This window comes from Perognathus longimembris, chromosome 8, assembly GCF_023159225.1.
Source record: "Perognathus longimembris pacificus isolate PPM17 chromosome 8, ASM2315922v1, whole genome shotgun sequence".
NCBI lineage: Eukaryota > Metazoa > Chordata > Mammalia > Rodentia > Heteromyidae > Perognathus > Perognathus longimembris.
Genome location: NC_063168.1, coordinates 62,389,679 through 62,530,795, shown reverse-complemented (window position 1 = coordinate 62,530,795; position 141,117 = coordinate 62,389,679). Strand labels below are relative to the sequence as shown.

General features: G+C 53.0%; 1 protein-coding gene and 1 long non-coding RNA gene across 3 annotated transcripts; both read right to left on the bottom strand.

Annotated features, from left to right (window-relative positions):
• Nucleotides 1-40,430: 40,430 nt before the first annotated feature.
• Dnmt3a (DNA methyltransferase 3 alpha) lies at nt 40,431-140,904 on the bottom strand. 2 transcript variants are annotated; one of them, XM_048353296.1, is made up of 23 exons: nt 140,781-140,904; nt 113,245-113,493; nt 101,149-101,250; nt 84,945-85,215; nt 79,393-79,436; nt 78,797-78,943; nt 53,836-54,051; nt 53,411-53,569; nt 52,951-53,058; nt 52,565-52,721; nt 52,208-52,357; nt 52,083-52,127; nt 51,380-51,459; nt 50,858-50,970; nt 50,583-50,766; nt 50,375-50,459; nt 48,109-48,254; nt 47,134-47,224; nt 46,822-46,970; nt 45,875-45,960; nt 43,250-43,319; nt 42,600-42,718; nt 40,431-41,811 (listed from the first exon to the last, which is right to left on the bottom strand). In XM_048353296.1, the coding sequence occupies exons 2-23, from the start codon at nt 113,305-113,307 to the stop codon at nt 41,670-41,672; spliced, it is 2,727 nt and encodes a 908-aa protein (XP_048209253.1). In that variant the 5' UTR covers nt 113,308-113,493; nt 140,781-140,904; the 3' UTR covers nt 40,431-41,669. The 2 variants fall into 2 exon arrangements, with proteins under 2 accessions (XP_048209253.1, XP_048209254.1); XM_048353297.1 differs by lacking the exons at nt 84,945-85,215; nt 101,149-101,250; nt 113,245-113,493; nt 140,781-140,904 and having other exon boundaries at nt 79,316-79,434.
• Nucleotides 94,471-97,655, bottom strand: LOC125356671. Its single transcript, XR_007211945.1, has 3 exons — nt 97,644-97,655; nt 96,437-96,439; nt 94,471-94,674 (listed from the first exon to the last, which is right to left on the bottom strand). It is a non-coding gene; the product is annotated as an uncharacterized LOC125356671 (long non-coding RNA).
• Nucleotides 140,905-141,117: the final 213 nt, after the last annotated feature.

The following is a 141,117-nucleotide window of genomic DNA, read 5'->3' as shown; positions in this document are numbered from 1 at the left end:
GAAGGAAGGAAGGAAAGGAGGAAGGAAGGAAGGAAGGAAAGAAGGAAAGAAGGAAGGAAGGAAGGAAAGGAGGGAGGGAGGGAGGGAGGAAGGAAGGAAGAAAGGAAAGAAGGAAGGAAAGAAGGAAGAGAGGAAGAATGAAAGAAAGGAAGGAAGGAAGGAAGGAAGGAAGGAAGGAAGGAAGGAAAGAATGAAGGAAGGGAGGGAGGGAGGGAGGGAGGGAGGGAGGGAGGGATGAAGGAAGGAAGGGTCTTTCAGCCGAGTTCCTCTGGAGACCTTGTGTGTGAGGCTCAGCTGGCAGCCTGGGCAATGCCCAGGTGCTGTGGGTAAGGACTTGGAGCTGCTCTCGTCATCCTAGCTTTTCACCTTTGAGGACTTAATTGGGAAAAAAATATGTCACCAGGGTGTGAGTGCATTACAGTGGCAGGTGCAGAGGTGGCCTGCTCAGGGGAGGCAAAGGGCTGAGTGAGCAGACACGGAGGACAGGTGGCAGAGCCTGTAGCAGGCAGGGGACGGGGCCACAAGACGAATAGCCTTTCCCTCAGCCTCCAGAGGGGGGCCTAGCACAGGGGACATTTCACCACGACAAGAAAAGTTGTCCCCTGAGGAACTGAATTGAGGGTATTGTATGGCAAGAAAACAGAGAAGCCACATTCTGAGAGGTCGAGTTGGGAATCTTTATTAGAAAGCCAGTGAATGCAGGTGGACTCTTGTCCCAAAGATCTGCAGCCCCACGAGTACACTTAACACTGTCAGAAAACGGAGCCATGAGAGCTAGAGAGGAGAGAGAAAGAAAAACAATACCAACAAACCAGATCAGCTCCAATGGAGAGCGGAAGTGGGACGCCATGGTGACTGGAGAGCCAGGAGACAGAACTCTGACACCTAGACCTGTGACATGGGGTAATGGTGCCTGAGTTGGTCCAGGCCTAAATAGGGTCAGGTCAGGAGAGAAGCTCACAGGGAGCTTGAGAGTCCATGACTCCATGACAGGCAGGCCTAATAACCTATAAGCCAAGTCTCTACCCCTGCCTCTAGGAATTCAGGTATGCCCATCACCTGGGAGGCGGGACTTCCCTGCCTCCACCATGAAGACAAGATGGCAGCCAGTTAAACCCAATATTCTCTCATCTACTATATGGCCAAATGGGGCTGGTTAGATTCAGCATCCCTTCTTCAAAAGTAGGAGCAAGGAAGCCTTCTATGTCCTGGTCTACCTTGTCTCCCTGCTATCCCCAGTCTCAGTAGCCATGCTGGATGGGGACACAGAGCTTCTGGACCCCATACACTGCAAAAGAGAAGTTCTGAAATACGGATACTGAGTCTAATGCCATCTTGGCAATGTGGTGGATGATAGGGAATTGGGTTTACCTGGCGCCATCTTGTCTTCTTGGTAGATGAAGGTGAAGTCCCATCCTCAGGTGGTGGGTGTGCCTGAATTCCCAGAGGGAGGGGAGGGGACATGGACAATAACTTACTGGCCCTTCCAGTCCTGTGTCATGAACTCCTGAGACTCCGGAACTCCCTGTGGCCCTGCCCCCTGAATAGGACGTTGTTTGGGACCCGGTCAGCTCTGGCGCCATTGTGCTTGGGCCACGCCTCCTGGCTCCTGGCTCTCCTCAGGTCCCGCTTTGGCTCTTCATTGGAGTTGGTCTGGTTTGTTGGGATTATTCTTCTGTTCTTTCTTTTCTCTCCTGACTCAGTTTTCTAACAAGGTTAACTTGAGGCTGCAAGTTTTCTGGGGACATGTGTCCACCTGCAGTCTCCGGCTTTCTAATAAAGACTCCCAATTCAACCTCTCACAATGTGGCTTCTCCGTATCTAATGATTGGATTCCTGTACAGCAGTTCCTTGAGAGGTGCTGGGGAAAGGTCAGGAGAGGGTAGAAAGGTGCGACATGGCAGGGGCCGCAAGCCCCTCCACAAGCTTAGTTTGCAGAAGCTTTAATTCTTTCTTTTTTAATTTTTGCCAGTCCTAGGTCTTGAACTCAGGGCCTGAGCACTGTTCCTGGCTTCTTTTTGCTCAAAGCTAGCACTCTACCACTTGAGCCACACAGCACCACTTCTGGCTTTTTCTATGTATGTGGCGCTAAGGAATCGAACCCAGGGCTTCATGTATACGAGGCAAGCACTCTTGCCACTAGGCCATATTCCCAGCCCCAAATCTTTAAATCTTTTAAAGCTCTCTCCATGTTCTGAGGAGTTGAGAAGCCTAAGATTGTGCAAGAACACAACACCCTGAGTTCAAGCCCCAGTTCCAGCTTGTGTACATGTGTACACACACACAAGGTATAAATGAAGGTATAACTCAGACCTAGAGCTCCTACTTAGCAACTTGTGAGGCCCAGCACCACCAAAAAAAAAAAGAAAAGAAAAGAAAACCCACAAAGCTTCTCAACAGGGGCTGGGAATATGGCCTAGTGGTAGAGTGCTTGCGTTGTATACATGAAGCCCTGGGTTTGATTCCTCAGCACCACATATATGGAAAAAGCCAGAAGTGGAGCTGTGGCTTAAGTGGTAGAGTCCCTTGAGCAGCAGGGACAATGCTCAAGCCCTGAGTTCAAGCCCCAGGTCTGGCAAAAAAAAAAAAAAAAAAGATTCTCAACAAAAACACTACGAGTTTCTCTGTCAAGAATAGTGGTTCAGGGGCTGGGGATATGGCCTAGTGGCAAGAGCGCTTGCCTCGTATACTTGAAGCCCTGGGTTCGATTCCCCAGCACCACATATACAGAAAATGGCTAGAAGTGGTGCTGTGACTCAAGTGGCAGAGTGCTAGCCTTGAGCAAAAAAGAAGCCAGGGACAGTGCTCAGGCCCTGAGTCCAAGGCCCAGGACTGGCAAAAAAAAAAAAAAAAAAAAAAAAGAATAGTAGTTCATACCTGTAATCCCAGCACACCAGAGGCTCAGACAAGGATCAAGACTTCAAGGCCAGCCTGGGAGATGTACGTGTGTATGTATACATTTACATATGCGTGTGTGTATCAAGACTCCCACCTCACAAAAACAAAGACAAAAAATGAATTCTGCAGGAGCCCAGTGGAGTCTGAGGGAGATACAGAGGTGCCCTCCAACAAAGTCCCAGCTCGGGAGCAGAGAGGATCCTTGGTACCCAGATACCCTGGGAAGTGGGAGGTACTGCTGCCTCCTCCAGCCGTACCTTTAGGCTCTGCCCTGCAGCCCACTGCTCCCGTCCCGTCCCGCTGCCGCTGGGCCCCTGTGGCCTTCAATGTGACCCCCAAGGGCAAAGAGGAATCAATTTGTGCAGAGAAGTGGAACGAAAGAGATTTCAATTGACCTTTGAATAGGGTTTTCATTTGCTTTATTACAGCCAAAGGGGCCTGGTGAAGAGCCCCTTGAGACTGCTTTTATCTGCTAATGTGTGCATTAGCTCAGCCTTCCTCAGCCCAGGCTCCACCACAGAAGGGGCCAGGCCCGAAGAGGCCATAGGCCAGGCCCCTCCACCCCTGATACAGACTTCCAACCCTCACAGCCAAAGCAGCGTCAGGGTGAAGAGAAGCAGCCGCCGGCAAGGGGCTCTGGGTTCCAGCCTCAGCTCCACTACCCACCCACCCTCCCTCCAGCCTTGTCCTTTGGGCCAGGAACCTCTTTTCTGAACAAGGGGTGGGGCACCATGGCCCTTGGTCCCTTCCAAGCTTGACAAGCTGAGTTTGAGTTTTGATCTAGAATGGAGCCTTGAGGTAGACATTCAGTCCTGTGGAAGCTCCCACAGGTCCCCAATGGGCACAGCAGTGCCACCTGGGCTGCCCATGAAGCTGTTTCCCAGCCTGCCTTGTGCTGCGGTTCTACTGAATTGCTGCATCACTTGTAGCCTGAGTTTTAAGCCTCAGGACCAATTCCTAGGGCTCCACAGCTCAGGTCTGGCTACTGGCCCCGACACGCCAAATAAAGAGATGACTGTTGGTGAAGGCATGGCATGATACCATAACAAGAGGCAGAGAGGGCACTTAGGCATGGCTTCCAGGCACAGCCAGGAGCTAGAGGTTTAAGTAGAGGAAGAATTAGGGCAGGGTAAAGGGGACTGAAGAATTATAAAGAATTATTAGCTGAGCGCCCATGGCTCGTACCAGTAATCCTAGCTCTTCAGGAGACTGAGATCTGAGGACCACAGTCCAAAGCCAAACCAGGCAGCCAAGTCCATGAGACTCTTAGTCCCAATTAACCACCGAAAAGCTGGAAGTGGAGCTGTGGCCCAAGTGGTAGAGGGCTAGCTAGCCTTGAGCAAAGAAAGTTCAGGAATAGCACCCAAGCCCCGGGTTTAAGACCCAAACATGGCACCCAAAATTACTGTTATTATTAAATAATTTAATAATGACGACAATAAAGTGTTAATAATTATCATTATTATTGATGCGGTTGGTCGTCATCTCAGGATGATCAGGCGGGGCCTGGTCACCATGAGAAAGTCATGGTTGCCTCGCGGGGCGTGAGATGTGATCCCTCCGCCCTGGGCTTCCTGGGCTCCCGGTGGCTGCAAGGTGACTGCAGAGAAGACTCAGGCCGGAACGGAGGCCGGGATGCCCAGCCCAGCTTTTCTCCACGCTTTGGACACCTGCAGGTCCCCATGGGGAATCCATGCTTTCGCCCAGCAGCAGCTGCTAAGGACTCGCTACCACCATCTCCTCACAGGGCTCCGAAGTTCTCTGCAGTGGGGTCTCTTGATTGATCACTGTCATGTGTCACACCGACAGCCACCTCCAGGTGCCAGGCTCCTTGGGGCTGCCCACCTGGGTCACAGCCCCCATTTCACTGCAGTGGCTCAGGGCCGACCCTGTGGGCTGAGTGGGGAGCACGGGGTGAGCATGGGGCTCAGCGTGGGCCTGGCCCCTGGCTCCTGGGCACAGCCTCAGCCAGGACCCTGGTTTCAGACGGAGGCTTTGCCCCAGGGCAGTCCGAATGGACGTCCTGGAGGCAGGCTCTGTGCTGAACGTGCGGAGGACACTGCCGTCACGCCACGCGTCCGGACCGAACGTCCAGCGACCTCGGTGCTGACTCAGTGGTGACGGCGGCGGCCCTGGCGTGGGGGGGAGGCCTTTGTTGTGCTGGCAGCGGGGCCTGCGGTCGGGAGGGTGACGCGGCGGCCAGGAAGGACATCTGGAAGTCACATCCATTAGTGCTGCTGGGCAGAGACATCCGGAGCCCCCGCCCCAACCCCCGCGTGCCACAATGGGGCCTCGAGTGGCCGTGTGCAGCCTCGACCCTGCCCACTGGGTGTCCACTCTCCCACCGGCCGCTCAGAGGAACAGAGCAGCCCGAGCTGGTGGCCTGCAGAGCCGCCACCGTGCCGCAGCCCTGCCGGCCCCGGGGAGTGACAGCGGCCTGGGCAAGAGGGGGACAGGCTGACCTCTCTGCAGAAACGCTGAGTCCACGACTCTGCTCATCTCTGTGTGCTGCTGGAAGTTGACAGAACTGCCAGGGCGTCTCCTAGCAACTGTCCTTGGCGTCACGTGGCACCAGGGCTTCACCTGACTGACCCCTCGGGGGTCCCAGCAGGCCATGAGACTGCAAAGTCACTTTTTTCTTTCCTTTTGATAGAGCAGTGGTCTTCTTTAGGTTATGCTCCGGACTTCACATCCGTCTGGTTCTATTCATTTTAGGTATGAGAAAGCTCTATTACGAAGGCGTTTCATTTCAAGGTGCTAAATCAGGCCAGACATGGTGGGGGACACTTATAAAGCCAGCATTTGGGAGGCAGAGGCTGGAAAATCTTGAGTTTTAGGCCAACTCACGTAGTGAGATTGTCTCAGGAAGAACAAAACAAAATGAGAAATAAACAGATTTTTTTTGGAGGAAAGGAATAAATAAATAGTATTATATTCATAGAACTACCTAGAGCAATGGAAAGTAACAAATTATCATGAATGAAGCTCAAAACAGGTTGAGCTTGAACTTAGGGCCTACTGCTCTTTCTGGGCTTTTTCACGCAAGTCTGGTGCTCTACCACTTGAATCACATCTCCACTTGCGGATTTTTGCTGGTTAAATGGAGATTAGAGTCTCTTGGACTCTTTGGCCTGGGTTGGTCTCAAACTCTGGTCTTAGGATCTCAGTCTTCTGAGAAGCTAGGAATATAGGTGTGAGCCACTGGTGCCCAGCCATAAATACTTTTTTTAAATTTTATTTTATTGTCAAGGTGACTTACAGAGGGGTTACAGTTACCTACGTAAGGTAATGGGTACATTTTTATCAATCTTGCTCTTCCCTCCCTCATTTTTCTCTCACTTTCCCTTCCGCCTGGTGCTTTTTTTTTCTTTTCAATATAGGGAATTTTTTTTTTTTTTTTTTGCCAGTCCTGGGGCTTGGACTCAGGGCCTGAGCACTGTCCCTGGCTTCCTTTTTGTTCAAGGCTAGCACTCTGCCACTTGAGCCACAGCGCCACTTCTGGCCGTTTTCTGTATATGTGGTGCTGGGGAATCGAACCCAGGGCCTCATGTATACGAGGCAGGCACTGTTGCCATTAGGCCATATCCCCAGCCCCAATATAGGGAATTTTTGAAAAAGAAAAATGACATCTGGTGGGCCATCAGACCGCCTCCCTTGATTTTTTTTTTTTTTTTTTTTTTTTTTTTTGGCCAGTCCTGGGCCTTGGACTCAGGGCCTGAGCACTGTCCCTGGCTTCTTCCCGCTCAAGGCTAGCACTCTGCCACCTGAGCCACAGCGCCCCTGCTGGCCATTTTCTATATATGTGGTGCTGGGGAATCGAACCGAGAGCTTCATGTGTAGGAGGCAAGCACTCTTGCCACTAGGCCATATTCCCAGCCCCGCGACCACCTCCCTTGAGAGGCAGGGTTGGAGGTTTTGTTCCTAATCCTGCAGTGATGGCCAGGCAGGAGGTGCTGTCCTCAGGGAGCCCCAGCCCCCTGCTCACACACCTGCCTCACTCCCCCATTTTGTTAAACATTCGTACTCTTGGGCCCATACTGGGATTTGCACCCAGAACCCCTCATGTGCTAGGCAGGTGTTCTATCACCTGAGCCATGCTCTGGCCTTAACTGTTTATATTTTATCAGGCTTTATTCAGTCATGTTCGTTTTGTTTTTGTTTTTGTTTTTGCCAGTCCTGGGGCTTGAACTCAGGATCTGAGCACTGCCCTGGCTTCTTCTTGCTCAAGGCTAGCACTCTGCCACTTGAGTTTTAGGCCACAGTGCCACTTCTGGCTTTTTTCGAACCCTGGGCTTCATGTATACGAGACAAGCATTTTACCTAGTACTAGGCCATAGTCCCAGCCCCTATTCAGTCATATTCATTGGGAAGGAAGGGCCTCCTGTCACCTCCCTCTCCATATGGACAGATGTGGGAATTTCTCATTGAATCCTTCTAGTAAAAATACACTTTGGGTTTTTTGTTTTTTTGTTTTTTTTTTTTGAGTCATGAGGGTTGAACTCAGGGCCTGGGCACTGTCCTTAAGCTCTTTATGCTCAAGGCTAGCACTCTGCCACTTTGAGTCACAGCACCACTTCAGGTTTCCTGGTGATTAATTGGAAATAAGAGTCTCACGGACCTTCCAGCCCAGGCTGGCTTTGAACTGCAATCCTGAGATCTCAAACGCCTGCGTAGCTGGGATTGCAGGCGTGAGCCACCAGCGCAGGGCTATACATTGCTTCTTCTTTTTTTTTTTTTTTTTTTTAGTATATTCAATGTTCTTTAGAAGGCATTTCTGAAATAATTATTTTGAACTCTTTAAAAACGATTAGCTTTTTTTTTTCTACAAATAAATTGGTAGAAATAGTCATCCCCATAGTACAGCTCTTTTCAGCAAAGGTAGGTCCTTATCTGTAAAAGCCACTTAGTTATACGTATTATTCTGGAATAATCTTTCTGACTCACAGAGCACACCATGTCCTCTGACATTTTCACATGACTGCTATGTCAGTGTGTCTAAAAGGGATCCTGAGTGCAGAGACCATGCCCTCTTATTTGGGTTTTGATCGATATTTAGTGGGTTAGAATAAAAGTTTCCTTAAGCCTTTAGCTTTTCTTTTTTTTCTTTTTTTGCTGTTCCTAGGGCTTGAACTCTGGGGCTGGGCGCTGTCTCTGAGCTTCTTTTGCTCAAGGCGAGTGATCTACCATTTGAGCCAAAGCTCCATTTCCAACTTTTTCTGAGTAGTTTACTAGGATAAGAGTCTCACAGACTTTCCTGCCAGGGCTGGCTTCAAACCTCAGGTCTGGCAATCCTCAGATCTCCTCAGCCTCCTGAGTAGCTGGGATTACAGGCGTGCACCACTGGCACCTGGCTTACTTTATTGACTTTTAACAAACTACACAAAGTTAGTTACTGAAAACAAGAGCCAATTAACTATGTGACATTTCTGGATATCAGCGATTCAGACAGAGTACAGAAAAGGTGCTATGTCTTTGTTTTCACAGTACTTGGGGCCTCATCTATACATACTATTCTAGAATGACTGGGACAAACTGGAATTAATTTCTTTCCTTCTTTTTTTTTTTGGGGGGGGGAGCCAGTCCTAGGGCTTGAACTCAGGGCCTAGGCACTGTCCCTGACCTTCATTTTGCTCAAGGCTAGCACTCTACCCCTTGAGCCACAGCGCCACTTCTGGCTTTTTCTGTTTATGTGGTGCTGAGGAATCGAGCCCAGGGCTTCATGCACGCTAGGCGAGCACTCTACCGCTAAGCCACACTCCCTGCCCCTAACTGGAATTTCTGAGAGCTGTAATTACGCTGATGCCTGGGCTGGAATGTTCAGAGTATGTGAGCTCTCCACATGGCTTGAACTTCCCCATAGCACGGTAGCCTTCAGTATTGGACTTACTACACAGAAGCCCCAAGGGCTCTAAGAACAGGCGATCCAACAAGCTACAAAGGTTCCCTAGGTTTTCAATGACGCGGTGAAGGTCCTGTAGCATCATTTCTGCCATACTTATCAGCCAAGCAGTCGTAAGTCCTCTGAGGTTCCAGGGAAAGGATGTAAAACACCACCAGCTCTGGATGAGAAGAGCCTTAAAGCATTCACAGATAGCTGCGGACGGGAAGAGCATCACAGAATTCGCAGTCGCGTTTAAACCGCCGTGTGATAGGTCCAGTTCATTCATGTCTGCGGTCTAATTTACAAATTTTACTCAGCCATCAAATCTAATTTACCTAATCAGAACCTTGCCCAATTTAGGGACCAGTGTTGCGGTTGCCCATTAGAGATTGTGAACTAAGATCCAAGAGGAATCTATTCAACACAGTGCTCCTGGCATATCCCCCTTTTGTAGTGACAGAACTTTCCAGATTCGTGCACTTTCTTCTAACACAGGGCTTCATGGTTTTCTTGCTCATCTCTCAAGCTTTTCCCTTATCCACTTTTCTCCATATCTATTCCTATGCTTTCTTTATCAACTTCTTTTTCCATCTTCTAGTGGTGGGGCTAGAACTTAAGGCCTCGTGTTCTTGCTTATTTTTTTTGTTGTTGTTTTGTTTTGTTTTTCTCAAAGCTGGAGATCTACCACTTGAGCCCCAACACCACTTCCGGCTTTTTCTTGGCTAATTGGAGATAAGAGTCTCATGGAGTTTTTTGCCCAGGCTGGTTTTGAATTGGGATCCTCAGCTCTTAGCCTCCTGGGTAGCTGGGATTACAATCATGAGCCACCAGCATGCTGCCCAGCCTCTTCAACTGTGTGTGTGTGTGTGTCTGTGTGTGTGTGTGTGTGTGTGTGTCTGTGTCTGTGTGGTACTGAGGATGGAACCCAGAACCTTCTACCTGCTAGACAAGTTCTCTACTACTAAGCTCTACCTCACACTTTTCATCTACTTTTTACTGTGATGTTTTGTGCAGTTCTGTACCCCTTGACTTGGCCAAGGGGGAAACTGATTTTGTTGTTGATTTTGAATTGATTTCATTCTTCTTCTCATTGATAAGACCCTACCCTTATACCTTTCCATCCCGTGTATGGCCGACCACTACTCTGTCTCAATAGTGCTGCCTTTCCCAGGATGCCTTGCAGTGTGTCGCCTTCCTCCGACTGCTTTCACCCAGCCATATGCTCTGGCCTTTCCTCCTTGTCTGCCTGGGACTCAGAAGCTCCTTTATTTTCATCTGAGTGGCACTGCAGTGCCTGGATATACTCATTGGCTCTGTGTGTCTATGGAAGCACATCCTCACTTCCAAGTTTGAGAATAATGAATAAAGTAATGAATAAAGTAATGAATAAAGTTGCCATTTCCACTTATGCATCACTTCAGGATGAAGATAAATTCAAAGAGATGCACCCTTAATTGAGTTAATCTGTGTATAAACGCCATGGTGTGTACTCACAGAAACTAAGGAAGCTATGACATCTCTGGGCGATGCAATCCACGGACGACTGCTATACACGTGACTCTTGAGTACAAAACCCCAGGAGAAACAAGCAATGCTGGATCCACCCTGGGCCCGATGCTGCATCTACATGGCTTCCACAGCGAGCAATTCTCTCTCAAGGAATACAGTTGTGTGGCCTGATGTTCTTTCTTTCCTTCTTCCTTTTCTTCTTCCTTCCTTCTTTCTTTCCTTCCTTTCTTTTTCCTTCTTTCCTTCCTTCCTTTTTTCTTTCTTTCTTTCCTTCTCTTTCTTTTTTCCTTCCTTCCTTTCTTTCTCTCTCTTTCTCTTTCTTTCTCCTTCCTTCCTTCTTTCCTTTCTTTTTTCTTTCTTTCTTCTTTGCCAGTTGTGGGGAATGAAGCCACGGCCTGAGCACTGTCTCTGAGCTTCCTTTGCTCAAGGCGAGCAACTCTACCACTTGAGCCACACAACACCACTTCCAGCTTTTTCTGAGCAGTTTATTGGAGCGAAGAGTCTCATAGACTTTACTGCCTGGCCTGGCTTCAAACTGCAATCCTCAGATCTCAGCCTCCTGAGTAGCTAGGATTACAGATGCGAGCCACCAGAGCCCTGCCTGGTTTTCTTTCCTTTGCTTTGTTTCCCTTGAGCATCTTGCCACAGAAAGCTCCTTGTGTGGCCCTGGCCTTAGGGCTATGTTTGGCCCAGGTTGGCTCTCCTTTCTCCAAATCAGGAGCATGGAAATTGCTGAGACTGCGATGTTCATCTTCAGATAGGTGACTGGGGTGTAGCTGGTCCTCACAGTGGCAGAACACTCGCCATTAGCAAGAAAGGGAGCGTGCGAGTCCCTGAGTTCAAGCCCCAGGACCAGCATGCACATTCTACATCCTACCAGGAGTATGGGTTATTCTCAAAGGACAAAAGCCAGGGGCTGGAGGCAGGGCTCAGTTGGTAGACTGCTAGCCAATGAGCAAAAGCATTAGGTCCAGGTCTCAGAGCTAAAAAGAAACAAGCACGTCGACAGCACACCTTATGTAAACGAGTGGACTTTGCAAGGAAGCCGCTGACATTTTACCTGGAGAGCCCGACCTGATCTCCTCCTTTGTGGGCTGAGGCCCCCACATTCCCGCTGCCCTGGTCCCCAAAGCAGCGGGTGGCCTGGCCTCCATCCCTGAGCCGGTCAAGGCCAAGGGGCCTTTTCAGCGGCCCATGTAGGCCCAACAAAGCCCAGGACTGCAGGGGGACCACGCGGGAGGGAAGGGAGGCCAAACAAAAGGGACAGTCACATCCCCATCTCCTCCCTGCTTTCAAAAGGCTCTTGTGTCTGTGCGGGGAAGCAGGGAAGCGCTGCCCGGGCCTGGCTGGAGGAGGCCGGCTTCCCGAGAGGGGCGGGCGCGGAGCTGGCCGGGCGGGCAGGGCTCTGAGGACCCATTTGCCATTGTGCGGTGGCCTTCGCCCCGCTGCGCCCCTGCAGAAGTGGATGGAACAAAGGCCCCGGAGCCCAGCAACTCCAGGCCCTTCAGATGTTCTAGACGCTAATGACGGCCAGAGCAGGGTAATGGATGGAAGGGCATGGGTGGGGGAGGAAGGGAGAGCCAGGCTGCGGTGGGAAGCCTTCCAGAAAGTCTCAGGGGGCCTGGGACCCTCGTCCCCACCCAGCCTGCCACGCTGCCCGCTCAGAGCTCGCTGGGCTGTGTGAGATTAGAGTGCAGGGGCCAGGGCTCAGCTCTGCCTGGCAGGTGTGCCCTCCATGGTCAGGGAAAGTGCAAGAACACACAATGTCCCCGAGTCCTTAAGTGTCCCCACAGGGCTTCGCGGGACCAGCCTTAGAGAGCTCCTGCAGCGGGGAGGGCAGCCCCAGTACACCCACAGCTGGTACAGGAATAAGAAGGGGTTACCAGGGCTGGGAATGTGGCTTAGTGGTAGAGTGCTTGCCTAGCATGCATGAAGCCCTGGGTTCGATTCCTCAGCACCACATAAACAGAAAACGGCCAGAAGTGGCGCCGTGGCTCAAGTGGCAGAGTGCTAGCCTTGAGCAAAAAGAAGCAGGGACAGTGCTCAGGCCCTGAGTTCAAGCCCTAGGACTGGCAAAAAAAAAGGGGGGGGGAGGTTACCAACAAGAGTCCCCAAAAGATTCTCCCTCAGAGGGTCACTGGTGGTTCACACCTGTAATCCTAGCTACTCTGGAGGGTAAGATCTGGGGATCATGGTTCAAAGCTAGCCCAGGCAGGAAAGTCCATGAGACTCATCTCCAATTAACCACCAGAAAACTGGAAGTGACAATGTGGCTCAAAGTGGTAGACCACTAACCTTGAACAAAAGAGCTCAGGGACAGCACCCAGGCCCTGAGTTCAAGCCTCACAACCAACTAAAAACGAACAGAAGTGCAGACAGAGCCCAGTGAAAAAGTTCAGGGACAGTGCCAAGGCCCTGAGTTCAAGCCCCAGTACACACACACACACACACACACACACACACACACACACACACACACACCCTTTCTTATAAAATTTCCCTATAAGATAAAAACATTCTTATATTTAAGCTGGGCGCTGGTGGCTCACGCCTGTAACCCTAGCTACTCAGGAGGCTGAGGTCCAAGGATCACAATTCAAAGCCAGCCCAGGCAGAAAAGTCCACGAGATTCTTATATCCAATTAATCAGCAAAACAAAAAACACCAACAGGAGGGCTGGGGATATGGCCTAGTGGCAAGAGTGCTTGCCTCCTATACATGAAGCCCTGGGTTCGATTCCCCAGCACCACATATATAGAAAATGGCCTGAAGCGGCGCTGTGGCTCAAGTGGCAGAGTGCTAGCCTTGAGCAAAAGGAAGCCAGGGACAGTGCTCAGGCCCGGAGTCCACGCCCCAGGACTGGCAAAAAATTTAAAAAAATTTAATTAAAAACAAAACCACAAAGCACCAACGGGAAGTGGAGCTGTGGCGCTGGGTGGCAGTGCCTCCAGCTCTCGCGAGCCTTCGCGAACGTGAGCGGGTCTTGGTGTGCCATGGCGTCTCCCGAGCGTGTGTTCCCCACACCTCCGCTTCTCCTCTCTCCTTCTCGGAACAAATATCTCCCGCATGCCGGATGCCCGCGTTGGTGGAGCCGGGCAGGTCTCAGCTGTGGGAGCGCACGGTGGGGGGGCGGGGGGGGAGCCCCGGGACTCACTGAGCAACCCTGTGGGTGGGTGAGTGCGTGTCCATGCTTTGGTACCTACAAAGACCCTTCCGCACGCCTCGGAGCACCAGCCCCCCTCCCCCGCCCCCGTGGCCTTTCTTAGACTAAGAGCAGGATGGGGGATGGCACCGGAACCGTGGCCGCACCACCCAGATCGCCGTCTAGCTGTCTCAGACCCTGAGGCAGCCACGTCTCCTCCTTACCTCTCACCGCCCGGGCATCTTGGCACAGTTAGGGTGGCTCAGGGCGGGGGTGGGGGGAGTGGTTGTCTAAGTGTGGACTCTGCTGCCTTGGTGTGGGGTGTCACTTCCTTGGCATCAACCAGTGATCTGGGCTCCAAGGACCCCCCCCCCCACCCACACACACCCCCATCTCACCCATTCGGGAACAAAGGCCACTTCGTCTTTTTTTGTATGCTGGGCCTGGAGCTTGAACTCAGAGCCTGGGCGCCGTCCCTGAGCTTTTGTGCTCAGGCTAGCGCTCTACTCCTTGAGCTACAGCTCGACACTGGCTTTGTGGTGGGGAGGTAAGAGTCACATGGGCTTCCCTGCCAGGGCTGGCTTTGAACAGTGATCCTCAGATCTAAGTCTCCTGAGTACCTAGGATTACAGGTGTGAGACACTGGTGCCTGGCCTGTGTGTGTGTGTGTGTGTGTGTGTGTGTGTGTGTGTGTGTGTTCCAGGGCTTGAAGTCAGATCCTCACTCTATTGCTTAATTGACTTTATTGCTCATTGACTTTATTGCTAATTGACTTTATTGCGCTCTACCACCTGTGTCACACCCCCAGTCCAGTCCAGCGCTTTCAGCATCTTCCTTGTTAATTGGAGATAGAGTCTTGCAGATTGTTTTTTTGCCCAGGCTGGCTTTGAATCACAGTCTTTCATCTCCCTGAGTGGCATGAGCCATCAGCATCCAGCTACGAAGTTCATTTGTTTTTTTGGTAGTCCAGGCTGGCCTAGAACTCATGACCTTCCTGCCTTAGCCCCTTGAATGCTGTGATTCCAGATGTGAACCCCCACAGCCGTCTTCATCTTAAAGCCAGGAAGGCAGAAGCGGATTGCTGATGCAATGGTGATCGCCAAGCCGAGGCGAATTAGCACAGCAATAACCAAAACAATAATGAGGGCGTCCTCACTTTCTCTGTTCATTCATTCGGCGGGGCTGGAGATTGAAGCCAGGGCTTCTCCTTTGCTAGCCGAGTGCTCTCCTATGTGAACCATGACCCCTGGCCCCTTTAATTTCATTTTTAGTTTTATAGTTATTGATATTTATTTACTTGGCATTACTGGGATTTGAACTCAGCATTTTGGCTTGCCACACCTCCCGCTTTTTTCCCCTCTCTTCTTTTTCATGTGGTTTTACAAAGATCATTTCTGTTGTTGCGATAGATTCTCCTTACCTTTTCCCAACTAGCTTAAAACCTCAGTCTTCCTGTGCTGGCCTCCAGAGTAGCTGAGATTACAGGCATGTGCCACCATGCCTGCCTTCAGTACTTAGTTTCTAAAGACTATTACCAAATACTATTTCACGCTAGATATAGTTCACAATGTGTCCAACCAACCACCTATTGATGGCCCTGTGTGTTTTTACTCTTTATTCAAGAAATATGCATTGAAGATCTACCAAGCGCCAGGTGCTGAGAATACTCTAGAAACCTTCGTCTTGGTTCCAGAAGTTGATGTTCCAATAAAAGAGTCAGAGAGTGAAGAAAGTAAACAACTGCATAAATACATAATTACAAATTGTGCTAAGTACCATGAAGGGGTGGGGGGGAAGGGACCTTCCAAGAATCTTTAATATGGTACAATACTGGAAAATTATAGGGAGTAGGATGATAATAATAAACATTACAGAGAATGAACAAGTCATTGGAAGCTCCAGGAGGGGCAGAGGCTGTGTGAGGAAAGAAACATAATCAGAGCATAAATTCTTCCTTGCAGGGAGCGGTGTTTATACAGCCCAAGTGATTTAACTCAACGTAAAGCGTCAGCTCGGGGCCGGGAGAGTGAGGGTCAGCCAGTAGCTGTTGAAAATGGACAGATCAAGCCAGCCCCCGTGGCCTGCAATCCTAGTTACTCAGAAGACCGAGATCTGAGGATGGTGGTGTAAAAGGAGCCCAGACAGGAAAGTCCATGAGACTTACCTCCAATTAACCACCAAAAAATAGTCAAAAGTGGAGCTGTGGCTCAAGTGGTAGTGCACTAGCCTTGAGCACAAAAGCTCAGGGACAGCGCCAAGGCCCTGAGTTCAAGCCCTAGGACGGCACAAAAAAAAAAAAATTTAAATAAATAGAATTAAAAAAAACCAAACAGCAGTAGCATGTTATGTAGTGGAACTATTGGTTTTCATTTATGCATTTGCTCATTCATCCCATACCTTTTAAAAATATTGTTATTATAAAGGTGATGTACAGAGGGGTTATGGCGACCTAAGTCAGGTAAAGAGTTCATTTTTTCCTTCGTTCTTCCCTTCCTTCCTTCCTTCCTTTCCTTCCTTCCTCCCTCCCTCCCTCCCTTCCTTCCTTCCTTCCTTCCTTCCTTCCTTCCTTCCTTCCTTCCTTCCTTCCTTCCTTCCTTCCTTCTTTCTTTTGCCAATCATGGAGTTTGAACTCAGGGCCTGGGCATTGTCCCTGAGCTTCTTTTGCTCAAGGCTAGCACTCTGCCACCTGAGGTACAGCGCCACTTCTGGCCGTTTTCTGTGTATGTGGTACTGAGGAATTGAACCCAGGGCTTCATGCATGCTAGGCAAGCACTCTACCACTAAGCCACATTCCCAGCCCCCACCCCTCTCTGTCAGTGTGGGTCTTGAACTTGGGGCCTGGGCGCTCTCCCTAAGCTCTTTTGCTCAAGGCTGGTGCTCTACCACTTTGAGCCACAGCGCCACTTCCAGTTCTTGTGGTTAATTGGAGATAAGAGACTCACAGGGACTTTTCTGCCCAGGCTGGCTTTGAACTCCAATCTTCGGATCTCAGCCTCCTGAGTAGCTAGGATTATATGAGTCACGGGCGCCTGGCTAAGAGCACATTTGTTTTTGGACAGTGTCACCCCCTTCCCTTGCTCTCTCCCAGTTTTCCCCCTCACCTCACAGTTACACAGTTCATTTTTAACATCGTGTCCAGAGAGCAGCACTGCTGCATTTGCTCACCCTTTGTCCCTGTTTCTGTGCTCCCGTTGTCTTCCCAAGACAGACATGAACAAATAGAACAAAAAGGAAAGAAAATAAAAACAGCAAAAAAGAAAGAAGAAAAAGGGGCTGGGAATGTGGCTTAGTGGTAGAGTGCTTGCCTATCACTCACGAAGACCTGGGTTTGATTCCCCAGTACCACATAAACAGAAAAGGCCAGAAGTAGCTCTGTGGCTCAAATGGTAGAATGCTAGCCTTGAGCAAAAGAAGCTCAGGGACAGTGCTCAGGCCACAAGTTCAAGCCCCACAACTGGCAAAAAAGAAAAAGAAAAAGAAAAGAAAGAAGAAAGCAAAAACCCCATGCCCCATGTCATCCACACCTATTTACTAAGCCATTTTGTTACCAGGTACGGTCATAAGCACTAGGGATACGGAAAAAAAATAGCTAAAATGAAATAATAAATAAAAATAAAGGAGAGAAGACCTGTACATTTCATGATCATAGGCACGACTGCTATGGAGCCCCCAGTTCAGAAGTTCAAGACCTGTGGGAGTGAGGTGCCGGAGTCAGGAGATAGGTTATGCTGGTCACGCAGGAGCAGAGAGAGATGCTCTGGTCCCCAGTGTGGGGACGTGAGATTGGAATGTGGGAGCAGTGGGATTGCTGTCACCCTTCCCTGACCTGACAGGAGCGCTCCCGGTTACTGGAAGGCTCCATTTAGAACTGGGTCTGGTAGTTGTGAGCCCAACAGTAGGACAGCCCTGCCCTCTAGTGGCCACAGAGAGCAGTGCCACCACAGCGCCTCAGAAAAAAAAAAACAGAAGGGGAAATGTTTTTCATTCTGCAAGTTGACTCATTTCCCTACAGACATCCTGGAAGGAGTAGCATATAGGAATAAACAAAACTAATCACATCACCTTGATACTGAGGCTACTGGAGCCTCTGACCTGCTTTATACCTGGTTCCTTCACTTAATGAAGTATTTACAGAATCTTATCGGCGCCGGCTGGGAACAAAACAAAACAAAACAAAAATTCATTTGGTTCTGGCTTCCCTGGTTCTGTTCTTTAGCCTTAAATCTTCCTTCTAAGTCCTCCCCACATAGCCAGAGGTGCTCCAGGAAAATCCCTGTTGATAGCCACACGACTGTCCATTAAGGAATATCCCCAGTCGTTTGATCTCTTTTTTTTTTTTCCTCAAATTTTTATTATCAAACTGATGTACAGAGAGGTTACAGTATCATACGTTGGGCATTGGATACATTTCTTGTACTGTTTGTTGCCTTGTCCCTCATCGTTTGATCTCTTTTTCAACTTAGCTTTTTGTCTCTTTGCAGGAGGGGGCTGGAGCCCGCTGCGTGACCGCCACACGCCATCGGGAGAACTTTCCACGACTCGGTGCCCTCAGTCCTGGATGCCTGGAAGTTCCAGATTGCAAGTCAGGGCACCCACATTTCCTGCCAGGCCCCCACCATTCTAGGGGCTGGAGCCGAGCACAGAGGAGAGGCAGAGCCCTGCGCCCTCCTGGAGTTCAGCCCAGTACAAAGTGGTGGGACAGCATCACAAAAGAATTCTCGCCACACGGTCGCACGTGAAAGTGTCCAACAGAAGCCAGCTTCACAGAAGGTCTTCCCTGACCATGTCTCCTTGAAGCGAAGAACTCAAGGAGGGATCTGCCACCCGGGCAAGGGGAAGAGGAAGAGGAGGAAATCAACTGCACCTCTTCAGGGCAGTGAGGAGTAGACATGTTGGGAAGCCACTGTAGGGCTTACAGATCCCTCATAACAAATAGCACCAGTTAGAAAACTCTTGGAAATGGGGCTGGGAATATGGCCTAGTGGTAAAGTGCTTGTCTCGTATACATGAAGCCCTGGGTTTGATTCCCCAGCACCACATATATAGAAAAGGCCAGAAGTGGTGCTGTGGCTCAAGTGGCAGAGTGCTAGCCTTGAGCAAAAAGAAGCCAGGGACAGTGCTCAGGCCCTGAGTTCAAGGCCCAGGACTGGCAACAAAAACAATACCAAAAAAAAACAAACAAAAAACTCTTGGAAACCAGGTGCCAGCGGCTCACACCCGTAACTCTAGCTACCCAGAGGTTGAGATCTGAGAAATCCTGGTTCGAAGCCAGTCCAGGCAGACAAACCTGACTCTTATCTCCAAAAGCAGAGCTGTGGCTCAAGTGGTAACGCACCAGCCTTGAGTGAAAACAAAAAAGCTAAGGGACAGAACTCAGGCACTGAGTTCAAGCCCCAGTGCCAGCACAACACCAAAAACAAAAGAAAAAATACTGGAAGGGTTGCTGCATAAGACCAACACAAAGAAGCACTGTTTAGAAATTCACTGATCAAGAAATATGTAACACTTCCCTAAACAAAAATTTCTTGAGAGCCTGGAATAAGCAGAATGGAATGGCACAGTCTGTCTTTTAGTTTTTATTTTCTGAGTATTGGCTTTTGAACACAGGGTCTCACATTTCTTCAGCTGGCTCTCTTCCACTTGAGCCATACTTCCAGGCTAGCATTTTTCTGATTACTTTGGAGGTAAAGTCTTGTAGACCTGTTGACGATGGAGTCCGGCCTAATGCTTTTCCATTCTCCTAACATATGGTGCTGAGGACCCGGGAGAGGAGAAGCGCCAGGACTGAGTCCCCTCCACTGGAGGGCCCCTGCCTCCTCGCCTTCCTGCTACCTTCCTTCTCCTTCGGGAGCACGGAGCCCACCCAGATGCCTTTGGGCTAAACAGCTGCCTGAAACAACCTCACCCCCTTTGCCTCCTTAAACGGTGCAGGCCTCGTGGACGGCCACCCCGCATGGCTTGAGGTATTATTACAGCCCCCCCCCCCGTGTAAACCCAGAGAAGGCCTCCTCTCTCCCCTGTTCTCTCTCCTCCACCTGTCCCTGGACTCTCCAGGAAGAAGACTCTTCGCCTTTGACCAGCTCCACCCACCACCCAAAAGCCTTCAGGTAACCAGCGACGGTCCATGCCAGAGGCGCCCTTACCCAGACCTGGGGACCCCAGGAGTCCCCCTTTCTTTGCCTGTGGTGCCCCAGAGATTCTGGGAGCCTCGGGCTTTGCTGATCTCCCGACACCCTTTGATTAGGGCTTTTGGGGACACCCTCTCATAATTATTGGGATCCATCCATTTGCTTTTGCAAAGCCTCAGCCATGCCTGGAGCTGCAGATGGAGGCTCAGGCCTGTAAGCCTAGCTGTTAGGAAAATGGAGGAGGACGGAGAAGGAAAAGGCGGGAATCGATCCTCCACAGGCGAGGACTGTTTAATGAGGAACAGTGAGGGGCACGGACCTTCCCGCGGGTTTGGAGGTTGTGCTGCTGACTGGATTTTGGGGTGGGCTTATATAGGGCTTAACAAGGAAATAGAAAACAGAAAACGGGTTATGTTCCCAGGGTGATGTCTTTGACCAATCCCACAATGGAAGGCTCCACCTGGGAGGAGGGCTGTTATCCCTTGGGGACCAAGGGTGGCATCCTTGGCCCAGATTGGAACTGCCTGAGGACAGGCCTGTGATCAAGTCTGTTGTCTTGCTTGACCTTGGGAATAAGGCAGGAATCAAGTCTTCACTCAGGAGGCTGAGATCTGAGGATCCCAGTTCAAAGCCAGCCTGGGCAGGAAAGTCTGTGAGACTCTTATCTTTAAGTAACCACCAGAAAACCAGAAGTGGCGCTGTGGCTCAAGTGGTAGAGTGCTAGGCTTGAGCTGAAGAGCTCAGGGACAGCATCCAAGCCCAGAGTTCAAGACCCACAACCAACAAAAAAAGAGAAAAAAAAGGCTATCTAAGTCACGAGTGGCTCACGCTTGTAATCTTACCTACTCTGGAAGCTGGGCTCTGAGGATCCCAGTTCAAAGCCAGCTTGATGGGGATATGGCCCAGTGGCAAGAGTGCCTGCCTCATATACATGAGGCCCTGGGTTCAATTCCCCAGCACCACATATACAGAAAATGGCCAGAAGTGGCGCTGTGGCTCAAGTGGCAGAGTGCTAGCCTTGAGCAAAAGGAAACCAGGGACAGTGCTCAGGCCCTGAGTCCAAGGCCCATGACTGGCCAAAAAAAAAGCCAGCTTGAGCAGGAAAGTCTGCCAGACTCTTATTTCCAGTTAACTACCAGAAGACCGGAAGTAGCACTATGGCTCAAAGTGGTAGAGTGTTAGCCTTGAGCAAAGACCCCATGGTGACAAAAAATTTTTTTAAAAAGGTATCTAAGAGAAAGTAGCCAGTCAATCTCTGAAAAGTAATTGAAGGGGGGAATGAAGTGTTAAAAGTAAACCCCATTTTCAGGCAGCCGCGGTTTTGTTGTCTGAGCAAACCCAGGGCAAGCTTATTAGGGCCCAGCCGGTTGAGAACTCTAACCGTCTGGGAATGCTTAACTCTAACCACCCCTAGAATGCCTCAAACCCTGAGCCAATCAGATTTGTACCCGTAATCTTGCTTGCTTGAACACCTGATAGTTGTAACTTTGTTTTTTGCCTTTATAAGCCCTGTGTAATCGCAGCTCAGGGCTCCCTCCTAACCTCCGCTGTGTCGGTGGGTAGGACAAGGCCTGAGTTGCAGCTCGCTTGAATAAAGTCTTGCCTTGCTTTTGCATTTCGGAATGTCTGAGTCTCAGTGGTCTTCTTGGTAGTCGTTTCACGACTTGGCATAACATTTGGGGTTTCGTCCGGGATAGCCCCAGAGACCCCCGAGACCCCAGACTCCAAAGGGAAGAAAATAGCCCTGTTCATTTGTCTTGTCTTTAATGTATCTGTTTGTCTGTTTTGCTTTTGCTTATTTCTTGAAGGGGTTGTCGAAGCGGACGCGCTTACTTGGCAATCCTGGGGAGACTGGGGGATGCCCCAGACTCTCCACCCTTGAAGGGGGACCCCTGGAACCCCGCCTTCAACTTAAGTCCACTCCACTGCACCCTTGCAGGAGGTTGTGGGCCAACTTGGGAAATTTCCATCTCCAACTCGTAGCTTTTCTTGTTCTCAGGCTTGTGTGTTTTCTTCCTTTTGTATTGTTATAATTGTTTTGTTTTTTGTAGCCTTTTGGACTGAACATCTGATCAGAGCTATGGGTAACGTTCTATCATGGGAACCTCCATCTAGCCCCCTAGACTTGAGTATGATGCAAAATTAAGTTTAAATTTAAATTCAAATGGTCATCAAGTTCGGGCATTACCAAATGTTTTAAAAGAACAGGAACTATAGTTTTAAAAAAATGTTTAATTAAAAAAAATCAGAGCTAAGTGTCAGAAATTTGGATGTAAAGGTTTATCACTGTTTAAAAAAAAAAAAGCTTGGGTTTCTCAGTTCAAAGACCAATAGGAAAGGACAGGAAAAACCTGGGACGGGCCTGTGTGCCTATCCACAGGAGTGAGGGGTGATCTGGCAAAGGTGCAGCTTAGCCAGTCCACGTGCCCACAGCACAGGCCCTGGAGGGAATCCACGTGGTGGGACAGCCAGAAGGGGGTGTCCATTCATGGTGGAAGAGGACAAGCCGGCACCAAGACAGTTCATCAAGCTCTGAGGCGTAGGATGGAGATAGGCCGTTCGATAGGACAGGCCAGTGGAGGCCTCTCTTTCGTCTCTTTTGTTTTCACGTGAACTTTGGAAACCTGGTGGTAAAAATGAATGATTTGACTGGAATTTCTAAAACTGACCCTTGAGAGGTACTAAGAATAGGAAAAGTTTTTTAAATGGTTAGGAAGTTTATTGATGATTCGATTCCTGTGCTATTTTTGTAATTTGGAAACTAATGGGGATAGGAGTAAATTCTCACTAACTCTATGTATGTAGGAAGAAATGGGCCAATGTTTCTCACTAACTTATTGGAAAGCTGAATGGATAAGTATTTCTAATTCTATAATTGTAATTCTTGCATTAAGGAAAAATTGTCATTTGAGTTCAAAGGTCCTCATGCCATGCCGTAACTGGGACTGAAGAAAAAAAAAGAGGCTCTTTAGAAACAAGCAGCCCATAGGCAAAGGGCGGCACCTGGTTTCAGAATGCCTGTGAGCTTCAGTTTTTCCAATGCAGATAAAAGCTAAAGTGTTGTGTTAGTGTTAAAAAGGCTTTGGAAATCAAGAATACATTTCTAGATAAGAAATTTGGAAGTAAATGTGTCCTAAATAATTATTTCAAAGTGAGAAAAGGAGAATTGTGGCTACCAAAATGTTTAATTGCCATTCCAGCTTCTTTGTAAGTTTTTTGTAACAGTTTCCAGCAGGCCCACAGAGAAGCACAGGTGATTCCTACTAGTTTGTCAAGATCTAATACTGGCCCGTAATAAGTTCCAGGTAAGAGAGCATGCTTAAAAACTACTTCTGTGTGGACCACCTTGTTGCTTCTAATTGGAGTAAAGTGGCCTCTTGTAAGACTCACTGATCTGAAATCTGCGGTTCGAAGCCAGCCCGGGCAGAGAAAGGTCCCTGTGAGAGACTTGTCTCTAATCAGCCAGCAGAGTGCTGGGAACGGAGTGGTGTGGAGCTCAAAAGTGGTAGGGTGCTAGTCTTGAGCTGGAGAGCTGAGGGACAGCACTCAGGCCCTGAGTCCAAGTCGAAAGTCACTACTCCTGGGACAAAAGTGTTTGTTTGTTTGTTTTTTTGGCCAGTCCTGGGCCTTGGACTCAGGGCCTGAGCACTGTCCCTGGCTTCTTCCCGCTCAAGGCTAGCACTCTGCCACTTGAGCCACAGCGTCGCTTCTGGCCGTTCTCTGTATATGTGGTGCTGGGGAATCGAACCTAGGGCCTCGTGTATCTGAGGCAGGCACTCTTGCCACTAGGCTATATCCCCAGCCCCTCCTGGGACAAAAGTGATGGAGCATCCAGAGGCAGTAAGCCACTGCTTGGATGGCAGAGATGGTGTCAGATCCTAGAGTCACTCCTGTTTGGCCTTTCAAAAGTTAATCAAAGCCAGGAAGTCCTAGAATAGTTCGTAAGCATGCCTTTCCAATGCCCATGTCTGTCTACTGGGCAGGAACTTGCCAGTCATCTGTGATAGTGGGTAGTAAGGGTAAGTGTCAAATGAGAGGATAGTTTAAAATCCCAACCCCTCGCATCTACTCAAAGCCCTGACTGGCAGTGAGAATTTTAAGCTGATACATCTGTTCAGGAAAGAAAGCTTGTAGACCTGAGATTGTGTCCTTATTGAGATCTGTTAAAGGCCTGCAAAGGTAATGTAGGCATTTTTTAGGTCATCAGAGATCAGTTCCCTAGCCAGTCAGGAAAAAGCTTTCACAAACTAAGATGTTAAAAGGCTACACTGCGATAGCCCAAAAAGAAGTCTGTATAGTTGAAAGTTAAAATGTTGAATGTAATTTCCAGTTCGGAGTAAAGCTCCTAATGGACATCTGATCCTGCAGCCCCTTGGTAAAGTAGACTAAGGTTAAGGTTCCTGGCTAGGTAAGGTCAACGTCCCTGAGTCAGCATGAAGAAGTTATAGACGATGGATGATCTTCGCTCATCAGCCCCCCCTTTTAGGACCAAGGGACCAGAGTTGTTTTTGGGAAGATGAGGCAGGATAAACTAGAGGCATGGAAAACAGGGGTAACAATATATAGAGACTGCACTTGTAAGAAATGGTTACAGGCCAAGCCTTCTATGTTGGCTTAAAAAAAAATCCTAGCCTTATTGGAAATATCTGATTTAAACTTATTGCCCTGGCTCAATGGCCCAAGGGCCATTGATTGCCTAAAGCTGTCTTGACTTTCAGTGATGTGCCAGCCTGCAAAAGCTAGTGTGCTTAAGAAGGAACCAGGAAAATACTAGGAAATTTGACTAAAGTTAGGCTTTAGGTTAACTTAGGTTAAGCTTCTCTAACCAGTCTATGGAGAAAGTTGCAGGTAACTCAGAAGGTGTGACATTCTCCTGGAACCACTGGGAGCCACTGCTGCCTGACACCATGATCCCTGCCCATTGCATTTGAGTGAGGATCAAGGAGAGTCAACAGTCATCTGGAAGAATCTACATCTTCAGATCAGACTCTTATCATACGCAGCTGGTTTCTGCTGGAAAGTGCTTTGGATCTGCTAACTAGCTCTATTAAGAAAATTGGATATTGTAAGAAATTTCAAGTAGACTGGCCTGCTGCTAAATTCAAAGCATGTATGACAGGCTGGAGAATCACTTCCAGGCAATGCCTGGGGTGGAGGTATGTCCAAGAGTATTAAAATGTGTCCAGATGGATTAGGGTGTGACCTCAGAGAAGAGAGGGAGGTAACTGCCATCAGGTGTGCCAGGTACCAAGGTAACCCGACAGAGATTTAAACTGCCGGGGGCATCTTCATGGAGCCCTCCTGGGGGTGGATCTTGCAGATGCCACTGGCCAACCTTAGGCACTTGGAGGAACTGGAAACTGGAGAATCCACTCTAGAATAGTTGGCTCATGATATAGAATATAGACATAGAATATAGATGTAGAATATAGATATAGAATATAGATATAGAATAGTTGGCTTATGATAGTTGGCTCTGGTCTGGCTTCTTAGGAGCAGCAGTCCCATTGGAATGACCGTCGCCCCCTCTTTGTCTTCCCCAACAGCCTATGGGTGGAGTCACAGTAAATTGCCTTGATGTAGTTGAGATAAACTGGAAAATGTAGACAGTTTAAAACTCTAGCAGCAAAGAAGCCCCAGAAAATGTAAAGAGGAAGGTTAGTCTAGAAAGCCTTGGAGAAAGGGATAGAGAAATGGTTTCCTCTGGATAAGAAAGGGATTTAAAAATTGTCACAGAATGTTCCAGTAAGTCACTGATGGTGTGAGGAAGTAGAAGATGGTGTGACTGGGGATATGTTAAATTTTATAAGACACAGATTATAAAATTGTATAAGGAAAGGCTTTAGAGAGAGAAAACAAAAATGTTTCCTTTAGATTAAAAGGTTTTGGCATGTTAAAGGTGAGAAAGACAATCCCTAGAAAGTGAGTATGTAACAAATGGTATCAGTATGTCTTAAAATTAGAGCACATGGGTAAAGTTGGTATGTAATCAAATTGGCTATAATATAAATAGGGTCAGAATTGGGGCTTTGGTGTAAAACTATGTTTATCTGTACCTGAATCTACAGGGCTAAGGGACTTGTGTGATGTCATCTAAATGTTATTCCTAACTTGTAATCGCATTTGTTATGAGCTTTTATCCCCCCTCAGAGCCCTATAGCAAGTCCACCAAGAGATCGGGCTCAAGCTAAAGGCCCTTTATGAGACTGGACCTCCTCCTGAGCCACACCCGCTACCAACTGAGTAAAGCGCCACCACAACTTATGGTATTGCGGGCGCAATACCAATCTATCCCTACCGATTCTCAGTCAGAATCAAACTAATAAGCAAGGGGAACCACGATTGGGTCTCGAGTTACCTATCAGAAGGGGGGAATGAAGGGGGAATGAAGAAGTTGAAGTAAACCCCATTTTCAGGCAGCCCCCGTTTTGTTGTCTGAGCAAACCCAGGGCAAGCTTATTAGGGCCCAGCCAGTCAAGAACTCTAACCGCCTGGGAATGCTTAACTCTAACCGCCCCTAGAATGCCTCGAACCCTGAGGCAATCAGATTTGTACCCGTAATCTTGCTTGAACACCTGATGGCTGTAACTTTGTTTTTTGGCCTTTATAAACTCTGTGTAATCACAGCTCAGGGCTGTCTCCTAACCTCCGCTGTGTCGGTGGGTAGGACGAGGCCCGGGCCGCGGCCCCGCTTGAATAAAGTCTTGCCTTGCTTTTGCATTTCAGAATGTCTGAGTCTTGGTGGCCTTCTTGGTGGTCGTTTCGTGACTTGGCATAACAGTAATCTTACTAGAAAGTACTATAAAAATGGAGCAAATGAAGCAGTTTGGTACCAGTATGATAGATCAATAAAACACAATAGGTAGATCAGAAATGGATTCAAACACATGTGGAAATTGAGACTCTGCTAAAGTGACAGTGAGTCAGTGGAAATTGGGTCATCCAGGAAAGGGTGGGAAAGGCACCATTAAGAAAACAACTGGGTGTGGACCCCAACCTTTCTTTTTTACATTAGAATAAAGTGTAGGTGGATCAGAAGTATAAAAGCAAAAATGGATTCATAAAAGCAGGCAAGAAGGGATGAATATATTAACAGGAGTCAAAAGTGTAGCACTCCCTCGTGACAAAAATACAGATGAAAATATTTGCAACAATATGAGCGACATTGTTCCTTGGCTACAAAGAATGGCTAGAACCTGGCGCTGGTGACTCATGTCTTTAATCCTAGCTACTCAAGAGACAGATCTGAGGATCACAGTTGGAAGCTAGCCAGGGCAGAAAAGTCTATAAGACCCTTATCTCCAATTAATCACTAAAGGGCTGGGGGCTGGGAATGTGGCTTAGAGGTAGAGAGCTTGCCTAGCATGCATGAAGCCCTGGGTTCTGTTCCTCAGCACCACATACACAGAAAAAGCTGGGAGTGGCCCTGTGGGTAAAGTGCTAGCCTTAAGCACAGAGAGGCTCAGGGACAGAGCCCAGGCCTTGAGTGCCAGCCCTAGGACTGGCACACAAAACAAAAACTGGAATGGAGGTGTGGCCTTTGGAAATCCACAAGCCATAAAGAATGAATGGCACAGTGCAGAGTAGAGAAGGATCCAGGTGGATTACAGTCACATCCAAAGCTCATCTTTGCTCTTGACGTAAAATACAAATGAGAACAAGACACTAGTCCACTGAAGGATGGAAGATGCGAAGGATTGACAGAACCAAGGCAGCATCAGGAAGGGGGGCGGAGGATTCCTGAGGAACCAGGGCTGGTAAAGCCACCGAGAGCTGCAACTTGGCAAACGCCACCCACACGTGAATTGCATGTGCCAAGTTAAGCCACTTGGAGGGGTCGATTTCTCCGCAGCCTTGGAAACAAGGAGGTAATGGTGATTTGCTGAAGCTCCCGGGGGGCTGCTGAAGACATGCAAGGTGCCGAAGGCTGGGCTGGGCTTTTGAAAGGTTACATGCACACACATAATCATACATCCATATGCAGTCACACACACATATCCGCACTTATTTATATGCTTTGTGTAAAACAGAAAGGATACAGGGAAGCTTGGCCTCGGAGCTGCTGACTGGGGGTGCAGGGCTGAGGGGCCACCCCGCTTTGAGTGGGAGAACGCTGGCTGGAAATGGTGCCTAAACCCAGTGCCGTTACTGCCGCTGTGTGCGTCCTGCATCCCAGATGCTGGGGCGGTGTGGCCTGAAGGGGCCCTGAGGGGACAGGTGCCATCCCGGATGGTGACAGTGAGGCCTGGAAAGAGCAGAACATTCCAAACAGGAAGAAGCCCGGACAGCAGCCGCCGTGGCCCGTCCCCTCTCCTGCCCATGACAAACGTGGTGCCGCAGGAGCTCAGGGCAGAGACGCCCGTCATGCTGAACCGGGGTGACGGAGCGTGGGGCATCTCAGACGTGGAGACAGAGCCGGGCCAGCCCTGCTCGCCCCCCCTCACCCCCACCTCGCCCCCCCCCTCGCCCCTCACCGACAGCCACGCAGGGAGAAGCTTCCTGCTTGTGGCTGGGTGAGTATTTCAGTGGGGAACACATAGCCGTCACAGCTGTCACCCTCCAGATCCAAACAGGTGAGGAGGACAGGGCTCCCCAACAAGTATCGCCAGCACCCCCTCTCCCAGGCACACCTCCCCGCCCCCCTGCTCAGCGGGAAACACTGACCGGGCCCAGGAGCTCCGGGAGGCAACGCGCCCCCTCCTCTCCTTCCTCTCCTGTGCCGTCGAGGGCCCCACACTGAATGGGCCGGAGCCCCAGGCGTGGCCCAGAGCCAGCGGGGGTCAGCGCGGCTTCTCAGGGGAGGCGGCCATCTATCTGTGTTGGGCCTGGACACCTGAAGGACAGGGAGCTGCCCCAAAGAAAGCGGGCGGAAGCGAGCAGGGCTGCCCAGGGCTGGGGAGGGCCCTGCGGGGCTGGCGGGGAAGCAGCCTGTGTGACACGAGTGGCATGCTCCTCCATGTGGCAGTTCCAGTCCCCACGGTCACCTCGTGGCCTCTTCTCCCCAGGCCCCGTGGCGCTTCCTCCATGAGCCGAGGCTCCCACGGGCTGCAGGGCCACCTCAGCTTGTGGGGGAGCTTGAAAGGACGGTGACCTCCACCACAGCACCCTCCGGGGTGCTTACCAAGTATTTGTTGAGAGAGAGAAAAAATAGGAACGGTGGTGGTCACACAGCACGGCACCGATCGCAGGGCCCCGTCCCTGTGTCCTGGTACACAGTACCCACCCGGGACCTAGACACAGAGGCCCGAACAGCCGTGGAGACCCGAGGCTCCCGGGCTCGCCTGGCTGCTGCGCCTCTTGGGGGAGGGGCGGTTCCCCCCAGCGAGAAGCCAGGCCTGTCTCCCCACTCCACTCCTACAGCCTGAGGGCGTCTCCCGCACCCCCTCACCCCTGCACTGCCTGCCTAGGGAACGGCCATCCCGATACCACACCGGAGGAGTTGTGTCTCTTTGGCCCTAGAGTGCCCACCAGGGCCCTGGAGGAGAGTGACGGCCAGCTCCTCCGACGGCACGTGGCTGCCTCTGTCAGCCTGTCATTCCGCCGCTCAAATCCCACACCGTGAGTGGAAAGAGGCATGCGGTGTCTTTCATCTTCCCTAGAAACCTGGATACTGAAAGATACTGCCGAGAACTTTTAATCACTTGGGGAGAAGCCGACACGTACACTAAAGAGGCGATCATGAAAGATATCATAAGATGAATAGGGGAAAATACAGAAGCACACACAGAAAGGTTCAAATCTTATGCCCTTTCCCTGGCAATTTATCCTAATGAAATACTCCACAAGATGCAGGCACTGGTGTTTCGTGCTTATAATCCTAGCTACTCAGGAGGTTGAGATCTAAGGATCATGGTTTAAAGTTGGCCCGGACAGACTAATCCAAGAGACCCTATCTACAATTAAGCAGCAAAAAGCTTGAAGTGGATGTGTGGCTCAAGTGGGAGAGTGCCAGCCTTGAGCAAAAAAGCTAAGGGAAGCCAGGCACTGATGGCTCACGCTTCTAATCCTAGCTCCTCAGGAGGCTGTGATCTTAGGATCTCAGTTCGAAGCCAGCCCAGGCAGGAAAATCTGTGATACTCGTATCTCCAATTAATCACAGAAAAAGCTGGAAGTGGGTGCTGTGCCTTAAGTCGTAGAGTGCTAGCCTTGCAGCACCAGATCATGAGTTCAAGCCCCAGAACTGGCAAAAAACAAAAAGCTCAGGGAGAGCATGAGGCCATGAGTTCAAACCCCAGTACTAGTACAAAAATTTTAAAAAGAAAGAAAAGGCCAGACACTGGTGGCTCACGCCTGTAATCCTTAGCTACTCAGAAGGCTGAGAACTGAGGATTGCGGTTCAAAGCCAGCCTGGGAAGGAGAGTTGGCGACTCTCATCTCCGATTAACCACCAGAAAACCAGAAGTGGCGCTGTGGCTCAAGTGGTAGAGCACTAGCCTTGAGCAAAAGAAGCTCATAGACAGTGCCCAGGCCCTGGGCTCAAGCCCCACAGAAGACAAACAAAGCAACAACAACAACATCAAAACCAGGCCAGATCAAAAAGGACAATTCAACAAGGGAGGAGAGGGGAGGAGAGGCCGTGCACACACTGCCCGCTGCCCTGGGCTGGTCTCGAGAACCGGCCCATCAGGCTCAAAAAAATGAGTCCTGTGGAAGAACTGGCAGAAAATGCAGTCTGACAGGAAAGGAACTCACGAAACAGTGTCCGCTGGGCCTCCCTCTGTGGCCTGGAGGATCTGCCCGGGAACATAGGCGTGGGGCGGCGGAGGTCACTCCGCGGGCACTCCCAGGCCTGGGCAGCCTGTCCTGTGAATTTGACCTTGCCTGGAAATAAGGTCTTTGAACAAGTAATGGAGGTAAGATGAGGCAAATAGAGTGGGCCCTGCAAGGTCCACCCCTGGGAGGGCTCCATGCAGAGCCCCCCCCCCCCCACCTGTGTAAGTCTCCGCCCAGTACCTGCGTTACCTAGGTAACTGGCATACTTGGAGGCAGCCACCTCCCCTCACCTGGCCACGCCCTCCCCCCGCAAGATAAGGCTTGGCCCAGCTGAGAGTCAGCCCTTCTCGCTGGCCTAGATCATCTCAGGGACAAGCCAGAAGTTCAGGAATAAACTTTTCTCTCCTGCCTGAATACTGAGTGCTGTTCTCCTTCACCGGCTACCTACTTTAATAACCTTGCATAAGGTACCAAAACTAGAGCCCTCCCTGGGGTGGATCTTACAGGCCTTAAGATAGATAATATGGGGGCTGGGAATATGGCCTAGTGGCAAGAGTGCTTGCCTTATATACATGAAGCCCTGGGTTCAATTCCTCAGCACCATATATGTAGAAAACAGCCAGAAATGGTGCTGTGGCTCAAGTGGTAGAGTGCTAGCCTTGAGCAAAAAGAATACAGGGACGGTGCTCAGGCTCTGAGTCCCAGCCCCAGGACTGGTTTAAAAAAAAAAAAAAAAACAAGATAGATAGCATGATGTCTTGCTTTTTTGTCCCCTCCCCCCTTGGGGCCTGGGCACTGTCCCTGAGCCTCTTTGTGCTCAAGGCCAGCGGTCTACTACTTGAGCCACAGCACAACTTCCAGCTTTTTCTGAGCAGTATATTCGAGTAAGAGTCTCACAGCCTTTCCTGCCTGGGCTGGCTTCAAACTGCAAGGATCAGATCTCAGCCTCCTGAGTAGCTAAGGATTACAGACTTGAGCCACCAGCGCCTGGCTTATGATGGTGTCCTTTAAAGAGAAGGAAATGTGGACCCAGGTAGACATAGAAGAAAGATGGTCATGACCTTAATTTTGGCTTTTTTCCCCCTCTCTCGGTGTATTTTGGGGTTTGAACTCAGTGCCAGGGTGCCGTTCCTTTGCTTTACATTCAAGACTCACACTCTACCACTTGAGCCACGGCTCCACTTCTGGCTTTTTGCTGGTTAACTGGAGATGAGAGTCTGATGAACCTTCCTGCTTGGACTGGCTTCAAACTATGATCTTCAGATCTCCCATAGCTAGGCAGGTGTAAACCACAGGGACTTTCCGTGGATTTGGTTTTTCTTTTTTGTTGTTTTATTTGATCTTTTTGAATGTCTAAGCTTCTAGAACTGTGGAACAATAAATATCTGCTGTCTTCACCCAGATTCCTAATCCTTCGTTACAGCCACCCTAGGAATCATACACTGTTGAGGGGAGTCAGACTGACTCCCTCTCAGATTAGTTAAAGAGAGCAGAAGCTGACCCCATCTTCACTAAGATCTCCCCCACCCCTGAGCTTCAGGTTTGAGGGCCGCCCTGTCTGCTCAGAATCCAGGGAAAGTCCGCTTGAGGTGACAAGAAACGGCTTGACCACCTGTGTTGTGGAACGTTCAAGGTTAACAATAGCCCCACCCCCACCCCCACCCCATGAGCAAGCGTATCAGCCTGCATTGTGTGGGGCCCGCCAATTCTAACTAAAATGATAGGTTAGTTCAAACAGATACTATGTGGCAGGCTGTAACTCCATTGGCCACCTGCGCGTGGCCTGGCATGACTGTGTTTTTTTTCCTTTTTAAACCCCTGCTTGAGTGGCCTTGTGGTCGCAGTTTCAGCTGCATCTCTGGCTGGTCAGTTGGCTTTTTGCTTCCCCACTAAATCCATCTTTTTACTTGAGACTGTCTCTGAGTGGTGGACTCTTGGAAGGGTGTGCAATCTCCTCCCTCGAACCAAGTCAGCCTCCAGAGCCAGCACCAACCTGAGCAGACTCAAGAAGAGCAGGAGACCGCAACTCCTGGCTGTTGGGCCTCTTGTACTGGGAGTGTGTGTGGGGGGGGGAGGGGGGAACAGCCACACCCAACCCATGCTAGACAGCCAGAGGCTTTGTCCCTGGAACTTGATGTGGGGACAGAGACTGAGCCAGCCTGTGTCATGTGGGGAACTAATGGGTAGTCAGGGCTGGCCCAGGAGACCCCCAGGGTTGGCCAGCAAGGGCCAGGGTGATGCAGTGAGCAGAAGCAAGACCCACAGAAGGTCAGGGCCAGTGCATTCCGCCCAGGAAGGGAGGAAGGCCAACCTAGGAAACACATGGAGTGCTCTAAGTTGCATTTTCTACCATGGTCACTTCCCCAGAGGCCTGGGACTTGGTAATCTGTTGCCTGCTCTGCCTTTTGCAGCCAGACTCTGTGAAAGACCCCTTGTCATTCTTAGTCTTCTTGTTTTCCTTTGTTTTCAGGGGAGGTGGACTCTGGGCCTCAAGCCAAACGAGTAGCACAAGGCAGGCTCATAAGGACAGCAGGGAAGACTCAACCCCAACAGCTCCTCAGAGAACCTTGTCCATCCAAGGTGGCCCAGCTGCCTCCACAGCTGGGGAGGGGTGGGGCGGGTGGAGGGGGAGTAGCTGTGCACTGGCTCCACTGTGATGAAATGGGTCGCTACCACAGTGATGGCCCTCAACAAGTGAGAACTCACATGTACTGAACGCTTGATAACCCGGGCGTGTCTACGCATCTGTGTGTGTGTGTGTGTGTGTGTGTGTGTGTGTGTGTGTGTGTGTGTTGGTCCTGGGACTTGAACTCAGGGCCTGGGCACTGTCCCTGAGTTCTTTTGCTCAAGGCTGCATGCTCTTCTACTTGAGCCATACAGCTCCACTTCTGGCTCTTTAGTGGTTAACTGGAGATAAGAATCTCATGGATTTTTCTGTGCAGACTGGCTGCAAATCACAATCCTCATATCTCAGCCTGCTGAATAGCTAGAATAAGAGGTGTGAGACACTGGCACCCAGCACCAGATCTTTTTTTTTTTTTTTAAATATATGTGTTGGTACCGGGGCTTGAACTCAGAGCCCGTCACTTGGTTCCCCTTCTCTCTTCTTCCCCTAGCCGCTGACCACACCTTCACTTCCACTTTTTGCTGGTTAATTGGAGATAGTAGTCTCCCAATTTGTCTGTCCCTTTGAATCTTGATGCTCAGGTCTCAGCTTTCTGAGTAGCTAGGATTACAGGCAGGAGTCACCTGGCTTGACCTGGGCTCCTTCATGTGTGCCCGCTGTATCCTTCCAGCCTGCCCTTCCTCCTCCTACGCCCACCTGACACTACTGGACCGGACCAGTGGACCAGGCATCATAGCCCTGGGACTCCATGCAGGTGGGGATGCAGAAGATTGTGCAGTCTCCCTGAGGCTAACTTACTCGAGTGGGTCCCGAGCCCAATAGCATTGGCACCTGTGGCGCTCATGTTAAAACGATCAGGTACCAGCCCTGGCTGCTGCCCCTTTAGAGCATGCAATCTCGGCAGGCAGGGGGCTCACTCTGCAGCAGCAGCCCCCACCAGGGAAGGTAGGCGGAAGAGGAGCAGCCACGGCTGGGGAAAGGTGACGGAGAACACCAGACCACTGAGAAGGAACAAGGAGCTGGTGCTGGTGCAGATGCCTGAGGGAGGTGGGCAGCTAACCTGGAGTGCACACAGGTTCTGAAGTTGATGTGTTCATGCTGTGTCCTCTGAAAACACAGGCAGGGTGTGTGTCCATCTGTAAAATGGAATAATAGTTCCTAATATGAGGGTCTAGAAGGCTAAGTGAAGGATCCAGAAAGAGTTCTGTTACCCAATGAACACTCAACCACTTTGAGCCATATTGCCAGTTTTCTGGTGGTTCATGGAAGATAGCAGTCTCCTACAGACTTTCCTGCTGGGGCTGGCTTGGAACCATGATTGTTAGTTCTCAATCTCCTGAGTAATTAGGATTACAGGTGTGAGCCACCAGTGCCCGGGTGCAACGTACATTTTCGGATCCTTACACGGCCACTCTTCCAACACCCATAGCTCCCCAGAATTCCACACAGTAACTCTACTGGGTGCTTCTGCACTGACTCTGGTGAACTTGGCCTCCCTCCTGGCCCATTCCTGGAACTCGTTTGTTGCTCTCCCTCCTCTGCTTATCCAGAGACCTACCAGTTGACCCTGTTGAGCTCCTGGAGTGAGCAACTGCTCCTGCTGCCTCCTGGCCATGCTTATGACAGCACAGGCTCCCTCCAAATGAGCCACCATCATGGTCTTCTAGGCTCCAGAACTGTGAACTCATCAAACTTCTTTCCAAGTTATCCAGTCTCAAGTGTTCCACTATACCAAAAATCCAGCTAAAACACCCCCCCGCCACCATTCAGTTGATCAAACCAAGGCCCAAGCTTGTTTCTTTCTGGAGAACCCCACAGTAGAATCACACTGTCAGCCCACCTCTCAGAGGAAATCGGGCAAATGTCAGACACCAACCAAACCATCCATCTATTTTTGCTCTACTTAAGTCTCATTTCTGGAAATCTACTTTCAAGGGCAAGAAACGATTTATTTTTTACAAAATATTGGGGAAAGCCAAGACATAAAGATATTTATTGAAGCTCTATTTGTAGCTAAAAGTAAAATATATATATATTAACAAACATTTAACAAGAAAATGCCATGCAATCATTTGAAAAAATAAAAGGCTTCTACATCAACACTGAAAAATATTGAGAAACAGTAGGGTAAAAGTAAAATACACACTTAACAACTGTAGGATATAAAAGAAAGGGGGGGGAGAAAAAGTGCCATGAAAATGCCCATTAGTCTAGTTGAGTTTTCCCCTTTTTCTCGCTTTCCCCACATGCCGCCTTTGCCGCCTGCATTGCATTGTGGTCGTCCTGCCCTAACCCCAGGAGCCTGGGGGAGGAGCGTCCTGGAGCAGCCCTTTCCCTAGAGATGAGCTGCACCGAACTGGTCCCAGTCCTTCCATGCACTGGGATGGTCCCTTTAGCCGGATGCGGACGGGGAGCTAGGGCCTTCAGACATGGTGGAGCCCGGAGTGCGGAAGCACGACAGGATGGAAGGCACTGGCCACTTGCAAGACAGATCTGAGATGAGCCAAGCAGCCAGGAAGGCCAAGCACCGCCCTGGCCCCCAGTGGCTGGGAAGCCTCTTGCCCTGGCGAGGATTTCTCCTCCTGCAGGAGTCCCCTGCACTGTGGGTCAGGGCTCTGCAAGGCCTGGCTGGCCCTCTCCAGAGCTGAAACTGGCCTCCTTCCCTCACACTGTCCAGGACGCTCATCGTTGTCACCTCAAGGTGAACTGCTCCTTGCAGAGTCCCTCCCCAAGCTCTCTACACATAGGTGCTGGCAAAGCTGGAAGGGGACCTGGGCTCATGGACAAGTCCTCCAGAGCCACCTGACCCAGACACGGTCTTCTTGCTCTGTAATCCAAGTACCTGTTACTTCCTCTGGGGCCAATATGGCTTTCCAGCCACCTGGTGTCACTCTAATCTGAGAGCTCAGGTCAGGCTCTCTGCCCCGCACGGGGTCATGGGAGGGAGGGGCCAATCCCTGCCTGTCCCCTCCCTGGCTCCTCTCCACTTAGGTGTCAGCTCTTGGGAGCAGTCATGTCACAGGAAAGGAGGCGCAGGACAAAAGGACATTATTACGGTGCTTTTTCCATTTTTTCTTTTTGCACAAAAACAGTCCATTTATTCAAGTGTTCTCCAGCACAAGTACATTAGAAAGGAGCTTTATTATATTCTTCTGGGCACAAAAAGAAAATGTGGTGAAAGCGGAACTGACAGACTTTCTACATCTGCTGTACGCATTGACCTCTTTTAATTATTTCATAAACAGCTATGTCACGAGCATCACGGACACAGAGATACAATAGAACACCAGGCAGCAGGGCAGGACCATGGGGGGGGCCCCCATGAGCCTCTCCTGGCTGTCCCAGAACCAGACTGTGAAATGTACATTATTATTGTCAATAAATAGAGAAGCAAAACCCTAAAAAAATACAGTGGTGAAGGAAGCTGGAACCAGGGGGGAAAAAAAAAGAAAAGAAAAGGGGGGGGGGCGGGGTTTGGGAAGATACACAAGAGAAAGGAAACGGGGCTGGAGTCTCGAAGGTCCTGCATTTATCTGCGTGGAATGTGGAATAAACGTGCTCTGCCCCCGGGGTCAAAGCGAAATCGTCTGTAACAGGAAAAGTTATTACCAAATCAGCTACAGAGTTTATTCTTCAGTATGAATACATGATTTCCCACAAATAAGTAAGCACCCGCTACTTCAATGCCTCAGCTAAAACACGTGAAATCGCTCACTTAGTTTTCAAGTACAAAGTTAAAATGCCTTTTTAATAATAATATATCAGAGTAAAATAATAGTCTCTTTTAAACTCCACTACAAGAAAACAAAACAAACAGTCATTGTCCAGACAGCAGACTTAATTTAACAATATATATTTTTAATAAAATGTTTTAGCACCTTGTTGAGTCACCTCCTCCCTCTGCATATTCTAAAGAATTTCAGCATTTTGTTGTTGTTGTTGTCTGTGGAATTCTAGGACTGGGGACCAAATCAGACTGGGACGTGAACAGGCCCGTCCTCTGCTCATGTTCTCAGGCACAGGCTGGAGACTGCGCTCTCGGGGTTTGGAGAAGCACCTCTGTGCCCTCGGATGGAGCAGATCCCTAGAGCTTTCCAGTCACTGGAATTTGAGGGAGCTGAGGCCCTCTGGGGAAGTTAGCACGAAGCTTTCCATCCTTTTCCTCCCTATCAACCTGTGTGTCAGCACTGCACTGCCTACAGCCAGGGACAGATCTGAAAACCCCACAAGCATGAGGTCCTCACTTCTCAACACCTAAGACAACAGTGAGGGCCCCGGCGTTCCTCCCAGGCCCTCCAGCCCCAGCAGAAGGGGGCCAGGGCAGCCTCCGCCTCCTAGCTAACTGGGCAAGGAGTGGCCAGCGGGCCCCTAGCTCCAGCCTTCCTTCACAGCCGCCCTTTCCATTACAGAAGGCGGCTCCCTGCCTCAGCAGACCAGAAATGACAGATGACAACCGGGATGGACCCAGCTCCAGGATCAAAACATAGACCTGGCCTGGAACTTCAGCTCTGCTGTTCCCCAGGCCCAAGCAAGCAAGCAAGCCGCCGTCAGGGCTGGGCTGGTGGGATCCCTACAAAGTGACTTCAAAAGACACTAGTGCCACAGGAATTCTGCACCCCACTCAACCACGGCGGTAATGCAAGATCCACTCCTACATCCTTAGGTAATCCAAAACCACAGCCAGCCATCGCAACTGTCCTGCAACGACATCTCTCGAGCCACGCAAGCGTTCCCTCCCTGCTCCTCGGCAGACTCCTGGTGGGCTGGAGAGCAGTGATTCTCCCAGAGCTCGGCCCAGCACCGGAGAGCCGTCCCTCATCGGACCCCAGGCCCTGTCCGCCTCTCCTCCTGCTCCAACACCGGTCCAGCCCCCACCAGCGCCGCCTGCTACCGCCAACCGGGCTCGCATTGATATCGGAGGTCCCAGATGCTTTGGGGGAGAGTCTGCTTTCTAACATGTCCTGCTGCAAGGAGGCTCTGGAGGCCTGAGGAACACTCCCCCTGACCGCCCCCTGCCGGCTCCCCGGCCTCCTGGCAGCCCCTTGGGACAGGGTTAGCACCAGCCTGCGTGAGGTCCTGCCAGGATCCTCAGGCAGGAGGCCAAGGCTCAAGAAAGACCCTGGCACTAGCACCCAGCGGCCTCCCCCAGGCAAGGGCCACGATCTCTTTGGCACCATGCTCTACGTGGCACCTCCAGCGGGGAGGCTGTCACCCTCAGTACCCAGCACCCGGGTTCCAGTGGGGAAAGGAGCCTGCTGTTCCGGAAGGAAAGCCCAGGGGACACCCTCTGGGGCTCCCCCGCAAGGCCTGATGGGTTTCTCTACTGCACCACCTCTGCCCTCCACCTCCTCCACCAGCTCACAGACCTCTGCCACATCTGCCCAGGCTCCCTTGAGGGCACCTAGCACCTGTTCCCCAAGTCGCTTACAGAGGCGGAAGAGGATGAAGAGCATCTCTGCTTGGCAAAGCTTCCCTACATGCTACCAAGCTCTCCCGGGAAACCAGGCCCAGGCTGGGCTGGAAGAAAGCCATGGGTGACGCCTGACCCTTGGCCTATGGTCCATTCTGGGGCCTTGTCAGATCACTAAAGTGGAGCTATAAAGGTGCCCGAGGCCTCTGCGCCCAGCCCTCAACTCCCAGCAAGCTACCCCACCCATACAGGTTCTTTGGGCGTGCCACACCCCAGCTACCCCCATGGGGAGCACCAGGCCCAGCTCCCCTGGAGCAAGGACCATTGGGAAAGGCGGACGGAGCCTTCACATCAGCTGGGGACAGAGGCTGGGAGGGCCATCAGCGCTGGACGAGAAAGGCCCACTGAGACTGTCCTGACACTGGGAAGACATTGGCATTGGCCAGTGAGGGAGGGAGCACCTTGGACTGCCTTGGGCAGCCCCCCTCCCCCAGCCCTCCAGAATGGTGCTGGTGGACTCCAGGCCAGAATGGAGCCTGCTGGAGTGAGGAGGGGATGAGCGAGCATTCAGCACAGGGACTTCCATGAGGGCGGGCGGGGAGGAGGGCGCCCCACGCTGGGGGTCTTAACCATTCCTTCCTCGAGGGAAAAGCCTAGGACTTCACACCCCACAGAGGGCAAGCCCCAGCTGAGAGCCTACTCCTGAGCAATGAGCAAGGAGTTCAAAGCCTTGTTTTCAGAGTCACTAATGATGATTTTGCTTTATTCAAAAGGTGAGATTCACTGTCCCATTTTGAAATTTTTGTTTTTCTCTAACAGAAGCCCCACAAGACAGACAGCGGATGTCAATTTGATTTGGGTCAGGGAGAATAGGTAGGGGGAGTGAGGCTGACTCACTCCGGTGCCTGGAGCTGGAGTCGCAGGTCAGTATCACAGGTAACTAACAGAAGAGTCTTTGACATCACCAGGGGCAAAGGGACAGAACACAACCTGCTAGAGGAAGCACCTGCTTGGACCAAACCTCCTCTTCCTGCCTTCAGCACCTAGCCACTCCTGCAATCAGGTCTACCTGCAGCATCAGGGCAGCTGCGTGGGAGAAGGGCCGGGCGCCCCCTGGTGTGAGTCCAAATTGAAATGCGTTCCTGTGCATGTGTGTGAGACTGACTGACTGGTGTGGGGCCTGTCTGTGGCAGGGACTCAGGCTCAGCATATTGAGCCTGTTGCCCTCCCTGCTCCCCACGACATATTTCTTAGACATGACCCTATCTATGTATTTATATAGCGCCTATCACCATAGGCCCCATCTTTCTAGGGATAGGGTCTCAGGACCATGTGCTTGAAGGCACACCTCCCACCCAGCTCTGCCAGGCCCAGGAGGTGCTGCCCCCTCCCATTATAAAATATATATCTCTATATGCCACATATCTACACCCCATCCACCCAGGCAAGCTCTGCCCATTGGGCCCTCACCCTGGAGCCCCTTCCCACCACCAAGGCCAGGCTGCCTGCTGCGGCAGGAAGTAGAACAAAGTGCGAGCACGCGGGCCCCAGGTGCTGCTAACTCGAGGTAAGAGCACAGCTATCATCAGACCAAACACTAGAAAAGAAACACACACCACTCCAACCACACACACAAGGAGAGAGGCTGCCCGGGCCTCCCTCCGGCCCTGACACACCGGACTCACGAGGAGGGGAAGTTAGAAGAGAAGAGTGACCAGCCCGGAGGGCGGGCCTCGGGGACTCCCTGGCCGCCCAGCTTGTCACCACGCCGCCCAGTGGCCCACCTGGCCCGAGGGGGGGGGGGGGCCAGGGCACCAGAGCCACCGCCACATAGAAGCACCCTGCGCCCCGCACCTTGGTTTGAAACCTAAAGGGAAGGGTATTGGGTTTTTGTTTTCTGAAAAGGAAAGAAAAAAAAATCTCAAAACAAACATAATTATAACCAGAACCATAAGAATAATTATAATAAAAGGTGTCATCAGCCTCCAGTATAAAACTGCAGCCTTGGAGATGACCAAAAACATCGCCTTCCGGGGCCGGGGCGGGGGCCGCCCTGTGCAGAGGGAGGAGTTGGGGCTCCATAAAAGAACACACAAAAGGCGACTTAGACAGGAGAGCACCAGTACGTTTTGTATGTTTTTTTATTCGCTCCAGGTGGGGTCTGGACCCACTGTCCCACTCGGGGTGACTTCCCGTCCCACCACCGGAGCGGTGGACTCTGCCCACTGAGACTCCTCATCCTGCCACTTTGCCCAGGGAGCCTTCTAGAATGGTTATTGCATGAGTCTAGAGGAACTCCACGCTCAGCCCCCAGGTCCCCACCATCGCAGCTGACTCCCCCCCCCCATTTTTTTTGCAGGGAGAAGCAGCCCAACACTGCTCCCCCAATTCTCTTCCTTCAGTTGGTTAAAAACCAAGAGGGGGAAAAGAAACGCCAGCAGACAAGAAGCCGTCTGAGCTGAACCCCTTCCCCGTCCGTGGTGAACCCCCTTGCACGTAGGCCAGGTGGAAGCTGATGTTTTTACTCATCTCGCTGTTTTAAAGCACCATTATGAAGTCGGGTTGTACAGTAGTTAACAGTACCTTTTATATATATATCTCATATCTATCATATATATATAAACTGTAAACAAGAGGTAACAGCGGCTTCTAGAAACTGGTTTTCTTCAAGGTTTCCTGTGTGGTAGGCACCTGAAATACTGTAGAAAAGTGTCTTGTGTGGTGTCCTCATCTCCCTGCTGCTAGTTGGGTTGTTTTGCATGACCAGGAATGGTGCTGGAGACCGCGGGGCGGGGGGAAAAGCGGCTGCCCCGGGTCCCTACTTTCTGTCCCCACTTGTGCTCCTATCTGATCAGGCTAGAGACAACAAAAAGATATATAGTAAAAACAAAACAAAAAAAAATACCCAATATATAGATTTCTATAGAATTTCCATTTCTCTCTCCCGCCTTTCCTCTGCAAAGTATTTACTATTCTTTGTTACTGATTTTTGCTGCGATAAACCCTCTTATTTCAGTCACAGCAAGAAACAAAAACCCAAACAAACAGAAAGCCCCTCTGAAAAGAGTAGAGAACAAAAGGGTTGACCCAAAAAAAAAAAAAGGGAGGAAGGGGAGGAGGGGGTGGGGCTTGGTGTTGCTTTTTAAATAGGACTGAAGATTAACATTGAAAAATCAAGAGATGATGTCCAACCCTTTTCGCAATGCAAAACCCTCTGGTATTTTCGCCTCTCGTGGTTTTTGTTTTTAAGTTCCTTTTTCTCTTCTGGGTGCTGATACTTCTCTCCATCCTCACGTTCTTGGTGTTTTATGTTTTTGTTTGTTTAACTTTTGTGTCACTACCTCATTTTGCCCCCATGTCCCTTACACACAAGCAAAGTATTCCTTCAGCGGGGCGAAGAGGTGGCGGATGACTGGCACGCTCCACGACCGGCCCAGCAGTCTCTGCCTCGCCAAGCGGCTCATGTTGGAGACATCGGTGTAGTGAACCGGGAAGCCAAACACCCTGCGGGCAAGAAGGCAGAAAGGACAGGGTGAACAGGGGCCAGGCTGAGGCCAAGCTCTCTAGAGGCCACACGGCCACCCTCCAGGAGGAGGGGGCGAGGCGGCGGCAGCCCGGCGCTGCGTGCTCTACATCCTCTCCATACCCGGGCTGCCAGCCCATTCTGCTAAGCTTAACCTCAGGATGCACAGCTGGTGTATGTACCGGGCACTGTGCTAGTCTCTGTAGTTAAAGTGATCTCTCCTCCAGATTTGCACTCACCAGAAACAAACATTAAGTCGTAGAAAATGTTCCTGAAACACCTCCTGGTCCAGGTGTGCAACCCCATGAGACCCACATGAGCAATGGGCTGCTCTCTGTCTGAACAGAACTCACGGCCACCCTTCTAGTCTCCTAAGGAGATCAGGTCAGTCATCTCCAGGAATGAATACTTCTTGACTCCCCAAGTTCCAGGTTTCCAGGTGGCCTCTGGCTAAATCCTAATCATACCCACAGAAGCAGCTGATCAGGGGCAGGGCCCTGCTGCCCCACCCCCCACCGCTTTACAAAATACCCGTGGCATGGGTGAAGGAAGCTCCAGGAGCTCCAGGCTTCCCACAAGGCCTACTTGTTTGGGGACTACACATAAAAATGCCCAGGGGCCTGAATGGCCAGGTATCCCTCCTATGGGCCCAGCACACTGGGGAATAAATAGTTTGTCAAACCCATTTGCACATGGACAACAGCACAGCAGCTGGCCCCCCTCCCACACAGGCAGAACCCCACCTGGGACGGCAGCGGGGACACAGTACCTTTCCATTTCAGTGCACCACAGGATGTCCTCTTTCTCATTCATGAACACGGGGAAATGCTGGTCCTTGCCCTGCTTTATGGAGTTTGACCGAGTAGTAATGGTCCTCACTTTGCTGAACTAGAAGTTGAAGACCAGAAAAAAGGAGTGAGCACCATGAGCCCCCATCTCCACAGCCCGGCTTCTATTTCTACCTTGACATGACCTTGGGCATTCTTAGGCCCATCTAGCCAGTCAGGCAGGAAGCAGCAGCCGCAGCCACCAAACTAACTCTTCCAAAGAACTGGTTCCTTCAAAGATGTGGTAACTTGCAAGGCCCAAAGATGTATTTAGTGTCAGCAGTACCGATGCTGGAACACGCTGGCACACACCCTAATCCCCCAAGCACTGGCGACATTTCTCCAGAGAGAAATCTGCATCATTGGAGGCTGTTCTCTGCTCTAAAGGCTCTTACAATAGGACTTAGCCAAGAAAGAAAAACAAAACACTTGATATAGGCCGTAACTAGCCCCAGAAGCCTCAGAGCTTACTTCCCAGCTTGACTTGATGACCCTTTGCCATCGCGAGGGGGCCAGCAGGACAAAGCCTCATCCTGCCCCTGTCCTTCTTCCTGCCCCTCCCCCCATGGAAGATGTAGGTGTTAGGGCTGACCTTGGCTATTCTGCCATGTTCCAGACACTCCTGCAGCTCCAACTTATCATTCACAGTGGACGCCAACGGCCTAGGAGAAGAGAAAAGGGAAATGGTCCATGAGATACCTAGGTAGCAATGAGCCCCCCACAAGGCCGACCCTCAGCGGCTGCTCCAGTCACACACATAAATCAGAATCCTCTTCAAACTCACTGCACACTGTGGCCGTCCACGGACACAAATCAATCAGGCCTTTAAGCATTTACTGGCAAACTAAAAAGTGGCCTCAAATTACCAACTGGCAGGTAATAACTACCCAGAATGGAGAATAAAAGCATAATTATTCTGTCTCGTTTTAAAATGTACCGTTTTAGGTGTTCCAACATGTACGTTTTGGGGGTAATGGCATATTCTATATCTTCATTTGTGGTGGTCATTTCGGGGGCTGGTAATTCATTGGACAGGACATCTCCATACTTCAATCCGGTAGAGACTCCAAAGATTAAAATTTCGTGATACTGAACATGTCACTTCTTAGGGGAGCAGCAGCTTCAGTGCTGATCTTGCCTTAGAAAGTATTTTGCTGAGCTGGGATGTTGAAGCCAGAAGACCAAGTTCATGGCCAGTTTAGGAAGCACAATGAGAGCATCTCAAAACCCCAAGGGCTAGGCATGTAGCTCAGGGTAGAGGAGCTTGCCTAGTATGTGCAAGGCCTTGGGTTTGATCCCAGTACCTTGGAAAAATTTGTTGGGGTTTCCCATGGCACTTTTTAGTACCCGAGCATGACATCTGGGGAGCCATGCAGTGTCTCTACTCCTTCCAGAATAAAGTCCTAGGCTTTTGGAGTTGGAAGAAGTCACATAGCACTGAGGTCTGTCAGGACACTCAAGTCAGTAGTTCCATAGAAACAATGGACCATGGGAGCCCATCCACATTTCCAATGTGCACATGCACCTTAGTTTTTCAGGGCGTTTCCAGTTAGCTGCTCTAAACCAACTCCTTCCTATTAAAAAGCTATGCAAAAGACAGCAGTTTGGCAAAAGGGCATGAGCTAGGGAAGGCTCTACAACCTGAGGTGAATGGCAAAGAGGGAGATGAGATGGCTAAAGCCAAGCTAAATGACATTTTCCATTTACAAATGTGCCAAGGGATATAAAACCTATGATTTAAACATTCTGGGAACTACAGCCCCTTATCCTGGATCTTGAGATCAGCTGGTTCACACTGATCTTCGCAAAACCCTTTTGTTGTTGTTACTGGTCCTGGGGCTTGAACTCAGGGCCTGAGTACTGTCCCTGAACTTCTTTTGCTCAAAGTTGGCACTCTATACACTTGAACCACAGCTTCATTTTGAGGGTTTTTTTGATGGTGATAGCAGTGGTTGTGGAGCTTGAACTCAGGGCCTGGGCGCTGTCCCTGAGCTCTTCTACTCAGGCTAGCATTTTTGGCTATCAGAATCTCACAGACTTTCCTGCCTGGGCTGGCTTTGAACTGCGATCCTCAGATCTCAAGCCTCCTGAGTAGCTGGGATTACAGAGGCATGGGCCACCAGCGCCTGGATCACTCTGGCTTTCTCTGGTAGTTCATTATAGAGATAAGAGTCTGATGCAGCCAGGTGCTGGTGGCTCAGTCCTGTAATCCTAGCTACTCAGAAGGCTGAGATCTGAGGATCAGTTTGAAGCAGCTCAGGCAAGAAAAGTTCATGAGACTCATCTGTAATACGCTACTTGGAAAAAGCCAGAAGTGGCGCTGTGGCTCAAGTGGTAGAACGCTAGCCTTGAGCACAAAAGAGGCTCAGGGACAGCACCCAGGCCGAGTTCAAGCCCTAATACCAGAAAAAAAGAAAAAAGTCTCATCTGGGCTGGGGATATGGCCTAGTGGCAAGAGTGCCTGCTTCATATACAGGAGGCCCTGGGTTCGATTCCCCAGCACCACATATACAGAAAACGGCCAGAAGTGGCGCTGTGGCTCAAGTGGCAGAGTGCTAGCCTTGAGCAAAAAGAAGCCAGGGACAGAGGGACAGTGCTCAGGCCCTGAGTCCAAGGCCCAGGACTGGCAAAAAAAAAAAAAAGTCTCATCAACTTTCCTGCCCCAGCTGGCTTCAAACGCTGATCCTCAGCTCTCACAGGTGTGAGCCACTGGTGCCCAGCTTGCAGTAACTTCTTCAAAGGTTTCTCCATGATGCAATCACAAAACCCAAAGTTACGACATTTTATTCATTCCTGGATATTAAAACTTTTATATCCGTGTGATTTGAATGAATAGCCAACACTGAGTGAGAAGCAGTCTGAAACCTTCCATCTGGATGGCTGTGGGTGCCATCCTCTCCTCCCTCCCTAGTTCTTCCCAAGAGAACCTAACGGCTGGCTGGCTCTGGGCACGTCAGCATAGTAACTGCAGCACACACAGAACTTCTCTTCTGTGTAAAGAATGCAATGCTCAAGGCAGTTTCTGGAGGCAAGTAGTTTCTGTGCCCTAACTCCTCTTTCTCCAGGAATAAGGAACATGGGAGAACAGCAAGCATGCAGCGAAGGCCAGCAGGAAGGCCAGTCTGCAGCCCCTCCTTGGGCTGCTCTATCTGCAGACACAGCCACACCCACAGACCCCTGAGATCCAGATTCCCCAAGTGCAGAAGCTCTGACCAACCTGTTCATACCGGGCAGGTTACCCCAGAAGTAGCGGGCCCTGTGTGCAGCTGACACTTCTTTGGCATCAATCATCACAGGGTTGGACTGTAAAACAGGAGGAATATCAAAACAGTGCTGCAACTGTGCTGGCTGACAGCTGTAAGGCCTCAGAGGCTCTTACTTCTCCCTTGGGGAGGCCACTTGCTGGGATAGCCTAAAGACCCTGGGAAAAGCTGGGATTTAAACTTAGCCACATTCCACATGCTCTCACTGGAACATTCTAGACTAGTGTAGCAGTGGCTACTTGCTCTATGGGTAGCCAGTGTGACCGAGGGTGGGGATTTTTCCTATTTATGTAAATGGCCACACATGGACCACCCAGGGGCTTAATTAAGAAAGCAAGTTCCAGGAAACAGGGTATGTGACTATTGTATGTCCTGTCCAAACAGATGCCAGCCCCCATATGAAGCCATAGTAACCAGCTAGAGGCATTACTGACTCTAAGACTTGGGAGCATGCACTCAAGCTTCCCTGGTGGGAGAATTCCCGTGAGCTGGAACTTACATTGTAGGAAATAAAACCTGACAAAAAGCACCCACCATGCATGGTGCCAGGGAGTGAGGACAGGACCGAAAAAAACCAACTTGACACCTTAAAGGTTCCCAAGCTAAGATTGCACAGAATTCTCCACCCTAGAAGTCAGCCTCTACACCGCCCTCCCCACCCCCAGGCCCACTCCCACAGCAACCTCTTAAAGAGAGAGGGCACAAGAGAGCACCTGTACTGAGGGGGCCTCTACCCCCACTTCCTCCCTTTCTGCTATGGAAGCCCAGAGCTTCCTAAGCAGGCGACTTGCAAAGCCATGGCACCAGTCCCCAGCTCCACAATGCGGTGAGACAGGGCAGAAGCAGCAGTCCAAGGGAGAAGCCATTAGTGAGCTGGCCAAACCAAGGTTGCTGGCTATACCTCCAGAAATCGCGAGATGTCCCTCTTGTCACTAACGCCCATGGCCACCACATTCTCAAAGAGCCAGAAGAAAGGGCGATCATCTCCCTCCTTGGGCCGCGCATCATGCAGGAGGCGGTAGAACTCAAAGAAGAGACGGCCAGTGCCCTCTGAGAGGTCGGAAAAGAAAGCCATCAACTTAGTCTGTGTCCAGGCAGTGGTGTGGCTCGGGCGGAGGGGCGGGGCAGGGCAGGGCGCTCAGGACACAAATATTCAAGGAAGAAACCTCTGTGCAGAAGCACCAGCTCAGCAGAGGCTGGGGACAGCACCTACCATAGAGTCCTTTGCGGGCTGGGTTGACGATGGAAAGATCATTGCAGGGACTGCCTCCAATCACCAGATCAAACGGGCCCCACTCCTGGATCTGGGAGGACAAAGGGAACATGATGGGTCTGAGACAGAGGCGGAGAGGAAGACACATGATCTGAGAGGGCTGGGATTGTGGCCTAGCAGGCACCAAGCCCTGGGTTTGACTCCCCAGCACCACATATACAGAAAAAGCTGAAAGTGGCGCTGTGGCTCAAGTGGCAGAGTGCTAGCCTTGAGCAAAAAGAAGCCAGGGACAGTGCTCAGGCCCTGAGTCCAAGGCCCAGGACTGGCAAAAAAAAAAAACTGAGAACCCAACAGCTACAGAAGCTTTCTGGGCTCAGCTTTTGGACAGCAAGAAAACAAAACAAAACACCCACACTAATCTGGACCATTCCCAAGCCTAAAGGGTTGGGAGCCAAGGATGCTCTAAGCCAGCAAGTAGCCTTCCACTGCGGTGGGAAGTACCACGCACTGGGCGCTTCAGGCAGGGCGTCTGGACCTTGTGAGGATAGGACCCTCCAGGATGGAAGAGTAAACTCCAGAAGGGCAGAGGCCCTTTAAGCAAGCCCTGTGAGATGTGAGAGCCTCTTCCCCCCAAGTGGAGGCTGGAGGAACTACAACCATGCGTGGACCAGCTCTCCCCAATCCAAAGCTCTCTTCCACAAAGGATCCAGCAGCGTGGCTAGCTCCCAATTTTCTCCTCCCAAGGATCAAACTCCAGGCCTCACGTATGCTAGGCAAGAACTCCACTACTGAGTTGGACCCCCAGTCCCCGAATTCCCCATTTTTAATCTACCCACTGCCCCAGTAAGTCAGAAAGAAAAATGGCGAAGAGTTTGGGGAAAAGGTGAAAAGAAAACAGAAGAACAGAAGAGGAGGGAGAAGGGACAGGTCTGCCTCCAGGGAGAAAAGGCAGACTGCATCCCAGCACCAACATACATGCTTCTGCGTGACGCTGCGGACGTCCCCGACGTACATGATCTTCCCCTGGTGTCGCACCATGCCCACTGTGATGGAGTCCTCACACACCTCCGAAGCAATGTAGCGGTCCACCTGGATGCCCAAGTCTTTCAGCACCAGGAGCCCTGTGCCAGCCAGGAGAGGAGGCCATCACTCCGAGGTACTGTCCTTGGAACCAAAGTGAGCCCTCTGGCCAAATGGCACTCAAAGTATCCACTACAGGTCTAGGCCCTTCCCTGACAGAGAAGCTTGCCTGAAACCCTTTCTCGACTAAACTGCAATGTGAATTTACACCTGGTTTGGCCCACCTGGAAGATGAGGTCAATGCCAGAGAAGACTGGCTAGACAGCAGAGTTTGAAGATACAGAGAGAAGAGACATTAGCTTGGGGGGGGGTCAAGGGAGGCCTTAAGAATTTTTGTAGCTAAGAGCCAACTGCCTCATGTCTGTAACCTCAGGACTGTGTTTGAAGACAGCCCAGGGAAAAAGTATATGTGGCTCTTATCTCCAATTACGCAGCAAAAAAAAAATTGTGCCTAGAAGTGGACATCAAGTGGTAGAGTGCCAGCCTTGGGCTAAAAAGTTCAGAAACTGCACCTAAGCCCTGAGTCCCAAGCCCTAGCACCTGCGCACATGCATACATACACACAGGCACACATGCACAAATGTACACATGCGCGTATGCACATACATACATACACACACATATATGCACACTCACAAGTTGTTTGTCTACATCTTGGTCTTTCTTCATCCTCCAGTTATTCCCGCTAAAATTCAAACCCAGCAGCCTCTAGGAATCAGGGGGATGATTTCTAAAGCAGTTTGTTTTCCTAACTCAGAGATGCTCGGATTGCAAATACCTTTAAGACAAGGTCATGCTTGTTGCACTTCTCCTGAGTTGACTATACACCCTTCCCCCAACAATGCTGCAGACTGAGGCAGAGAAGCAGTGACAGCAGATGCAGGGACTTCCAGGAAAATGGGTAAGAGTGGCACCATCCCTTCGGCTCAAGAGGTCTCCCACCAGGGAGGTTAGGTGTGATGACATGATTTCAGAAGCCTCAAAGGGTGGAAATGGAGGAACCATGCATACAAACACCTCCAGATTTACAGGGTTTGGGCTGAGAACAGAAGGCAAACATCTGGCTGAGATGCCACGCCCACCTGGTCCGGTGGCCAAGGTTATCCAGGCTCAGGCTGCCTGGATCTCCCACTAGTCTTATGAAGGCACACGTTGTAAAGAGAGAAATTCTGTTCCCCAAACAGTCTCTCAATCTGCGTTGAGGGCCAAGGGGTAGCCATATGCAGATCAGAATTCTGGCTGGGTGCTGGTGGCTTACACCTATGTTCTCAGCTCCTCAGGAGGCGGAGATCTGAGGATCACCGTTCAAAGCCAGTCTGGATAGGCAAAGTCCGTGAGACGCTTATCTCCAATAAACTACTCCCCAAAAGCTGGAAGTGAAGTTGTGGCTCAAGTGATACAGCACTAGACCTTGAGCAATGGAAGCGCAGGGACAGCATCCAGGCCCTGAGTTCAGATCTCAGGACCGGCACCCCGCCCCTCCCCCCAAAAAACAAGAATTGTGGCAGTTATGTGGGAAAAGAAAAGAATCATTCCTATGACAGTGACTCAGCATCTCCTGAGTTATTTCTGAGATAACGGTCATATGTGTAAAGACCTATGGAAGCCAGTCATAGCACTGCTAACAATAATGAAAAAACAGAAAATTCCCTAACTGTGGGTTAATTAAATTATGATACTTTGCCTCAGTGGAATCCTCTGTAACCTATATTGGTTGACATGAAAAAGTACTCATAAAATAAATGACAAAATAGGTTATAAACATTTACTAGATTTTCCTTCTCCGTATATTTGATTTTAAAGGCTGTGGGGGATCTCCTTCTCTAAGGAAGGTTCCAACGTACACCAGTCAACATTCATTTTACTTTTCTTTTTCTTTCTGCTGGCCGTGGGGCTTGAACTCTGAGACTGAGCACTGTCCCTGAGCTCTTGAGCCACATTTCCAGTTTTCCTGCCTGGGCTGGCTTTGAACTGCGATCCTCAGATCCCAGCCTGAGTAGCTAGGATTACAGGCATGAGCCACCAGTGCCCGGCTACTTTTTCATTTAGCAAGCTCCCATGTTCATAGGCAGACACACAAAAATGCACTCTCTTCTCTCTCCCCTCCTCCCCCCATCCAAGCACGAAGAGACCAGCACCTTCTGGGACCTGTGCCCCTCACCTGTAGCAATTCCATCAAAGAGAGACAGAACCCGGATGGGCTTCCTCTTCTCAGCTGGGACCGGTGGGTAAACCTTCGGAGGGTCCTAGGCCGTGAGCAGAGTCAGGTAAATGCCCAGGTGTGGCAGAGATCCCCACCTGGGCAGCCCTCCGGCCGGTGACAGCCACACGCCTCACGCACGGCTCAGCACCAGAGACCCAGCACTCACAAATTCCTGGTCATGGTTATTGGCGAAGAACATCTGGAGGCGAGAGGGCCAGTCATCCCGGCGCCGCAGCAGCCCGTAAGTGCCCTTGTGCCCGCACATGTAGCAGTTCCAGGGGTCTTCCTTAATTGCCGCTTGGGCAGCGCCGGGCCCCACCAAGAGATCCACGCACTCCACACAAAAGCACCTGGAAGGAAGCCCAGTGAGCAGGGAGGAGCCCTTCACCTGCCGTGCGGGGAGGCTGGGGTGGTCTGAGGACGCCTTCCCTACCCCCTCACCTGCAGCAGTTGTTGTTCCCACACATGAGCACCTCGCGCCCCCCACAGCAGATGGTGCAGTAGGACTGATAGCCGTCGTCATCATACTGGTACGCGCACTCCAGGAAGCAGTTCTAGGGAGAGTACGCGGGGTCAGAAGCCACCGGGGCAGGGCTGAGTGAGAACCTCAACTTTTGGATCCTTGACTTGGCCTGCAGATGGGACTCTGCCACCCAGGGTCAGAGGCCACAATCCAGGCCTGTAGTAAAGGAACCAAAGGACACTGAGCAAGGCTAGGGAGAGGGCTGCCTGCCGCCTTGCTCCATCCAGCGGCTGGTCGCGAGGCTCCTGAAGGTCACCCAGGCAGTCCAGTCCGCCCTTGCCCACACGGGGGGCCTTTCGGGGCATGAACTAGATAGAGCAAGCTGAAACCTGGACGCCTAAGGGCCCATTCGCCTTGAGTACGCTGGAATCTGTGTCATCCCCACACCAGGTGCCAGGTGCCTCTGGGCCCAAGAGGTGAGGAAGGGCAGGCACCCCTACCTTGCAGTTCTGGCACATTCCACCAATGAATAGAGGGTGCTCCAGAGTGACATTGAGGCTCCCACAGGAGATGCAAATGTCTGCAAAACAGCACGTGTGCTGTAAGCATCAGAGAGCCCCCCCACCCCCAGGCCAAAACTCAGCCTCCAACAAGCTCCGTCAAGGGGGGAGGAGGGATGCCAGAGCAGCAGCCCAAATGGCAAAAGGAACCTGGGCGGGTGTCCTAGGGCCCCAACCTCAGAAGTCAGCTGGTCTTACGAGTCAACAGCATCCAGGTACAGGCAACATGGGGGCAGAAGAAACCCACATGTGAGCACAGGGCCCTAGCTGTGCCCTCAAGTCCTGTCCCAATCCTTCCATACTCAAGGCACCCGTGCCAGACCACTGCCACTCAGCCGAGACAGAGATGGAAAGAGGGTGATCGGCCTCACTCGGCAGGGTCAGTCATATCCACGGGGGCCAGCCACCCTTTCTCATCTACTGGGGTGGTGTCATTCCATTTGACAGGAAAGCAACAATACATGAGGCAGGACAGCTGCTGTGTGAAGCTTGCCGAGGGGGTGGCCAGGGCAGACAACCCTGGCCCTGCGCGCCTCACAGAGCCTCTGATGCCCCAACCTTTGGAAGAGCCCGTGCCGCACTCACAGCCAGGCTCTCCTGCCTGTGCTAGGGCAGCAGCACCCAGCTGCCAGGCAACACTCACCTTCAATGTTCCTGCACTTCTGCCGCACCTCATACACCAGCCGTTCTGTGGAAGGAAAGCCTGCGTCACAGGAGGCTGTGGGGTCACCCGCCCTGGGCAGGCCCCATCTCAGAGGAAGGCCCCACCTCTTGTGCGTTCATCAATGATCTCTTTGACCTTGGGCTTCTCCGTTGTGCTCTTGCGGGGCTTTTTGGCTGGGGGGGGTGGTGCGTAGGCAGCGGCCTCCGGCTCCACCCACATGTCCGTGTAAACCTCCTTGTAGGGATTCTTCTCCTCTGTAGCACAAAAGCAGGTGACCAGCCACTTACAGGCTGATAAAGAACTCCAATTCCCCTTACTGCATACAGGTGGGGTACGGCGTGGCCCTCAACTGGTTTCCACCACCCAACCCTCTGGTGTACCAACGAGACCACACCTTGACCTCAAAGCGATGAAGGCCAAGCATGGCTTTCTCAATGGCAGGGCTGGACATCCAAGCTTACCTTCTGGTGGCTCCAGGCCCTTGGGGCCTGAGGGCTGGAACCCTGCCAGGGCCCATTCAATCATCTGCTTATTCTGCACCTCCACGGCCTTGGCAGTGTCACTCTCGTCGCTGTCATGACAGGCTGGAAACAGTTTCCCTGCCCGGCTACTGGCCACCTGGAGGGCAACAAGTTGGGGTAGGTAGGAGTCAAGACAGGCTAGCTGGCAGGGGCAAGGCAGAAGGTGGAAGGCGAACCTGCGGGGAGAGAGACTATAGAAAGGAGGAAGGTGGAGACAGAGACCGTCACCACCAAAGGGCCTGGCCTCAGGCCAGGCTCACCAAGACCTAACTCCCAAGCCTTCTGGGGACCTCTGCCTCCTCAGCAGTCCTGGGAGACCCACTCACCTGCAGGACTTCATAGATAGCTTTGCGGTACATGGGCTGCTTGTTGTAGGTGGCCTGGTGGAACGCACTGCAGAAGGAGCTCAGCGGCATCAGCTTCTCCACACAAACCTGAGGGACAAGGCAGTGTTGTCTGCTCCTTCTACTCCCAAGCCCCCCCCCACGCCTCACCACTCACTAGCCAGGATGGTGATCACAAGAGTCAGTGGCCCCCAGAGGCCTGGAGACATCAAATGACAAGCCCAGGCAAGAGGAGGGGCCCTAGACCAAGAGTGGGGAAGACCTGAAGGCAGGGGAGAGAGGAGCACATACTAACTAGCTCACCCTCTGAGCCAGAGTTCCCACTAATTATGGTTAAAGGCCTTTCGGACCTCCCAACTCCAGACTTCCCCTAGCTAAAACCACAGCCAGGGGACCAAGAGCTCCCTGCACTCGTAGAACTCCCTGCAAACGTAGAACTCACCACTGAGAACTTGCCATCTCCGAACCACATGACCCAGCGAGTGCCTTCAGCTGCCCGGCTCCGGCCAGTCATCCACCAGGACACAATGCGGCCTGGCCACCAGGAGAAGCCCCGCAGTTTCCCCCACACCAGCTCCCCGATGCCAAAGCCCCGGCCGTCCTGGAGCCCCAAGGAGTACAAGTTGTTACACAGTGGTCACAAGGCCCTATGAAAACCCCAATTCCTCCCCCAAGACTTCCTGAGCCCTGGGCAGCTCAGCTGGGGCAGGACAACCAGGAGAGGGAATGGAGAATGGAGGGAGGCAGCAAAAGCGGGAGAGGAAGGGGACGGGGGTGAGTGGTCAGTGAATGACAAGGGCAGGACAAGGGCGAGCTGGCAGAGAAGGCCCCAGGGAAGACCTGGACGGGCTAGCAGGAGCGGCTCACCTCATACTCGGGCTCGTCGTCAGCTGCTTTGGTGGCATTCTTGTCCCCAGCATCAGCCCCCACGGGCTCGGGTGTGGTGGCCACAGTGGGGGAGGCGGGATCCGTGGGCTGCTGCACAGCAGGTGGGCTGGCTTCCTCCACCTTCTGAGACTCCCCGGATGCCTGGTTTTCTTCCACAGCATTCATCACTGCAATGACCTTGGCTTTTTTCTCAGCCTGGCAAACAAGGAACAAGAAGGCACCTTGAAGTGGGGCACGGGTGATCACATCTAGAATTCTAGCTCCTCAGGAGGAGGAGACCGGAGGACCATGGTTTACAGCCAGCACAAGGAGCCTCCAATTAGCTGAGGTGGCTAAAATGGCAGAGCACCAGCCAAGCCAGCCAGCCAAGTGAGGGGCACTAGACCAAGTTTAAGTCCTGGCACTAGCACGTGTGTGCGTACACATGCACGTACATATGCGTGCACACACACAAAGTCGCCTTGACTCCTCCTGGAATTTGCAAGGCCCTCAGAGTCGAGACTCTTCAGCCTCAGCGATTGGGAGATAAAAGGCTTTTCCCTCATTTGTCAACCCAATTGGCTCACCATGAAAAAACAGCTGAAGGTGGGAGATAAATTCAAACACCAGAGCTCCATTTCAGCCTTTTAGCCTGCTAAGGAGCTCTCCTTCCCTCGCCTAATCTCCCTTAACTTTGGTTGGCTTATCAGGTATGCATCCTTTGATCGGGAAAGCACACTTGTACTAAAAAAACTAGTAGCACATCATAGTTCAGGCACAGGTGTTGGCTCTAGTGCCTTCCATCTTGCTTCACAATTAAAAAGGGGAGCTCCCCGCTAGGTGCAGTGGTGCACAGCTGTAATCTCAACTACTTGGAGGTGAATCAGGAGCATCCGTTTGAAAAGCAGACCAGGCAAGAAAACACTCAGCTCCTATCTGAAAAATAAAGCCATGTTGAGAGGGCATGGCTTCAATGGTAGACTTCAAACCCCAACATCACCAAAGGAAAAAGAGGAAAAAATGGAAACTTTCATGTTTTTCTTCCCAATTTCCTCAGGCAGCCTCTGGATTACATGTCACAATTCTAGTTCTGTGCTGACTCCAGATGACTTATGGAGCACACTGCCCCCAGCACCTGCTCCACCACGGAAAGCTCCGCAGGACCTGTGCTCGGATGCCACTCTGAAGGCCTTGTGGGTTACAGCCAAGGTTCTGTGCACTGTTAACTTCTAGAAGCAGCTTTCATTCAATCACTGAGTGCACAGACCAGGTGCCTTCTCTACCATCCCACCAAGAAAGTCATGACCCAAACCCCAGTTAATCTCCTACTGCAGTCTCCACTCATCCTTTCACCACATCACACTAACCTCTGAGGCTATGATCCACGCGCCCTCTCCTCAAACTCTGCCCCATGGTCACTATAAAGAATGACATTCCTGACACAATTCTGAGGACTATCTTACTACTAATTTCACCCATGCCCATTACCAAACCTAAAACACTCACCCTCCAACTTCAAGGTTCTGTACCCATTATCATACCGGAGTCAGAAAAATATCTCACCTTCTTTTGGTGCTGGGAATTGAACCCATGCATGTCAGCACAAGCTCTACCATTGAGCGACAAAAATCTAGACCTCCTCCATCCTCCTCCTTTCTTTCAACATGCCATTCAGTACATAACTTTCACCAAGAGCTCGTGGCTGAATGCAAACCCATCTTGAAGGTTTAATTAAAAAGTGATCAGAAACCAATGTGAGAGTAATGGCAAAGTCTATAAACCACAAGTCAGAATATGGATATTCCTGTCTCAGCTGGTAACTCCTTAGTACAAACAGTTTCTTCTCTTTACAACTGCGTGGGTCTAAAAGGGCATTTGAGCTGCAAGGCGTTTTATTTTTCTTTTTGGTGTGGGTCCTGGGGCTTGGACTCAGGACCTCGGAGCTGTCCCTGAGCTTGTGTGCAAAGCTAGTGCTCTGGCACTAGAGCCAGTTCTTCAGGCTTTTTTTAGTGTTTCATTCAATAGAGTCTCATGGACTTTCCAGCCCAGGCTAGCATCTCAAGTCTTAGCCTCTTTGAGTAGCTAGGATTACAAGCCAAATTGCAAGATTTCTGGTCACTTGTCCTTAGCTGTTTAAGAATCTGACTTACCTATTATAAGGAATTTCCAAGGATTCTTCCAAAGCTTAGCACCCTAGGTTAAAAGCCTTTGTTTTAAAGTCAATGACCTACTGAACTGACTGGAAGGTTCATTTTATTTCAGACTTCCGTGTTTGCCTTCAGGGAATAACAGACCAAACTTTTCTCGTGGGAGCAATTGCCCCAAACACATCACATCAGACCTAGTGAGTTCTCTCCTGACTCAACGCACTCTAAAAATTCTAAAATGATCTATGGCAACCTTTGCCCCCAGCCAACCCACAGCTGGGAAAAGGGCTAAGAATGGGGGAGGGGAAGGATCGACGGGAGACTAATTGTGCAATCCTCCCAGGCAAGCCCCACCCTCACCTGGTCAGGACTTTGCTCCATTTCCTATTAGCTATCAACTCCTCCCTCCCAAAAAGTTCAGGAAGGCCGGGCCTGGGGGTGGGGTGGGGAAGGAGAGCGCCTTCCCCTTTCCTGGAAGCCGCTGCTTCTGCACCCCGGATCCTCCTCAGAGACCTCGGCACTAGTTACACCCTCAGATTAAGCCTGGGCCTGGCGGCAGCGCCCACCTCCCATCACGCCTGCTCTAACTTCAGGCTGCAACTTCTGCCTCGGAGATGCCCTAAAGACGGCGGTGCACGCCGGTGGCGGGACCGGAGGGGAAGCAAAGGCCAGCAGCGCTGGGTAGGTGCGGGCTCCTCCCGGGGGCTCCTGGGTGTGGAAAGGAGTCGCGCCCGCCACCACTCCCCCGCAGCCCCCTTTGTCTCACCCCTCAACAGCAGTTCCTGAAAATTCTCCTCTTCCCCCCCCCCCCACTCTCCCACAACTTCCCCCGGCTTGTCAGCTGCGGCTGCTGATAGCGGCTCGGCATCCCCCAGCCGCACTCGCAGCGGAGCGCGCGCCCGAGGAGAAAAGGGGGCCCCCGCCGGGCCCGGCCCGCACCGAGGCGGGGGGTTCGCCGCGGGAGCCCGGAGGAGAGGAGCCGGGGCGGCGGGGGAGGGGCTCGTCCTCCTTCGCACTTTCACTACCTCTGCCCTCCTCCCCAAGCAGCAGACAATGGGCGAGGGAAGGGTTAACGGGGCTCCCAAGCTTCGGGGCTCGCGGCTGCTCTTCCCGGGAGCGTCCGTCTGGGCCGGGTGCGGAAAGGCCACCACGCCGCCGGTCCCCCCCACCCCCTGCACGGGGCTCCCGTGCCCGCAGGCCGGCCTCCCCGTCCAGGTCCAGCTCCTGGGGCAGCTGTGCCCCCGCGGCTGGGGTCCCCGAGCCCGCATGGGCCGGGGGCCGTCGCGGTGTCACAGCACGTCAGGGTGGCAGCGGGTCCCGGCGCCTCCGCATCCTCGGGGAGGCCGGGGAGGAGGCTGAGACCCTGCGGAGGCCGTGAGCTGGCAGGGCCCTCGGGACAGCGCGGTGCCCTGGCCGGGCACACCGGCCAGCCGGGGGGCGGGCCGGGCTCCCAACTGCCCGCGGCTCCGCCCGGGCTGCTGCCATCCCACCGAACTTGTGGGGGCCGCCGCCGCCGCCCGCCGCCCCCCCGGCCTGCAGCGACCCCGGCCCCGTGCGCGGCGCCAGGTGCCGCGGGCGCCCGGCGAGGAGTGGGGCTTCGTGGCTCCGGGGCACGAGTCACGGTGGGACGGCGGAGTCGGCGGCGTGTGCTGAACTCGGGCGGGCCGGGCCGCGGCGGCGGCGGGGCGGGCCGGGCCGGGGAGGCATACTTGACTCCAGTTCCTGCGCGGAGGGCCGCGGGGACCCTCCCACCGGCCCGGCCGCCTCCCCCTTCCCCAGCCTCCCCTGGGCTCCGTCCAGGAACCTACCCATAAGGCCAGGTGCAGCCCCTCGGCGGTCCGGCTCAGGTGTGAGCCCCCGGCCCCGCCGCTCTAAGTAGCTGCCCGTCGGGGGGGAGGGGCTGGGGGCGAGGGGGCTGGGGGCGGAGGGGGGCCGGAGAAAGGGGGAGGGGGCGCGGGGGGAGGGAACATTTTCTTTGTCTAGAACTCCAGGTCACGTGGGCCCCGCTGGAGGGCCTGGTTGGCTACGAGCGGGCCTGGGGGGGGGAGGGGGCCGGCCTCCGACGCTGGCGGTGGGCCAACCCCTCTACCCGGTCCGAGGGGCGCGGGGGGCCCCCGGGGCCCGGCCGACCCACGCCCGTTCCCAGGGCCCCGCCCCCGCGGCCGGCGCGGAGGGAGCGCCCTCCCCACCACTCGGCGGAGTGCGCCCGCGGGGCCCGGAGGGGCGCGGGGCGGGCCGCGGGGACCCCGCAGCTTTCGCGCGGCCCGTGCGAGTCGGGAGAAAGTTGGAGAAAGTGAGTTTCGCGGAAGCACGTTTTTGAAAAAAAAAAAAAAAAAAAAGGAAAGGAAAAAGCTTGCGGATCAGAGCCGAGGCCGGGAGCGCGGGGAGAGCCGGCGGAGCCGCGGAGCGCTCGGGGCCCCACTGCAGGTGGATCGGGCGGGGGCCGCCCCGGAGGCCCGTGACCCCGGCTGCGATCTGACGATCGCCATCGGGAGCCAGCCCGCGCACAAAGTCCCCAAGACTTTTACCCCCAGTTAACCACCAGAAAGCCAGAAGTGGAGCTGTGGTTCACGCGCCAACCTGGGGCAAGAAAGCTCGGGGGGCGGGGGGGCGGGGGCAGCATCCAGGCCGAGTTCAAGTTCCAGACCAACACACACGAGTTAACTCTTCCTTACAGACCTAGGCCCCAGTGACACACACACACACACACACACACACACACAAAACTCTTCCTTACAGCCCCCTAGGCCCCAGTGACACACTCACACACACACAAAACTTCCTTACAGCCCCCTAGGCCCCAGTGACACACTTCGTTTTTGGGTCTTCCCTGATTTTCTCATTTTTCCTGAGTGCAAGGTAGTGGGTCAGGGCTCCCCTTCAAAGGTACAGCAGTGTCTTCCTTCCCAGCCAAGACATCCAGGGGAAGCACATTAGCCCAGCCTCCAGAGGGAGGGGGGTGTGTGCTTCGCCATTCAAACTCACTCCTCCAGGGCTGAGGAGGCGGATGGGCGCGCAGAGGCTCCACCACCATCAGTCGATTAAGTCAGAGGCAGTTAAACACCCCAAGGGCTTGCCGGCCTTCCCCGGGGGAGTAGTCAGATTCCCGCAGACTAGGGGAGATATGCAAAGATCAAGCAGCTGGCTTAGAGGACAACCTGAGTTTGGTGGCAGCAGTGATAAATAGGGTTAAAGAGGTCAAGAAGATTGGGATTTGGAATGTCCTAGATAAGTAAGATTAGGCTCTTGCAGGGGTAGGGGAGGCCCGCATCACCTCCAACTAAAGTGAAAGTATGGATTGCAAAGAGGGAGTCAGCCATGTTGGTGGGTAAATAAGGCTCAGTGAGGGAGAAGAGTAAGGGCCAGTTTTCCAGACAAGACAAGATGAATGGGTATTTTAGAAAGATTAAGTTGGTTTCAATCTTCAGAATGAGTCAAAAAACAGAACAAAGACTAGAAGGTGAGTATTCCCAGTAGGAGAGGTCTATTTGGCTGGTTCACTTGTGCCAAGCTCTGAATTTGAGTTGGGAATCCAACAGGACCTTGAAGCCACCTAAACCTCCCCCCCCACACCAAGAAATCTACTTTCTCATCTGCCTCTGGAATGCTGGAAGACCCCAAGGGCAGTGAGATACCTCCCCACGTGCCTGCCTGGGACTGCAGTAGCTGGGATGTTCCAGCTGGAACACAGGCATAAGTTAATAAGGTCAAGGGATGTGCTACCAAGGAGAGCCCACCATCTCTCCTGGGGCCCAGCTCACCTTTTCTGGGGCCATTAGACCAAGCCAGCACTGAAAAGGAAAGTCTTCTTCATGTAAAACTTAAGGGTATAAATTTCCTTCTCATCACATATAAGGTAAAGAAGCCATTCAGGAAAAAAAAATAATAAAAGCTGGGCTCTGGTGTCTGTAATCCTAGCTACTCAGGAGGCTGAGATCTGAGGGTTGAAGTTCAAAGTCAGCCCAGGCGGGAGAGTCTGTGAGACACTTAACCTCCAGTTATCTACCAGAAAACTGGAAGTGGAGCTCTGGCACAAGTGGTAGAGCATTAGCCTTGAGCAAAAGAAGGACGGCATCTAGGCCCTGAGTTCAAGGCCCACAATGCCCTCCCACAAAAAAAAAAAGAAAACATAACAATGCCAGGTACTAAGGGCTTACGTCTGTACTCCTCTCCTCGTGACTTTGGAGGCTGAGATCTGAGGATCACGCTTCTTTAAAGAACGAAAATTGTAGCCAGGTGGTGGTGGCTCATGCCTGTCAGCCTAGCTACTGTGGAGTCAGAGCCAGCCCAGGACGGGGAAATCTGTAAGACTCTTAACTTCAGTTAACCACCAAAAAGCTGTATTCCCAAGTGGTAGAGTGCTGACCTCGAGTGAAAAAGCTCAGGGACAGCACCAAGGGCTCAAGTTCAAGCCCCAGGACCAGCACAAAAAGCAAAAACAAAACTATAGGCCCTCTTCTGTCCTCATCAAGTCAAAGTATCTGGGACAGCTTTTCCGGAACTTCCCCAAATGGTGATGTAGCTCAATGGCATGGTGTGTGCTTACTAGCAAGCAAAGATTCTAGGTTCACGCTCTAGCACCAAAAAGAAAAAAAAAAAAAAATTAAGGCCCTGAATTCACACTTCCAAGCCTTCCTTGGCTTTTGAGAGTGTAGAATGACTTGCTTAGCCGTTTGCCGCCTTGTGCCAGCTCAGCATTGAGGCCACCTTATGCCTCACCTCAGGTCTCTACTCAAAAGGAAGTTGCTCATTTGAGCTTGGCTGCTCTTTGTAGACACTCTAACAGAATGACTCTAACCTCTGATAAACTTTTTCTCCCTCATGATGTGGCTAAACACCTTAAGACTGTGATCCTAGGACTTCTTAAGGCAGAAATGACACCTTTGCATGCAGCCAGAACTTCTCAGAACCATTCCCTTTCTCTTGGCCCACATACAAAGTAGCCTCTCTCCCCAGCTTTCACACTTCCTTAGCCTCATCCTCTAAAGTCAAGTCTCAGCTCTTCCACACATAACTTCCCAGCTGAAGTAAAAGGAAGCTTAGACCTGAGGAACTTAGGGCATCTCCCACCTCCCTCGGCCGCATTCCCTTTCATAGACCATGAGCCACATAAACAGTCGTGTCTTTATGGTCCAAGGACAGAATCACACCCCAAAGATCTAGGATCAGTAAGGGGTAGGAGGTTGAGGTAAATAACCTGGGCAGCTTACAAGGATCCTCAGGTCACATATGCTTTTGACCTTCTAAAGAAACCCTCCCAGCGTAGTTCTCGGGATAAGTCTTGATTGATAAAAAGGCAGTCAAACTATCAGGGGCTGGGAATGTGGCTTAGTAGTAGCGTGCTTTCCTAACATGCACGAAGCCCTGGGTTCCATTCCTCAGTACCACATACACCGAAAAAGCTTGAAGTGGTGCGTGGCTCAAGTGGTAAAGAAGATATGGTGAATGTCAAGAGCTTAAAAGAGATGTTGGGGAAAAAAAGGATCTAGCACAGTCTGACAGAGGGAGGCACCCTCAAAGGCCGAGTGCATTTCTTGACCAGTGGGCAGACAGTAGTGACTCAACAGGCCACCCAAACTGATAAAAACACCTCTTAAGGACACCTGACTCTTGGGCCTGACCCTGTACTCATCAAGCAGCCTACTTTTATGTTAATTACATTTTCTAGTGACACTCAGACCGGTAAGTTGCCAGAAAATAGCAGGACAAGTATTATCTGTATGGCAAGGACATGTCTTGTTAGAAATCAGCAAATGTCTGGGGCTGGTGTACATCACTCTCCTGAGCCTCAGAAGAACATGCTAAGAAGGGATTTTCAGTGGGTGCAGGTGGTTCACACCTGTCATCCTAGCGACTCAGCAGGCTGAGTTCTGAGGATCATGGCTCAAAGCCAGCCCAGGCAGGAAAGGCTGTTAGACTCATGTCCAATTAATCACCAGAAAACCGGAAGTGGAGCTATGGCTCAAGTGTTGGAGTGCTTGCCTTGAGCTGAAGAGCACAGGGATAGCACCCAAGCCCAGAGTTCAAGTCCCACAACCGACCAAAAAAAAAAAAAAAAAAAAGAGTGATTTTCTAGTTTCACAGTGGGAATGGACCCCTGGCCAGGTGGCACAGACACTCCGGGTACTGAAGTGAATGCTCAGCTTTCCACAGCATGCTTCGTCATACAATGCCACACTGGCAGAAAGAAGAGATCATGCTGCTGCCATCACACACAGGGCAGTCACCACTTGAGTTCCTCACACAAAACCAGAGAAGCCATCCTCCTAGAATGCCATCTGCAAAGCAACTTACCCAGAAGTCAGATCTAGCCCCACCTACTCCACGACCAGGGGAGCTTATTTAGACAGAAGGATCGGGATGGGTATGTTCTAAACCTGCCTTCCCCCTGCCTACGGCTCAAGAGCCTCAGTGCCAAGCAGTCAACACCCTGCACGACATTCAAGGCCCCCACAAACCCAGAGGCTTCCGTGATAGGTCCCGTATCCTACGCTCTGCCGCCCACTTTCCCACGTACTGTTCCTCGTGCCGTTTCTTCTTCCCTCAGTGTCTTACCCTTCAACTTCCACCAGCCCGAACCTTACCATCCACTCACTAGTTCCTTCTACCCAGAAGGTAGCTGCCAGCTGCATGGGGTTGTTTAGGTTACATAAAATTAAATAAAAATTAGAAGCCAGTTCCTCAGCTGAACCAGCTGCAGTGTAAGTGTCCAAAAGCCACTCTATGGGATACCGCAGAGTGCGGAAGTGTCATTATCTTTCTCCTCATCCTCCTCTCCCCTATCTTCTCTCCCTTCTTGACCCCTCCTGGGCACTGTGTAAAGCTTCTCGTAGACCTGTCAGGCTTTGCCTTGTAGGAAGGCCACTCTGCACGCATCTTCCCCACCGATGAGAAGGCCAGGACTGGACCTGCAGCAGCTTCGTATGGAAGCGGTGTGGACAGAGCGCCTTGCACCCGATGGAGGACTAAAACACTGCTGGTCAAAATGAATGTAGCAGGGTCTCAGGAGCCTCATCCAGACTGACCCCCGGGTTCCAGGCTAGGTGACAGATACTTTCCATAACAGGAATTCTAGTGGTTGGCAAGAGGTTTGCATCTAGGGTTCCCAGAAGTGGCCAAGCATCTTCGTTTTCCTATTCCCTGCAATCCATACAGAGGGTGCAAGCAAATGACCAGACTGGGCTGCTGGCAGTTAGGCTAAAAATAGCTATGGAGCCAGTAGCATGGAGTTAGCAGGACTTGTTGCTAAGGAGACAGCCACACAGAGAGCAACGAAGCAGGGGAAGGTGTCAGTCGTGCACTGGGAGAACAGAGGCCATGCTGGGGCACTCTAAGTTGACAGGGTCCAAGGCTTCCACCTAGAGACATGCTGCCTTCTGGCAGCTCCCGACTAATGCTCTAAGTGGGGCAAATATTCCTCTTATCCCTCAGTACCTCATCTCCATGGAAACCACCATGACTGGGGTGAAGTACCAGCTCCTGGAAGGGAGGCCTCTGCCTGGAACTGGTTGTTATGGCAACATCCCCCCTTCCTGTCATTCTCTCTCCTGGCTTCTCCTGAGGGAAGAGGTGGGAGCTAAGACTTGGTTTAACCAACATGACCAGGAAATACTGGCTTCTTGACAAGATTTAAGCTGCCAGGGGCACTCTAACTCCTGGAAGTCCAGAAAGGCCAGTTCGTCCTCAGCAGAGGACACTGCTTCCTTCCTTCCCAAAGGCCCTCTCAAGTCCCTCTGCCAGAAGAACCCCACCCTCATGGGGGCTTAGCTACCTCAAGGTACATATTGGTCCTGGGGTTTGAACTCAGGGCCCTATCCCTAAGCTTTTTTGCTCAAGGCTAGTGCTCTACCACTTGAGCCACTTCTGGCTTTTATTGTAAATAAGAGTCTCACGGACTTTCCTGCCCAGGCTGACTTTGAACTGCAATCCTCATATCTCTGCATCCTGAGAAGCTAGAATTATAGGCATGACCCACCAGTGCCTGGCTTCAAGAATGATTTTTAGGGGGCTACCTAAGTAGATCAAGAGCCTTAGGTGGGACCCAGGACTTTCTGAAAACATCCTTGGATAGTTCTGGTACATCAGCCAGGTACATCAGAGAGCCCCAGCAGTGTGAATCAAGTACGGCCTCCAGAGGACTGTGCCCACCACAGGAAGAGTCAGGGTCATGGTCCCATACCAAGGAGCAGTGATGCAGAGAGAGGAAGGACATCTGGAGACTTCCCCTCGGTGTGGAAGTCCCTGGGGAGCCACCCACCTCCTGGGTCTTTCCCTCCTCACCCCCTTTCATGTCAGAACATGCTGTTGTCTGATATCAGATCCTGATTTGAAACTGAAGCCCTGGACAAGCTGTCCCTAGTGGCAGAAAGCAGAGGGTAGGGGGCTGGGAAGTCTGGTTCCCAGGGAAGACAGAATGGTGGCGGCCCAGGCAGATGATTCCGGCTGAAAGAGAAATCCATCTTCTTCTGAAGCAAAGCAGAAGTCACCATGGCAACTACGAGTTGCTGGCCTGGTCTGCTGTACATCACCAGCCCAAACCTGGGCCCTGTCGCGGCAGAACCGCCCTCCTGAGCCCGGAGCCTAGAGAGGCAGGCATTGGAGCCACTGCAGACCCCACCCCCACGACTCAGATCAGTTTTTGTGGGACCAACCTGTGATCCTGCCTGAAATAAACCTATGCCCCAGAATCTGAGAGTCCCGACCCCCTGCAACAGACAGGATAGGAGAGGACTTTGAAGAGAGGAGGAGAGGAAGAAGCGAGGGGCCTCTGTGTTTCTGTTACTCATAGTCTAATTGTGTACCAAGGACCCACCACACATAAACCACAGCCCTCACTCAAGACAGCATGTAATTAGATGGTAAATTATGTGGTAGGGACGCTTCCTACATGTGCCGAGGGAAATCACAGGCGCCTGGGATCAGTAAAGACAGGAGGATTTGAGGGAAGACTCAAGTCTCATCTGAGGATGGAGCACAAGCTCTAGGCTTTTCAGGCAGAAAGACCAGACTGGGAGCTACCTACAACAGCCTGTGCTTCCTGGTGACTGACTGATGAAGGGAAGAAATGAGCAGCAGCACAGCCATTATGTCATCTGCTAGGGAGGGCAGCAGCATGGGGCCTGCTGTATCCAGTCAGAGGAGGGGTTTGGGGGTGCCTGCTGAAAAGCCAGGTCTCCCTGCAGTTCTCACCCTCTCCCAGCAGCCACAGCCCTCCCTGGCTTCTGCATCCTTTTGGAATCATCCTTCAGGCCTCCCTTCTGGCCTTCCCAGCAGCTCTGGGCGGGCGCTCTACCAACACCTCAGGAGCCAGCCCAGAACTGCTTCACCTGAGGGGGGGTGGGGAGGCGCTAGGCAGGGGGGCAGTGATGACACTGTAGGGGGGTAAGGGGCAGCTCTGCGGCATTGACCCAGGCCTGACTTGCCCCTGTCGCGGTATTAGACTTGGCAAGATGTTATAGAGATGACAAGACCTTAAGTAACACATAGCTTTCCAGATCTCATTTCCTAATCACCCTAATGGGACAACGAGGAGCTCCTCAATATTACAGGCAAGATGCGGGGGGAGTCAGGATGGCACTAGATGGGTAGAAAGAACCTTAGGACACTCTGTGGATGTTGTAGAGACCATGTCCTATGGAGAAAGAAGGAGGTTCACACCTGTAATCCTAGCAACTCAAGAGGCTGAGATTTGAGGATTATGGTTCAAAACCAGCCTGGGCAGAAAAGTCCCTGAGATTCTTATCTCCAGTTAACCAGCAAAAAGCCGGAAGTGGAGTTGTGGCTCAAGTGGTAGAATGCTAGCCTTGAGCAAAAGAAGCTTAGGGAGAGTACCCAGGCCCTGACCTCAAGCCCTAGGTATGGCCAAAAAGTGAAAGGGGTGGGGTGGGAGGGGGGAGGAAGTGGATGGAAAGGAATCTGCTTCACCTTAATCTCCCACTCCCCCCCCCCCCCCCCCGCCCTTCTCTAGACTCCAGGAGCCAGGGCGGGGAGGAGGGGGGCAAAGGGACCAGGATTCAGACCCTCTCACATTACAGGCTGGGAAGAAGAGTGGGAGGAGCTCTGTGGACCAGAACTGCTCAGGGTGAAAACAGCGGGATTGCCGGCCATCTCCATCCAAAAGGGAAAATTCAAATTCCTGCCTTGAGCTCTTTCCGGTCTTCCCACCCCCCAGGCTCTGAAACTGAGAGCTGCAACCTAGCCAGTACCTTAGATTCATTCAGCTTGAGACCTTTAGCCAAGCTGTGGACTTTCACTGAATTCCCCAAGTATAAATTAATTCAGCCCTGGCCCTGTTGATTAAACAAAACTATTTGGAGGAATGTCTTTTTGGCTAGGTTTGCTTTACTTCAAACTTTTGTAAGCCTAGAACTATAGAGGGCTAGCCCAGGGCCCCGGGCCCAGCTTCAGTGGCTCTGAACTGGGCCTAGGAACGTGCTGTCCTCCTAGGAATGTGCTGAGCATCTTTTGCTCAAGGCTAGCGTTCTACCACCTGAGCCACAGCTCCTCTTCCAGCTTTGTTTGATTCAGATAGTTGAAGGAGATGTTTAGACCCACTTTTTAAGACACACTGTTCCCCAAGCTGGTCTCAACTCCTGGGCTCCAGTGAGCCTCCTGCTTCAGCCTCCACATGCTGGGCCTACAGGGGCACACCTGGACACTTTGCTCAACACTGAAGTCTTTATAGCATCTCTGGTATGGATAAAGCAACTTCAGCTCAGGTTTACTTTCTCCTTTTGCCCTTCAAAGCTGCAAACAGTATCTGGATGGAAATATACGTAAGACTAAATTGTCACTTATTTTTGTGCAAATCATCTGAGCTGGAAGTGAAAGTAAAAATGTTTGTTGCAGCCCACCATTCACTGAGGAAGAGGAAGAGAGGAGGGAGGAGTCGTACGGCATCTTGAAGTGCTAGTGGCAGCGCAAGCACCCGTGTACAGTTGGTGTGGGCAGGGATGGAAAGGATGAGGGATTTATGGGCATACGAGAAGTGGGCCTAGTAGTGCTCTAGCTGGTCCAGAAAGGTCTGCAGGATGACCTGGTCCCAGAAGCCCATGTGCCTGTCCTTTCTGGTCCTGTCCTACTTCCTGTGCCCTTCTCTCCACATGGAGAGGCTGAGTGTTGATGCCCATTTTGAGCTGCTGCTGAACCTCTCCCCTGTGGGCGGCCACACTCTAGACTGGATTAAAAGCAGTAGATCTAAAACCTAATGGAAACCCTGGTTTCCTAAGAGAATCTTTTCTTGCCAGTCCTGGGGCTTGAACTCAGGGCCTGAGCACTGTCCCTGGCTTGTTTTTTTTTCAAGGCTAGCACTCTACCACTTAAGCCACAGCACCACTTCTGGCTTTTTCTGTTTATGTGGTGCTGAGGAATCAAACCCAGGGCTTCATACATGCTAGGCAAGCTCTCTACCACTAAGCCACATTCCCAGCCCCTTCCTAAGAGATTCTTTATGGCAGAGAATTCTTAGGGACAAGCCTCAGAAACCAGAGGAAAGCAAAGGGAAAGATGGCTGAGTTGGAGTTTCCTAAGATGAAAAGCACTGCTCATCAAGTTCACCTCTCCCGTCGTGCTCTGAACCTGCTCTTCCTCCATTGTTTCTAAGCCTGCAGGTTTCTCCTCCCCACTCCCCAACCTGGACAGGTTCCAGCAGTTCTCTCCTGTCTGCACCTGCTCTCTGAACCCCCAACAGTGTGGCCAGAGTGAGTTTCCTGATGCTACCTGGTTCAAGCCTTTATTTCTCACTACGGCAGGAAAGCCCCAGTGACCAACTTCTTTCAACTTTTCTCTCTTCTAACTCACCTCTCCCAATCTTTGCACCTTAGTTACTCCATCTCATGTTCTCTCCAAACAACCCAGCAGATTCAAGTCCTCCTCGACATACGTGATTCTTTTTCCCATCTGCCTCCCTTCTCATTACACTCAGAGGTATTCTAAAAGCAGGCTGATTCTGGAAAGCTTTAGGAAAGCTTCCTGCTACTCTTTTTTTTTTTGGTGGTTGTGGGGCTTGAACCCTAGGCCTGGGCTTGCTCGGTCCTGAACTTCTTTTGCTTAAGGCTAGCTCTCTACCATTTCAGCCACAGTGCCACTTCCAGGTTTTTCAGAGTAGTTTATTAAAGATACGAGCTGTGGGATTCTCCTGCCTGGGCTGGCTTTGAACTGTGATTCTCAGATCTCATCCTCCTGAGTAGCTAGGATTACAGACACGAGCCACCAGCACCCAGCCTTCCAGGTACTTCTTGTACTGTGTTCTACTCGTGGGACCAGGAGCACACTACCTGACACTATGACTTTGAGGCAGCATTGCTGTCTCTTCCCACAAGGCAATGGGGCCTATGGGACACAGATGGTGTCTACCAGCAGGTACCCAGTGTAGTTCAGTAAATACTGATTGAGTAAGGACCATGAACTACCTCAACGAGAGTATAGGTTCCTCCATAGCCAAGGAGTCAGGGTGACCCCTGTACTCCTATCCCACAGGGCTGTCCCAGCCCTGTGAGCCCTTTGGCCAGTGATTTGGATTAAAGAAGAGGGAATACTACTCCATCTTCTGTGGTCCACCCCATAGAAACAGCTACAGAAATGCGGCTAGAAATGGACCTCATATGTAAAGAATTTGCTTGGAGCAACTCTGGACTCCAAACCCGGAGGAGGTTTCTTTGACCACCTGCCTTCGTATCCCTCCACTCTTCCTCTAGGGTCTCCAGAAGGGGAACTGCTGTTCCAGAACTGGGTGTTCTGGTCAGGCCCACCCATGTCTCCCCCAGGGCACTGTGGGCTTCCTGAAAAACCCTAAGGGAGGAGCAGAGCAGCAGCATTTATTCATATGCCTACACCGCCACAGGGGAGTGTGGAGCCCCGCCTTTTAGTCCATTTCCTTAGGGCTAAGCCCTAGTATCTGCTAAACAGAAGTTCCAAGTCGTTGGAATGACAATGGATGATGAAGCGAGTGTTAAACAGAAAACTGCTAGTGAGGGGCAGATCTCAGCTGACCAAGGCCATGGCCCTTGCCAGCCATAGGGATGGATACTTCCTGAACCGAGGAACACCGTGGAAGACACTGTCACGATGGGGAGAGGCACAGAATGGGGGCACACTGCAGCCCTGTGGCCAAGGTGAAGCATGGCCTGAGAGAAGGGGCGGAACCCCCCTTCCCCGGCCTCGGGGCCACCCTTATCTAGAGCTGGGGCAGGGAGGTGTGGCCAGGTGGATTAGGGTGTGACCTCAGGGAAGGGGGAGGTAACTGCCTCCAGGTGCTAGTTACCCAGGTAACTGGGTGGAGACTTAACCAGGTGGGGCATCTGCATGGAGCCCTCCCAGGGTGGACCTTAAAACCTCAATATCACCTTTCTCCTGATAGCCTCAAGTTCTCCCTTCATTTCTTCTTTGCGTGGCAGGGAATTAAACCAGGCCCTTACACTCCCAGCCTTGTTCTACTTTCTGATCTGGGCACCAAAGAACAAAAGCAGAGACAGTGATGAGGTGGGAAGAGGAGAGCCAGTCTAGTACTGAATGGCAACTTTTCTGAAAGTTGTTTCATTAGTTCGTGTGTGTGTTGCCTGTGAGGTCCACCCCCAGGAGTGCTCCAAGCAGATGCCCTCCTCCTCGGCCTGTTTAAGTCGCAGCCCAGTTACCTAGGTAACCAGCACACCTGGAGGCAGTTACGTGCCCCTTCTTGCCACACCTCCCCACCTCTGCCCCAGATGAGGCATGGGGAGGGGGTGACTCCCTCTCTAGCCCACCGCACCTAGAATTTGGCAGCTGGCCAGCAGTTCTGCAAAGTAAAGTTCTCTCTTCTGCCCGAATACCGCGTGGTATTCAGCTGCCTACCTTAACAATTCTTACAATTTAGGGCTTGAACTTGGGGCCTGGGCACTGTCCTAGATCTTTTTTTGCTCAAGATTAGCACTCTCACCACTTGAGCCACAGCTCTATTTCTGGCATTTTAGTGTTTAACTGAAGATAAATAAGTCTCATAGACTTCCTGCCTGGGCTGGCTTTGAACTGCAGTCCTCAGATCTCAGTCTCTTGAGTTACGATTACAGGCATGAGCCACCAGTGCCTGGTACGGTCTTTTTAAAAAAAAAAAAAGGCAGAGTTTGAACTCAGGGCCCAGTGCTTTTTCTTTTGGGTTTTTCTTTGCCTTCCTTTGTTCCTTTCGTCTTTTTCTTCTTTTGGTCTGTCATGGGGCTGGAAATCAGGGCTTGGGTGTTATCCCAGAGCTTTTCTGCTCAAGGCTCCCATACTACCACTGTAAGGCACAGCTCTACTTCATTCCCTGGTGGTTAATTGGCTATATGAGTCACATGGAGGACTTTCCTGCCCAGGCTAGCTTTGAACCGCAGTCCTCAGATCTCAGCCCCCTGAGTAGGGAGAATGCAGATGTGAGTCACAAGCACTTGGCTTCATTCTGTGTTTTTGTTCACTGCTGTTGCTCTACCACTTGAGCCCCTAGGATAAGTATATATGTGAGGGCTAAGAATTGACTCACATATTTAACGTTGGATTTCTATAATAGTGCTGGCGACAAAGCAAGCTATATAGATCACGATTCTGGTCCCCTCTTCAAAAACTTCTAGAATCCCTCCCTGTAGTCATGCAGCCTATTTCTGTCACATTATAAACCAGGAAACTGAAGTGCACAGAGAAGGAAGAGCTCCTCAAATCAGGCAGAAGCTGAGACCGGAAGCCAGGTTTCCTGAACCCCATTCCAACACTCTCTTAATCCAATTTCACACCGGGAGGCATAGAGTCTCCAGAAAACAGCAAGTCAAAGACAGCAGGGACAAGAGAGTGAAGCCGGAGGACCCAGGAAGGCGGGCAAGAAGGTCAGCCTGGACAACGGCAGCCCAGGGGCGGGGGAAGGATGGTTGGCTGCAGTGTGGCTCTTCTAAACCCACCAAGAGAAAGCAGGAAAACCAGTTTGGAGGCTCTTTGCAGGAATCTGGGTGTGGCGAATGAGTGCTGACCCACTCCACTGGGCTCTGGATTTAGCCTTACTCTTTTATTTTATTTTATTTGCCAGTCCTGAAGCTTGAAGTCAGGGCCTGGGCACTGTCCCTGAGCTTTTGCTCAAGGTTAGCACTCTACCACTTGGGCAACAGCACCATTTCTGACTTTTTCTGTGTATGTGGTACTGAAGAATCGAACCCAGGGCTTCATGCATGCTGGGCAAGCACTGCACCGTTAAGCCACATTCCCAGCCCCTTAGCCTGACTCTTATCTATCTGTTTCACAAGAGTGCTGGGGCTCATACTTTATCCCAGGGGCATCACCTGGCTGCAAAACAGCCGTCTGAGAACCAGCATCAGGTTTGGCTCAAGGGACCCTCACTTTCTTACAATATTTTCTCCTGCGTGTGTGTGCGCACGCGTGCGTGCACACATACACACAAGTCCTACAGCTTGAACTCAGTGCCTGGACTACCCTTACGCTTCTTTTGCTAAAGGCGAGTGCTCTACCACTTGAGCCGCTTCTAGCCTTTTCTGAGTAGTTAACTAGAGATAAGAGTCTCAAGGACTTCCTGCCCTGGCTGGCTTTGAACCTTGATCCTCAGATCTCAGCCTCCTGAGTAGCTAGGATTATAGGTGTGAGCCACCAGCGCCCAACTTCCTACAATATTTCTTACAGAAGCAGAGTATAGGTCAGTGGCAGAACTTTGTGCCTCATATATATGAGATGAGGTCTTGGTTCACCCTGTAGCACTAAAAACAAGGAGATAATACTCATGATAAATGCGGAGAACATGTCTTGCGATTGTGGTAAATGCTCTCAGCATGGTGCCTGGAAGGCAGTACAAGTCCAACCCCTCCTCTAGCTCAGGCAGCCACACCAGGCTGCTTTATGACAGGACCTTTGTTATTACTAAAAACGTAGGAGGGGGGCTGCTCTTGTAAGAGGTGCTTAGAAGCCGCATTTGCTGGGGCCTGTGAACTACAACAGAAGAAAAGCTTGGCATTCCCACCTCCATCTTGCTAGGGAAGGGCAGGACAGATCTCCATAACATCCTGCGACAAGGGACCAAAGCTACTCCTGAGAAGCTACAGAGCCCAGCTGGGACTGAACTCTGCAGACTTTCCCCATCCCTACTTCCTTGTGTACTGAAATGTGTAGGTCACGGCTGCACCAGGAACATGGCTGAAGCTGGGGCTTTAGGACAGTCTTGCCACGGCATGTCTGTGGCGTGCAAAAAAAAACCCTCTTTTCTGCCCCTTCACATACTCTCTCTCTCTCTCTTTCCTTTCCCTTTCTTTCTGTCTTTTTGTGTGTGCATGCCAGTATTGGGGTGTGCACTCAGTCCCTTAGGGGTTTTGTTTTGTTTTGGAGATAAGACTCTTACAGACTTTCTTGCCTGGGCTGGCTTTGAGCCACGATCCTCAGATCTCAGCCTCCTGATCAGCTACTGACATCCTGCCACCAAGCCTCTTTATTCGGTGCATAGGGACTAGTGGTCAGACCTGATGTGGAACTTCAGCCCAAGATCTAAACCTCCAGTTTCGTTCTGCAACCCCTGCAGTGGTCAACTCTCCAGTGTGCCAGTAGCCATCTACGTACAGGATGCTAGGGAGTCCCTCTGGGAACATTTTCACAGCCTAGTGCCCAGGCTAGCCCTGGAAGTTATTCCCGATTCCAGGTTATCACTGGACACCTTTAAAACACAAGTCAGCCCCTTGGTAAAGCAAACGTTGTCGTGCCAATTCCAAACGTTCCTATCTTCCTAGGAGGCTGATGTTAGTTTTGTGGCACCTTGAAAAAGTTCAGGTATGGAAAATAAGTAAGGAATGTCTGCTCCATACACCAGCCTCCTTTTTTTCTTTTCTTTTTTTTTTCTTCAGTCCTTATCTTAATGGTCTACTGTTCGATAGCTCAAGGCATCACAGCCTATTTATCTCCTTCTCAAAGTCCTTCTAAACTTGGGAGCTTGGGAGTGCTGGGCAGTGGCTCCTGGGGAGGAATATGACACCGCAGGAGGTGACCCTCCAGACCTGATCCAGACCCGCTGGCCAAAGCCTCCGCGGTGAGGCCAGGGGAAGCAGCTTTGTTAAGCTTCCTGAAGCAGCACAAATGACTGATAAACATATAAAAAGAGACTCAATCGCCTTTATTATCTTAGAAAAGCCTATTAGAATCAGAACAGAACCTTTTCCCCACACCCTTCTGATTAGCCAAAATATTGATGTTGGCAAAGGTGAAAGTCCCCTCCTGCTATGTTCCTGGAACATAAATTGTTGCTGTCCTTTGTAGAAAGCAATTTACCACATTTTATAAAATGTAAAAAGCATATTCCCTTGGACTAGCATTTCTCCTTCTTAGTATCTATCTTACAGAAACACAGATTTACGAAGGAGCATGAGCAAAATGGTCGCTGCCCAGAGAACAAAGCATAATCAATAACATAATGTCCACCCACCAGAAGCTGGCTAAATGAAACCACAGATAATCCAAATGGTAGAATATAATAGTAACTATGTGGCTAAGTTGGCCAAATGTATTGTAAATAAATTTTTTTAAAAAACAAACCATAAAATGAAACTAGCCCATTTATGTAAAAGTTTTTTTTTTTAAGTGAAGCCAAACTGTGTATTTACACACAGACGAATGGGAAAACTTGTGATGTATGTATAACCTGATAGCATCAAATACCTCTAAAGTATTGTGAATGAGTTAAAATTGTAGGGGCTTTTTTTTTTTTTAAATGTTACTGATCAGGTTTGAACTCAGGATCTTAGGTGTACTAGACAGGTATACTCATTCCACACTCCCAGCCTAAGATTATTTTTTAATAACATGGATGTATTTGTGAAGTACTTATATGATCAAATTTAAAAAAAAAATGAAGCTAGCCTAGTGCTGGTGGCCCATGCCTGTAATCTCAGGAGGCTGAGATCTGAGTATCAAGATTCAAAGCCAGGCTTGGCAGAAAAAGTCTATGAGGCTCTTCAGTTAATCACCAGAAAGCCAAAAGTGGAACTAGGGCTCAAGTGGTAGAGAGCTAGCCTTGAGTCAGAAAGCTCAAAGAAAGTACCCCCAGGACCAGTGCACAGACGCACACATGCGTGTGCACACACATAGAACACAAAACTAAAAAGAGGGGCTGGGGATATGGCCTAGTGGCAAGAGAGCTTGCCTCGTATACATGAGGCCCTGGGTTCGATTCCCCAGCACCACATATACAGAAAACGGCCAGAAGTGGCGCTGTGGCTCAAGTGGCAGAGTGCTAGCCTTGAGCAAAAAGAAGCCAGGGACAGTGCTCAGGCCCTGAGTCCAAGGCCCAGGACTGGCCAAAAAAAAAAAAAAAAACTAAAAAGACAACCAAGCTTCCATATATGCTAGCTAGCTTTGTTTTGTTTTGTTTTGCCAGTCCTGGGGCTTGGACTCAGGCCCTGGCTTCTTTTTGCTCAAGTCTAGCACTCTGCCACTTGAGCCACAGCGCCACTTCTGGCCGTTTTCTGTGTACATGTGGTGCTGGGGAATCGAACCCAGGGCTTCATGTGTACCAGGCAAGGGACTCTACCACTAGGCCATATCCCCAGCCCAATATATGCTAGCTCTGTATTGGAGCTGTAATACCTTATTAACCCTCCTACCTCTAAGATTAGGATAATTTCTTTTTATGTTGGTGGTACTGGGGTGAACTCGGGCCCCATGCTTGCTGGGCAGTTGCTGTCCTGCTGAGCTGCGCCTTCAACCCTAGGGTGATGTCTTCATTTAGTACACCGTTACTGCCTCTGCCAGCCTCTGCAGTGGCAGCTCTGAGGGCAGAGGTGTCCCTAGAACCTTCACTTAAGTTGGGTAGAGACAGAAAATGAACTAGCCAGTTGACGTGTTCCCACAGAGAAATGAGGGGAGCACAGCCAAGTCTGCCTACAAAGGGGGACCTCAGCACAGGGAGAGGGTAAGTGATGCTGAAGTCTCCATCCAGGAGGTGGGACTCAACTGAAGTCAGCAGCCAAAGTGCCTCCGAAGGGAACAGGGAAGAGCGCCCCCTGCCGGTCACAAATGCCAAGGTTTTGCTTCTTGCTGGACAGGCTAGGTGAGGACAGGGTAGTACCAAGGGCAGGAGGGGAAGATAGGCAGATTATTCATTATCCTCACTATCCAGTACTGACTGTCTAATGCTTAAGTCTAGGCTCCCCGCCTTGAAGCTAGGAGCCAGGAAAGAGACTAGATCCTAGAAGACTAAGATGGTGCCCTCGCATGGTGGTAGCTCAGAGTCTGGTCAGGTGAAGAGATGAATGAGGCATAAGAGCCAGGGGCTGGGCTGGGGATATGGCCTAGTGGCAAGAGTGCTCGCCTCGTATACATGAAGCCCTGGGTTCAATTCCTCAGCACCACATATACAGAAAATGGCCAGAAGGGGCGCTGCGGCTCAAGTGGCAGAGTGCTAGCCTTGAGCAAAAGAAGCCAGGGACAGTGCTCAGGCCCTGAGTTTAAGGCCCAGGACTGGCAAAAAAAAAAAAAAAAAGAGTGGTCTGCACTAGGTAACTATGGCCTGATTGACAAGTGTGGTCAAGGGAAAAGGAAATGAAGCTGGGAGGAAGGGCATTCTGAGTGGAGACCTCTCAGGAAGTCCTGTCCCCTAGGAGCAGGGACAGGTACAGACGGGGGTCTAGTAGAAGATCCCACACAGGACACAGCCCTTCAGGCTCACCTGGCCACCTGCCTTTCCAGTTTTCCTTCCTATTTCTCACTGTATCCACTGAACTCTACCACACCAGACTTCCTTTCCGGAATTGGTCAGCTGGTTTGATTTGTGCCTCAGGACCTTTGTGCATGCTATAGAAATGCCTTTTTTCCCCCCACTTCTTCAAATTTCAGTTTATCCCCTTGCTGATACATGACAAACACCAAGAGAATTAGTCTAAATTTCAATTGAATAACTCGTGTGTGTGTGTGTTGGTACTGAGGCTTGAACTCAGAGCCTGGGCACTGTCTCTTATCTCTTTCGTTGAAGGCTGCTAGCACTCTACCACTTGAACCACAGCTCCACTTCTGACTTTACTGCTGGCTAACTGGAGATAAGAGTCTCACAGATGCTCCTGCCTGAGCTGGCTTTGAACCACAGTTCTCAGATCACATGCCCCTGAAGAGCTAGGATTACAGATGTGAGCACCAATACCCAGCAGTGACTTGCTACAAGGGCCTACGCCCTGGTGCTGTGCTTCTAGTGGGTACCCTATCTTCTATGGTGCACAGACACGGAGGCTTCAGGTAGCGGGCCTGAAAGAAGCTTCAAAGAGGGGTGCTGCAGGAAGTAGGCGCCTGAAGAGACATTTCTGAAAAGGCCAAAGGTCAAAGCGCTGAGCTGAGCTCAGGGGGTGGATGCGCTATGCGGTCCCATTACGCTGTTGACTTAGCAACAGTCTCCGCTCTCTAGTCTCGGGGGACATGCACACCTTGAAAACTACCTGTTTCCCTAACATTCTTCCTATCTGCAGCTGCCACCCCACCCCGGGCTCCTGGCAGTACCCAGGAGGGCAGAGTGGTAGTTGGAGCCAGGTCTCCTAGGAGTGGGAAGTCTAAATCCTAATTCCACGCCTACCCCACTCCCTGGAGAGCTGCACACCCTGTGCTGGAAATCATGGAGGTGTTTACCAACACTACTGAGGACAGCCAAAAGGAAGCAATAATTCCACTGACATCACATTGATTGTGTTTGAAGGTCTCCATGCTGCAAATCATAGGCACCTGCAGTATTTTTAATTAAATCAACGGTTCCCACTTTCTGTTAAAATTTACTATTTGGGGCAGGGAAGCAGATGCTAAGATCTAGCTGATTGTTTTATTCTATTGGCGGTAGCAGGGCTGGAATTTAGGGTCTCGCACTTATTAGACAGGATCTCTACCACTTAGGACACACCCTCAGCCCAAGGAGATTTGTGGAAGAATCCAGAAAGGCTACTGAAAACCACTGACACATAAAAAAAAAGAATGTCATACTACTCTTCCTGCTTCTGGGTATGTTAGCAAATACTCATTATTTAAGTTTTAGTAGAGGACGAAGTTGAGAAGATGCAGGTCCACTTCCTGTGAGGGGGATAGGCCTCTTCTTTTTGTTTTTGTTTTTTTTTTTTTTTTGGCCAGTCCTGGGCCTTGGACTCAGGGCCTGAGCACTGTCCCTGGCTTCTTCCCGCTCAAGGCTAGCACTCCGCCACTTGAGCCACAGCGCTGCTTCTGGCCGTTTTCTGTATATGTGGTGCTGGGGAATCGAACCTAGGGCCTCGTGTATCCGAGGCAGGCATTCTTGCCACTAGGCTATATCCCCAGCCCCAATAGGCCTCTTCTTATTGTGACTGAGGGCAGCCCACACTTGTGGCTTCCAAGCCTCAGAGTCACAAACCTATAGAACTCTTCCAGGTCTAAGTCAACAGCTAGCACTTCCTACCTCAGGGCTACTCAAGGGCAGAAAGAACGGGGGTAAGACGCAAAGGCCGCCCTCTGGCTTCTGGAAGGGTAATGGAGAGAACAGCCCACTTCCGGAAAGCCCACTCCACAGGCAGTGCCCAGCACCCAGGCTGGGGCCTCCACTCTCTCAGACCTTGGACAGGCTGCTCTTTTCCCAGGCTCTTCCAGAAGAATAATTTCCATCTTCCTGGATCCGGAAGGAATTGGGAACAATCAAGACCTCAGAAATGAGCCTCCCCCCACCCCCTGTCTGGAACTTTCTCTAGAGCCAGCTCTCACTTGCTGGGGAGCTAAGGTGAAGCGGCTGGCCCTCCTGCAGCACTCTCAGGCTCTCTCTTCCTACCATTGTGCTGGGTCTGCTCTGGCTTCCCCACTCTTTCCCTGGCTACCTGCATCCCCACTCCATGAGCCGTTTCCACCAGACTCCCAGCACACACAAGCTTCTCTCCGAAAGACACCAGCTCCCACTCGCGGGCCCAGGGCCCGGGCCCATTTCCAGCCTACCCTCTCTCGGGAAGCCGCTAGGACTTCTCCCCGGGTCCCGGCTACAGCACACTGGCATTTCTACAGACAGGATTCTAGAATTCTCTCTGCTGGGTGAGCTCCCAGGCTTCTGGGGATTGAAATGCCCGATTCTGCTCTTGCCCAGCTCAGCCTCCAGGCCCAAGCACCTCACACCACGGATTCCCACCCACCCAAACCTTTTCCTCCCTTCGTCCTACCAGGGGAACGGCCAGGGGTCCAGGCCAGGCCCCCCGGGGTTCCCTACCCTTCCCATCCATCATCGAGTGCTGAAGATGTACCTCCCAGACACCAGTGAAGCTGCTCTGTCTCCACTGTGGCCACCCAAATCCACAAGGCCTGGTTCCTCAGCACAGATGCCGCCATGGCTTTCCACGACGCTTAGTAACCCGCTTTGGGCAGGATCTTGAGGCCCCGGATGACCTCCGCTTGTCTCCTCAGCCTTGCCTGACTCCACTTTTCCCCTTCAGAGTGGACACAGATCTGCCAAACAAGTCACCACCTTGCTTATGCTGTCAGCTTCACCTAGAACATTCTCCTCTGTCCCACTCATCTCAGAGCCACCTCTTTGGTTCCTGTAGCTCCTGAAATGCCATCGCCTCCTAGAGGCCTTCTCCGGAACCTTTTCTATCCCATTTCTCCCATCAGAGTATTGGCCCTATGAGAACAGGAGTTGACAGCACTGCCTGGAATGCAGTAAGTGCTCCATCAGTATTTGTGGAGAAAGCAAATGAACCAGCTGAGGCTTCGGGATCATCAGGGAGGTCCCTGGAAATGATAGGCGCCAAGGAGGAAACCCAGGCTCATACAGAGCCCACCAACAGTTCCAGAGGGCGGCTGGAGCTGGTTTTCTGGTTCTGTAGGATAAATTGGGGCCCAGGCCGCCTCACCTCCCTTTTCCAGCGTGCCAGCCACTCGTCCCGCTTGCGCTTGCTGATGTAGTAGGGGTCCCCCGCCTGGAAGGTGAGCCTCGGCATGGGCCGCTGGCGGAGGCTGGACTCCCAGCCCAGGCCACCCCTCAGCCGGCCCCGGGAACCCTAGGGCAGAGAGATGACAGAGACACGGACAGGCATTAAGGTGGGTTCTGATGCCCTTTTCAGGGTCTGCCCCTTCCTGGAGGGGAAAATGGGGGGCCACTCACCTCCAACAAAATGGGAGATTTGGGCTCCTGGCCAAAAGAGGTTGGCCAGGGAGCACTGGGCAGGCCCTGTCTGGGCCAAATAAGGAGGGGTGTGTGGCTGGTGGGAGCACGTGGACCAAGCGGTGAGGGGAGGGGTGCAACCTCTGGAGGAGGCGGTGGCTGCCTGACTGGGGGACTTCCAGCCTCCACCCCCACTTCCTCTCCTTTTTCACAGAGGGATAGCAAAGAAGGGGTGGGGACCCACCCTCCAGCCCCCCCTCACACACACTCGCCACAGTCCGTCAGAGGTGGCTTTCTTCTAGAATCAGGATCCACAGAGCCCCAGAGGGTGAGGAAAACACTTGCCTCCATTTTCATGGTTTCGATGTTGGTCTCCTTCTGTTCTTTGCCTGTGAAGAGGGAAGAACAAGGGGACTTTTGGCACAGTTGTAGGTAGCTAAGAGGCCGCACTGAAGCCAGGCCCGGGCTAGGCATGGGGAGCAGGGGCCTCCTGGCATTTTGGTTGTTGATGTGTCATCGGTGAGGACACTGCCATGTGCCAGGCAGGCATTGTGCTGGCCCCAAGGACTCAAGTGTGAGGCCCGGAGCAAAGGGGGGGGTGGGGGGAGAGGGTGAAGGGGAGAGAGGGAGGGGAGGAGAGAGAAAAAAATAAAACTCAGTTCAAATTCCAACCCTGGCACAAGGACCACGGACTGCCTGGGGCACTCAGAGCAGTGCACCCTTCTCTGCCCCGAAGGTCTTTGCTTCTTTACTCGGTAGGAAAGGTACGCGGGAACAACAATCCCAGCTAAGCAAGTCGTGTTCACAAGCACGTTTACCAACAGTTCTCAGTAGCCTGGTCCTCCCAGCGGCCTGGCCTCCATTCCTGACCTGGGTCAAGTCCCTGAGCTCGGCCTCTCATCCTGAAGGCTGCCTCTGGATTTCAGCAGGCTCGGTGTGACCTCCCTCACAGAAACAAGGTGGATGCGTGTCCTAAAAGTCCCTGGGTTGGGTGGGCACTGAGTGTGCAGAGCAGGGCTGCTCACACGTAAGGGTCGGTGCACCTCGGTGCTTTTCTCCTTCCCGGAGATTCTCCCCCCCCCCCACCAGCCCCTACCCTCCCCCGGCACGCGGCATTTCCTGCTCCTCTGTCCCCAGTGTCTCCCGGTTCCTGTCCGGATTCGGGTCGGGAAGGGACGCTGGCGGGGAGCACGGTTCCCACGGCACCATCCTTAGGAAGGCCTTCCTTCTGGGCTTCAGGACTGGAGAGGTGGGCGGCCTCCTTCTCCATCGCCCCGCGGCCCCCCTGGCCCTCGCCCCGGCCTCCTTCCCCATCGCCCCGCGGCCCCCGGGGCCCGCACTCCACAGACGCCCCTTTTGGGGCCAAGGCAGCCGCCGTTGTGTGGCTGCTGGCCTAGCCGTCCCGGGAAGGTGTGGGGTGAACCCCTCCTTCTCGCAGGTCCCCGTAATTCCTCCCTCCGAGGCCGAGCCCTTGAGCACGGGCCCGAGCAGGAAGGTGCTGGGCTGGCTGCTGGTAGTTTGAGGGGTGTGTGTGTGTGTGGTGGGGGGAGACAAAGGGCCCCAAAGGGAAAAAAACAGCCCCAGTTTGTGTCCCGGCGAGGGGCGGAAACCGCCGCGGCGTTTATGGCTCGGAATCCTCAGCCTGAGGTGGCTGTGGCGGGGGTGTTTCCGTCCCTCTCCGCAGACCTGGCCTCAGCGGCCATGCAAACGTCCCGGGGCGCCTAGGCCGGGGGACAGCAGCGAGGGAGGCAGGCGGGAAGGCCGAGCCCCTGCGGGCCGCCCCGTGGGCCCGGCGAGGGGGCGTGGCCTGCTGGGGGCGTGCCCGGGTTGGGGGCGTGCCCCGGCGAGGGGGCGTGTCGAGCACGGTGTCTGTCACGCCGTGCGTGGGTGGGCGAGCCACGCGCTCGCCAGCGCGGCGTACGTGACCCGCCTCGTAAGGTGCGCCCGCCCGCCCGCGTCTGTCTCTTCCCCGCCCCTCTTCCTCTCTCTCTTCTCCCCCACAGTGGGCGGCTCTCCCACATTTCTCGGGGTTCCCCCTCCGCCCTCTTCGGCCCGGGCCCTTCCCTCCCGGTCACAGGGCGCTGGGCCGGGCCGGGCCTGGGCTGCCAGGAGGGGGCGCCGGCCTGGATCGGGCCGCGGCCCGCAGGCTGGGGGGCTGCGGGTGGGGACAGGACCCTGGGCCGTGCTCCTCAGCCTCCTGGGGCCCTCCACGGCATGACCATGTGTACGGGTGGTCATTTACTCACAGCGCCGAAAAGAACTGAGGACCTGTCCAGCCCCTCCATTTTTCAAACAAGGAAATTGAGGCTGGTGGGTGGAATGACCTCCTAGTGGAGCTGGGACCACATGTCAGGGCTTCTGACTCGCAAGCCAGGTCCCCCACCCAGCCCAAGGCTTCTCCAGCGTTAGTCGTTAATGCTCCCCATTCCTCAGCCAAGTTCCCCCAAACAGAATGACTTTTCCTTATGCAATTTCTATCAGGCTTCTTTCCACAATTTTAACCCTGACAGGTTGCGCATGTCCACTTGCTCTTTCCCCCCCCCCCCCCAACACACACTCCCTCTCTCTGTCTCTCCTCCCTCTGTCCCTCTGCAGCCTGGTCCAGCAAACCACAAATAGGCTGCCCCACAAGCCCATCAGTCAGCTGTTTTCTCAGTGTTCCTGGACAGTCCATCTGCTCCTGGCATAGGCCCAGAGTCCCAGGTAGGGCCAGGTGGCTGTATACCTTCCAGGGTGGCCCTGGCTGGAACATGACCCCTAGCATCACCTCAGGTCCTGGGAAAAGAGGAGGTAAAGAGCTTCTAATGCTTACCTGTTGTTCTGAAAGTATACTCAACCAGGAGCCACCCTAAGTTGCCTTTAAGAGAAAGGTGTGACTGAAGTCAGCCCATGCTCCAGTCACTGTGTTAACACCAGGTGCCACCCCCAGCATGGCCTCCCTGTGTACATGCTGGCTCTTGACCTTTTGCTCATTTCCGATCTCCTCTTCCTGATCCCCCCTCCTGGCCATACTCTTCAGATGTGGGGTTCCTGGAGCATGTCTAGGCCTCCACATGATGCTTCGTAAAGGCCTCCATTTTTGCTATGTAGGAACTAATGAGAGGGATTCCAGGAAGGATGAATGGAGCACCCCTGAAAAGAGCTCTAGAATGAGGGGAACTGAAAGGAGACCATGGCCAAGTCACTTCCTCCTGGGTGTCCTAGTCCCCTTCCTTATCTGAGCCTCCCAGGTTCGGCTGGCTGACTCTGGGTCAGCTGGCTGCTGGAATGGTGCTTGGCCTCCATACCCTAGCACCCCATGGAGCCTCTTCCAACTTCTCTAGCTAACACCTCAACAACCTTAACATGCCAGCCGCTCCGCTAGCTCTGATCCCGGAGGCCAAGAGCATTTGTACCCACCATGCTCAGCCTCAGATGTTGAGAACCTTCATGTCTGGAAATCTCCAACCCAGGAATCATTTTTGACGCCATTTCATTATCTCTTGTATCCCTGGCATGTATCATCCCCCCCCCTCGTTCCATCTACCATGCTTTTTTTTTCTAATGCCTGCAGCAGCCTCCTACCTTCCATCCCACTTCCCCGTCCTCCAGTCCATCTGGGATCCATACAGCAAAGTGATCTTTTCAGTAACAGAGGCCTGTTGGGTCACCCCTGAGAAGGCAGCCATGAAGGCCTGCCTTGGCCCCTTGCTACCCATTGCCATTCACACCCTTCCTACTCTCTACTTCAATCCTGTAGCTTCTATCTAGGAGGGAGCATCCTTACAGCACTAATCACCAGGCAAAATCACACATTTTAAAGTATTTGGTCCCTAGCCAACAGTGAGGTCTTGGAAGGCCAGAACTATGTATGTTTCTGTTTCCCAAGATAGGCAGGGGTCCTGGCACACACTAAACTGTGTTTAATGAATACCTATTGGCTGATGGCAGGAGCTCCTGAAAAGGCCAGAAATGCAAACATGGAAATTCCAAACTGCAAATGAACCCTCGAGGCCAAAGAGCAGCCCGAGAGCTCTGGAGTCAGAGTCAGGAGAGACTCCTCTGGACCCAAGCAGCAGCTTGGTCCCCATGCTAGCAGAAACCTACCACTCTGGAAGTGAACTACACTTGCCCTAAGGGAGTACCTAGTTAGGTTGGAAGTTGTGTGTGTGTGTGTGTGTGTGTGTGTGTGCGCGCGCTTGTGCATGCGCACGCTGATCCTGGGGCTTGAACTCTGTTTCTTGCCCTTGCTTAGCTTTTTCCACTTAAGGTTGTTTCTCTATCACTTGAGCCACAACTCTACTTCTAGTTTTTTGTTTGTTTGGTTTTTCTTTTTGCCAGTCCTGAGGCTTGAACTGAGGGCCTGAGCACTGTCCCTGGCTTCTTTTTGCTCAAGGCTAGCACTCTAACACTTGAGCCACAGTGCCACTTCTGGCTTTTTCTATATGTGGTTCTGTGGTTCTGAGGAATCGAACCCAGGGTTTCATGTATGCAAGGCAAGCACTCTACTACCAGGCCAATACTCCTGCCCCCACTTCCAGTTTTTTGCTGGTTAACTGGAGTTACTCTCACAGATTTTCCTATCTGGACTGGCTTCAAACCACAATCCTCAGATCTCAGCTTCTTGAATAGCTAGGATTATAGGTGTAAACCACCAGCACCCAGCCTACCATATCTGGTTGGGAAGGACAGTGGGCTCCTGGCTCTTCTGCACACCTGGCATTAGCAACTGTGGGGAAGGTGTCTTTCTCTTCCTTCCAAGAGAAACATCCTGGTGAAGTGTGGTAGACACCAAGAGGACAAGCCCCACTCTAGAACAGCAGAGGAGAGCGAGGGGAGCAGGAGCAAGACTTAGTGAAACCTGGCTCTGCCGCCTACAGGGCTGGAGGCCATGAACAAATTATTTTATAAGCCATACCTTTATTCTTAGCCCCGTAAGATGGGGATAGTAATACTTCCTGAATAAGATTGTTTGGAGTAAATAAAACAACAAATGCACATTGCCTCAGAAAGTGCTTTGCACATAGTGGAGCATCATAAATGTTTGTTGAATAATGAATGAAAGATATCTTTAAATAAGTTTGGAAACCTCTTTTCTGGAAATGTTCCCTCCTGCATAAATATTAGTTTTGGATCCATGCAAAACAAGGATGCCAGTTAATCAATTTACTCATGCCACCATACACACTTGGAAGGAAGGCTTTCTGAAATTAAAATGCACATATGCAAAACAACCTGGCAGGGCCCCGGGAGGCTCTAACGTGACGATGTACGAGGCAGTGCTGTGTAAACTGCGGAGCCCTGTACAAATGCTAGCTGTCCTCATTACTAACTTGTTTACAGCTTGGTTGGCCCTGAAATCTCTGGCTTAACCTGAAAGAGAAAAGTGGGCAACTTTCCAGGATTCTGACGCGAGGCCAAGAAGTCCCCAGATGGAGAGGCCCCGGCCGGGCTGCCTTCGATGGCGCTCCCTTAGCCTCACCGCCACAACCGGATCTCCAGTGCAGCGAAGCAGCTGCACTCCTCTGCACGGGAGGCGGCAAACCGGGCATCAGAGGAAGAAGAAGGCCAGATGGGAGGCTGGGGAGGGGAGGGGGGAGAAACTGAGGCACGCACCAGCCAAAATGGGGAGGGTGCCTGTTGTCCTAGTCTAGCAGTCCTTGGCATTATGCAAACTCACTACTGCCAGATCAGGCTTTTTCCCCCTTCCAGGAAAAGCCAAAACTCCAGATTTTCATGTAAAAATTCTTGATTTTAAAATACTAGCAACTATTTTTTTTCTGTAATGTCTACAGCCTTATGTGGGCCAAATAAATGTGTAGAGGCTGCATTCAGCAAGTTGCCCCCAGGCCCTAGCCCCGGCACGCAGACGGTCAGTGCCCACCCCAGCTCCCCCTCCACGGGGCGCGTGGACTCACCCTCTTCTGCAGGGGCTCCTCGGCCCTCTTTGGGTGCACAGCAGCCATTCTCCACTGCTCTGGAGGCTTCGGATGGGGTCTCAGCTGCACCTTCTCCCTCAGCTGGGGCCCCTCCCTTCTGCCCCCCAGCGGGGCTCCCTTCCTCGGGCTGGGGCTCACTCCGCTTCTCCAAGTCCCCGTTAGGTAGCAGCTCTGAGGGGCCTGAGTCCTGGGCCGTGGATGGGGACTTGGAGGGCACGGCAGGGTCCTTGGGCGTGTCACTGCTTTCCACCTGGGAGAAGGAAGAAAGATACACAGCGGACGATTAGGCCTGTGGTCTTCACCTGTTTTGGATCAAAGACCCTCCGAAGTTCTGGTGGAAGTTCTGCATCCTCTGTCCAAGGACCCGTGTTCTCTACACTGCGAGCGGATAAGGTTTGCTTTCAACATCAGAGGGATCGTGGGCCCGGCACTTGAAGTTAGGCATTCTGTGGACTCCATTGGAAGACACAAGGTAAGAAGCTGAGTAGGTGGACCAGCCTGGTGCCACTTCTCCAGGACCACCCGTAAGCTCCTCAACCCACCAAGGCTCTCCCACCTCCAGGCCTTCTCTGCAGCCCCTCTCCTAAACCAATGTTCTTCATGCTGTCCCCCATTTGAACTGGGGCCTCTCCTCAGACAATGCCACCAGATCAGTTCTAGGGAGCTGGAGGTGGTGGGGGAGGTGGTCTCACTTTGGTGGTCAAGCCACCCAGCTTTCCTCCGGGTTTCTCAAGGTGAGAGGGTCAAAGGGGGCCTCCCACAGAAGCGTTCTACAGAAGGTCCAACCCTGCCTAGCTGCCTGCCCTGAAGCTCGGGCCCTCAAACAGTCCGCAGCCTCTGCCGTGACAGTCCAAAGCACCTGATTCCACATGCCCTTGACTCTTTTCACCTTCTCCTCTGGGGGCCTGAGAACTGAGCCTGCTAAGAAGTAAAGAATTGGGCTGGGAATGTGGCTTAGCAGTACAGTGCTTGCCTAGCGTGCATGAAGCCCTGGGTTCCATTCCCCAGTACCATATACACAGAAAAAGCCAGAAGTGATGCTGTGGCTCAAATAGTAGAGTGCTAGCCTTGAGCAAAAAGAAGCCAGGGACAGTGCTCAGGCTGTGAGTCCCAAGCCCCAGGACTGGCAAAAAAAAAAAGTAAAGAATCACCTGGCTGCACCCTGGGCAAAGCTGCTCCTTCAGGATCTCTCAGCGTCCCCGGGAAGCCGGTGAGCAGCTGACATTGCTCAAGGCCATCGGCTCTGTAAGAAGCGAGCAGGGGCAGGAGCGCCGGTGCCCCCTGGGCGGTGAGGGTGCTCTCCGTCCTCAGCCACCTTGAGGACCAGAGGCCAGGACATGAGGGGAAGAGGGAAGATGTTCTGCTTCGGGCTGGAAGCTCAGCACTCTGCCACCCTCCTGGGCCTCACGCTGCTCTCAGTTAACCCTCCCTGGGCAAAATGCCTGGGGCCAGGAAGGCGACAGCCAGGGGCAGAGCTGGCTGGGCAGCCTAGCTAAGGCCTTGCTCACGGAGGCCTTCCCACCTGCCAGGTGAGGTGAGCAGGTGCAGCCAGTGGACGTGCTGTGGCTCCTCCTCTCCCCCTTCCTTGCCAAAGTGAGGGAGGGGCTGCGGCGGGGTGCAGCGCAGTGACTACAGGGCAGCCATCTAGAGATCCTCACTGTGGGTGGGACAGCTAAAAAGCTGGGGGGATTTCCAATGTTTTCACGTAAACCAACGGTAAGTTTTAGGAAGCTAGATATGTTTAATCTGATATTCTACATACATCAAAACATTATATGGGGCTGGGGATATAGCCTAGTGGCAAGAGTGCCTGCCCCGGATACACGAGGCCCTAGGTTCGATTCCCCAGCACCACATATACAGAAAACAGCCAGAAGCGGCGCTGTGGCTCAAGTGGCAGAGTGCTAGCCTTGAGCAGGAAGAAGCCAGGCCCAGGACTGGCCAAAAAAAAAAAAAAAAAATTAAAAAAAAAACATTATATGGTAAACTATTGATGTGTAATTTTGTCTTTATGTATTAGTTAAAATAAACTTAATTTGTAGTAAAAAAAAAAAAAAGTTGAGCATATTGTAAAAAGTGGAGCTGCACCACAAAGTGTTAAAAGGTTAAAACTCCTATTTCAACCCTTTGACTCTAAAACCACCCCTGCATACACACTGCTCCAAAAACCACTACTATCTGTCACGTGTCTGTTTTAGACTTTTTATCTTATTTTTGTGCCAGTCCTGGGCCTTGAACTCAGGGCCTGAGCACTGTCCCTGGCTTCTTTTTGCTCAAGGCTAGCACTCTGCCACTTGAGCCACAGCGCCACTTCCGGCTTTTTCCGTGCATGTGGTACTGCGGGATCGAACCCATTGCTTCATGCATGCTAGGCCAGCGCTCTACCGCTAAGCCACATTCCCAGCCCCTGTTTTAGACTTTTTTTTTTTTTTTTGCCAGTCCTGGGGCTTGGACTCAGGGCCTGAGCACTGTCCCTGGCTTCTTTTTGCTCAAGGCTAGCACTCTACCACTTGATCCACAGCGCCACTTCTGGCCGTTTTCTATATGTGGTGCTGGGGAATCGAACCCAGGGCTTCATATATACGAGGCAAGCACTCTTGCCACTAGGCCATATCCCCAGCCCCTAGACTTTTTTTTTTTTTTGCAGTCATGTATACCCCATGTACATATTGTGTCTCATAAAAGGGTCTCAGGTTATTCATAGCTTCTGCAACTTTCTTTTCCCCTACTCTAACAAGCACAGTGGGCATCGCTCACGCTGCCTCCTGCCAAGTGAGGCCCACGATTCATTTGAACAACGGGGAACTTGGGCCAATTTTCTTGCTGCCACAGTATGTCCTGTGGTGCATGCAGACCCGCCACCTGTGGGTCTCTAGAAGGCAGAGTCCTGGGTTGGACTGGTTCAGTTGAGGGCCTGCCCGTCTAAGCATGGGGCCAGCTGCACAGCCTGAGAGACACCCCCACCCCCTCGCACAGCCTCCGGGTCAAGGCGGCTTGTGCTCGGCAGGTCTAGGACTAGAAGCCTGAGCCCACTGCTATCTAGTGAGGAAGATCAGAGGTGGCAAATAGGACAGGGGCCTTGGAAAAACCCTACAAGGCCAGCGTCCTTCCGATACTCTTCTCTCCCTGCCTGACTTCCGACCTGAGTAGCCTTGAGCAGGGAAGCCACACCCTGGCGCTGGCTTCTCAGAGACCAGGCCCCAAGGGCGGTGGCGAGAAGGGAGTGCCTGGTGGGAAGGAGAAGGCCCATGCAGCCATGACGGCCGGACGCAGAAATGAGAGTGGAACACACAGATCGCCAGCTGCTGCCTCAGCCTTCAGTCCTGTGGGCCACCTGAGGATCTAGAATATACCTCAGTGGGTGAATCCATCACCCTGCAAGGCTTGCTTCTGTGTGAGAAGGAGAGAGGCATGCACTGCTGCTCTGGTAGCCACCTCCACCTGGGCTGGCACAAAGCCCCCAAGATGGCACAACAGGGAGGGAGGTGGGAGCAGGTCTCTCTCTCTCTCACTGTGGCTGGGTCTTCCTGTAGCCACCTGATGCCCTGCAGAACTGCTGAAGACCCCGGCCACTTCCTACCCGGAGACCACCTCGTTTCCTTTTACCCTGGACTCAACTTCCTGTTCGCCGCCCGCTCCAAAGCACAGGCATCCAGAATGCCAGCGTTCCCGTGCTGAGACCCAACCTTGGCAGAAGCTGGCCCCACCACTTTTGCTCCCTGAGTAAGCTCCTACCCCAGCCATGCCAGGAGAACTCAGGTGTCATCTCAGAGACACCATCCTCCCAGAGGAGGAAGCCGGTACGCTGGGTGGATCGGGGATGGGGCATGCTGCACAGGTCCATTCAGCAGCAGAAATGCCCACTGGTCCACATCAGGCTTTCTTTCCAACTATCTTCACCCTCCACTGCCCTGGCTCTGAGGAGCCCATCCGCCACAGTTCAGGGATCAGGAGGAGTTGATGACTCCTGCCACTGTCACCCCCAAAGCTGGGCATGGGGGCTCCAGCTTGTCATGCTGGTGGCAATGGGAAGTGTAAACAAGAGGATTGGGGGGTGGGGGGCGGAGAATCACTGTCCAGGCTAGACAGAAAAAACAACTGAGACTTTATCTCAAAAATAACCAGAGTAAAAGCATAGCTAAAGCAGAACATCTGCTCAGCAAGTGCACAGTGGATTTGAACCCTAGCACTGCCACCAATAAAATGGACCCCCTCTACGAAATGCAGTCCTCACTGGGGCTCACCAGGGTACCTGGGAAGGGCAAATCCACCTGCAGGAAACTAGGGAGGGCAGAGGGAGGGAGGCCCGAGGGCAATGGCATAAAGCAACAATCCAGTCTTTGGGGAGAAGCCAGGGGGAAGAACCTGGGTCTCATGCCTGCAGTCTTCCATACCTGCCCTGGCTGCCGGGCAGCTCCCCTCTCTCTACTCCATTCCTATAGTTTGTCACTCCAGGATCACAGGGATTTGCTTAAACCAGTGTGATTTAACATGGAAACAGGGCATATGGCAGTACTCGATAAATATTCTCTCCATCCAGAAGTGGGGACATGGCTCAGTGGTACTTTGTATAGCATACACAAGGCCCTGGGTTCCATCTTTGGCAATGCAGAAAAATAAATATTCCCAGTGGGTTCATTCATGGACTTGGTTAAATGAGCTCAGAGCAGCTTCAGCCATGCCGCCATGCGAGATGAAAGTGCTGGAGCAGCTGTTTTTGTGTTCTTTTATTTTGACAGAGCCATGGAAGGAGACAACATACTCCTGAGACACACATTCCGCCCGTCACCTCTGGCCACCTCGGAAGGCGCTGGCAGCAGCTGGAGACGACAGCTTTCGAACGGGGATGGCAGTGGCCAGCACCACCTCTTCTCCTCCCTCCAGGGCTGCGTGGGGCCACGGGAGGTCGTGAAGCCGGGTCCTGCTGCCACCTGCCAGCCTCGTTCCCCTCTCGGAATTACACGGCCCGGCTTCAGGCTTCCTCACAGTTCACGGCCCTTGGCCTTCCCACCAGACAGCGAGACCCCACCTTTGCTCCAGGACGGCTTCCCCCTGCTTCCGCACTCCCACCATTCCTCCCCTTCTTCCTGAGCACAGCACTGCAGGGGTCCTCAGGTGGGGGGCGCTTGGTCACTCCCCCCAGGACATCTGGCAATATATCTGGAGACATTTTTGTTTGTCACACAGGCGGTGCTGCTGGCATCTAGTGGCTCGAGGCCAAGAATGCTGTTGTACAGCCTGCTGTACACCCTATGGTAACAGGAAGCCTGTACACAACACTGAGCGGAGGCTAGGACATGGCCACACACTACCTTTTGTTTTCTGTAGTGCTGGGGATTAAAACCACGACTTCACAAGTACAAGGTAGTACTAATCTATATCCCCAAACAATTTTTCTTTTCTTTCTCTCTTTCTTCCTCCCTTCCTTCGTCCCTCCCTCCCTCCCTCCCTCCCTCCCTCCCTTCCTTCCTTCCTTCCTTCCTTTTTCTTTTGTGCAGATCCTGGGGCTTGAACTTCAGGCAGGGACAGTATCCCACTTGAACCACAGCTCCACTTCTGGGTTTTTTTGGTGTCTAGTTGGAGATATGAGTATTATGAATTTCCTTGCATGGCTTACCACTGTAGCTAGGGTTATAGGCATGAGCCACTGGTGCTCAGCTCCAACCATTTCTCTTCTTGTGTGTGCTGGTCCTGGGGCTTGAACTCAGGGCCTGGGCACTGCTCATGAGCTTTTTTACTCAAGACTAGCACTTTACCACTTAAGCCACAGCTCCACTTGAGCTTTTTCTGAGTAGTTAATTGGAGATGAGTCTTACAAACTTTCCTGCCCAGGCTGGCTTTGAACCACAATCCTCAGATCTCAGCCTTCTGAGTAGTTAGGATTACAGATGTGAGCCACCAGTGCCTGGTTCCAACCCATTTTTCTAAGAAATAATTGTTCTCTCTCTCTCCTTCCTTCCTTCCTTCCTTCTTTCCTTCGTTCCATAGGGTCTTGCTTTAGTTAGTTCAAACTGGACCCAAACTTCTGAACTTTTAGTCTCAGTCATGCAAGCAGTTAGGATGATAGGTAGCATCACCACTCCAGGCTAAAGAATCTTTTCTTAGAAACTGATTTTTTTTGGGGGGAGTGGGTAGTCCTGGGGCTTGAACTCAGTGCCTGGGCACTGTTCCTGAGCTTCTTATGTTCAAGGCTAGCACGCTACCAGTTGTGCCACGGTACCACTTCTGGCTTTTTTTGTTTTTTTTTTGTTTTTTTTTTTGGCCAGTCCTGGGCCTTGGACTCAGGGCCTGAGCACTGTCCCTGGCTTCTTCCCACTCAAGGCTAGCACTCTGCCACTTGAGCCACAGCGCCGCTTCTGGCCGTTTTCTGTATATGTGGTGCTGGGGAATCGAACCTAGGGCCTCATGTATCCGAGGCAGGCACTCTTGCCACTAGGCTATATCCCCAGCCCCTCACTTCTGGCTTTTTTTTTTTTTTTTTTTTTGGCCAGTCCTGGGGCTTGGACTCAGGGCCTGAGCACTGTCCCTGGCTTCTTTTTGCTCAAGGCTAGCACTCTGCCACTTGAGCCACAGCGCCACTTCTGGCCATTTTCTGTATATGTGGTGCTGGGGAATCGAACCCAGGGCCTCATGTATATGAGGCAGGCACTCTTGCCACTAGGCCATATCCCCAGCCCCCACTTCTGGCTTTTTGAGTGACTTATTGGAGATAAGAGTCTCCAGGACTTTCCTGCCTGGGCTGGCTTCAAACTGCAACCCTCATATCTCAGCCTCCTGAGTAATTAGGATTATACGTTATATCCCAGCTTTTCTTAGAAACAAACAAACACTCCTGTGGTACAAGATACATAAAATTTATCTTAGCCATTTTCAAGTATATATTGAGTCCACTCACTTTGTGCAAGCAATCACCATCATCCATTCTAGAACCTTTACATCCTAGACAAAAACTCTATCCACTAAACAGTAAGCACTGGTGCCTGGCTAAGGAACCTTTTAAAATCTGTCTGCCCAGTGCTGGTAGCTCATGACTGTAATCTTGGCAACTCAGGAAGCTGAGATCTGAGAATCACAGTTCACAGCCAGCCTGGGAAGGAAAGTCTGTGAGACTTATCACTAATTAACCCACAAAAAAACCCCAAAAACTGGAAGTGGAGCTATGGCTTAAGTGGTACAACTCCAACTTTGAGCAGAAAAGCTCAGGGGTGTTGCCAAGCCTTGAGTTCAAGCCCCAGTTACTTACACACACACACACACACACACACACACACACACACACACTTAAAAGGTTCTTCCCTCTCCACCCTCTCCCACCCCTGGGATGTGGTGCCAGGCCCCATCTTTGGATTTCTCAGCCTTCCTCTGTCCTCCTGTCCCCTTCTTGCAAAGCCCCTAGCCTGGAACTAGCAGGTGTGGCAGCTGCGGGCTGGCCAGGCCTGGCCCTGAAGGATGGGGAAGTCTTCCACGGAAGTATGCCCTGGCCCAGAGCACACCACACTTGTTTGCAGCAGTTCTCACCCCATCTCATTACAAACTCACCACACTGAACCTAATTATTTGTTTATTGGCTCTCTCCCTCCAAGACTGCAAGCTCTGCCTTATTTATCTCTTTTTTTTTGTCCATGTACAGCTCTCCAGAACCAGGCACAAGACCTGGCATCCATATGCTTATAAAATAAATAAACTTAATTATCCCAGCAACCCTGAGGCGGCGAGTGTTGTCCTTGCTCTTCGGAGGACACAGGCCCTGAGGCCAGGCTTGCCTCAGATCCGCCCTCCACAGCAAGGCTTCCGTGGTGACTCGGGGAGGGGAGGGCATCCAAGACCAGCTCTCTCTCTAGGGTGAGTTAGGAGAGCCCCAGAAAATCCCATGGTCCCCAGAAGGAACGCAGGCTCCGTGTGCAGAAGAGGAGGGCTTCTGCAAGAAAAAAACAGCAAGAAGGCTTCGGCCCAGCCTCCCAGCCAAACTCAGGAGCCCGCCTCCAAGACAGGGCAAAGAGTTCACCACAGCTGTGAGGGCAGTGCGTGTGTGCGTGCGTGTGTGTGTGTGTGTGTGTGTGAGATTTGGAGTTTCTTTATTACAATTATGTATACACACAAAAGCCAAAAACCAGGCGCACAAGATGTGAGGGCCATGCGGTAAGGGAGGTGGGGCCCAGGTGCCTGGGGCGCAGTGCTCGCTCAGGCAGGGGTGGAGGGGGAGGGGAGGCCACACCGTGCCTCTCCCCTCCTCCCCCCACCCCCCACCCCCCCAGCCACAGGAGCTCCTCCTGCCTTCTCTAGGCCTGCTATTGTGCCTTTAAGGCCTTGGCAAGGTTCAGCCATCCGGGAACCCTGGCATCTGGCCAGTGTGGGCCCTTCACACACACACACACACACACACACACACACACACACACACACGCACACACGCACGCACACACGGGGTTCACCCCAGCCTGGCAAACAGACACCAACTGCCTCAATGGGGGCAAAAGTTTGCATGGATGCCAGGAGCAATGGAAACAAAACCACCCCAAGTGCCCCCACCCCCCTCCACTCACCCTGCTGCTCCTCACGCAGGTTCCTCAGCTCCTGCAGGCCCCTCAGCCCCCACCCAGCCTGGATTTTTCCAGGTTGACTCTAGTTTCAGGAAACAGCCAAATGTCCGAGCAAGCAGGGCTGCCCTGCCCCCAAGCACTGGCACCAGGCCGCTCCTGCCTGTCCCCAGCCCTTCCTGCAGCCCCTTCCCCGGGCAGCTCTCTGCCAGAGAGCAGGAAGTGGCCGGTGGCAGCAGAGTGGGCCAGTGCAGCCCACCCCTAAGACAGCCCCCCCCACCCCGTCCCCCTGCTCGGCCTTCCTGGAGTAAATGGAGTCAGACTTCCAACGCTCTGCAACTAGGACGCTGACAAGGAAAGGACCTTCTGACTGCCCCCCACCTCGGGTGGAATGGCTAAAAGGGCCAGCAGTGGGGTCAGGACGGTAGGACCCAGTGACCAAAGGCCGTTCTAGAATCCAGAGTACCCGTCCTCCCCACTGCCCCCACCTTCCCTACACCATCTGAATTATGGAGATGCCTTCCTCCTCTTCTCTGGAGAATTCTTTCACGTGGGGGTGGGGGGGGAGAGGCGGGGAATCTTCAGGGCTCAGCCAAGTCCCTGCCAGGCTGTCACAAGCCATGGCAAAGGAGGCGAGAACAAACATGCCCAGTGAGTGGCCAGCCCACTGATGACATCTCCAGGGGGGACACCTGTCCACCTGGAAGAAGGCCGGGCTGTGCGCTTTGAAGTCAACCTCAAAGGGCTCCGGGCTGAGCTGCAGGCTCCATATGAAAGAGCCACTTGTGTAGGAGATCCAAGTCTCTAAGTCTCTTTGGAAGCCTCTTTTTGGGGGGCGGGGAGAGCACAGTGCTGGTCCTGGGGATTGAACCCAGGACCTGGGCACTATCCTGGAGCTTTATTTGCTCAAGGCTAGTGCTCTACCTCTTGAGCTACAGCTCCACTTCGAGCTTTTTCGGAGTAGTTATTTGGAGGTAACAGTCTCATGGACTTTCCTGCCTAGGCTGGCTTCAACGTGAGCTCTTCAGATCTCAGCCTCCATTGTAGTTAGGATTACAGGCGCGAGACACCAGTGCCTGGCTTTTGAAGCCATTTCTATTTCCCATTTCCACCATGGGAGGGTGGCAGTTTGGGGAAGCGGGGAGCTGCCCCGTGGACAATGGTGCTTCCTTCTGATGGCTTTCAGGGTGTACTTCCCACCCCCTCAGCACCTTGCTCATCCTGCCCCACCCAGTGGAACTTCAAGGCCTCTGCCACAACCTGGCTCAGCTCATTCAGCCTCTGTCCCTGCAGACTGGAGAGGCATAATCTCTTTAGTCTGCCCTGGCTTGGCAGCCTGGCCTTCCTTCCCCTTGATCGGTTTAGCTGCCCTTCTCTGGAGCTCTTCCAGCTCACTGATGTCTTTCCAGGGGCAGGAAAGCTGAAATGCACACAGCTCTCCAGGTGGGCTGAGGAAAGGGTCAACGGTGCTCCCTGAATGGGGGCTGGCCACAGCCTGCTCAGCAGGTGCCGCTGAGCCTGTAGGAGGACAAGGCGGCAGAGACTTGTGGGTACGTGACTGGTGAAAGTCAGAGAGGGAAACCTAGGCAGAGGGCTTTTCTGAAAAACAAAATGGTGACTGAGATTTCCCTTGAATGCGGCCCCAGTAGGACCAGCTAGCTAGAGCTGGGGATGGTGCCATCCACCTGTAATCCCAGCACTCCAGAGAGGTTGAGGCAGGAAGAAAGAAAGTTCTAGAACAGCTTAGGCTACACAGTGAGACCTTGCCTCAAAAAAGAAGAGAAAGAAAAGAGATGAGCTATGTAATGTGCATTTTGGCAGCCCTGGGGATGGAACTCACGTTCCATGCTGGGCAGCACTCTACCTCGGACCACAGAGCCACCTACCACCCAGCCCTGACACCAGCCATTCACAGTGGGCCTCCATCTGCTCTCTTCAGAAGCCTCAGCCTCGGACAACCATGCTGACGGCATCCCTGTGTGTCAGGGCTGGGCCTGTGGCATATCCTCTCATCCCTTCCTCCCACCCCCAGGGGACAGCAGCCCCAGGACCCCCCCCCCCCCATTTCTCTAGTCTCACAATGACTCCTTCAAGGCTCTGGGGCTGAGTTGTAGACCCATCCACCTTCCTTCCATCCCATCTCCAGGCCCTGGCTCGCACCCCAGGGGGAAACATCTGCAAGTTCCACCCCTCCATGTTATCGCATCTTTCAGATGAACACACAATTCCAAGAGATAAAGAGCAAAAACTGCCGGGCACCTATAATTCAAGCACTTTGGGAAGCCGGAGCCGGAGGATTGCCAGTTCAAGGCCAACCTCCACTACAAAGCAAGACTCTGTCTTTAAAAAAAAAAAAAAATTCCCCAGGCCATCTGCAAACTCTACTCCACATAGCAGCCAGGCCCCCCCCCCCTCAGCGCACAGGCCCTGCCTCCGCCCTCCCTACCCCTACAACACGCTTGCCCCGCCGCATCCCTTCCCGGAGGCTGCTCAGCAAGGCTCACAGGTCCTGTCACTTTCCCCTCTTCCCTAGGACATCCCACTGGCCAGGGCCTTCCACAGGGGACCTGGTCCCGACCTGATGGCTCCCGCTGGGGAGCTGCAGGCAAGAGCTGAGTCCTGAACCACAAGCACTGCAGCACGCTCCCCCGCCCCTCACACCTCACAGGAGAGAGCCACACAGGGGACTGACACAGCTCCCAGGGAGACAAGCCGGGGGGAGGGGGGTGACCAGGGGCTGTCTCAGGAAGGTTTGTGCCTAAAGTCGAGCGTACGCCAGTCACTGGGTCACGGTTCAGCAGGCTGGCGTGGGAGCGCGCTGATCTGGAGACAAGGACTCTGAGCGCCACCTGAACTTAGAGACGCATCCAAGAGGCCCTTAGGCTGGAAAATGAACCCACACTACAAAACCCCAGTCGCTGAGGGAAAGCATACCCGCTGATTATTGGGGCTCACTGGCCTCCCACGAGGCTTCTGGTCCCTCCGCGTATACCCTCCTGGCCCAAGGGAGGCCGTTCTGCCCTCTCCCATTCCCTCTGGTGATGCAAGAGAGCACAGCTGTGCAGCATGGAGCCTCGGCTTGGATGAGCTAAGCTCAGTGCCAGCTCCAGCCCCTTCCTCCTCCTCCCGCCCTTTCTGGGTTATTCTTAGCAAGAGGTGACCTCAGAATGCTCCCACTAAGCAAAAATAACCCTGGAGGAAGTTGGTGGGTATAAGCCCTCAATGAATAAATGCATACAGTTAGTAAACAGGGGCAGGGATCCTACCAGGCAGGTCACAGCCCCCCACCCCCCATGGTCCAGTTCTGGTGGGCAAAGGCCGACTCCCTCCCCTGAATGTCCCAGCTGGACCCACCCACAAAGCACAAAAGCCTTTGCAGAGCTGTCTGGGCTTGTGACCAGCAGGAACCAGTCTCAAACAGCCTCATCTGTCACCCTGCACTGTCCTCAGGACAGTCCTGGAGAACAGGAAGATGACTTTTTCTCCCCTCTGACACATGTACAGGCTCAGCCTCCCACGCGGGTCCCCTGCCCTCCTCCACAGGCACTGGCCAGCCTGCCCTGGCCCAGGTGCCAGCTCCCTTCCAAGTCCCACCCAGCCCTGCAGCTGGCTTCCTGTTTCCTGTTGCTGGCCCCATCCTGGCTCGAGCCAGTGGCGCAGTGAAGCCAGGCCATTGCTCAGGATTAAGGAGGCCCACCCCCAGTCCTCAGATCACTACCGCCTTCCCTTCTGGTGCTCTCTGCTGTTTGGGTCAATGGTCTCCCTCAGTTCTGCTTTTTTGAATGCTGTTGGAATAGTCTGTACACTTTTTCAAACAGTCTTGTGTTCAAAGAGTCTTTGGGTATCTGGTCAGTCAGGTATTTGACGTTGAGAGGTGTTGGGATACAAGTGATGAGTCTGCTCTGAACCCTGGGGTTTCTTTCTCTGAAGGTGGAAATGATCAGATTGAGGACCTATCTACCTGGCTCACATTTGTTAACAGGCCTCTGTGAGCAATAACACACCCCACAGATAATCTTTATTCAGGCTCCACTGCAGGGTAGACAAATGCTCCCTGGCTCCCTGGAGTGGTTATGCAAAAAGGATGGTACCAAGAGTCAAAGCTAGTGAACAGGATGCTCCTTACACCTGCTTTGCAAACTGGGGTGCAAGGCCAGGTTTTAATTTGGGTTTTAAAATTCTTTTTTTTTTGGCCAGTCCTAGGCCGTGAACTCAGGGCCTGCGCACTGTCCCTGGCTTCTTTTTTGCTCAAGGCTAGCACTCTGCCACTTGAGCCACAGCGCCACTTCTTAAAATTCTTTATCCAGACAGGTGGTGGTAGCTCACACCTGTAATCCTCCTCAGGTAGCTGAGATATGAAGAAAAAAGCGTGAAGCCGGCCTGGTAAGAAAGTCCACAATACTTTTACCTCCAATTAACCAGCAAAAAGCTAGAAGTGAAGGTGTGGCTCAAGGAGTAGAATGTCAGCCTCGAGTGAAAAAGTTAAGAGACAGTGTCTGCCCAGGCCCAGAGTTCAAGCCCCAGTACTGGCACATACACACAAAACAAATAAATAGAATTCTCTATACAGTGAGACAAAAATCAAAACCATCAGGCCCATGAATGTGAGAAAATATCAAATTGGTAAACAAACTCCTCAGGCTGGAGGTGGAATGCTAGCCGAGCATGAACTAAGCTCCAGGTCCCATCCCCAGCACCACAGAAATACATGAGCTTTCAAGTTCTATGCAGACCAGTTACCATCGCTGGTTTGTTTTTGTTTTTTAAGTTAGGTCTGTAGACTATTGATGCGTATAGTCTAGGCTTGTAACTTGTCTTTGATTCTTCAGTAATTCAATTGTATTAATTCTACAAACAGATCAGGGAGAGACCAAATGGGTGCTCCTGCCTGAAGAGGTCTTTATTAACAAGGTGCTTTGAAGTGTCCTGGCTCTGGGTCAGATAGAGGGCAGGGAAGCTCAGGAAAGATGAGCTGGGTGTGTTCAAGGGACCAACCCTAAGAAGATGGCGTTTTATAACTACACAGGTGGTATTGGGAGCTGGTATGGAGGATGGAGAGATCAGATGGTAATGCCAGATCCAATATTCTGTATATTGTCTCCTAAGAAATGGAGTTCCTAGAGATTCGTGGACAGAGATAGGTCGGGTAAGGTAACTACTGTGATGGGGTGGCCTGTTCTTCCCCTCTGGCACACCAGACTGGAAGGTAAGTCTTTATTTGAGTTTCTGCTGTGCCTCACAGGGAGGAGGAAGAGATGGGAGATGGGGAGATCGAGTGTGTGCGCAGGCCTGGGCATCTGGATGGTGGCAGGTGGAGTCTGGTTGGGGGAGGGTGCAGCCACAGGCCACGGGGCAGCACCCAACGACAGATGCCTGTGGACGGCAAGGACAGGCCTGGGCGAAGAGGAGGAGGGGAGGGGGCCAAAGAGTTTGTAGCTTCGGAGTGGGGAGAAACAGGTGGTGTGCCCTGGCTCTTCCTGTCTAGCGCCAACAGCACAGTTTGCACAAAAGGAAGTACCGCCTCCTGCCAGTGTCACTTCCCTTGCGCCTCTCCTCATTACACCTGTCGGGATGAAGCCAAGCTCCCTTGCCTTCTCCACCTTAGCTAGACGGTATGCAGCTACTTTAATGCTCCCTGGCAAATCTGTTCTCAGGGCCACAGCTGTAGCAAGTCCCAAGGGTGCCTTCCACCAGGCTGCACTCTTACAGGGAGGGGTGAAGACCAGTGCTGGCCCTACAAGTGCTGGGGTTCAGTCAGACACCACGGGTGCCCCAGGCTGAGGCCATGGACTGCCTCTCGCTGCAGCAGGAATCCCAGCAAGGGCTATGCTGGCTGTCTTTCTCTGGGTCATCTCTGTCCTGGCAACATGCAGAGTGTCCCTGCCACCATCTGCATCACACCCCTTCCTCCCTGGTCCCTAGACACTCTTTACCCAGGGTGCTCCTGAGAGTCCAGGTTAACTGCGGGCAGACCCCTACAGTGGCCGGGGGTTCACTGGCTAGCTAGCCAGCCCTGCACATTCCAGTTTGCAAAGCACCCCAGGAGGTAGGCAGACAGGTCATATTAGCAGCCCTCTTTTACCAATGAAGAAGTAACTGGCTCAAGGACACATAGCCGGAAAACATTCAATGGAGGCACTGCTTTTTCTGCCAAATTGTGTTTGCCACGCGTCCTTCAGAGGAAAGACTTAGCTGGGTGTAGGCCCAGTGGTGGAGAGTGGACCCCTCTTATTGTAACATTACAGCATCCTTCTCGCCTCTGAAGGGGCGGAAGCTTCCGGCTGTGCCTTTCTCAAGCACTCGCAGGTGGTGAGGTGGAGAGCTGAAATTCTCACCCAGATCTGCTGGACAACCCCCCCCCCCCGCCCCAAATCACACCCTCCATGGTCTGCTCTGGGAAGCCCTCCTTCTCTCTCACCGGCCATCTGCTGGCCATTTCCCTCGTCCTCTGCCTACAGACCTCCCCTCCCCACCCCCACCCAGGGCAGTGCCTTCCCTCTTACTCAAGAGACTTACAAATTGGAGTCAAAGGGTCATCGAGTCTTTATTTGCTACAGGTGGCGGCTCTGGTCCCCAGCAACTAAATCAGGGCAAGGGGAGCAGGCGACAGAGCCTGAGGAAGGCGAGGGCACACATGGAGTCGGATGTGGGCCCCTCTCCTCTCCAGCCCGGCTCCCACGCCCGCCGGCTCCTGCCAGAACAGCCTGCTGCAAACCAGAAACGCGTTTGAAGTTCCATTTTGTCCCTCATTGTCTTGTGAATTTTTCATTCCAGGCCATAAAATATCGGTGCTCACTTTAATCTGAAAATGCTTCAGATTTCTAACCAGTTAAGCTGTCTCACTTTGGCTCCTCGCTCCACACTTTCAGGTGGAAGGGGCAGCTGTAACTGTAGCCTCTCTGCAGCACCCCCCCCCATCTCTGCTCTGCAGAAAGCTGGGGCTCCCTGCCCCGCTGAGAACATGTCCTTGAAGGACTGAACCACAAATCCCCAGCCCTGGCTCCCACTCACCTTCTAGCTCCAAGCTTACCATTCTCAGCTGGAAGGGGCTAAAAGAAAGGAACCAGCTGTTCAGGAGCAAGGAGGCCTACCACCTTGACCCTGCGCTCCCCCCAGACCTCAGCAGCATGGACCCCCAGGGTCCCCAGCTTGTGGGCTGGCCACCCCTGCAGCACTCCACCAGCACCTGGTTTTCTACGGGCAGCCTGCATCTCTGCCCTGGTCTGTGAGCAGGTGCCCAGCCTCAGGTCTCGCTCTGCAGCTCCCTAGGTGGGGGCGGAGGCTCAGGGCAGGTGTGTGGCTCTGCAGGGTGGGGGGTGGGGGCTCTTCCTAGGGGAGGGGGGAGGGAGGAGGAAAGAGCGTGCTTAGTTCAGTCCAGGGAATCTGGCGGGCCCTCCTGCTGTCCCCTCTAAAAGGAGGTTGAGAGTCAGAGGCCTGGTTGAAGTCTCAGCGCCAATGCCCATCTGCCACATCTCCTGGCCCAGAGGCCAGCCAGTTCTCAATGTGGCAAACAGGGGAGTGTGCACAATTCAAAGGCAGAGGAGCTGGCGTGAGCTTGGCGGCTGGTGTTATTGTCTCTAGGGTCCTGCGGTATCAAGGCTGTCATGTGCATGTCACATGGACTTGTGGGGTGATGGAACACTCACCGGCGGGTGCTTGCGCTTCCGGCCAGGCCTCCCCACCTTCCGGGCCGTGGCGCTGGGCTCCTGGCGTTCCTCCTTGCTGCGAGGTTCCTCCTGCTCTTCTTCCTGTGGGCACAGACAGCCGGTGAGCCAGAGCTGATCCACGAGGCCCCTGGTGCTCCAAGCCCCCACCCCCTCCCGTGGTCCCAGGCCTTGGGGCTGGCCGCGGCCTCCTGCTGGTCCATTTCCATGACAGCCTCACTTCCATGCGGTCCCCTCCCCCAGGACGATCACCACTTCCTTCCTGGCTGGCACAGCTGGAGCCCCCTCATCTAAATACAGCCTGGAGGGATTTGGGTAGACCCTGTGGCCCCAGCAGAAGGTGTCAAGCCCCCTGGTGACCATGTTTTCTCAACTGTGAGATCAACATGCTCCGATGAAGAATTTGCTTCTGAGTTAGTTTACATCATACCCGCGTATATCAAATGAGCAAGCTATTTAATATTTTTTTTATTGGAAATTAGTAAGATCACCTAAAAAGAAATGTTGGATTTCGTGATGCCTGCTTGAAACACACACAGCATTTGAAATGAAGACCACTGTTGTGCACCCTGAGGGACTCTCCTGCAAACATCCCTGAGCTGGCGCCTGGGCCATGTGGCACTTCATATGCCATCACCCCACAAGCATTCGGGGACCACACCCTGGTCCCCGCTGGTCCTTTTCACTCACTGAGTTCTGGACCAGAACATGTGCAGGCTCTGGCCCTCTGGGCTTGTCTCCTGGGGCCCAGAGATATAAACCTAGAAAGTCCTGCCTCCCCACTCCAGTCTGGCCACAAACCACTCTCAAGGCCCTTCTGACTCAGCAGGCTCCAGCATGACTAATTACTGGCAGAAATGAAGCTGAGAAAGGAGAGAGGGGCCTTGAACCAGCAGAAGGACAGCAGGCATGCCCTCTGTGACAGGAGCAGAGCATGGCTCTGTGGCTCTGCCCAAGACAGGGACCAACAGATGCTGGCACCGGGGAGGGAGAAGGGAAGGGTGATCAGTCTTCCTGGAGGTTCAGTTGAGATGGCCCTCCACATCCCATTCAACTTTCATTTTCCGTGATTTCAAAATGGCTTGTGGTTTGCCACATTGATTGATAGGTGATGGTGGAACACACGAATGAAAAACGAGTATGACCAATAGGAGAGATCAGAGCAAGCAGAAGAGCATGCCTGTCTCCCCATGTACCCAGGTGCATCTGCGAGGAAGCCATGGCAGCCCAAGCGCTGGCTGTCTCAAGAGAGAGGTGAGCTGAGGCGAACAGAGGTAGTGGTGGCAAAGGAGATGAGACCAGTCAGAAGCATGGAGGAGGTCACTGTGAGAGGTCTGGCATTGTGAGGGCAGAAGGAGAGAGCTGCTACCCAATAGTCCAAAGACAGCTGATGCAATGAGGTCCAGGACAGAGATTTGGCCAGGGGCCATCATGGATGCCTTTGAGAACACTGTCACTGAGCAGCGCGACGCAGCATGGCAGAGAGGAAGGAGGGCTGGAGAAAGAAAGCCAGCCAAAAAGGGTCTGAAAGCAAGCCAGGGGGGCAGGGGAACTGTGTGCCATCTGTGGAGGAGGCTGGCCCTGGGGCCAGGGAGCCCCAGGAAGTCACAGCAGAAGCCCAGTGATGACCAAAAGACCTCAGGACAGCACGCAAAGTCAGAGGGGCACCACGGGCGCTAGGAGGCCCAGCTACAGGTGAGCGGGAGGCCAGGCTGCCGGCTGGAGCTCTCCAGAGACCCCACAGGCACCCCACAGGAAAGAAAGGGTCATTTGCCTCACTGGGAGGGGAAACACTACCAGGGTGGTCCAGCGTGGGGTGAAGGGGGCTTCGGGCCAGATTATCATGGCTAACTGGGCACTGCAGGGAGCATGTGCGCTCATGGAAGGGTCACAGCTTGTATGGAGTTGTCCATTCCGCCTGCTTCTCAGATCTCCCAGGGAACAAATCGTATGTCCCCCTCATCTGGGGGGTGTGTGTGTGTGTGTGTGTGTGTGTGTGTGTGTGTGTGTGTGTGTGTGTGTGTGTGTGTGGTGTGTTTTACAGATGAATGCCAGGAAGAATCTATCTGCTCCAAAATTCTGGGATTTGAATAATAAATAACAAACTTCACTTTATTCCAAAGAAATTTGTAATAAAGGATTTGGTTTCCTAGCTTTTATTCTGAATTCACCAGACATGTCAAGGTCAGTCAAGTGCTCTGGTCAGGAAAAAAAGAAACTGCTAGTCACAACCCGGCGCAGGTGGCGAGCTACGCAGGAGGTGGAGATCTGAGCAGGAAAGTCTGTGAGATTCTTATCTCCGTTTAACCAGCAAAGACCTGGGAGTAGAGCTGTGACTCCCACGGTAGAGCACTAGCTTTGAGTAAGAAAGCTAAGGGACAGTTCCCAGGCCTTAAGTCCAAGTCCCAGGACCAACCAGCACAGACAACAACAACAACAAGAAGACCCGTCACACCACAAGGCAATGACCTGGAAACATAGGCGCTTGACTTGTCAGGACACACAAGGCCCGGCTCCCGAAGACTCGCCGGAAAAGCCTCGTTCCACACAGGCAGGCCATCAGCTCCTTCCCTGGCCTTGCACACGCTATCCAGGCACTCACACACTTGCTTCCTCATAGGATTCAATTTTGGGTAACCTAGACAGACCCTTGATACTAGTAAACATGTGGGAGCACCACACAGGGGTGCTTGGTGCCAGGCCTGAGTCTTGCTCCCAGGGCAAGGCAAAGTAAACTTAGGCCTCCAGTCTCTATGAAAGACCAGATCAGATTCACACCCGGGTCTGGCCCCTGCCCTTTCCACGTGGCCCAGGAGCAGATCATCTTCTGCCAACATTGCTTTCTTCCAAGACAGAGCACAAGTACGGGGCAAAGAGGGCGGTGATGCTCCGCTCTGGGCCGGCCTGCAGTCCAGGCTGCTGACTTGGGGTGTATCCGCCCAGCGGGGTGAGCAGATGGCTCAGGCTGTGTGCGCCCTCAGCCGCTCTAAGAGGCATGTCAAGTGTTTCATTCTTGCATCTGTCATGGGGCCTGTTTAACTCAGTATCTTTGCTGCTGGGTTAAGGAGAGGAATGTGAAATATGCTGATCGAATCTGCGAGTAGCACTGAATTAGGAGGCATCCCTAATACTCTGAAATAGAAGAATCTGATCCACAGTAACCTGAGCAGCTGGAAAGCAACAACACATTTAGTGGGAACAGATTTGAGTCCAGGATGGTTTCCTCATCTGTCGAGGAAGGGACTGAGCTAATCAGCCCTTCGGAGGGGTAGAAATGATAGCTAGGGGCGTGGGGAGGGGAAAGCTAGGTTGGAGTTTCTGCTCTGATCTATACTCAGTACTTGCTTCAAGCTATTACCTCTCCATGCCTTGCTTTCCTCATCCATAAAATGGGGGCAATGATACCCACCTCACAGCAATGGCATAAGAATTAGGTGAAGTAATAGTTTGAAAGCTGACATGTGACAGTCACTGGAGGATTGCTCCCCTCCTCCTGGCTCCACACATCCTGACTAGCAGCTTCCGCAGCAGCACGGCAAGCCCACCCCTCCTCCCGGGACTGCCCCTCGCCGTGCGTAAATCCCAGCTTGCTTCCTGCATGTGCAGACATCACTCAGGGCGCAGACAGATCCCACCATCTGGCTGGTGCCATGGTGGTAAGTTATGTGGGACCCTGGGGTTCCCTAATCTCTCCAAGATGCAAGGCTGATGATGTCACTCTGTAGAGCTAAAACCTTTCCCCAAAGGGGTCATGGGGACCTGAAGGAGGATGCAGATCAGCAACTTAACCCTGGTGCAAGACGCTCCCAGGGTCTGCTGGATTGCTCGTGTCGCCTCCCCACACCAGGGCCCCACACCGCAGCAGGTGGAGAAGCAGCTGCCTAGGCAACGGGCCCACCTTCCCATCAAGCTTTCAGCAGACTCCCTTCTCCAGCCTCCATTCTTAGGGCCCCTGGAATCGAACCCAGGGCTTCATGTATACAAGGTAAGCACTCTTGCCACTAGGACATATTCCCAGCCCCACCCTAGGGTCCCTTCCACCAGACTCTTCTGCCATCCCCTGCCTAGACTGACCTCACAGACCCCTTCTGTAACACCCACCACCCAGCAATCCAATTTTAGCATCGTGCTGGTGAGGCCATGGGCTCCTAGAGGGAAGTGACAGACTTTTAAGGTCTCTCTCTAGCTCAGGCTGGTCTCAAATATGTGACCCTCCTATCTCTCTACCTCCCAAGGGCTGAAATTGCAGGTAGATGCAATCATGCCCCGTCCACAGACACTTCTTTATGATGGCATTCACAATATCTAGACCGATGGAGCCAGCACAACACTAGGATAAGTGACTATTGTGTCCAGAGTCCACAGCCGAGGCCACACACCTAAGTGAGATACGCATACAAATCCACAAGCTGTGAACATTCAGGCTTCTGGGGGCACTTGGATATGTGTGTGTGTGTGTGTGTGCGCGTGAGCATATGTGCTAGTACTACGGCTTAAACTCAACAGCCTCAGCTTTTTCACCCATAGTTGGTGCTCTCCCACTGAGCCATACTTCCAGTCCAGCTTTGTTTTCAGGCTAATTGGAAGTAGCGTTTCACAGACTTTCTTGCTCACTTTGGCTTTGAACCGATATCCTGCAGGACTCAGCCTCCTGAGGAGTACAGGTGTACGTCACCAGCGCCTGGCTTTCACTTGTATCTTTATGTCTCTGGTAACAGGAAAACTAAGACATACTAGTATTTATTTATTCATTCATTTTTTTTCTTTTTTTTTTTTTTCTTTTCGGTCATGGGGCTTGAACTCTGGGCCTGGGCTCTGCCCCTGAGCTCTTCAGCACAAGACTGTCACTCTACCACTTGAGCCACAGTGCCACTTCCAGTTTCCTGGTGGTTAATTGGAGATAAGAGTCACAGTGTCTTTCCTGCCTGGGCTGGTATGAATGGTGATCCTCAGATCTCAGACTCCCAAGTAACTAGGATTATAGGCGTGAGCCACCGGCACCTGGCCATTCATCCATTTTTGTCCTGATCTCCTGGGCCTACTGCTTGAGATCCTCCTGCCTCAGTCTCTTGGGTTCTGCAATTACAGACAAGAATGACCATGCCAAACCTATATTGTATCTCTTAAGTTAAATGTAATTGTCACTTTACACTTACGTAAGTCTTTATGGCTTTCAGAGCACCTTCACTTTTGGCGGCCAATAAGATCAAGTGGTTCCCGTCAACCTCCCTCTAAACTTCTGAGGATGTGACCTACATTTTTGTGTAGCTCACTGGCTGGATAATTTTAAGCTACACACAATTTCTCATTCGGATGAGCTGGTTATGACGATAATTCTCACATTTGTAGAGTGCAGAGTAATTAACAAAGCCTTTCCACATATGTTATTCCATTTTATTCATATGCTTTATAGAAAGCAGAGCTGGTGTTATTTTTTCCATTACACAGGTGGGAAATCTGAAGCTCAGAGAAGTTATCTGACTCACGGAGTCACAGTCAGGAAGAAAAGCTTCAGAGCCAAAATTTCAATCTCTTAAGTCTATGCATCCTTCCACTGCAACCTGCCATAGGCCACCGTAATAGTCTATGCCATGATCTACACTCGAGCACACACACGTGCTCACAGTAAAAACATAAGCCCGCAGGCTATGCATGGGGAAGGTGCACACTGACATTCATGTGCACACACAAGTACACCCTGGCCTTGCTGGGCCTCGAGACAGCCTTGCCCTCCTCCCTGCAAGCCCTCACCCAGAGAAATCCAGAAAGACAGACGTGCTCCTTTCAGTTCTTAAACCGGATGCTACTGACCTGGCATCCGCTGAGCAGATGTCTTAACTCGGGGCGCGAGTGGAGGGGATGAACTTGCCGGATCTAGCCAGCCACTTGCCGGGGTCCCCGGGGACACGAAGCATGGACAGCTTTTGCCAGCTGGCTGGCTGGCCTCCCAGGGACTGTCTGTGGTTGTGGAATTCAGTGAAATAAATTGGCTTCGACAGCAAGCAGAGCCCTAACCTGGGCAGTGTGAGCACCAGGTTGCAGACCCGCACAAAGCACGCATGACACATGCAGGCATATTCACACGCCTCTCCGGGCCCTTCCTGTAGAAGGGGCTCTGGTGAGGCAGGGGGCAGAGGCTGAAGATGTGGGAGCTCTAGGACTCGCTGAGGAAGCCCCCTACTTTTCTGACCTCGCCTCTCGAAGCTCATCAGCTGCTCATTTCAGGATTTCAGTACTCAGCAAACACAATCAGTGGCGAAGGCTGTCCTTCCTCTCCCACGTCCCCGCTTTGGGGGGAGGTGGGCCATGTCTTAGTGGTCCCTCGGAGTCCCTCACAGTGCCTGGGTAAGTGCATACAGCAGACACTTCCTAAGTGCTAAGTGATTGCAAATGGCGGGGCTGCTTCCCCAGGCCCTCCTGCAGGGAGAGCATCAGTCCTGCCTTCACCTGCTGGCTGAGCCCTACCTTTTCAGGCCCTTACCCACTTCTAAAAGGAAGACCTATGCACAGCAGGCCGATTCTCATCCCCCACTGCCAGGCCAAGCTCAGGGGTCTGCCTAAAAAACCAACAGAGTGCCTCCGGTGTACCCGACACAAAGGCAAGCACACAGAATTCGGTCTAGAGGAAGAGGCCTGCGGACAAGGCGCTGGCCGATGCCATGATCAGTGCTGGCGGGACGCAGCCCACTGCCTGCTGCTAGCGAGCTCCCTGGGCCCTCCTGTCCGCTCGAGCCCACCCCGACGGCATTTCTGGCTTAACAGAGAGGAAGAGTCTAGATAAAATCCTTTGCAGCCATGTGACTCCCGTCAAGTTCCCAACCTCTCTAAGCCTCGGCTTCTCTTCTGTAACGGGAGGGATCATGACAGCAGTCACTTCCTGCGTTGTGGTGAGCATTAAACGAGTTCATTGCTGTGGGAGCCCTTCTGCCCGGCGCATGCGAAGGTGGATGGTGGCGGGCAGCCCCTCTCGCTGCCCCGCAGCTCTCTGCAGAGGCAGGCCCTGGGCGGGCGCAGGCTTCGGGCCCAGCTGAGGCCCGCTGAGAGGAAAGGCCTGCTTCCTAACTGTCTGGGACTCGGCTCTAGCTCCTTTCTGCACAGCACAGTCCAGACTCTTCCCCCCGCCCCGTCCCCGCATTACCCCTCATCTTGGTTCCGGGAGACCCCATCTTCTCCCCTGGGCCAGGGTCCTCCAGCTATTCAGAGCAGGATTAATGGTCCCAGCCCTAGGCTCTCATGCAGACCCACAGCTCCTGCCTGCAGAGGAGGGTAGGTCCCTGGTCAGTGGGCATGGGACCTCAGGCTTCTTGGGTCTAAGCATTGAAGAGAGAAGTTTCCTCCACCTGCTGGCTTCCAAGTGCCTCCACCCACAGCAGGGCCCCCCTCCCTGGGCTTCTCTCAGTCCTGCAATATGAGGGGCTGCAGCAACCCCGGGGCCCAGAGGTGCAGGCAAAGGGCAGAGAGGCAGGCAGACAGACAGATGCATAAGTGATCGACAGTTACCGAAAGAAAGCACACAGCTAGCTTCTCACACACCAGGTCCCCGAGTTCCAACAAGCACCATTTCTTTTAAACATCTCGGGCCCATCGGGGGCCATTCTGTGCCGGGCACTCGCGCTGCTGAGTCACTAGAGCGCAGATTCAAAGGCAGGTCTGTCTCCAGAGGCCAGCTGACCGCACCCAAGACCACGCTGACTGCATGGCTAACTGCACTTGACTTCTAACCACGTCTAACTGTAGAGAACTGCAGCCCAAAGCCACAGTCTGGGTCAGCTTGGGTGGGCTGGGTGTGCCTGGGCGCCCATCAACTCCCCTGCCACGGCCGTGCGCGGTGCTCCTGGAGTGCAAAGGGGAAGCACTTTCTCTGTTACCTTTCCAAACGTCCTTTGAAAGATTCCTTTAACTGACCCTGCAGTGACTAGCCAGTGCTAAGGGACCACGGGCGGACATCTGAGTGCAGTAGGCCGAGTGCTCCCTGGATGTCCTGCAAGGACCCCAAGGATGCCCTTGAGCCAGCACAGAGGAAGTGCTCAGAGCCCAAGGAAAAACAGCACTTGCCAGACCTCTGGGTTGGGCTTGGAGGGAAGGGAAGGGAGGGAGGGGAGGGGAGGGGAGGGACCCAGGCCTGGTCAGTGGCACAGTGCACACATAGGCAGACACACACTCGCATATACACACATGGCCAGCATAAGCCGCTCTGCTGAAGCACAGAGCTGCGTGACAACCCCCTCCCCGCAAACCTGGAGCACTAGTGGCCATGGCTGTTTCTGTATCTAACTAGATCCCTCAGGAATGGCATTCAGTTCCTCCAGAAGACTTGTGGGGCCCTACTATGTGCCACGTGCACGGAAAGGCATTTAAGCCTGAAGAAAGGAGGGAGAGAGGGAGGGCTGGAAGAGACGAGAAAAGAAGCAATGTGTACAAGAAAGAGGGAGGAAGGGCAAGAAGCCATGTCCACAGCGGTGTCTTCACTGTGTGTGTGTGTGTGTGTGTGCGTGCGTGTGTGCGTGCACACCCGCAGTCGTGCTGGGATGAAGGGTCCTCGCCATCTACCCTGGGGCAGAAGCACTGTTACAGAGGCTGAGGCTTTCTCCCACCACCTCAGCTTTAGTCTAAATTAACACTTGGAAACCTGCAGCTGGGAAACACAAGCAGGCCCCCAGAGCCTCATGCCGGCAGGGCTCCTCACTGCATTCCTCCTCACACGGGAGGCAGCCAGAAGAACACAGGAGCCAGCGGTACAGGCTGCCTAGGGCTCAACCTTTGCACTCCCGCCTACTAGCTGGGTGACTTCAGGCAAGTGCCTTAACCTCTCTGAGCTTCAGTTTAGTCCTAAATAATAAAGAACAATGAAAAACACCAGGATCTTAATGGGTGATTAGAAGAGTTCATAAAATAATATGTATATAATGTGCAACAGACAGTGCTCAATGAATGCGTCTTGGCCATTGTTTCCAAGACCAGAGGAAAGGGATCACTAACATGAGGGAGGGATCTGAGCCAACCAAGCACTCTGGGTCCCTTTTTCATTCCCTCTGTAAGTGTTTACCTCCCCATGCATACCCTTCCTCTGCCATGGCTGCAGGTACCCCCTGCCTCGTCCAACCACAGCCTCAGAACGCAGCCTCCCCAAGCGGTGCGGATGCAGGGGCAATGCTAGGGCACTCTCACTCACAGATCATGCCCACGGATCACACCCACCTATCCCTGTGATCTCTGTCCCCCACCTTCCTGACCCTGGCTCTCTGCAGGGCTTTGAACCACTCCATTTTCCTCTCTACACTATCCACAGAATCCTTCCTGAGCCCCGGGGATTCACACCAAAGGAAAGGGGCTAACATGCTACCCGTCAGCAGTAGCTGGGGATACCAGTGGGTTCCCAAGTGCTAATGGGTGACGGACTCCCCTGGGAACTGCTTAAAGTAGGCCTCTAGCAGGGCATGATATCACATGCCTGTAATCCTAGCACTCGGGAGGCCCAGGCAGGAGGATTGAGAATTCAAGGCCAGCCTAGCCTGGGCTTTAGAGAAAGGTGGTACCTGAAAAGCAAATGAACAAAAACAGCACACGGTCCTGAGTCCCACAGGTCCAACACCTTCACAGGTGCCCAGGTGGCTGGGCTGAGGATCACACCTGATCACACTGCTCCACTGCAAGCCGTAATCCCCAGTGCAGCGAGGCAAGGGCTTTCCCTGAGAAATCAGGGCACAGGCCACCGGAAGCATAAACAAAAGCCTGGCAGCCCAGGAAGGGCTCAACTGGGGCCTAGAAGCTACAGGGCCAGGCAGGAATAGCAGGTAAGGCTAGCTAGTGTAGCCAGCAGGTAGCTACATCCCTTCCATGGGGCCCAGACAGCTGCTTTGTGCCAGGCCCCTCTGTAGCTTCCTAGGCTGTACACAGCCTCTGTCGGTCCTGCCTGTGTGTCCCAGCCCAGGCCTAGCTTTCACTGATTGCAGTGGCGGTGGTTGGTGTCGTCGATGCCCACCAGCTGCCCAGGCAGCTCCCTGGCACTGCTGGAGACAGACCAGTGTACTAGAGGTATATCAGGTGAGCCAGCATGCACACGGTGGGTGTGGGTAGCTGGGGAGGAGGCCTGGCTGGCCCCGGCCCTGGTCCAGATCACTCTGTCTTTTGGCATCATCACCGCTGCCAACATGAGTATGTGCTTTCTATCAGCTCCAGGATCTGGGCTGGGTGTGTGTTTGTTGCCGCTGGAGCCAGAGCAGTTACTATGGGTAGATAATAATAGCAGTCGTAATCCCTCGTAATTGGACCAGACTTTGCTGTCTGCAGGGCACTTCTATGCCCGTGAGTCCATGCCCGTGACCTCATCTGACTTGCACAGCCACCCTGTACAACAGGCAAGGCTAGAGTTACTCTTCCCATTTTCCACCTGAGCAAACACGAGCCCAGATGGCCTGAAGTTACATCTCCAGGAAGAAGTTTCCTGGGCGTGGGGCCTGGGACTTCTGCCTCCTTGTGCCGTGTTCCTTCTCTACCCAGAGCTAAGCACGACACAGGGCCCGACCTGTTGCCAGGGGGCTGCGGTCACAGTCCAGTCATGGGAGTGGCCGGCTAATTAATAACTGCGAGTGTGACAAGGTGACGGTGGGTATCCCTGGTCGGGCTGGGGGATGCTAGGCAAGGGAGACCCAGGGAAACCCACTCCTACAGGGAAACACAGGCAGACTCGAGGGGGGAAGGGAAATCACTATGACTGCACAAGAAGCTACAGGTGTCATGGGCTTGGTAGCCCTGGGTCTGGGTCTCTCCCTTCTCAAGTCCTGAACCAATGGCAGCCCAGAAAGCCTGCGGGCTAACCTGGACAGAAAGAAAGGGGCAGATTTCGCACTCTAGGCTTCCTGGCCAGGGTCCGGGCACAGGGTTCCCAGCATGCTCTGTCCCACTGTGCCGGCGCCTCACCCTGGCGCTGCGGCGCTGGGAAGGGGTCCAGGCTGGGCTCTGTGCACACCTGGGTGGATGTTCACAGCAGGACTCCACATGGGGCCTTGGGAAGGGCTCAGGGCTGGGAGGTGAGGACCAGGCTCTCCTCTGGACCTACCATTGGGTGGCTGTGCTCAGAGTCTCCTGATGAAAACCAGGGCCATCTGCCTTACCCCATCTGTCCCAGGGTGTCCCCAAGGACAAATGGAACCCTGGGTAGAAGGCTCCAGGAAGGAGCGGGCGGGGAAGAAGCTGAGCGTCTGGGCGGGCATGTGAGAACTGTGCCGCAGGGTCAGCGGCAGTTCACACCCGCAGAGTGAGGGGTGCCAGGGCATTCAGGGCACCACACCTGGTGTCCTCCGAACACCCTGGTGTCATGAACAGGCCCTGTTCTCCTAGACGGCAGCATCTCACCCCCCCCCCCCCGGGGCTGGGACGGGAGGCAGGGGCTGTCACAGCTCCCTCCTTCAGGGGGAAACAGAGTCCGCGTGCTGGAGTTCGAGGCAGCTCTCTCTATGGGCCGTCCAGCTGGGAAGGTCCCCAGGCAGCATCTAGGGACCCAATGGGCTTCCTATCACCTGATCAAGTCCCTTTTGAGGGACTGCAGCGCAACCAGGAGTTTGGTTGCAGGGTGAGGAGCTCACCTCTCACAGGGATGCAACAAAGGGGGTGTAATGAGGTCTCCGGGAGTCTGGAGCGGAGGGAGGAGTGTCACCCTCTCCAAGGGCCACCGCCTGGCCCTAAGCATCAAAAACCCCGCAGGTGGCCGCGCCACGCGCCTGCCTCTGTGTAGGGTGAGGGATCACTGCGTGGCTCCAGCGCCCCAGCAAGCTGCCGGACAGCAGGGACCCAGGGGCAGCTCTGAAACAACCAAGGCCAGCCCCTCTCGGCTCCACGGACCCGGGCTCCAGCCTGTGGTTGGAAAGTCAGGGTCCTGGCACGCTGGACCCCTGGGTTCAAGTTCCTGTGCCACCACCAGAGCTTCCCACCGCTAGGTCTCTGTTTCCTCATCACCAAAACAGGGAAGCCAGCTAGGCAAGAGGGCTGAGCTTCCCTCTCTCTGTAAGAGTGGGACCCACCCCCTCACCCCGACTCTCGCCAGATGGTCCCCTAAAGATGAGCCATCGCGCTACTCACCTTCCGGTCCTCCTCCCGCTCGGTGGCCGAGCTGCTGGTGTCGCTGGGGCCGCTGGCGGGCATGGCGGGCAGCTGGGTGGTGGGAGGCAGGCTGGGGCTTTGCGGGCTTGAGAGGCTGCTAAGCTTCGGGGAAGGAATTCTCGTGGTCTTTGTAAGCAAGAGTTAAAACTGAAACATAGAGTCCCCGTGTCAAGCCCTCTGGCGCGCTGCTGCCTCGGTGTGGGGGTTCGGGCACCCCAGTGGCTCCACCTGTGAGGAAGAGAAGCTGGTCAGTAGAGTGGAGCCCAGGACCCAGGTCCTACCTGACCCAGGTCCCTCCAGGGAGTTAGTCCCCAGCCCAGGACCACACTGGCCGGGGAGGGCCCTGTCCCCGACCTCTCTCCTCCGAGAGCGGGAAACTGAGGCTGGGACAGCTGGAGGCGATGTGGGTCCCCAGAGCCTCCGGGCGTGGCGGGGCGGGGGGGGGGGCACTTCTGGGACTTCCAGCCTCCCTCCCGCTCCTCCCTTCTCTTCATTCACGGCTGTTCTTCCCTTTGAACACTTCCCACACCCTCCCTGCCGCCCCAGCCCGCCCCTGGGAAACCCCAGCCTCCCTCAGAGGCCCCCAGCCCGGCTACATTTTCCTCCTAACCTGTCCTCACCCGACCCCCCACCCCCACACCACCCCTGCCACGTGGAGGAAGTGAGCCGCAGTCACAGGATGTAGTGAAATGAATGTCACCTTGCTTTTAGGAACAGAGTCTGGGCCCTGCAGAGCAGAGGCCGGAACCCATGCCCGGAGCAACAAGTCCCCTTTGCAGAGGTGCTCTAGGGTCTTGGGGGTGGGGGGCGGGGGGGGGGAGTTGAGGAAGGAGGCCAGCCCCGCTGTCCCCAACCCCAGAAATGACTTCATTCCCCTTCAGAGCTATTGGGCCAGAGTAGGCCCCCCAAGCCGCCTAGCTGAATTTTAGGGGCTTTTCTTCTTCCCTGCACCAGGTTGGGGCCAAGCCAGTGAAATCACAAAGCCTGTTCCTCCAGCCACAGCTGGGAAGGGGGGACACGGGGGTGGGGGGCAGGGTGCTGTATCAACCCCTTCACCCGGAGCCAGTTCCCCAGATCCCACCCCCAGGGAGAGCGCCAAGCCCCTGCCTGAGTGCGCGCCTGCCTGGGAGGGGATTGGCAGCAGCAGGAAAGTAGGAGGCAGCTGGATCAGGGCCACCCACACCCTTCCCCTTCCAGTCCCCCCTTTCTGCTTCCCCGCTCCCCTCCCTCCTGGGCTTTTCCTCCCATCCCCCGACAGCCAGGGCTCCCTGGAAAACCAGGAGCCTGGAAACGGCACAGGCCAGGCCCTCCCCAGAGCCCTCCAGGTCCTGGGGAGCAGGTGCCCCACACTGGCTCAGCACTGGGAGTAGCCAGAGGAAGCTTGGGCTGGGCGGAACATTTCGGAGGGCCAGAACAAGAAGGGCTCCAGAAGTTAAAAGCCCAGTCCGGCTAGGAAGGCTTGGGGCCTTACAACTGCCCTCAGAGAAGGCCCCAGATTTCCCACACCCCTCTGTGTGGCCTCAGGCTGGGCCTAATGAGGGTCGGTGCCCAGTACCTGAGAGGGTGGAAGAGAGAGAGAGGCTCCCTGGGGGACAGTGTGCGAGCGCGGGGCACCCTTCTCACTGGGGCAGCTTCTGCTACTTTCCTAGTTTACAGCTAGAGCCTAAGGCATGTCTAAGGAGTGAACTTGACCTCTTCACTCTGAAGCTGTTAGGGCATGGTTCACTGCAAAGCTAACCTCCCCCCCCCCCCCATCCCACAGAAACAACCCTCCTGAGCCCGGAACTCCACACGGAGTCCATCCACTATTGGCTAGTAATTTCTCCTCAGGGCCCAGCCCAAAGCAAAGCCTTCAGGAGAAGCAGACTGTGGAAACAAACATTCAGCGCAGAGCCTGCGGATTAGAGTTTGGGCCTGGATGGGCTTCTCTGGTCCTCCGTCCCTCCTCAGAGGAGCTGGGCTGGTTGATCTCCAGATTCTAGTTCTGATCTTCTAGCGCTGACCTGCCACACTGCTGAGAACTCACAGCCATGGGGGGGGGGGGGGCGGGGGGAGGTGGCAGACAGACAAGGTGAGGGGGTGCCAGGCAGACAAGGCCCCAGAATGAGGCAGAGCACACCAGGCACAAAAGTAAGCAATAGGAGTTGGAGGCCCAGAGACACCTAGGGGGTACTGCTCTGCCGCAGACACGAGCTCTGCCAGAGCCTCTGCTCCAAGTGGGGAGAGGCAGGAAGCTGGCACCAGTAGCAGAACATCACAGGGCATTGACCTTGAAGGCAGACGCCCCGGAAGGGAAAGGGGAAATGCTCCTTCCTCCTCCCAGGCCCCTGACATCTGAACTGCATACACCGTCCCTACAGAAAACAGCTGACCCGGGTCAATCCCAGTCCCTTTGTGTTGCCCAATGGCCCAGCAGTGTCAGTGGCCCTCAAAATCACTCAGCATCAATTAAAACGACCCAGTGTGTGGCCAGGCGAGGCCACTCAACTCTACAGGCCCTATGGCCGAGGTACCAGCTCTGGACACAGACTGCCCCTTCCCGCCTGCAGAGTCCCACTGTTCTCCCAGGGAGTGGGTCCTGGGAAGAAGCTTCAAGCCAGCGGCAGGGGCCCACCGTGTCTTATGGCCTGGATGACCCCAGAGCAAGAGAACCCTCCTTACTCAGGCCAAGGCAAAGACACAAAAACAACCCCACAAAAGCTCTTCACCAAGAGCCGTTCTGACCAGCCGTTCTGACCAGCCGTTTTTATTTCCTGCCTGACACGTTTTCATGATGTTTAGGTCAACGAAGTACACATGCTTAAGGGATACCATCATGAAAACGTCTTGCATCATCGCCAGTATGGTCACTGTCATTGCTACATGGATTATGAAGGTGCTGTGGAGGGCTGGGGTGTAGCTCAGTGGCCCTAACCTCCATCCCCAGCACCCCAAGACAAAACAGAGCACCTGTTGTGGAAATGAGCTGGGATTGACTCTGCACTACATTGGGCCACATTCCTAACCCAGGAGCAATTATTTCAGAAGATGTAAAATTATAAGATTGGGCAGGACACAAGAAGGGACACGACCAGGATGGTTTGGGGGTGTGGAAAGTAGACGGTGGACAGCCATATTTGAGACAGGAGCGTGAAAGCCGCCGATTCCCAACATGGAGTCCTTAACAGATATCCCCCACCTGCCACGGCACCAGGTTCTCTGGGACCAGGGTGGAGAGGATGCCTGTGTGAAAACAAAGGCACTGATGGAAAACGTGATCCCTAAACCCGCCTCCCCCGAGGTTCCTAGTCCTTGGAGGGCAGAAAATCAGGAGGTGGCAGTGTCCAGGCACAGGGGACACAGAGGAGGATCCCCCGCTGGGCTGGAGGACAGGAGAGCCAGACCCTGCCACCTTTCTGGAGAATCTCAGCAGTCCAAGAGAAAAGGCGTACGGATGCCAACATTGACTCCAATACCCACACGGAGTAACAATGGTTGCTCAGGCCCACCCATGTGGATCTGAAGGTTAACAAGCCCTACCATGTGCTGGGTTTCCTTTCAGCTTTTACTCCATGTTCTTTTCTTTCATTTTGGGGAGGGTCTTGCTATGCGGCCCAGGCTGGCCTCAGTCGCTCAACCCTCCTCCCTTCACCTCCCAGCTGCTGGGATTACAGACATTTGCCATCATGCCTAGACAGTCCCTAGTCTTTTTGTTTGTTTTCTGGGTGCTTTTTGTTTGTTTGTTTGGAGTTTTTCCCATAACGGTAAGGTTTGAACTCAGGGACTCAGCTTGCCAGGCAAGAGTTCTACCACAGAACCCTACCAGCCCTAGTTCCATGTTGTTAACCCAAAAAGAACAAGTAAGGACAGATACACATTCAAGGAAAGCCTCTAACTTGGAAAATACAGACCAGAATAAACAAACCAACCCAAATTAAACCAAACCCAAACAAAACATAACAACAAGAACAGGAGGTAATAGATTTCCTGCACAGAAACGGTGATAGTATGTCCATGAAACAAGAACATGATGCTATTACACAAGAGTAATCAAGAACAATTTTTTTTAGAAATAAAAATTATGCTAGTAGAAATACCAAACTCAGTAGACTACTGGAAATAGAACTGTGGTATGAGTCAGACATTTCACTATCAAAGGAAATGAAATAAACATGCCCAAGAGACTTCTGCATTCCCAGGTTACTATTAGTGCTGATTATTACAGCACTAATCTTAATAGCTAAAGTAAGGAATCAGCCTGGATATCTATCAAGGATAAATTTATGTGCGTGCGCGCGCGCGCACACACACACAATGGAATATTATTCAGGCATAAAAAATGAAATGTCATTTGCAGCGACATGGAAGAGCCTAGGGGACATGAAGTGAAATGTTAGGCACAGAAAGATAACTATCACATGTTTTCTCTTACATATAAAATGTTGATCTCTTAGAAGTACAGAGTATACTAGCGGCTACCTGAGGATTGCAATACTAGAAGGACTGACTGGTAAGCTAGATGACAGACAAGCTGGGTTAACAAATATAGGCTTGCCCATCTGAATGGAAGTTACAGAAAGAAACAACAGATGGGAAAAAATTACCAATGACACAGAGAACTTTCCAAAATCGACAGACCTAAGTTGCCTGACTGAAAACTCTCCAGCCCATTGATGACAGTACCTCACACCAGGAATAGTACTGTGTGTAATTTCAGAATACTTAGACAAACAAAAGGTTCTAGCTGCTTCCAGGGGGTGGGGGGGGAGTGGCATAAGGATAATCAAGAGTCAGAATGGCCTCAGACTTCTTGAAAACAAGAAGACAAAAGACTAGTATGCTCAAAATTCTCAAGGAACTGAAATGTACCAATGGCTCATGCCTGTAATCCTAGCTATTCAGGAGGCTGAGATCTGAGGATTGTGGTTAGAAGCCAGCCTGGGCAGGAAAGTCCCTGTGAGACTTTTATCTCCAATTAACCACCAGAAAACCAGAAATGGTGCTGTGGCTCAAAGTAGTAGAGCACCAGGCTTGAGCTGAAGAGCTCCAGGGACAGTGCTCACGCCCAGAGTTCAAGCCCCACGACCGACCAAGAAAAAACAAAACTTAAGGAACTAAACAAACTTGAATTCTCTGATTAGACTTCTTTACTTCCTTTTTTCTTTTTATAGTGGAAGTGGGAGAGTCGAGTGCAAACACATGCAAGGTGTGTGCCCTGCTGTCAGAAAGCAGAGAAGATGTCCTCCAAGACACGGGAGGGCCGGCACAAGAAGCACGGAGGAAGAAGAGAGAGTCACAGGGGCCGCCATTCCCAACTAGGCAGTATGACTCCAGACTCAGACGTCAGCTGCTACCACTGCCATGCGCTGTACGGTCCTGCTCTGCCATCTGCATGCAGCTGCAGAATGGCTGTTGAAGGACACCTGCCTTCAGGATGTGCTCCAAGTAGGGGGTGAGCTTGGCCCTAAGAGGAAGAGACACAAGAGCCAGAAAGCAGAGAATCCACCTAGAAGGCAAAGAACAAACTCACAGAACATCATTTACAACTCGCCACACTCCTAGAAAGCAGGGCTCCCTAATGAAAGAAAGCACGTGACTCAAAAAGTGGAACTGAAACGTCACCTGCTGTGACTGTCCCAAATGGCAGCGAGGGGGGCAGGAGGAATTAGCAATGGGTACAGAGAAAACAAGGCAGATGAAAACAAAGTCATCAGTAACTTCAGGAAAAAAGTGGAAAGAAACTGTCACCGTACACTAGAAGACGCAGCTGTAACAATGTAAACATGCCATTGAAACAACAAATGTAAATATGCACACACACATATATACATATGCAGGCAAGTATGCATAGACACACATATGAAAAACTTCTATGTACCACAAAACCAGTGACTTCCAAACAGATTTGTTATCTTGCAGTTTGGCAAATTGGAGGTCACAGTGGTTTGCCTCAAATCAAGGGACTGTTAGGGTTGCATTCTTCCAATTTCCTGCCTTTTCTGGCTTCCAGAAGTTGCTCCTATCCTTGGCTTGCAGCCCCTTCCAACTCCAAAGCTGACCATCAAATCTCTCTCAGCAGCTTTGCTTGCTTCTCTGGCTCTGGCCTTCCTCTTTGACTTCCTTCTTTGACCCTTGTGGCTACATTGTCTTCCCAGATAATCCAGGATAATCTCATCTCCATGTCCTTAATCTAATCACATCTACAAAGTCCCTTTGGCCATATAAAGTAATATATTCACAGCTTCAGGGGATTAGGATGTAGCCATTAATGAGGGGCCATTATCTTGCCTATTATTTATTCATATATGAACACTAATACACGTACCAACATTTGTGTGTGTGCATGCACATCCATGCTAGTCCTGGGGTTCAAACTAAGGGTCCCAGGCACTATTCCTGAGCTCTTTTGCTCAAGGCTAGCACTCTACCACTTTTTGATGGTTAACCGGAGAGAAGAGTCTCATTGGACTCACACTTCTCAGATCTCAGCTTTCTGAGTAGCTAAAAATTACAGGTATGAGCCACTGGCACCTTGCATCAACATTTAAAAAATTGTTACTATAAAGGTGATGAACAGAGGGGCTACAGTTACATAAGTCACTAACATTTCCGAAAGACTATTGGAGGGGTGCTCTTAGTAAGTAAGCTCACCATCAAAACTATTTAGGAAGATGGTTGGGGAGTCAAAAGGTTGGCCATGTAAAAATCTACTAAACAGGAAACCAGTGACACACATCTACAGGAATGGATCAAAAATATGGGCATGCCAAGCTCCTAGAGGACACAGCTACGAGGACTGAGAGTGGCTGCCTCTGAGAAGTGGAAGAAGCAAGGAACAACTACTGAATTTTCTTAGGTTGTAGGGCTATTCTGACCTCTTAGAGGGCAAGGGGTGGGGACGAGGTTTACATCCCACCAGAGCCAAGGGTGGCGTTTGGCCTCCACTTCCTCCTCTAGAATCGAGGAAAGCTATGGCCATTCCCCCGTGCTGTGAAACCCTCAGACCCACGCATCACCATCCACTCCTCCCACCCTCAGAGTTCTCCCACCAGCCGCAAGGGTGCTACCTCCTGCTCTGCCACCAGGCCCCTCGGGAAATGGTCAGTTCTCCAAGGGCATCCCTTCCTCCAAGCCCAGCCAGTCCCCCCAACCACAGCAGACCCCCTCAACCCCACCTCAGACCAAGCCCCCCCAAGTCCAACCTCCCTCTGGAGCCTTAGGACCTTCCTACCGAGAGCTGACTCCCTGCCACCGACCCCAGTGCCATCCCCGCCTCCCTTTCCAGGCCCTGGGAGACCACCTCAAGCCTCAGCGCCTCCCCTGCTCCAACTGTGGCCATCTAGGGTATCCTCGCCTGTCATCATCCCGGCCCACAATGAATCCCCCAGTCACCAAAACAATTGCAACACCACCACCCAGAGCCCCTCCCACCCGCTGACCTCCAGTCCTCCAGGTGAGGTGTGGGTGGGGGGCCTCTCGGGAGAGCCGTGCCCCACTGACCCCAGCCCTGGCCCTCATGTGGGGAGCATATGTCCTAGCAGAACCAATCAGAAACCTTGCTGGAACATTTTGTGTATGTGCACGTGTAGGTCCTAGGGCTTGAACTCAGGGCCTGGGAGCTGTCCTTAGCAAGGCTGCTCTACCAATTGAACCACAGCTCCAGTAACAACCTATTTTAGTAGTTAAATGGAGATAAAAGTCTCATGAGCTTTGCTGCCTGGGTTGGCTTCAAACTGTGATCCTCAGATCTCAGCCTCCCAAGTAGCTAGGATCACAGGCGTGAGCCACCGGATCCCGTCTCCTGGAACTTTTTTTTTAAAATAGATAAAATGGAAAGGTGTGACCAGAGCCACAGGTCAGTCTGGCTGCCAGCTGTTGTCTTGCAGCCGTGGGGAGTGTACGGGGCTGAGAGCAGAGACAAGAAATGAAGAGGATCAAACGCGGCAGCTGTCAGGGTCCCTGCACCTGGCTGGGCGGGCACAGGGCTCCCCCTGTGCTTCTCACTACACTCCTGGAAACCAGCCTGTGCCACCGGCCTGACTGCCAAACGCCCTCCCGGGAGGCACAACTGTGCCTCAGTTTTCTCAGCTGTAAAATGGGGGAGTGCTGCTACTAGCCTCAGGGAGCTGCGGTGAGAATTAAAATGGAATTATTAAAAATCCTTACAAGAGTGCCTGGCACGGAGAAAACACTCAATAAAGTTTAACGATTATTAGTCTGTGACTCATCCACCCACAGATTCTCCGCTCTCTTCCGCTCCCTGGAGTGCCACAAGTGGACGTTACTCACACAGGGACTCATACGTGAGAAGATCTCACAACGCGCCAGCCTGTGCGTGAAGCCTCCCCGCGTCGCCATCCTGTGAATCCTCACACTTCACCCCACATTTCGTAGTGCGTGCTATTTTGGTCCCCATTTCCCAGATGACACAAGGGAGGCACAGGAGGGATCACGCAGCTGCCCCAGGTGACGTCTGGGAAGAGAGGAAGCCCGGTATAAGCACAGGCTCGGCCCATGCGTAGGGCAGGCTTCCCACTCCATTCTGTCTGTCTCATAATTAGCAGGTGACTGCGGCAGACCTACTCACTTCATAAATTGGCCACAAAACCTTTCCTGGTTGGCTTAACTGCAGGGGAAGAGGTGGTGGGCACTAAAACATCTTTTTTTTTTTTTTTTAATTGGTGCCAGGTCCCAGGGCTTAGACTCAGGGCCTCTCATCCTTACTTGGTTTTATTTGGTCATGGTTGGAGAGCTACCATTTGAGCCACAACTCCAAAATGGCATTTTGCTGGTTAATTGGAGATAAACTTTTTTTTTTTTTTTGGCCAGTCCTGGGGCTTGAACTCAGGGCCTGAGCACTGTCCCTGGCTTCTTTTTGCTCAAGGCTAGCACTCTGCCACTTGAGCCACAGCGCCACCTCTGGCCTTTTCTATATATGTGGTGCTGAGGAATTGAACCCAGGGCTTCATGTATACAAAGCAAGCACTCTTGCCTCTAGGTCATATTCCCAGCCTGGAGATAAACTCTTAAGGGCTTTTCTGCTAAGGCTAGCTTCAAACCATGATCCTATAGAGCTAGCTCCACTTTTGTGTAGCTAGGATTACAGGCATGAACCATTGGCACCTAGCTGGCACTGCAACTTTCTAATCATAGTATTTAATGCCCTGCCCAGTGCAGGATCTGTTCATTCATCTACTTACACTAGGATCTAGTGTTATCCCTTTAAGAGAAGAAGAAACCAAAGCTGAGAGAGGCTGACTACATCTTCAAGATAGCACAGCTAGAAAGTCCCAGGGCAGGATTCTGAGTTCGCAGGCCATCTACCTCCAGAGCTCTGCAAACAGGGAGGCCCAACTGTGCACATGAAGTGCAGCTCCACCGTCTATGATCTGAGCCAGGGTGATCCCAACCTAGCGGCCGAGCTTCCTGTTTGAGCTAGAGAGCAAATGCAGATGAGGAGAGCATCTGTGTCCTTCTCCTGCCCTGGCACCTGCAGGGCGGCGCAAGCTGGGGCCAGCAGAAGGCCAAAGGGGATGTCGGGACCCTGCAGAGGAAGGTGTCTATCTCCTGCTCCCCACTGTCTCCCTGGGTCACAAGACTGAGGCTGGGTAAGGAGGGGCGGGGGAAGGGTGAGATGCTATCATCATCCTGCTGCTCTTTCAGATGAACTGCTTACACTCAGCCCACCAGCTGTCCGTAGAACACCAAGAGCCACCGGCGACGACAGGCTGCCCTGTCATCCTGTCCTTCCAGGGCCCATCTGTCTAGCACAGGAGTCACCACGTGATGGTCTGTGGCTCTCACATCACCCCTCCCCTCCCAGGAGCCCCGGCAGTGCCTGCACAGACACCTCCGGCAGGAGCCTTCTGATCACTGCACACCTGCTGCCAACATGGCGGCCCCCGGGGCAGGGGAGACTGAGTCATAGACTCCTCTGCTCACACTAACAGTTACCATGACGCAGCCTCTAAAGCGAAGGGAGAAGAAAAAAAAAAAGAGGTTTGTACCCAAAATAGTCACTGGTAAGGCGCTGAAACTGTTCTCAGGGAAAATGAGCCACAGACTTCCATGCAGGAGCATCTATGTGGCGTTCACGGGAGATGCCTGCCGGGCCCTGTACACTGCGGTGGCCAGAGGGGCTTCCTCTACACTGGGGGTCAGGGGTCAGGGGCCGGGGCCGACAGCCTGCATGCAAATCCATGTGCCCGTCAGCCGGGTGACCCCTGGCGGGCTCTGTGGCAGCCCCCAGCGAAGTTTGAACCTACCTACCCTAGGACGTGGTCCACAGCCACAGCTATGTGCTCTCTAGAATGTTCCACACATGCCAACTCCAGAGCCTCTTTCCCCTTGACCTCTAAAACCCTCTGAGGACACTCGCAGTCTTAGCGCCCCAAGGAAGAGTGCTTCCACCAGAGGACCCCAAATGGTTCCGGTGGAAGGTAAGACATCTGCCTGGAGTTCTTGACCGCCCTGAACTCTGTCTGAATCAACAGTCAGAAAAGTAGAATGACCTTGAACACAGTGCCTGGCAGTGAGGTAATGGGCTATTTCCTAAGGAGAAATTGCATTGTTGGTACACAGCGGGGCCCAGGAAGGCTAGATGTGGAACCCGGGAGATCGTCTCAGGTGGCTTTTAAGATCTTCCATGCCAAAGCCAGGGTCAATGGGAAGCTATGATAACAACAACGACAAAAACCAGGACAACTGAGGAAGGGATCCTTAGGGAATGGAAGCCTGGGCTGTTCGTTGCCGGTCAATGGAGCACAGCCCACTGAAGCTCTTCTGGATAGTAATAGCAGCAGGAAGTCAGATAGCCAGTGTGGTCCTGAACAAATGAGGACACATGCACTGTAATACTGCTATACATTTTCTACTCACTTGATATATGAGCTTACTTGCATATATGATCACCACTATCCTTTCCCCTCTCCCTATTGTTTTCGATACAAGTTAGTGGTGGTTAATTTCAAATTTTCGATTTTTGTTTTTTGGTGGACCTGGGGCTTGAACTTCTGGCCTAGGCACTGTCCCTGAGCTTCTTTGTGCTCAAGGCTAGTGCTAGACCACTTGAACCACAGTGCTACCTCCCTGCCTCGGCTGGCTTCAAACTGTGATCCTCAGATCTCAGACTCCAGAGTAGCTAAGATTATAGGCATGAACCATCAGCATGTGGCTTCCATTTTTTTGTGTGTGTTTTTTTTCTTAATGCCAGTTCTGGAGCTTGAACTCTGGACCTGAGCTCTGTTCCTGAGATTTCTTGCTCAAGGTTAGTGCTCTACTACTTGAGCCACAGCTCCACATCCAGCAGTTTTTTGGTAGTCAACTGGAGATAAGAGTCTCAAGAAGCCAGGCGCTGGTGGCTCATGCCTGTAATCCTAGCTACTCAGGAGGCTGAGATCTGAGGATCATGGTTTAAAGCCAGACAAGGTAGGAAAGTCCGTGAGACTCTATCTTCAATTAATCACCAGAAAACTGAGTGGTGCTGTGGCTTAAAGTGGTAGAGTGGTAGCCTTGAGCAAAGAAAAGAAGCTCAGGGACAGCACCCAGTCCCTGAGTTAAAGCCCTATGACTGACAAAAAAAAAAAAGTCTCATGAGCTTTCCTGCCCAAGCTGGCTTCCAGATGTGATCCTTAGATCTCAGCCTCCGGAGTAGTTAGGATTACAGGTGTGAGCCAATGGCACCTGACTAAATTTTGGTCATTAGGTAACAGAACATTCAGTGGGACTGTGACTGAATTGGAGAAGTTACTAATATAGCCAGAGACCAATGCATTGATATTGGGGCTCCTCACTGTGGCACAAGGTTGACAGCTGTATGGTTATTTTGTTGTTGTAAAGATAGTCAAATGAGGCTGGGAATGTGGCTTAGTGGTAGAGTGCTTGCCCAAAGCCCTGGGTTTGATTCCTCAGTACCACATAAACAGAAAAAGCTGGAAGTGGTGCTGTGGCTCAAGTGGTAGAGTGTTAGCCTCAAGCAAAAGAAGTTCATAGACAGTGCCCAGACCCTGAGTTCAAGCCCCAGGACCTCACGTATGCGAGGCAAGCACTCTACCACTAGGCCATATTCCCACCCCTTGGAGTTCTTTTTTTTTTTAAACTAACCAATCATCATCATTATTCCAATCATGTTGTAGTTAATAAGGCTTTATATTAAACCTCCTTGTTCAAAAAAAACACACGAGGGCTGAGATGGGAGGGTGCATGCTAGCATGTGCAGATCCTGGATTCAATACTCAGCATCACAAAACAAAAACAACAAAATCCAACAAGCAAACACACACACACACACACACACACACACACACACGCCACCATGTGATTTCTGTCTCCTGAATAGGCCCTAATATAGTTGTTCTTGGCCTCAAAGGGTCTTTTCTATCCTCAGAGGTCCTTGAGATCAGTTCTGTGCCCTGCTAACTAATCACTCCTGCTTTAAGCACTCCCTCAACAATCGGGTATGGAGGGCCACTGCTGAGCAGGGGACTGGGGTGAACAAGAGCCCCGGCTTTGCGATGCTCAACAGCCAGTGGGGCTCTGACACTCCGTGCTCCTGGTTTTCCCACCCTTGGACTGAGCAGCTTGGAGTTGCTCCCATGCGGCCTGGGGTTGCTTCATGATGGGCGCCCTCTACCTTTAGGTGATTCTAGAGCCCGTGTGCCCACTCCGGTCTCAAGTGCCATCCCAGCAGACTGTCCACCCGTGGCTTCCTCAACCAAAACCTGATGCCTGATGGGAAGGCCAAACGGGCAGTTCTGTGAATGGACTCAAAACCGCACACTGCACATTTCATGGATAAACTATACAGAATACAAATTTGATCTTAATAAAGTGGGTCGTGGTGTCTTCAGTCTTACTGTCCTTTCCTCTGTGATGCCAAGCAGTGACTTCGCACAGTAAAATCTGAACTCTGGTTTGGTCTGACACCAATGGCTGGCTACAGCATCACCTTGAACTCCTGCTCTAACCTTGCCCCGCCTCCCTCCGCTGACCCATCTTTCCAGGTTTAGTCCTTGTCCCCAGATGACACCCCCTGGTCCCACACCCTGTCAGCTTATAGCCCTCTCTCCTCCAAAGGGAGGCCCCCTCTGGAGCCCCACAGCTCAGCCTCTTCTTGACTCTGACATATCTCCTCCCTCGGTCCTGCCCCCTTCTCCTTGGTTCCCCTGAGGGTCTTTTATATTTTCTGTGGGTGGTCACTGGGCATGTGCTGTGTGTACACATGTGTCTATTTCCCCAAATCTATGAGGTCAGAGTTCAGGTCTTGTGCTTTCCTCTCCCATTACCCTCCCCCCCCCCCCCGCCGCCCCCTTCATGGCGCACAGTTGGGGCTGCCTTCCCACCCTGCTCCAGGTGACTACCCCCGCCCCAGCTGCAGCATCCCCTCTCCCCCTCCCCCCTGCCTACTGTGACCCCGCCTCCACAGGGCTCTGCACCAATGGAAAGCCGTCTGTGGGAGCTCTGAAACTCCTGCCCACCCAGGCCAGAACCGATACTCACCTAGGCCTTTGTAGGCTCTAGGGAGGCCAGGCACTGTTGGCTCATGCCTGTAATCCTAGCTGCTCAGGAGGCTGAGATCTCAGGATCACAGTTCAAAGCCAGCCTGGGCAGAAAAGGTTGTGAGACTCTTATCTCCAATTCACCACCAGAAAAGCAGAAGTGGAGCTGTGGCTCAGTGATCAAGCGCTAGCTGTGAGCAAAATAGCTCAATGCCCCAGGTTCTGAGTTCAAACACCATAACCGACAAGAAAAAAAAAAAAGGAACAAAGAAATATTATATGATTCAGGATAAAAGGTCAATAATGGGTCTTAGGAAGCCAAGACTCTGGCTTCAGACCCTATCTACAGACTAGCGGTGTAGCTCAAGTAGAAGACTGCTTACCTAGCATGTAAAAGGCTCTGGGTTCAATCCCCAGTACCAGACACACATACTAAAAGACTCCATCTAGGAGCACCCGGCGTTCAATCCTAGATGGTTGTCACTGGTTGGCCCAGGCTTGCGGCTTTCCACCTGCCCTGTGGGCTCAGAAGCCTCTGCCAGCCACACACACAGCTGTGGAGCATAGATGCACACACTCAGGTGCACAGATGTACCCACAGAGTCAGACACACGCAAGGATAGGTGCACACAGGGAAAGAGATGTGTACAGATGCACACACACAGATGTACAGAGAGAGACACACACGCCCATAGACACACACACATACCAACACACAGACACACACATGTGCAGACACACAGAAACAAACATATGAGCACAAACCCAGGCACAGAGACACAGAGACACACGCACCCAGTGAGACACACAGGCGTGTGCGGGCCCCTGGCACCTGGAGCAGGAGCCTGCGGGCCACCCCCGCACACGCACGCGCTCACACATTTCACCTACTGTATGGGCCAAAGTGGCATTTGGAAACCAGCTTGGGAACCTCATAACCAATCACAACATTGTTCCCAGAGAAAATACAAAACACTACCCTGTAAACAAACATTTGCAGTAGAACTCCTCCAAAAGCTGGGAATTGCCTGTACCAGAAAACTAACAGAGCAAGAAAAGAAAACCACATAAACTTGGGTTGCCTCTGCAAAATTAATACCAATTACAAAAACATTATGTGAACTGCTTACCATTTACACCTAATTACCATGCCACACAATGATGCATATCATTAAGGGTATGGTGGATTAATTATGCTGTACATTTCATTTGATTATACTACCACACCCTGAGTTACACACGTCCTGCTTCCTGAGGGCCACGCTGTGGTCTGGTCCTAGCCCAGGTCTGTATAAACCGGAAACACGGGCTCCTTACTTAGATTGATGGCAGTCCCCACTTCCGCTCCTGGCCAGGGACAGTGTGATGCTTTCCAGGCCTTCTGGCCGGTATCAACCAGCCCTTCCCCCTCCCCCAGTGCTCCCCAGAACGCAGGAACACTTCAAAGGTCTCTTCCGGGGCATGGTCACAGCTTGCACAAGGGCCAGCAGGAGAGCCCCTCACAGAGGACACTGGCCCATCATCTCCCGAGGTCCAGCTCTGCGAGCCAGGTATCCCACCCCACATCCCGGCCTAAGCCACCTCCAAGCTCACTTCCCTCAATTCACCAAACATCTGCCCTTCTCTTCCCCAGCACCCGGTCCTGCCCAGGTCCCACGCCTGTCCTCTCTGGACCTTGGCCTGCACTCCCCACGGCCTCTTCCTCTTTGTTATTAAGAAGAGTAGGGGGCTGGGGATATAGCCTAGTGGCAAGAGTGCCTGCCTCGGATACACGAGGCCCTAGGTTCGATTCCCCAGCACCACATATACAGAAAACGGCCAGAAGCAGCGCTGTGGCTCAAGTGGCAGAGTGCTAGCCTTGAGCGGGAAGAAGCCAGGGACAGTGCTCAGGCCCTGAGTCCTAGGCCCAGGACTGGCCAAAAAAAAAAAAGAAGAGTAAGTTCCCTGGGTGCCGGTGGCTCACGCCTGTAAGTCTCAGCTCAGGAGGCTGAGATCTGAGGATCGTGGTTTGAGGCCAGCCTGGGCAGGAAAGTCCATGAGCTGTTTACATCCAATAATCCAACAACAACAACGAAAAAAGAAAGCCAGAAGTAGAGTTGTGGTTCAAGTAGCAGAGCCATAGCCTTGAGCACAAAGGCTAAGAGACACGGCACCCAGGCCCTGATTAAAGCCCAGTACTGGCTCAGAAGAAGAAGAAAGAAGGAAAAAGAGGAAGAGGAGGAGGAGGAGGAGGAGGAGGAGGAGGAGGAGGAGGAGGAGGAGGAACCGTTTCCATCCTCAGTGAGTCTTCTTAAGAGTATACCAGGGTGACCCAGGCTGGGACCAAGAACTGAGAAGCAGGGGATCACTGGAACCTGATAGAAAGGGCTTTGCAGAAACATGGCACGCACCCTGTCTGAGGAGCAGCAGGGCCCAGGCCCCTCGGGAGGCAAAGTACCCGAGGAGCCTCAGCCTCAGGGTGTGTAAGGAGGGAAGGGAGAGCGGTGTGTGCAGATGTGCCCCACTCTGGGCCACACTGGGAGTACACACGGTTGAACTCAAATCCCCAAGCACCTGTAAGGCCCACTGGATAAGGATTCTTTGAAAAAGATGAGTGCAATAAAACACACTGGCCTAGAAGTGCAAGAAGGAATGTTTGAGGCAAACAGACAACCACACAAGCCTGGGCGGGCGCGTCCGCTTTGTAGATGGAGCAGAGAGAGGCTGAGAGGTGGGTGGTCTGCCCAAGATCTCCGCCATCAGAGCCAAGGTCAAATCACCATCTGTCCAGTGCCGCTGTGGTGGTCCTGGCACGACGGCCACACCGCCCCATGCCTCTGCCTAAGTCCAGCCATGTTGACGTGGCTTGCGCGATTTTTCTAGAAATTCTTTGGAAATAGCCTTCAGCTCATATTCATAGACATACCAAAAGCTCTTCTAAGTGAGAGATGGGGTGTCTTTTTTGTTTGTTTACCCAACGTGCTGCCCCAGCTTGCCCCCCTCCACCTCGATAAACTTGCCTCTCTGACGAAGTCGGCGGTGCTGCGTCACGTTCCACCCCCCGACACGCAGCAGAGGAACACGGCCCCTGCTCGCAGCTCCTTCCCAGGGACGGCTGAGAGGCTCAAGTCCCCGCTCAGGCGCATCTGCAGTGCTTGATGAAGTCACTGCCTCCCCCAAGCCACCGATGGGACCACCCAGCTGCCCCGCTCACCCAGCCCACGGACGCCCCCTCGGCCTCTGACTCAGGCGCCTCCAAAACCTCCCCTGAGGAAGTCCTACTCCTCCTCTAGCTCCAATCTGCTCTCCCTACCCAGACAGCTGGCTCAGCCAGGAACTACAGGGTTGCCACAGGCTACCCTCACTCCACCAGAGCCCAGCCCTTCACACACACACACACACACACACACACACACACACACACACAGAGTACAGACTGGTCCCCAGACGGGCCCATCTGCCCTGGCCTTCCCCCTGCACACCCTGACACGGGCCTCGCCTGTGCCACCTCCCCACCGATGTCTCAGATCATCTTTGTCATACACAAGTATGGCCCTGGGCTCAGGCACGCATCGGTGGATAACAGCCCAGCCTTCCGCAGCCTAGCCTCCGGCCTCCTATCCCTCATCCCTAACTACAGGCATGTCTGGCCAGAGTGCACCGTTGACCTGGCTACACGCCCTGCCACTCAGGACGAGCATCCCATCCATCAGAAAGCGATTCTGACATTCTTTCCTCCAACCTGGGTTCCTTGCTCTGAGTCCAATAATGCCTGGGCGCCCCCACCCCCATGTCCCACCCCCCCGCCCTCCTTCCAGCTGCCCTGGCTGTGATCAGCCCCCACAGATCCCACCTGTTCTCCCTATCTGTGTAGCCAGCGCCTGGCACGCAGTAGGTCTTTTATGGAAGGGATGGGCACTATTTCTGGGCCAGGCCCACCCTTGGGGCCATCTTCAATGCCAGGCTGCTGAGAGGGGGTTGGCAGGGGACTGGGGCAACTGCCCAGATCCACTGGACTTTGCGGCTGAGCTGCCACTACCAGACCAGGACCCTCCGGTCCCCACCTGTGTGGTGGGGTTAGGGGACTACGAGAGCATGCAACAAGCACTACATTGTTGCTGTAATAAAAACCATTAGGCGCCATTGCTGCACCAGCTGCCAGGTCTGGCTGTGGTCTAGACCCTCCCTTGCTCTGGGCTGCAGGCAGAGCCGGCCCTGCCAGAAAGCCTAGAACCCAGAAGAGAGGCTGCCGCGCGTTTAGCTCCGGGGAGAGCAGCCGGCGGCCAGGGGGAGAGTGCGGGGCCGTGGGCAGAAGCCAAATCCTGGCTTTGCTGAGGGGGAAATAAACTGATGTTCTGTTGTTTTTAGTCCAGAAAGGCCAACGTCCCTGTGGGTATCATAGGAAGGGCACTGCATCAATAGCAAGGCTAGAGGACGATGACACCTCCCCTCCACATATTCGGTCTACTGCAGGCTTAGAGGTCATTCTCAAGGTGACTCTCTCCTCCCTTTTTGTAGGGTCCTCCAGCACAGCTGGGCCTTCCTGGGGGTCTTCCGTATGCTGTCCTGGAGTGACTCCTCACCTACAGGTCACCCTCTTGCTACCCGAGGGGAGGGCGGGTGTTTACAGGAACATGCCTGATTCACAGATGAAGACCCCCAGCTCAGCGCTGTGGAGGGCCTGGCGGCCACTGAGTTCATTCAGCAGGGCTGAAAGGCAAATCTTTGGTAGGGGAGTCAGCCCCTTTCCCCATCCCACTAGCCTGGCGCTATAGACTTGGTCTGCCCAGGGACGAGCTCTGTCCTTGTCCCCACGCTGGGCTCCATGGAGTTCTCTTCTTGTCTTATTCTGGGGTCAGCTGCAAAGACCTTCTTTCACCTGTGTGTATGAACAGGGCCAGTCTCAGAGGAAAAGCAAGCTCCAAGAGACACTCTTGGCCTAGGTGGGGGAGGGGTTGGGAAAGGTGGAGGTGGGTGCTGTTGCCAAGCGACCAGCCTGGGGCGGGCGGGCCCTGGGGAAAGAGGGCAGCCAGGCTGCCAGGCAGGCAGAGGAATTCCTTTCTGCCCACTTCCCTACCTGCCCACCTGAAGTCACCCAGGGTGCTGCCCCTGCTCAGGAGCCCAGAGATGGTACAACTTGAGCTAAGAAAGCACACAGTCCCCCAGACACTCCCCTTCCTCCCTGCAGTGGACCTTCTGAATTCTCATTTTGTCCGGCGGGCGCGGATGGGAGGGGGCGGGGCTCTGCAAGTGCTCTCTAGAGGCCTGGGCTGGTCACCCACCCAATCCCTGGGCTGGACTCCAGTTGTGCCCAGCTCCCACGGAACCATCTGGGCCACAACCATCTACCAGCTGCAAGTATTTCGGGATGATCCTCATAGATCTGTTTTCCTATCCTGGGTAAGAACTGAGTTTCCCATCCCCTGGGGGGAGGGGGGGGCTAGCGACAAGCAGCCACTTACTTTATGCTCTTAGCCAGTCCCTGACAGCCCAGGTATTTGCCCTATGAACTTTCTTGAAAAGAACTTCCCTGAAGATGTTTAAGATTATCCCCAGTAACCTTGTCCTCAGTCTCTAAGGCAGTTGTTTACCTATTATTAAAAAAAAAAGATGGGAGGTACCGGTGGCTCATGCCTGTAATCCTAGCTACTCAAGAGGCTGAGATCATGGTTCAAAGCCAGCCTGGGGCATTAAAGTCCCTGTGAGACTCTTATCTTCCAATTAACCACTCAAAAACTGGAAGCAGAGCTATGGCTCAAAGTAGTAGAGCACTAGCCTTGAGCAGAAGAGCTCAGGGAAGCACCCAGGCCTTGAGTCCAAGCTTCACCACTGACAAAAAAGTTATCCATCCTTTAGTCCTAGAATGATGTAATTCTTTTTTTCATATTCTTAGCCACAAACTTTCTAAAAGTGTGGTTTTCCCTTGATTTGGGATTACAAGCAATAGCTCATCAAATTCCTCCCACGTTGGTGTCAGGTCATCTGGCTTGCCCTCAGCAAAAATCCTACCCGTCTGCTTTGCCAAAAGCCCCCACCCCTCAAGTTTCCTCATATATTGCCTAGTACAAGTCCCAGCTTGATCTGCTTGCTAGGCTGGTGTTCTACCGCTTGCATTTTGCCTCCAGCCTTGCTTTTTGCTGAATGTTTTGGAGATGGGGTCTCATGGGCTTTTCTGCTGGGGGCTGGCTGGAACTGCAATTCTTCCCACCTAAGCCTCCTAAGTAGTTAGGATTCACGCTGTGAGCCACTGACCTCCAGATACTCATAGCAGCTTTTTGTCCACCAACCTGCTCCAAGACTGAGGCTGCTCACTGGCTCAGGCTGGTCAGAACAGGGTTCAGGTCTACACTGAAGACTAGCACAAAAGTTCCTGAGTATGATTTTACTTTTTATACCATCTTATAATAAAAACTGGAAAAAAAAAGATCTGGTTGTACTGCTTCTCATATATATATATTTGCTTTATTTTTTGTTGCTGTCATTAAGAAACAAACATGTTCACTTACATTTTTTCAAAGAATAAAAGAGTGTAAAGCATGAGAGAAAAAAATCTCTGCCGACAAGTTGGTGATATCATTTTAAGACAATATTTTCTATGCACGTACTAGCCTTTGAATATGAATATTCGCATATATTTTATGTGAATTTTTTACAAAAATGAGATTCTACTATGTACACTATCTGGGGTAAGCAAACACCAACCCACAGATATGCAACAAGTCACAACAGGTCTCCTTCCTCCCTCCTCTCACGTGCTCCTGGGGAATCTTCCCATTTAGCTTTCCCTTGATTCAAATTCATTTATCCTTTTGGAATCTGTGAAATCAATCACACAGGACCATCCCTGTACCAAGCATTCTCTCCAGCAGGTTCTGCCTTCTGGGGTTCTGGAGGGCACCCCTTGCCTGATGAGAGCAGGGCACGCGCGCCTGTGCCCCCCAGGGTCTTCAGGGCCACAGACATTCACCGGCATTCTCCATGACACAGTTTACATCTCACCAACGGCTCAGTCCACGCGAATCTGACCCTTCAGACCCACATCCCCACTAGGTCTGGAACATCTGTTCTACTCCCCGGCCATCTAGAGCAAGAACAACACTGGACTAAGCCTCAAGACCCCAGTCCCAGTTCCCCAGTCACTGACTGGGAAAGATATCCTTTGTTGGTCCCCTCTAAGAACCCAGATTAAGGCAGCTAATAAATGGCTCAGAATTAAGAATGACCTTGACATTTGAAACAGGAAGAGAGAGGCAAGGTCAATAGGAATGACTATGGAAACAAGAAAATGGGAACCTGGCCGTGGTCTAAATAAGGCTCTTAGGGGTCAGAGAGGACCATGTCTGACAGGATGGGTTATGTAGAGCCTCTGCTGCTGCTAAACAATAGTTTACCCCATCCTGGGATTCGGTAGGAGAGCCCCAGATGTCTGCACTTCACCCCACTTCCAGACAGGCTGGTAGCTGGTGATGTGACCAGCAAGGGAGAGTTGACTTTGCAGGCCCTGTTCTCCCAGCTGTCCTTGCGGAAGGCTGCCAGGCACTGTACTCACACCTGGGGCACCGCAGGCAGCTCCACAGGGTGTTGGCAGCTGGTCAGCTCTGTGTAGGCAAGGAAAGGCAGGGCAGGACGGAGTCAGGAGGCAGAGGCTGAAACCTGACTTCACCCCCATTCTCCCTCCTAGCCCCCTGCAGGAATGTTCTGGATTGGGGGACGTCTTTGAGTCTGGAGAGTGGGCATCAGAGGATATGCCCCCCAGGCACACTGTGATGGCCATCATTAGGAATAAGAGACATTCCTCGGGCCCTGGCCCCCTTCTCCATATCCCCTTCTTTGCCACGACCCCCTGGGGCTGTGTCATTTAAACATTAGTCCATAGAATATAAAGAATTCGGGTCCTGGCTGGGAAGGTGGCTTAGCGGTAGAGTGTTTGCCTAGCATGCAGGAAGCCCTGGGTTCAACACCTCAGCACCACACAAGCAGAAAAAGCCGGAAGTGGCGCTGTGGTTCAGGAGGTAGGGTGTTGCCCTTGAACAACAAGAAGCCAGGGACAGTGCTCAGGCCCTGAGTCCCAAGCCCCAGGACTGGCAAAAATAAGAATTCAGGTCCTATGCCAAATGAGCTCAGTCGGCCTCTTCTGTTCCTTCTTCTGTCCCGCTCTCTCCCTGCCCTGCCCACCGTGCCAAGCCACCTTCCCTTCCGCTCCTGCCACCTCCCCCAGCCACCACAGCAGGGCTGTTTGTGGAGTGCTTTCCCACTGACCACACAGGTGTTTCCAAGTGTGGTGACCCTTTCTCCACACAGACACAGGGCCTCAGGCAGGCCCCCTGCCTATCCTGCTGAGCTCCCAGGCCCTGCCGAGAGGCCCTCCTAGATCCTCCCAGCATGTCGCCAGCCCACTCTCTGAGCGCGCTCGCTCTACTCCGTCCTCCCCTGCCCCCCCCCCCCACGCTGCCCCGCGCGCTTGAGCCCTTCACTCTGTAGCTAATTAGGTGAGGTCTCTTAAACTCAGCGTCCTGCACAGCCAGCACAGGGCCTAACTCACAGGAAATGCTCAAAAAAAACGAATCTGTGATGAATGGAAGCAAACGTGGTGGGAAATGCTACAACACTCATGACAGAGTAAGAAGAGCAAGCCAGAACGAGTGTGAGGGACGGAAGGTGGACACACAACCTGTTGACCAGCATCTGTGACACTGGGGGACAGGTAGATGGGCCGGGGCTGCTGAGATGCCTGCTGTCTCTGGAAATTTCCAGTCACAGCCGGTGCTTGCCTCATCTGAGCAAGATAGCGCAGGAGGTGGACGGGAAGTCCCAGAGCCCCCGGGAGCTGCCCCCGTGTTCACACAGCACCCCTATTCCTCCCCACCATGCCCCGCAGGAGAGTCTGAACTCACTCCCATAGTACAGACGAGGCTCAGAGAACCGATGCGGCTGCCCAAGTCCTGCAGCCGGGCAATCAGAACACAGCTCCGGGGATGCCCGGGTCTCGCTTACACAGCCTAGAAACACTCTGTTGTGGAAGCGAGTTCTGTCTCTTGCACGCCACTGCACACCACGCACGTACAAACAGACACCCATGTAGACAGGGCGCTGAACCCATCCTGCCCCACACATGGGGCCAACACAGGCGGCGAGGACACAAATACAACTCGCATGGATATCAAATTTATTTGTGGGCTTTTTTTAGGGGGAAAAAATACTATAGTCAAAAAGACAAATGGAGTGAGGTACAGTAGCATATGCCTATAGTCCCAGCTGCTCGGGAGGCTGAGATGGATGACTTGACCCCAGTGTTTGTCACTATTTGACACTGTGAACCCTTGTCTGAAAAAAATAAAAATAAAAATTGTCAGGTGCCAGTTACCACTGCCTGTATTCCTAGTGACTCATGAGGCTGTACTCTAAGGAGCATGGTTTGAAGCCAACCCAGACAGGAAAGTCTGTGAGACTCTCACCTGCAATTAAACACCAAAAAAAAAAAAAAGCTGGAAGCGGAGCTGTGGCTCAAGTGGCAGAGCACTAGCCTTAAGTAAAAAAGCTCAGGAACAGCTCCCAGGCCCAGAGTTCAGGCTCCAAAATGCACATGTGCACACACACCCACACACAAATTAAAAGACAAATGACTGATAGGAAGTTCTCAAAAAGTTGGGCCCTCGTGGCTCATTCCTCTAATCCCAGCTACTCAGTTTAAAGCCAGCCCAGGCAGTAAAGTCCATGAGACTATTATGTCCAATTAACTAAAACCAAACAAAACAAAACCCCTCAAAATTGATATAAAAGCTGGGCACGGTGGTATAAGCCTGTCATTCCAGCATTTGTGAGGCTGAAGTAGAAGGATCAAGTTCAAGTCCAGCCTGGGCTACATAGCAAGATCCTATCTCAAGGGGAAAAGAAGCTAGCACCTCTGGCTTATTATTAAAGCCCTGTGGAGGAGCAGCCAAGTCTCTACAGAAACCCAGCCTCAAGAGGCAAGCCTAGGCCCCCAGTATCTACTACACACCAAACTGGAAGCGGTAGCGATTCCACACTGGCCTCAACTGCCAGAAGCCAGAGACCAGTTATCAGTGGTATGTGTGGGGCGGAGGGAACGGAGGCAGGAAGTGCTGAGGGGCAAAAGCATGGGATGGCGTATGGGTGGTCCTCCTGCCTCCAGCTCCGTGAAGCACTATTACCACTCCTACTGAGTGCTCCCCCCCCCCCCCACACACACACCTAGCTCCAAGTGCTCTCAGGGCTGATAGTTCTCTTCCATCCAGAAATCCTAAGGCTTGGAGTCTGAAGGTGTCTTAGGCCCAAAAATAGAGATGTGGTCTGTTTTGAAACTACCCATTACACAGCAAGGTAGCTGAGACTACGTGTGTGTGCGTCTGTGTGTCTGTGTGTCTGTGTGGTGAGTCTTGAGGATTGAACTCAGGGCCTGGGTCCTGTCCTGTAGCTTTTTTTGCTCAAGGTTGGGTGCTGTGCCCCTTGAGTCACAGCTCCACTTTCAGCTTTTTTAGTAGTTTATTGGAGGTAAAAGTCTAATGGACTTTCCCACCTGGGGTGGCTCCAAACTCTGATCCTCAGATCTCAACCAGTACTGGGATGACAGGCGTGAGCTACCAGCACCAGCTGACACTGTTTTCTACATGGCTTCCCCGAACAGGAGGCCTAAGGTGATCTGGGGAAGAACGTGCACTCTCAGGGAAATGTGAGCTAAGGAATGGGCCTGCAAGTGGGCGATGGCCGTTGGACAGGACAGCAGCAGCAGGCGTTAGGAGACTGACCATAAACCTGCTTCTTGGGCTGACAGGAAGGCAGGGACATTAAGCAGGCTTGCCTGCTACCCAGCTGATAGCCAAGGAGGCCCCTCTAAATGCCCAACGGGGCATTCCGAGGTGGTCAAGGCTAGCAAGATGGCTGTTCACACTGATAGGGAGCCGACCTACGCACCAGCCCAGAACAGCCCAGAGTGCAGGCCTACTCCACTTCCTCCTGCCCTCAGGCCCTGGACCAGGACTTCATGGCTCCTCCTCTCTTCCTGGCTGGCTTTTTGAGGGGATCAATGGTGGCCAGGGATGTGAATATGATAGTGAAATCTCCACCAGGGATTGAGGGGTTTACAAGCAAATTGGATTCAGGAAGGAAACATCAGAAATTACAAACACACACACACACACACACACACACACGGATTTCCACATAAACTCATAGGACACACATGAGAAGGCTTAATGGAAGCTGTACTTTGACACCCTCTGCAGAATCTGACGTGACAACCCTTTCCTACAGCGTCCCCTCCCTCATTGTTGCCCGGCTGTCCAAGGCTCAGCCCCCTCCCCCTCTCCTCCCAAGCCTTCCCCGGCATCACCAATGGACAAAAACAGGACGCCACCCCTACACCCTCATTCTGGGTCTCAAATTCCATCCCAAGACTCAGAGCCATAGAATTTCAAAGTTGGAATGAGCCTCTAAGCTCTGTCCAACCCCCACCCCACAGAGGAATCCCTCCGGCAGACACGGGGCCACTGGGCGGTCTCCCCTCCTTCAGTGCTGGAGGGCAGCCCTCTAACCATGGCTGCTCATTCCTTGGGTCTAGAGGGATTCACCTTTCCTGGGGGCAGGCTCCTGCTGGGCCCCGGGTGGGGTAACCAGGAAAGCCTGGATCAGTGGATTTCATAAGGCCCAGAAACCAGGCCATCACCAAAGAGCACTAGGGCAAGCCAGACAGGACTCTGGTCAGGGCATCGTGGACAGAGCACCAATATAAGCAAGCCCCAGAAGGGGAGGCAGACAGGTCCCAGACTCCCCATACAGGTTGGCCAGAGGCCCGGGCATGGTCACAGCACATAAACACACACAGGTGCACACTTTGCCCATCCACCGCCTCCCGGGGGTGGGGGTGGGTGGGGTGGGGTGGGGACCCTCCATGGAGCCCAGAGGCAGAGGGTGCCAGCCATCTTGCCCCAGAAACGGGCAGAAAGCCTCACAATCCAACTCTCCAAGGCAAGTAAGTGGCTCAGCAAACTACCAGGAAATGGGCCCTGCCAGTAGAGGGGATAGTCCAAGGGGGGGGGGGGGGGCTGGGCTCCCTAAATCCCACAGGTCAGTCCTCACACCCTTCAACGCTGGGGAACAGCTCCCCAGGCTGCAGCTGTCACATCTGCCCAGGAGGGAAGGGGCACAGCGGGGCGGCACCTGATCCCAGGATCCCTGCCCAGCGGCCCACCCCGCTCAGGAGGTTCAGCCGCGGGCGGCCCGGAGTGAAACATGAAGACGGAACTGTCCCCGGGGATGCCGAGGGCAGTCTCTGCCCTGGGCAACGCGGGGCACGTTGGGTCACAGGGGTAGAGGGTGCTCCTCCAGAAGGCCCCTGCCCCTGCTGGTTTCAGAGGCAGCAGCTGTGGCTACAAGCTCCAGTGGACGCGGGCCAGAGCTGCCCAGCTGGGTGCAGGACGCCATCTTGGGTCAAGGTGCAGCCGCAAGGGGCTCCCCTTGGGAGGCCTGGGAGACAGGCAGGGGCACCCCGACTCCCACGGCGGCCGCCGCCTCGGCTGGTCTTGCACCGGAGAGAGGGGAGGAAGAACGGAGGGGACGGAGGGAAGGGGAAGAGGAGGAGGGAAGGGAGAGGATGCCCCAAGAAGGCAGGCTCCAGGAAATCGAAATGCACTTTGGCAGCGGGCCCCGGCGAAGAGGGGCTGGGGGAGGCCAGGGGCGGGCCCGGGCCCCGCGCCAGCCAGCTCGGCCGCGCCGATGGGGAGGGAGGTCAGGGTGGCACGGGGAGGGACGCCTGGGCGAGGGCGGGCCGCGGATCGGGGCCGCCTGCGGCGGGGAAGCTCGGGGTCTTCCGGGGGCACCGGGCCGGGGGGTGGGGGGGCGAGGAGGGGGCGCGCGGGACCCCGGTCCGCAGCTTCGACGAGGCCTCGTCCTTCACCGTGCAGATGCGAAGCTCTCAAGGACACGTCTGCACCGGCCCGGCGGGGGTGCGTGTGCGTGAGTGTGTCCGCGTGCGTGAGTGTGCGTGGGGGGGGCTGCAGCGGGGGGCGACCCCGCGTCCCCCGTCTCGAGGCTCCCACCCCCCCCCCCGCCCCGCGCCCCCGGCCCCCCACGGCCCGAGCCCGGGTCCTCGCTCGCCCCCGCCCCGCCCCCACACTGCGGCGCCGCCGCCGCCCGCTCCCACGGCCCGCAGCGGGGGCAGGGAGGAGCCCGCCGCGACGCCCCCCCCCCCGCCGCCGCCGCCCAGCCCCGGAGGAAGGGGTGCTCCCGAGCGGGCACCCTCCCCACCCCGCCGCCCCTCCCAGATCCGCCGGCGCCCGGCACCCCCAGCCACAGGTGGCCGGAGGAGGATCGCGGCGCCGCGTTCCCCGGCCCGGCCCCCGGATCACCCCGCGGCCCGCCCCTGGGGGCCGCCGGGGTCCCCCCCTCCCCGCCCCAGCGGGCCGGGGAGGGCCGGGAGCCGGGGGAGGGGCGGGGGGCCGGGTCGTGCCAGGCTGCCATTTTCTGCCGCCGCGGCGGAGCCTGCGCGGGGCCCGGCCCCCGCCCCCTCCCCCGCGCCCCGTGGGCCCCGGCGGGGGGCCGATCACCCCGGGTCCCGGTCCGCGCCCTCCGGCACCCCGGCCGCAGGCCCCAGGCCGGGGCCCCGGGGCGGGCGCCGAGCCCGGAAGGCGGAGGCGGCCGGGCCGGGGCCCCTGCGGCCCCGCCGAGCCGGGCACCGCGGCTGCGGCCGGCGGTGGAGGGGGCCCCCCGCGGCATTGTATAGACTTGAACTTGAGCCCGGAGACGGGCGGGGGCGGGGAGCGGGGTCCGGGCCGGGAGCGGGCAGGACGGGAGGGGGCGCCTGCCGAGCCCGCGGGGACATAAACAAACCCTCCCGTCCCCCGCGCCGCCCCGGCCAGCCCGAGCCGCCGTCCTCGCCCGCGGCCCCGGCCCCCCGAGGGCGCCCGGGCGCCGAGCCGCAGGGGTGCGGGCGCGTGCCCCCGAGCCGGGCACTGCCCGCCGCCGTGCCCCTCGCCCGGCCTCCCTCCTTCCCGCCCGCCGGCCTCCGGCCGGGCCTCCCGGGCCGCCGGCAGCGGCGCTCATTACCGTGTGGCCGGTGGGGTCCGGCCGGCCCGGCTGCGCGCCCCGGTGTCGCGGCGCCGCGTCCCGGCTCGTCCTCTGCTCTCGCCGCCGCCGCCGCCGCCGCCGCCCGCGCGCCCTCCTCCCTCCCGGCCCGCCTGCTGCCTCGCTCGCTCGCTCGCTCGCTCCCTCCCTCCCTCCGCTCGCTGTCGCGCTCCCTCTCTCCGCCTCCTCCGCCGGGTCCCCCCCTCCCACCCCTTCTCTCCGCCTTCCTCCTTCCCTCCCTCCGGCCGCCCGCGGGCGCAGGCCTCCGCCCGCCGCTCGCCCCCCGCGGCCGCGCTGGCCCGGGCCCCGGCGCTGCGGA

Bases quoted from the DNA above. Each gene is read 5' to 3' on its own strand.
- Dnmt3a (XM_048353296.1), bottom strand. From the start codon at position 113,307: ATGCCCGCCAGCGGCCCCAGCGACACCAGCAGCTCGGCCACCGAGCGG. The intron at 52,128-52,207 runs GTGGGGCCTTCC...TTCCTTCCACAG, and splicing joins CATTGATGAACGCACAAGAG to AACGGCTGGTGTATGAGGTG. The intron at 50,460-50,582 runs GTGAGTGCTGGG...CTCACGGCCTAG, and splicing joins ATAACCATGACCAGGAATTT to GACCCTCCGAAGGTTTACCC.